This window comes from Erpetoichthys calabaricus, chromosome 11 (genome assembly GCF_900747795.2).
Source record: "Erpetoichthys calabaricus chromosome 11, fErpCal1.3, whole genome shotgun sequence".
NCBI classification, from domain to species: Eukaryota; Metazoa; Chordata; class Cladistia; order Polypteriformes; family Polypteridae; genus Erpetoichthys; species Erpetoichthys calabaricus.
Window position 1 is genome coordinate 39,530,364 of NC_041404.2, and position 138,511 is coordinate 39,668,874.

The 138,511-nt window shown below is 39.6% G+C and overlaps 1 protein-coding gene across 1 annotated transcript; it reads left to right on the top strand.

The window, feature by feature from the left end:
• The first annotated feature begins 1,900 nt into the window (after nucleotides 1-1,900).
• Nucleotides 1,901-119,672, top strand: mgat4b (alpha-1,3-mannosyl-glycoprotein 4-beta-N-acetylglucosaminyltransferase B). Its single transcript, XM_028812982.2, has 15 exons — nucleotides 1,901-2,169; nucleotides 73,891-74,070; nucleotides 74,200-74,340; nucleotides 74,472-74,605; nucleotides 89,863-89,909; nucleotides 92,896-93,009; nucleotides 99,436-99,511; nucleotides 99,737-99,851; nucleotides 101,013-101,143; nucleotides 104,900-105,007; nucleotides 111,620-111,813; nucleotides 112,020-112,098; nucleotides 115,338-115,425; nucleotides 115,643-115,755; nucleotides 117,467-119,672. Exons 1-15 carry the CDS (start codon nucleotides 2,076-2,078, stop codon nucleotides 117,488-117,490), a joined length of 1,638 nt encoding a protein of 545 aa, XP_028668815.1. The 5' UTR covers nucleotides 1,901-2,075; the 3' UTR covers nucleotides 117,491-119,672.
• Nucleotides 119,673-138,511: the final 18,839 nt, after the last annotated feature.

Below are 138,511 nucleotides of genomic sequence, written 5' to 3' on the forward strand. Positions count from 1 at the left end.
ACTTATCTGTATGACTGTATGCATTGCACTGCTGCTGACATGACTGGCTTATTAGATAACTGAATGGCTAAGCAGGTGTACAGGTGTTCCTAATCATTTATTCAGTGATTACACAATGCATGAAATCTGAACTGTAGTTTTTACTGTGACCTATAAAATTACTTTTAAATTGCATTTTTCATATCATGATTTTCATTCATGCTAACCATTATGTGAAAGTCAAAATGAGCTCTGGTATTTGACTGAAATGGGAAAGGAGATTTATGAATTTTCTCTGCCCTGAAAACATTAGTGCCATCAGTCTTCTTCCACAGATACAAAAAAATGTTTACATGTTTCTTCAGTCTCACAAGATTATATCTTGCCTGAAGAAGGGGCCTGAGTTGCCGCGAAAGCTTGCATATTGTAATCTTTTTAGTTAGCCAATAAAATGTGTCATTCTGCTTGACTTCTCATTATATCCATAATGGCTAACACGGTACAACACCCTCTTCAGTCTCAAAAAACACTGAAAAATGTATTTCCTGAACCTCCCCTCCTGGCATACAGACAACCACCAAACCTTCAACAATTAATTGTCCGAGGCTCCCTAAGTGAACCAACAGAAAATGGCACATCTCCATGCCTACAGAAAAGATGCAAAACATGTGCCCACGTCTATGATACAGACCGTATAGTTATACCACACTGCCGACTTGAACATCACATCAAGGGATCATTTTCCTGCAGATCATCTAATGTAGTCTACCTAATTTTCTGCATGAAATGTCCTGACACTGCACTCTATGTGGGAGAAACTGGACAAACACTCCGCCAGAGAATGAACTTACACAGGTTCCACATTAAACATGGCAACACAGATGTTCCTGTGGCGGCCCACTTCAACAGCCATGGACACTGTGAGAAGGACTTTAAGGTCACAGTGCTTATGGGCAACTTCAAAACACAGCAAAAGAGAAAAGAATGGGAAGTTAAACTCATGCTAAAATTTAATACTTTACAACATGGATTGAATAAAGACAAGAGTTTTATGGCCAGATATGAGGATTGTTTACATCTCTCAGAATGACAGACAACCTGTCTACAGACCCACATTGTTTTGAAAAAACTCATTACAAACTTCAAAAGACTTTGTTGGACAGTTATCTTATCCAGAGATCTTGACAATACATTGTTCTTTTCTCTCTTGCTAAATTAACCCTAGCCTGAATGAATCTATTAATTTTTTACATTCAAAATCTCTCATTTAAATATTTACCAATGTTGTTTCTTGTCCTAGAGTGTGTATATAAACATAGGAAACTTCAGTTTCTGTATTACATCTTGCCTGAAGAAGGGGCCTGAGTTGCCTCGAAAGCTTGCATATTGTAATCTTTCTAGTTCGCCAATAAAAGGTGTCATTTTGCTTGGCTTTTCTCTACATTCAGTCTCACAAGAGAGACAAAGAGTTCAGTTTGACATAGGAGTTCAGAATCAATGCATTTTGTTATGCAGGTCCCAACCCCGGGAGACATGGTGGTGCAGTGGTTAGTGCTTGAATTGTCTTGCTGGAGTTGTCACATTCTCCTCGTGCTGTCCACTTAGGTACTTCAGTTTTGTATTTTTTTCACACGTCCCCGATGATGTGATGGATCGACCTGCATGGTGCTCCGGCTCTGCAGTTGGATGTTATTGGCTGTGCAGGTGACTTTTGTCGTTGGCTCCTAAGTGGATGGGCGTTTTGGGCGTTTATATCATGTTTTAGGGTTACAGGGTTAATCAACGTTAGGCCAGTTAGGCCTTTTGTGGGTGTGAGTGAGTGAAAGGATGACAGGGGGCGCGCATCGTGCACGCTGGCAGCAACCTTCGCGGAAAGGGCGGGGATATTTGTAGCGATCTGCCTGCCTACTCCTGCAGAAAAGGCTCCGGCGTTGAGAGCCAACCGCAGCCGTCTGTGTGTTTTTCGTCTCCTCCCAGCTCCGCCCCGCTCTGCTGCCGAATGTAAACCACATACGCAAGATCCTAACAGCCTGTCCGCTGTGTGCAGAAACTCCACAAACCGCTTTCGGCGCGGACATGGTCCCGGTGATCTGGAGATGAGGCTCCGAAATGGCACCTTCTTGACTGTCTTCTTGTGCCTCTGCGCTTTCGTGTCGCTCTCCTGGTACACCACGTTCAGCAACCCCAAAGGTATGTCGGACGGGCTTTGTTGCCCGCTGTGTGTACATTGTTTTCTCTGCTCCCAGTCTGTCTTGGCGTCTGCCTTCACCGTGTACATCCTACGTTGCGGCAATGCAGCACCCAGCGCCCCGCTCCCCCGCCTTCGTTTCGTCTGCTCCGCACCGCTCCGTCTCTTTATTTCTTCAGTAAACGGACTAACGGTTGCCTCCCTGATCTTTTACGCAATGCAAGCTGTTATTGCTGGATGAGAAGACAGTAACGATTTCATTATATACCTCACTTGGCACTGCGTTAAATGATAGGGGAGCAATAAAAGACGTCTCCGGGGAAATAAGACTCAAAACGGGCATGAAAGGTGATAGTACAATGCGTCTGTGACATCTCGCTGTTTCATTTGTGTCCCATATTTTTAGGCCCCTTTCGATTTTCAATTTTAAGCCGCAACAACCAGAATAATTGCGGTCCAGGTGGAGGAGAGGCCGAGTCAGAATATCCTACAGCTTTCTGTTTAATTTGACAGGTTGGCGTGAAGAGGCACCGCTGCCAACTGGCGACCCTTCGGTCTTTTCTATGTCTTTTGAACATTTTACAGTCCAGCCAGCTGCCGAGCAATCAGTGGTGTGTGCTCGGTGAGGAGCCCCTGGACAGCCCGAGCGTAGACAGGAGTTCTCTGCTGCTGGAAACTCACTGCAAGTTACCAGAATTAAGTGAATTGCTCGGAATCGTCGTGTTAAGTGTGCGCGCGCACACACGCACGACCCCCCCCCCCCCAGCCAATTAATCAGCCCCCATCATTTGGAATTTTTCGAATAAAATGTTTTGCCTTCATTTATGCCATCTTAACGGCTAAGAGTTTTAGAACACATGCAAACGTGACTGTAGATTCGGAACCTTTTGAATGTTTCGCAGTTTTCAGTTAGCCCCGTGCGTGTAGAGGTGTGTAGATCAGCGGGAACTGATATGGATGGTACTCCAGTCCAGAGGTCATTCCTGGCTTACTCCCGATACTGCGCGAGAAGGCTCCTGAATCGCATTACAGAGTTTTATGATTTTGTTATAAATTATATGTCGTTTTATTGCATGCCGTCTGAAAATCTAGCTGTCATAAGTACAGAGCTGCATAGAGGGCTGTATATTTCGTGTATAGTCAACAAACTCCTCACATTTTTCATTTGTGACAGAATAACTTTGTATTTTTAGCATTTGTTAGAATTAAGAAATAAACAATAAAATGTTGGAGCAACATACAGCATATATTCTGCCCAGGAGATCAAATGATCCTGTTACCTGTTGCTTCTTTTAAGTGTAACAAGAGCTTGGAAGGCAGGTGCCATGCAGTCCTAAATGCTCTTCCCCATAATTTGGTGTCCTTGAGTTTGTGATTCACCTTTAAGTTGAAAGTCTACTGCTGGTTCTGCTTTATTAATGACTTTGAGAAATTTGAAGACCTGGCTTAGGTCCACATACAGCCTCCTCCGCTTGAGACTAAGCAGCTTTAATTCTCAGAATCTGTCAGAGTAGGATATGTCTTTAAGTCCTGGGAAATACCTGGTTTCTCTTCTATGCACAGCTTCAAGTGCTGCTATGTCTTTCTTGTACCGTGGTGACCGGAACTGCATATAATACTCCAGATGAGGTCTCGCAAGTGCATTATACAGTCTAAGCATAACGCCTTTGATTTATATTACTGTTTTTGCAGTAAAACCCCAAATTTTGTTTGCCTTTTTCCTAGGTCAGTGTCAGTACTGTGCATTACTTAGATTATGAAAATGTCAATGTTAACCCCTAAATCCCTTTCAAAGGTTGCTTCCTGTAGAACAGTGTCTCCCATCTCGTATTCGTAGTTGATGTTCCTTTTGCCCATGTGTAGCACATTAAACTGCATTTTCTGAGTTTTCACCCTTTGAATTGTTTTTTTGCTGCCTTCTCACTGTCTGCAGTTCCTGCAATTTTAGTATCTTCTCTAAAGTTCACAGCATTACTAACTCTACCAAAATCAATGTCATTAATATAAATCAGAAAAAATAACAGACCCAGGACAGGGCACTCTGTGGCTCCACTGGTGACTCCATTCTCCTCTTATCTTCGGTGTGAGTCAATGGCATTTTGGAAGTCTAAGTAAATCTTGTTGTATGCTTTGCTTTTGTCAACTCTTTTAGTTGCCTGTTCCAAAAAAAATGTAAAAGGTTGTTTTGGTAACATCATCCACTCATTAATCCTTGCTGGCTTTTATTTAGTATATTTCACATAGAAACTTTTCAAATGTATTTCTTCTTATAGTCTTGCTTTGTTCTCAGTTAAAACTTGTAAGAGCAGGATTCCAAAGAATCTTTTTAGCAGTCTGCCAAACAGCAGTAAGGGTCTTATGGTTTTATTTGCTCAGTTTTGTTAAATTAAACATTTGAAACCGATTTTATTTTATGTAGCATCTTTTCTAGCAAACATCACCCCATGCCTCTTTACAAATAAATGTTGTGGACAGGTGGAAGAAATACAGTTGGATTGTGGAGCTCCATCCTCTTAAGTGTGGGTCCGAATGAGACACCACCATTTTAGGGGGCATTGGGTGTTTACAGTCTTCTAACCAGAATGGTTGTAGTTAGTTACCCTCAAGGGGTGTCTCCTCACAATACAGTTAGCGAATGCATCCCCTCTGACCTCAGCAGGGAATTGAATACCCTAGATGAAACCAGAAGGTGTGTTCCTGTGATGCTCTTGCATGTGTGGGAAATTAGGGTCCTTGTCGACCCCTGAACCCACAGACAACACGTTCTGACACCAGGTAAAAGTCCAATATTAAATTTATTATAACAAAATGTGCACAAAGCACCTCCACAATACTCAATATTAAATCAGTAATCACAATGCAAATAACAATACTAATCCTCCACTCCCAGCAGCTCCATTCCACACCCTCCCAACTCCGCTCAGTCTGCTGGGGTTTCCCACAGTCCTTTTATATTCCTTGACCCGGAAGTGCTTCTGTCCCTCAGTCCATGTGATATCATAGCACTTCCGGGTCAGACGAAAACTTCTTTTCTTCAGCCCGGAAGTACTTCATTCCTTCCGTCCCCATGATTAGGGAGTACTTCCGGGCTATAATAAAAACTCTCATGCTTCCCTGCAACATCCCCTGGCGGCCCCCATGGTATCCAGCAGGGCTGTGACGTTGAACTCCATTGACCAGGATACCCTGCGGGAATTCGGACCACCTCCATGTGTCAGGGAGGACTCCATCTGGCGGCGTGGGGGTTTTGGCCGGGATAAACTGCCGGCCATATATCACACATGACAATGTTCATAGCACAACTAGCATGCAGGCAAGTTAAGTGTGTCTTGTCAAAGGTCACACAGTGGGACTGAGGTAAGAACCGAACCTACAACCTGAGTCTTGTTCCATAGTTAGTACACCGTTTATAGTTAAACCTCCACAAAGTGTTTGCTGTTTATAAATCATTTGTTTTGCTTAATGTGTTTTACTGGCAGTGCATTTGTCCACTAAATCGTGTCAGCCATGCACATTCCCCTTACCATATTTATTTAGGCAGTCGAGTGCCAAGATGTCGTTTGGATGGTCTTTGTATTTGGGTTTCTTTTACAGCGTGAAAAGGTGTACCATTAGATTGACTAATGAGTGTAAATAACCCCAGTGTGTAAACCACTGTCCCTGCAGAACGTGCTTTTCTTCTTACTCTTTAATGGCTGTTTCCTTGTATTATGTCTCAGGGAAGTAAATTTAGACAATAGATAAATAAAGACTAGGTGTGGGCAAAACAGTTCTCGAGAACTGCATTTTTCTGGTGCATCCAGTTTATAGAAATGGCAGCTAGGTTGAAACTCCTTGCCTATATTCACTAATTACTTCTTTGTCACTGCATTTACAATTTGTCTGGCTGAATTTTCTGTGTTCTCCATAATGTCTGGATTAATTTGTAAATTTATTTATTTTCCTCTGCTTGGATTTGGTGGTGTTTTTTATTTGCTAAAAGACATGTCACTTTGTAGAGGTAAATTATTTGTTACTGTACATCACTGTACATGTGAGGAATCTGCTGTTTTAAAGGAACTGTACAGTTTAAATAAATGTTCAAAATTCCAGATGGACAAAAATGTAAACCTACTGCCTCCCCAACTTTTCGCCCCAGCTTTATCTACTTTGTTACACAGCAAATATATTGTCACTAACATGTTAAGTATTTTATAAATTATAACTTATCATAAGAGACCATTTAGCACTATAGTGGTATTTAAATACACAAGTACCTATATAAGTACAAGTCCAAGGAGGTTCTGCTGAAGCTTTATAACGCACTGGTTAGACCTCATCTGGAGTATTGTGTGTGCGGTTTCGATCTCCAGGCTTGAAAAAGGACATAACAGTGCTGGGAAAAAGTCCAGAGAAGAGTGACTAGGCTGACTCCAGGGCTATGGGGGTGAGTTATGAGGAAAGATTTAAAAGAGCTGTGCCTTTTCAGTTTAAGTAAAAAGATTAAGAGGAGACATGACTGAAATGATTAAAATTATGAAGGGAATTAGTGCAGTGGATCATAACTGTGACTTTAAAATGAGTTAATCAAGAACACGGGAACACAGCTGGAAACTTAAGGTTAAATATCACATAAACATTAGAAAGGTTATCTTTTCACAGAGATCCACAGACACATGGAATAAACTAACAAATAGTGTGGTAGACAGTAGGACTTTAAAGACCTTAAGAACTTGACTTGATGTTATTTTAGAAGAATTACTGTAAGTGGATAGGACTGGTGAGCTTTGTTGGGTTGAATGGCCTGTTCTTGTCTAGATGTTCTAATGTTCTACATACAGTGGACCCTTCACTTACAAACTCAATTCGTTCGCGAGGGCTGGTTGTAACTCAAGTTGGTTGTAAGTCAAGACTATTTTTCCCATAAGAAATAATGGAAATACCCATAATGCATTCCGAACCTACCACAGCAACACTTACTTAACCTTTTCATAATAAAGAAGGGTCATATAATGTGCATAATTTACCAAAACACCAATAATTTTTCTAATGTACTTACCAAAAAGTTATAAAAAGTGCCTAGCCTACCAGAAACAACAATTTCATACTGTACTCGCCATTTAATTTGACATCTTTGGGTTGCAGGAAGGGAGGAGGCGGAGAATGAAATGGAAGGTGGTTATTGTTTGGAAGGAGCCTCCTTATACAAATCTTTTCTTTGTAAAATTGTTGAGATGGTGGATTTTGACATGCTGTACATATTAGCGAAATCGGTCACACGAACGCCACTCTCATATTTCCACACAATTTCCTTCTTCGTTTCGATTGTGATCGCTTTCTTTACCTTCATTACCTTCTTTTGTTTCCTTACTAATTGTCGAAATAAATTCTATAAATCACTGCACCGACCAAAATTACGTCCACAAACACGTGTCTGGGCTCCGACTGACGCTTACGAACGCTCTCGACTCTTTGTTTACAATTGCACAAGCGGATACACGTGACCGCAATCGGGTTGTAACGCAAGACTTTGGTCGTAATTCAAAACAAAAATTTTGGTCATAAACCAAGTTGTTCGCATGTCAGGCCGGTTGTATATCAAGGGTCGACTGTACTTGTAAAGTTTAAATAGTAATTATGTAGAAGTATTACTCCCTCTTTCTTGCTTTTTTAAATCTTGTTCTCTGTTGCTTTTGATGCACATACCTTTTAATCATTCTTATTTATATTATAAAGTGCTTTGCAAGTCACCCTGGATAAAGATATATGCTAAATAAATAAAAATAATAGTTATGTACACAGATAACCTTCTCCTGTCTCTGTTTCTCTGAACATAAAAACTGATGAAAGATTTCATGTTAAAGCAGCTGAATGTCAAAGGTTTTTGTATAGCTCCAAGCATCACATGAGCATTTCATGTTACGGACAATAATAAAGCTATTACATTCAAGACTCTGTAAACACTTCATTTAATGTTAAGCTAGCTTTATTTATTGTTACTTCATACCTTTAACTGTGTAACGTGTTTAAAATGCCAGCATAGCTGCAACTCTTTTAATCATGATTTTTGGAAGTCCATTTTTATTGATTGGTTAAGGCCCTGTCGTTTTTTATCCCACTTGATCCAGACCAGGGTCATGGAGTGCTGAAGTCTAACCTTGTGAGAGAATAATAATTTAGGAGTAACATAGTTATTATGCTTAAAGTGTTTTGATTTACAGTGCACATCAAAAAATATATAATAAGCATTTGTTTTTGCAAAAGGAAGAAGATACTAATACAAAAGTTGGGTAAACAGATAAAATGCCGTAGGGGGTTTAGGAAGTGAGTGAGTGTCATGTGCACAGTAAGAATTGCCAGTTGTCATGTATACAGAAAACTTCATAAAAAAAGATTAAAAGCTGAATTGAAGAAATCCTTGAGTAGAAAAAGAATATGAATAGAAATTAAACTTTTATTTGGATATGTTAATTTGGTTATGTAAAGCCAACAAACCAATCCGAGTAAGCCAGGTGACTTGTAAGATTTAATTCAGCACTGTTATGCAAATTCAGTTGTCCTGAAGTTTCTGCCATTATTCTGGGACCACCTGCTGATAACCTCCACTGAGGGCATTGTCTCTCATGTAAATTGCTGTACAGGGTGCTCCCTCATCTTGAAGAGAGATTAAAGACACACTGAACAAGTTTCATCCAGCCTGGTTTTTGACTCCAAGAGGTCTTAGTTTAGGACAAGATTTCTTTTATTTTAGTATATTTCCAAATTAATTTTTTCCACAACTCAGCTAGCATAGGGCGCAAGGCAGGAACAAACCCTGGGTCCATCATATTGCTGACACTGTCTTTAAAATTCAGATTCCAACCAAAAAACAGATTTGACATGTAATGGCTGAGTACTCCTAACAATAAAGAATACATCTGTACAGATCCTCAGAAATGTGTGCAGATTCTGGAGCTTTCCATGAGACTTCAGTTCTTTAAAAATGAAACTTTTTATATGCACAATAAACTTGGGTGAAAAATATAAATATTATAAATTGGAAATATAATATTTGGAAAAACATCTGTACCCCTGGGTCTGATTAATATAAGGTGTAGGTATAGTTGGTAGAAATTGTAGCCAGGAGACTGTTGCATTCCGTCTGTCTTACCTATGCATTCTTTTCTTTTTAATCTAAAAAGGATTGTCGGTTTCTTTGACTTGTGTGGAGAAAAAGTGATGTTTATGTAGCACCAGTAAATCTCTGATTTTATTTTGGCAAGGTTTCCCTGTAGTGTAGCGGGTCCACAGCTCAAGTTAACAGGGCCACTTTTTAAATAATCACCGCCTTCGTGGCTTAGAGAGGGTGCGTGGTAGTGTGGCCAGAAGCGGTTCCTGGGGGAATTCGTGATTCGGGCAGTCCTCGCTTAAGTACACCGGTGAGAAGTCATCCGCATCTGTAATTGGTGCTGGGAGCTGCTAATTGCCACATTTGATCCACGTCCCTGTAATAAACAGAAGGGCGAGGCGGCTATGAGGAGGAAGAAAAGAAAAGACAAACGGAGGTTGCTGGAGAAGAAGGCTGGAAGCAGGTAGAGGAAAGCCGGTGCAGGAGAGCGAGAGCGAGCAAGTGCAGGCTCGCACTGATTGCGGGCAGCTGAGCAGTGAGCCTGGGTGTTTGGCCGGCACCCTGGGAGCAGTTGATTGTGGTTGCTCCCGCTGAGCATTTAGTGAGGAGCGGGAGTGACCGGAAGGAGGATGGCTCGCCGTGTAAGGCCAATAAGGCAGTGGGAGTCGGGACTTGGGACATGAAAGCCCCAGCGTGAGCGCCCTGGTCGCTGGGGAGCCCAAGTCACGGTTTGGTGAAGCCTACCAGAGCCAGGGATAGGTGAGGCAAACAGATCAGCTGCAGGTAGGGTGGTTCCCCTGGTGCATAGCCTGGACGGGAGATTCAGGGGAAGTCACCAGTAGAAGAAAGGCACCGTGATTTGTTTAAAAGGATAGCTTCCAGCCATTGTTTTAACCTCGTTGTTTTTAAAAGATTTTTTGCTATTGGATTTTAACCTCCACCTTTCAACTATTTTATGGATTATTTATTTAGTGCAGTGCTTAAAATATACTTCATTATTTATTTGAGCACTGTTTTGTTGGTTTTAAATAAAAGCACTTTGCACTTTTTGCACCATTCCCTTGCTTTGTTGTGTCTCACTGTCTAGGTCATCGGTGACATTACCAACGGTGTCGGGTTCAAGGGCTCCCAAGAAGCAAGATGGGAGCATGGAGCTGAACCCGCATTGTCACACTCCCACTAGACCACTCTACACGATGTGGTTTTTTTTGAAAGATGCACCATTTATATCGGTCGAAAATTGGTATCGGCTTGTAAAGCAAGAAAATGCTACAATCGGCTATTGGCTGATTATTAAAAATAAACTGATATTTACTGCCCATTATACCCATTGCAAAAATGGCACCAAAACTTTGTGGGTTGAAAAATGTCCACCATGTGAGCTCACTTTAGTGTTTGTGCAAGTAACACTAGACATGCAGTTTGCAAACTGTGCTCTGCAAAAATTTCAGGTGGAGGAAATAGTAGTAAAAACTACAATGCAACAAATCTAATTACTCACCTCAGGGCAAGTTATACGAAGGAACATGATGAGTTCCTGAAATGCAAATCTGCTTCAGTCAGGAGCACTCAAGTTCCAATGCTGGCCAAGGCTAACTAACTAACTAACTCCGTCAGTAGCACAAGCATTTGATAGCCAAAGAAAATTTAATTCAAAGCTCAAAATATTACTCGGAAAGCAATAGAATATATCACACTTGATGATCAGGAATGTCGGAATTTGTGTTATTAATTTTAAATTTAGAGTTATTGGAAATGTGTAACTGACAGCAGTAAAACTGTAAAAAAAAAAAAAAAAAAAAAAATATAGATATATATATATAATATAAACTTGGAGACAATGATGAATTTGCCTGATCTTGGTGATACTCCAAACTGTAGTTGATTTTTGTGCAGCAGATGGTGCAGAGGTCAAACCAGTTATTAAGACTTTCCCATACCTCATTTGTACCATTCAACAGCTTTGACTTAGTCTTTTGATTGTCAAGGCAGAACGCTTCTTTAACCCCTAGCAAAGTGAAATAAGAGTTAAGGTCAAGAAATTGTAAAGTGGGCTTAATTGGTGTCATTTAATGAATGCAGTCAATGAAATGAATGATTGGCTACACCTTCGAGTATTTAGAACTGCTATTATGACTGCATAGATTTACATTTACATGTATTTGCTTAGGAGACACTTTTTTTTTTTTATCCAAAGTGACTTACAAAAGAGATCAACAGTTGTAGGGTGTTGTACCATGTTAGCCCTTATGGATGCAAGGAGAAATCAAGCAAAATAACACCTTTTATTGGCTAACTAAAAAAATTACAATTGGCAAGTTTTCTAGTCATCTCAAGCCCCGTTTTCAGGCAATATGTAATCAATTACAATTGCATCCTGTAGAATTAACTTCAGTTGTGTCATTTCTTTTATAGCTGGGCAGACCAGAAGCATTATCGGTAGTCTTCAGAGGTCTCCTCCTTCATTTTAGGGCTGTAAGAAAAAGATAGATGCAAGACATAGCTACTAAGCTATTTGTCACCCAGTTTTACCTCATGAGCTAGGCCTGTGTGTGAGTGACACAATAGATATATATTAAAAAGAGCTCTGGCCCCAGCACTGATACCTGAGAGACCACTATTAACATCTGTTAATTCATTACCATGACCTTTTGGTTTCTGTGTTTGAGCCACATTTTGTACCCACTTCTCTGTGCCCTGAATTCTTGTTTTAGTTTAGTTTCCATTACACAAATAACCGCCTGATCAATTTGTGGACTTACAATAGGCACCTACTTACCTTCCTACCTCCCTCCCTACCTACCTCCCCCTAAAGCTGATTGTGGACTGCCCCTTGGATAACATTTAGACAGCACCTGGTTCACTCCTCTTGTGTTCGGATTCTGTTCTTGTTCTTATTTGCAGGTTTGGCTGCTTGCTCTGTGTAGGACTTGTGGTCTGGTGCAGTGATTTGCAAACTCATTCTTTGAGGAATTCCATTTATTCAATTTTTTTTTTCCATCTTAACTTCTTTTGTTCAGAATCCTGTCATGACTGAACATGCTATTGTATCACAGTTTCTCTTTTTATTCTGTCAATCCAAAAATTCCCAACAGGATTTGTTCACTTCTTATAGACCTTAAACAAGCATGTGTGTATTTTCCACAAAGGGAAGAACAAATTCTCATGATCTCGCTTATTCAAATTTTGCATTCTCTTCTTATGAAAATTGTGCCTTTTTTATTTATTTTTAAATTGGTTGCTTGCTTCTTCTTCTTCTTTCGGATGCTCCCGTTAGGGGTTGCCACAGCGGATCATCTTCTTCCATATATTTCTGTCCTCTGCATCTTGTTCTGTTACACCCATCACCTGCATGTCCTCTCTCACCACATCCATAAACCTTCGCTTAGGCCTTCCTCTTTTCCTCTTCCCTGGCAGCTCTATCCTTAGTATCCTTCTCTCAATATACCCAGCATCTCTCCTCTGCACATGTCCAAACCAACGCAATCTCGCCTCTCTGACTTTGTCTCCCAACCGTCCAACTTGAGCTGACCCTCTAATGTACTCATTTCTAATCCTGTCCATCTTCGTCACACCCAATGCAAATCTTCGCATCTGTAACTCTGCCACCTCCAGCTCTGTCTCCTGCTTTCTGATCAGTGCCACCATCTCCAACCCATATAACATAGCTGGTCTCACTACTGTCCTATAGATATTCCCTTTCACTCTTGCTGATACCCGTCTGTCACAAATTACTCTTGACACTCTTCTCCACCCATTCCACCCTGCCTGCACTCTCTTTTTCAGCTCTCTTCCACAATCCCCATTACTCTGTACTGTTGATCCCAAGTTATTTAAACTCATCCACCCTCACCAACTCTACTCCCTGCATCCTCACCATTCAACTGACCTCCCTCTTATTTACACACATGTATTCTGTCTTGTTCCTACTGACCTTCAATCCTCTCCTCTCGAGAGCATATCTCCACCTCTCCAGGGTCTCCTCAACCTGCTCCCCACTATCGCTACAGATCACAATGTCATCAGCAAACATCATAGTCCATGGGGACTCCAGACTAATCTCATCTGTCAACCTGTCCATCACCATTGCAAATAAGAAAGGGCTCGGAGCTGACTTCTGATGTAATCCTACCTCCACGTTGAATGCATTACTCCTACCGCAGACCTCACTTCTGTCACACTTCCCTCATACATATCCTGTACAACTCTTACATACTTCTCAACCACTCCCGACTTCCTCATACAATATCACAGCTCCTCTTGAGGCACCCTGTCATATGCTTTCTCCAGGTCCACAAAGACGCAGTGCAACTCCTTCTGGCCTTCTCTAAACTTCTCTATCAACATCCTCAGAGCAAACATTGCATCTGTGGTGCTCTTTCTTAGCATGAAACCATACTGCTGCTCACTAATCATCACCTCGCTTCTTAACCTAGTTTCCACTACTCTTTTCCATAACTTCATGCTGTGGCTCATCAATTTTATTCCCCTGTAGTTACTGCAGTCCTGCACATCCACCTTATTATTAAATATCGGCTCCAGTACACTTCTTCTCCACTCCTCAGGCATCCTCTCAATTTCCAAGATTCCATTAAACAATCTGGTTAAAAACTCCACTGCCATCTCTCCTAAACACCTCCATGCTTCCATAGGTATGTCATCTGGACCAACAGCCTTTCAATTTTTCATCCTCTTTATAGCAGTCCTTACATCATCCTTGTTAATCTGTTGCACTTCCTGATTCAACTATTCCTGTTTAGCACTTTTCTCTACTCCAAAGCAACAATGTCTAGAAAAGAAGTCAATTGAAAATTGAAGGCTGTGTGTTAAAACTTTGAAAAGGTATGGACCTTTCACAATGTCTGACAAATGACTTTGATGTTTTTCTGCAGACCATCAGTAACATTTCTTCAGAGCCACTGGTCTGCAAGTAAAGCTGCTGTTAGTTCATATCCTTGTGCTTGCTTTCTGAGTCATCTGGAGCAGTAAAACTGAGTCATGTGATCTGATTGTGTTTGAGTGATTTGGTACCAGTGGGCCACATCACGTCTGGACTTGAATTTTACAATTGGCAGTGCATGCTTGCAACCCGGAGGTTTATCCTGAAGAAAAAACAATGACAGCAAGAAAGGCAGTCCTGCCTGAGTGGTTAAGAGAAGGCTGCTGAAATGCCACAGCAGCAGTTTCTTGGTGCAGCGGTGCATAGCACAAGTAGGAGTGCCTGTCTAATCTAATTTAATTTGTGCACCCAATTGTCTAATTTTTTTGCACTTAGCCTGCTGCTCGTTGTTTGATTTGATGCTGACTTAGAGCACCGTGTGCAGATAAAATTCTAAAATGCTTTCTTGTGGTGTACTTCTCGGTGAGCAGCACTATAGAGTAAATATTCTGTTTCAAAAATCAATAATACTTTTATATGCGGTTTTTTTTCTGTCCTTAAATGCTATCAACATATGGGTAGCTCAACATGATGAGAAGAAGTCAATTTTACAGCTGCCAACTGCTTTACAGCTCTGGATGTGCAGTGAGTATCCTTTGTCCTCCTAAATGTGGATTAACATTCAGCTTTGTGTCAGGTTTCAGTGGAAATCTGAGATTTTTTTACTACTTTTTTTAATTTAATCCTGGATTAGTTTTGAATCCTTTTTTTTTTTTTTTTTGCTGCAGTTTGTAAAAGTGACAATGTGGAGAAATTAATAGTTTGTATTGGCATCTTTCCTATCCTGCTGAAAATAACCTTTGATTTAGCCCATTAAAATAGAATTTTACAGTCCTTCTTTCTCGGTAGGGTTATGTTTTAGGGACTGTGGTAGCCTTCAAATATTAAGTCTCTTTCCTGATATTCTAACAGACTATTTGGCAACATGTATTGCCACTTTTAAAAGTTTACGAAGATTACATCAGAATAGATCATTAGCCCCTTAGAGTCCATCTAGCTTGCTTGCTTTATTAGTTTGAAAATCTTTGCACTGCGAACTTCCCAGTGTTATTTCCTGTCACCTCCCTCTTCTTCCTGTTTTCATTTGACCTTCAGTTCTCCTGGAATTCTGAGCAGCACTTCAAAGATGAGAGGAAAAATGGTCCCAGTCAACTGGCTTATGAGTCTGTATACCTCAAAACGGCAAAAGTTGTTTGTGAATCCATGTGAACATGGTTGTAGGTTTGTACTCCCCATCCAACCCAAAGAGGAATGTGAAATTGGTGGCTTAAACATTACACACATTGTTTGCTTTCATCATCATTATTTCCTAATTTTATTTTGGTAGGGAAAAAGCCACTCAGTTTCTTGTCTTCAACTTGGTAGAATTTGCTTTCGTGTAAAAGTTAACTCTGCTTTGACTGGTAAACCCTTGTTCATCAATGTAGTGGGGCCAGTGAGTTATTACTGGGCCACTTCTACAACTTTATTGTTTTAACACATACTTGCTTATCTGTCACATTAGGTTTGCTGGTTCACTATCTGATATTTCACATTATTTCCTTGCTGTCCAGTGTCTTGGAGACCTGCTTATCAGCTTAAAGGAATGCTCCACACAAAAATATTTTTTAAAGGTGTGGCACAACTCCACATAGTTTGCATTAATGGCCAATAAATCAATCTCCTGCTTTCATATGGAATGGAGATAAGGTTTATAATACTGTATAATACAAGCCAAAGGTGACCAATGTTGGTGCAACAAAAACAATGTGAAAAATGGCCATGGAAAAACGAAAATAATCTGATGTTACTCGTGTTGCATAATCCACAGTTGTATCCTCAAAAGATATAAAACACATGAACCTCTACCTCACTTGTTGGCCAAGAGACTTCTCTTCAATTCCAAAACACAATCCCATGTGACTTGCACCTCTTGTTTTTGATGTGCACTGATTTTTTTTTTCAGAATTATCTATTTAACAGTATTTTTGCCAAAAATGCATGTGTTTTGCACTTTTTGAGCATACATCTGGATAACTAACGTGTGAATTATCTGGCACAAGTAATGTGAGGTATGCTGAAAAAAATGCATCTATTACTCATTTTTTCTTATGTAACAAGACCTTAACAAAGGCTTCTTTTGGTCTTCTTTATGCTTATACAATATCATCAGAGAGTTTATTTAGCTTTGTGCAGTTTGGCATAATAAGACCTCTTGATATGCTGGTAAAATTACTTATTAATATGAAGTATTTGCATATTTTATAATTAATTATGCAATGTAAAGAGAAATATTTGTCACTTAAGGCACCCCTGACTGCTCCAAAGTGAAGTTATCGTAGGTCACATTGCAGAGACGAATAACCACTTTACTGATGGTTTATAAGTGTTATTAACACCAGAAGAAACCATTGTTGAGGTCTTGTTCCATAACAGTTAAGACTAATAGATGCATTTCTGCATTACCTAAACTAAAGGGTTACCGTTGTTGTTTTTCCATGGACTTTTTTTTTCTCAAATCATTTGCCATTTTATGGCATTGGTCACCTTTGACTTGTATTATATCGAACTGTTTATCATTGTTCTGCATGATCCATATTACTAACCGAGAATGCTAAACCGGATGATGGACGCAGGCACATCCGGCCATGGGCCGTAGCTGCAAAAAGACGTACTGCGCAGGCGCAAAAAGAGTCCGCGAGAGTCGGCTGAGGAGCCGAGAAAGGCGGACAAAAGAGGGCGAGAGAGGCGGATGAGGGGCCGCGAGAGGCGCAGGCGCAAAAAGAGTCCGCGAGAGTCGGAGAAAGGCGGAGAAAAGAGGGCGACAAAGGCGGATAAGGGGCCGCGAGTGGCGGACAAGACCACAGAAAAAAGGAGTGAGCACATACAAAAAGGAGAAATGAGGCGCAAAGTGAAACGCAGGAAAAGCACGAAACACATTGCACACAAAACTAGACCCGAAAAAAAAAAAAAAAAAAAGAGGCTCACGCACAACAGCAAGGCACACCCCCCCACCCCCCCCCACAGGCACCGGACGGGACACACACCAAGAGGGGGATTCAACAAGCCCATGGAACACAAAAAAAAGAACACAAAACCACCCCACAGACCCTACAAGCGAGGGACGGGACACACACAAAGAGGGGGATTCAACAAGACACAGGAACACAAAAAGAAAGAAGACGCTCGCGCAACAACAATCCTCAACAATCCCCCCCCCACCCACATCCATAAGAAGTCGCACCCAAAGCCACATATTCTAAAGTGAACGTCAGCACCTTCACACTAGACAGCATAGGTGTCAGCATTGGTGGATCTCCTTACAATAAAGCACTATTAACCGTTCAACTGCAGAAAAGGAAACATATTAACAGTGCCTGCGACCCTCCTTATTACTTATCCATATTTCGGATGCTGAGAAAGAAACAAGTCATGAATACACGGTCACGGGTACATAACGAAAAGGAAAGGATAACAGGAACAAACACACGAACACGAAAGAAACAACAAAATAGACGGCTATGCAGCATAGGTGGATCTCATTACAATAAGGCACTATTAACCGTTCAACCGCAGAAAAGTCTCCATATTAACAGTGAGTGCAATACTCCTTATTACTTATCCATATTTCTAAAAGAAAAAATGTCTCGACTCCAAAAACGCAAAGCTCAACTAAAGCTTCTAACTAACGATGTACCTAAAAGTAAAAACTTTATGAACTGCGTTAGATCCTACAATAGTTCATTTGCTTTTAGTAAATATCAGGCCACCAAAAGGCAATGGCCCATACTGCTTTCCCATATGTGCACAAATACTGCATCGCATTGGAACAGTGCACCCTGAAACAAATCAACAACGCAAATATGCACAAATCTACATCCTAGATCCACATGACGCAAACTATCAATCAAAGTGCTGCATCGCAACAGGCATGGATTCAAAACGAAACACCTCCCGTCTCAGACATACGTTAACGGCAAGGAAGGCTACAACGGGCGTCTCACACAGCACAGGCAAATCGATTACAGCTCCAAAACAACACGTCCCAAATACTACATATGCAACAACGCGCCTCTCAAACGGCACAAGCAAAACATACACCGGGAAAATTCATTCGGATTAATGAATGTCATTTGCAATCATTGTCATTCAGTTCACTTCCCTGAAGAAACAACTGGCAATACAAGTAATACATTTAGACGTTGTTGTCAAAAGGGTCAAATTAGACTGCCTTCTTTACATTCATATACTGAATATCTACAGAAGATTCTAACTGACGATGTACCTGAAAGTGAAATCTTTATCAACTGCATTAGATCCTACAAATCGGTATCCACTATGAACATTAACGGTGGCACTGCACGTAACATCCGTCTTCAAAAAATGTTGTTTATTGATGAATGTACAATGGCATGAAGTCACTTACTCAACACCATTCATAAACTTCTACAAACGTTTATGAATAATAATATTCGATTTGGAGGAAAGGTACTTTTATTAGGAGGAGATTTTAAACAGTGATTAGCTATTCTTCCAGATGCCATGCACTCAGCTATTGTTCAGTGCACCTTAAAATACGCAGACAATTGGCATTGCTTTCAAAAGATACAGTTAGTAAAAAAGATACGATGTCCAGAACCAGATCATAACAATTGCTTATTACAACTGAGAGATGGTACACTCACCAATACAGATGGACTTCAGCCACATATTATTACAATTCCTCAAGCCTTTATCTGCGACGACTTAGTTACAGAGAGATTTGGAACAGCAATCTCATTAGACCAAATGCCCCTTTTAACACAACGCACTATATTAGGTCCAAAAAATATTAATGTGGAAAACATAAATACCCAAGTCATTCCATTACTTCCTGGAGAGACACAACTCTTTCTAAGCTCTGACAAAGTTGACTCTGATCACGATAATGACCATCTTCATTGACCTTACAAGTTCTGACCTGGAATTACCTTTTACACTTAAACGGCGTGTACAAAGAAATTTTCCAATAAACCTTTACACTGTGCCACACACTTTATTGTTTGCTTTCTATTTGCATCATCTACACCGTCACACTATTCTATATCTCATTCATACATCACGCTCTTTGTCATTCCCAACACCAGGGGTTGGCGAGCGAAGCGAGCAGGGGGCGGAGCCCCCTAGTAACATGAGATTTGAAATGATTCTCAACCATCAGTACAAACTATATGGGGTAAGTAACATGTAAAAGAAATCTCATTTTTGGGTGGAATATTCCTTTGGTTAGTGTAACCAAATATCAGCACCTTGTAGGAATCCTTATAGGACTTCCCATACTTGAGACTCCAAAACCAGGCCTAACAGTAATTTCATTACATCTTACTTTAAAGTACTTTACAATGACAGTATGTTAAGTTGATAGGTGTTCTAGTAAGGGAAGAGCAGTGGACTAGCAATGAACAAGTGGCATGAGTCTAGATATTTAGTGATTCTCTTGGAAAGAATAGACTGTCACAGATGCTTTATGAATGTTTTTTAGGGTGCTCATTCATTAATTAGTTTTTAATAGGCAAATTTAACTTTGAATCAGTCAAATTCTTTGGAAAATTTGGGGTATAAGTGGTGTTTTATGCACTACAGGAAAATAGTTTCTAGTAGTAAAATGTGATGGGAACAACCTCAGAGTTGTAAATATTTCCATATATTGGCGTCTGTCAATATGCAGTAATCCCTCCTTGATCGCGGGGGTTGCGTTCCAGAACCCCCCGCGAAAGGTGAAAATCTGCGAAGTAGAAACCATATGTTTATATGGTTATATTTATATTGTCATGCTTGGGTCATAGATTTGCACAGAAACACAGGAGGTTGTAGAGAGACAGGAACTTTATTCAAACACTGCAAACAAACATTTGTCTCTTTTTCAAAAGTCTAAACTGTGCTCCATAACAAGACAGAGATGACAGTTCCGTCTCACAATTAAAAGAATGCAAACATACTGTATCTTCCTCTTCAAAGGAGTGCGCGTCAGGAGCAGAGAATATCAGAGAGAGAGAGAGATAAAAAGCAAACAATCAGAAATCAATAGGGCTGTTTGGGCTTTTAAGTATGCGAAGCGCAACCGGACAATGCAGCTGCTAGGAAGGGAGCAACGTGAAGATAATCTTTCAGCATTTTTAGATGAGTGTCCGTATCGTCTAGGGGTGCGAACAACCCCCCTGCTCACACCCTCTCTGTCAGGAGCAGAGAATGTCAGAGCAAAAGAGAGAGAGAAAGGCAAACAATCAAAAATCAATACGTGCTGTTTGATCTTTTAAGTATGCGAAGCACCGTGCAGGAAGCATATCGCTTGACAAAGCAGTCACGTTTAAGCCCAGCAAGGAAGAGAGCAATGTAAAGGTAATCTTTCAGTGTTTTTTGAGGAGCGGCCGTATCTTCTAGGGGTGCGAACAGCCCCCCTACTCACAATATATTTGAGGAGTTTTATTTAATAGGTAATATGTGCTCTGGTTGGGTAGCTTCTCAGCCATCTGCCAATAGCGTCCCTTGTATGAAATCAACTGGGCAAACCAACTGAGGAAGCATGTACCAGAAATTAAAAGACCCATTGTCCGCAGAAATCCGCGAACTAGCAAAAAATCCGCGATATATATTTAAATATGCTTACATATAAAATCCGCAATAGAGTGAAGCCGCGAAAGTCAAAGCGCGATATAGCGAGGGATTACTGTATGACTAATTTCATTAAAGCTGTAAAGAGAAAGATAGAACGTTAACTTTTGTGAGTGAAGCAACAGACAAGCGCCGATGTTTATGTGCTATGCATTTCAGCATCTAACAGCTTGCTCTGAGAGTTTCCCGTGGTCTACCACTTTGGCTAAACTGTTTTTGCATCTCGACACTTCCACTTCACAATAATGGAAGAGCAGAAAGTTCATGTAGAGACATAAGGCAAAGTTGTCCTCCTTTGACAGCGCCACATTTAAAGCTGCAGACTCTTCAGTACGACCCATTCTGCCAATAGTCTTTCTCAATGCAGATCACATAACTAATGTATGTGCTTACGCTTAAGCACCTGCTAACAATAAAACACATGAACTCAATAATGTGCAGGGGTGTCTAAATACTTTTAGAGCATATAATGTATCCAGCTACATTTGAGATTTATTTGTATGATTTAGAAACACAACATAACGGAGAAATGAAATGGAGAAATTCTTTCAGAAAGTTATTCTTTTATTTTGGAAATCAGTTAAAGTCGTGTCATTTTCATGTCATCCAGACCAGGGTCATGGGGGGTGCTGAAGGCTGTTCCATTACCAATTAGTCAGCCATTATCCAACCCGCTATATCCTAACACAGGGTCATGGGGGTCTGCTGGAGCCAGTCCCAACCAACACAGAGCACAAGGCAGGAACAAACCCCGGGCAGGGCGCCAGCCCACTGCAGAGCACACACAAACACTCAAACACCAAGCACACACCAGGGACAATTTAGGATTGCCAATGCACCTAACCTGCATGTCTTTGGCCTGTGGAGGAAACCGGAGCACCCGGAGGAAACCCACGCAGACGCGGGGAGAACATGCAAACTCCACGCAGGGAGGACCCGGGAAGCAAACCCAGGTTTCCTTAATGCGAGGCAGCAGCGCTACCACTGTGCCACCAATTTAAGTACAATATTAAATTGTGGCTCTCCATAGATAACAAAGCTCAATGAATATTCATTGCAAAGGCTGCAGATGTAAGGCACATGAAGATTTCTGGTTTTCCGCCTTAGTACAATGAGACAGGTTTTTTTTTTTTTTTGCATACAGAACAAAATCGAAAACACAGCATTCTCTATCTTGCAAACCTGTCTGGAGCTGCTCCTTAAAGAGTGTGGTACATGGCAGGATTAAGCCCTGGACCGCGTACCAGACCCATTCAGGAGCACATCCATGCTCACACAGGGCCAATGAGTCCCCAGTTCTCATAACCTGCATGTCTTGTGAAGATATGGCAGGAAAACTCCCACAGATGTGGGGAGAACAGACAACAACTGGGTGCATTATTGAAATATGTCATGCTGTACCTGAGGGATGGCAGCACTAACCACTTTTCTATCTCTGCCATCCTCCATGTGTTGCATTCTTCCAAAAATAAATAATGAAAAGGAGCTTAAATCTTTTGCATATCATGTCAAGTCTATTAATGATGGTTTTTCTACTATGTACAATGGGATTAAGTGCCATAGTGTGCTTTCTATCCTTGAGTATATAGAGTTTAACGGGTCTCTCTAGTTTTGCTTTTTTGCTTGATATAATTATTCATCCATATTGCAGAGGTTGGAATCTATCAAGGTGGCATGTGCTACAAAGTGGGATTTAACTCTGGGTGAGCTACAATACTATCCCAAGTACACTTTTTGCACATAGTCACATCAGTTCTTTACTGGGCAGTTTGTCATTGCTGTTGAGCAAACCTGCACATCTTTTGGGGCCTGAGAGGAAAACTGGACCATCCTGAGGAAAAAAAAAAAATTGAAAAAAAGAAACATTGTGCAGACACCTGAAAGACAGTGGCCAGGCCAGAATTTAAAACCTTGACTGTAACTGTGTGGCAGATGACCTGTGCCATTTGAGATAAGCTGCAGTAAACAACTCACAATGTTCTGGTGCTGTGGTTATTAAACAGGTAAGCCATGACCAACATTCAAAACTGCAAATGTATCACACTTTTTTGCAGCCACCACTGCCTCATTAGAGCCTCACATGGTTGAGTGCCAACCTTGGTTGTCCTTAAAGCAGCATGGCAATCAGTGTGCTCTTAGGAAGGAAAAAATAAAAAAAGAATGTATATTAGAGGTTGGCATTGGGCCTAGATGGTATTTCACTGACTTTATCTGTCTTTGAGGTATGTTGGCCTAAAATGCCTAGCAGTCCTCTGCAGTCACTGCCAAAAAAGTAAATGAGATCGTCATTTAAATGAGTCGGAGCAAATTCCTCTAGGTCATGTATGATAACCCATAAAGACTGCAGAAGACGAAGCAAGGGTAAGAAAATGACAGCACATGAAAAACTAGTAGTCTCTGAGGCTCACTAAAGGTGAATGTTTGTGCCCCAGATCTGAAGCAGGCCATTGCCTAAAGAGCTACCTTTTATATACGGTGCACAATGGGCTGGTGGAAACGCTGGATTTCAGGTTCTGCTGGCTAAGGGTAAGTTGCTAATTCATGAAGCCAGGGCCACCCTTTTAATTTGGAATCCCTGTTCATGTTTGCCCTTGACAAAAGGCTTTGTGTAGTTGATCCAGATAACTGGAAGACTGAAGCTGCTGTGGTTTAATTAGATGTAAAGATGGTGTGGTTGCTGCTGATCTTACAGAGCAACTCCCCTGCAAGTTATGTGACCCTCCCTGAAGGCAAGAGGAAATGAAAACTGCAAAGGGAGTTGCTGATCACAAGGTCATTACACTAACATGTCTTGAAGCTGCTTGTTGTATTTATAGACATGACTGTAATGGCCATTGTCAAGTGCTGAGGGTGGGCACTGACCTCTAACTCTCCTGCTTATTAAATAATAAGATGGTCAGAAATGAATGAGTCCCAGACTTTAGGTAACAAGACTGTTGTCTGCTGGAAGAAACTGCTGTTTGAAAGGTTCAGAATGAAAAGCTCCTCCATTATCATACACCCTTATACTTCTGTGGTCTGATGGTGATCTTTTTTTATGATTGTGCCATCCACTTACATTTGTGCAGATTTCACCACCGTAAACACATTTATGTTTTGAGCACAAAAACCGCTACAATAACACAAATAATAAGCGGGTTAGGATTATTTGCAGCTTGTGTATTTTTAGAGTAATATACGAATTGTAAACTTCAGTTTTTAACTTGAGCTTATACTCAGAAAGGCAATTGTATGGCTAAAACCTTTTGATTTGTCATTCATCTTTTTCATGAAAAGGTGGCAGTGGAAGGGCCAAAGGTGTTTAAGTATTGAATATGTAGCATGGATGGGTTGTTCTCAGATAAGCTGTTCACACCTGAGCTCAGGTTACAAACCCCATGCCTTAGTACAAGACTTCAACACAAAGGAATGTAAAAGACTGAGGAATAGAGGCCCATTTTACAAGCGTTGGAGCATTTTTTTAACAATACACATGGACTATATAAAAAGACAATACACTTTTCACACATGCACCCCCTTGGAACCCACATGTGGGCAACCTCACTTTTTTGTGTCATTCTGCCAAATTTCTGTGGCTGTAAACAATATTTAAACAAATATTGAGAGGTAGTAAGATACAAAAAAAAAAGACTACCTAACTATAATGCATACTATCCATGGTAACAACAAAACCACATTCACACATGAGAACTTCACTGGCATTAGCATTCCATACTTAAAACAGTATTATGAAATGAGAGGTTACCTAAAGCTTAAGTCCAGTTACATGACTTTTCCTGCTGTATTAAGTCATAGGCTTCATTTAGAGGCAGTTAACAGTTTGCTCCCGTGCAGCAGGTTGTGTAATTTGACATACCCAGTGACTCACACCAACCAGCCTATGACTCTGTCTGACAGAATCAAACAGGTTTGCATTTTGTTGCAGGGATGGCCAGTGCATACATTAAAACTGACCACCAGTGAATACTCATCCAGAAGTATAATACAGCAGAATGTAGCAAAGAGGAAGAAGGAACATGCATTTTTTGAGCCTTGCAAGCAGAAGAAAGGCTGGTCTTTCTGATGTTTCAGTACATAAAACACAAGACAAAATGGTATAACGGGCAGAGTCTGCGGCTGATCTCCTCTTAATGTGTTAATCCTTCATACAGCGTTGGCTCTAACAAGCATCATGTTACTGCTTAGCATAACGGGGGGCAAACATGACTGTGCTTGGAAGGTCAGTACTTGGTCACGTAAATTGACATGGTTTGGTGACTAGATCAGTGACTGCAGTCAGCAAATCTAACATAACCCACAACTAGAAGTTATGTAATGTGCTTTTGACTATAGAAAACTTGCAAAGTAGAAAAACTTCCTTCCTAACGGAACTGACGCTCTTGCTTTGGAGGGCTTATGTTAGCCAACTGGCAAGCTTGTAAGATTCATGTGTGATGCGCACATATACTCTGAGGGCACTTTCAAGCTAGTTTCATGTTTTCAAATCTCATTTCATTTTCCCCTACTGATCTGCTTTCCCACTGTTTTGGTGGTCCGCACCCCAGTATGTGTGCTTAATACTTTGATCATTTAATGTGTGGCTGCTTTACCTACAATAACCCATCGTCATTATAGCCCTCTTGTCAGGTATCCTCATAAGACCTTGTCTAAACTTTATACATTTTCCATAATGGTTTGTTGAAACTACATGTACAGTACATGCAAAAGCACCCCAGACTTGAACAGCAATTCACATTAAGGCAAGTGAGCCCTGCTTTAGTGAGAGCTTGCATTACGCAGATGTCAAGTTACATGGCTTATACCTGAAGGAGATTTCAAGCTTCACAAATACAATTGCTGATTTTGATTTCAGAGTGTGTGTGTCAGTTTAAACGACTTATTATTGCTGGGCATGTCAAATTACCTGACTATATGATGACATTCCAACACACTATCAGATTTCTAAAGTATCACGAGCTTGTCCCTTTTTCTGACAGCCAGTGACCCATTACCTGACAAAGCCAGTGTCCGTATGAAGGGTTAGCAGATACAGCGAGTTCACCAAGGATCTTTGCCGTTTTCTTTTTTCCATTCTGTTGAGTTATGTACAGTAAAACATGTGACATCAGACGGACAACCCTCTTCTCTGTTTGTAAGGTTCAAAACACTGATGTTCCTTATTGCTCTTCTCTGCATTATATGCATTGTACTTTTTGGTGGGTGCTAATTGACTGTTTAACCCTTGTGCAGTCAAAGACCTTCCTATGAAATTAAGACCACGTCAGACTTGTTTGATTGTTTTGGGGTGAACTGCATTGGCTGACACACCTGGATTCATGGGAACACTCCACAAATACCTCAGACTCCCTAAAATTATGTACAAGAAGTCTACAACTGAAGAAAAGTCATGTAATGTAACATGGCCAACTTGCACACTTGGAAAAGGAAAAAAAAATGTACACACAGAATCTGCACTTCACAGCTTACTATTTATTGACTAATGTGATCATAACAATATTAACCATTGTTACTATATTTATCCTCTCCTAGATCATCTCATTGACCAAAGCTAAACAACAACTCATCGGTGTCAGTCCTGGGGACCCAGTGGTTTATTATTTGTCAACATCACCATGATACATACGTTTTATATGAGCACAAAGCTCCTCCTGTGCATCCATCTGGCCTTTTGTTTTGAACGTGGTAGCAAGAGGTGTTAACTTGCAATTCCATGACATTCAAAACCCTGGGAAGGAGGAGTTGAGAGATCTGAGCACACATTATACAGTAAACATTGTGTGATCAAATACTAATGCTGCTGCAGTATGTTCTCTAGTTGCTGTACCATGGATTCTCTTAAGAAACCTAAACAGGAACAAAAAATTATTTTCAGGTGTTTTTTCACTGCCCCATTTTCCTTATGTGTGGTGGCTTTGTCAGTCCTTTTCAGTCTCTGTGTCCAGTTAATAAATGGCTTCCATTTAACACTGGACTTTAGAACTCTGGTAAAGTCCTCCGCACGTGAAGACTGTTCATTCGTTCATTTTGATATTTCCAGGATCGGAATAATTTAGAGCAATTCTGCTCTGATTGCCTAGGAAATAAATGACGTAACTTTTTTTTTTTTTTTGAAGCCGGTGTTTAATGGTTATAATAAGTTAGTGCGCTACTTTTACAAGGTAGTAGATGTGAAAAAACCTACAGATTTAGAACATGCTGCTTATTTTGGTTACTTTTTTTGGTGACAACACCTTCTTCTCTGCCTCCACTAATTTTTGTAATCCATGTCTTTCTTCGTGGTTGTTTATAGGTCTTTATGTGGGATGCTTTGCTTTAAGACGTGACTAAACATTTACAGATGCAGAATAATATATGCCAGGTTGTGGGTGGCTTTTACTGGACTGATGAGTCCCTTATACTGTGCTTTGTCTTTCACAGTGTTTGAATTCTAGCATATTTGACTATAAGTTACCATATGTGTTTCTCTGCCTTTGTGGGATTACAGTGTTGATGCTCTTTGCACAAGCACATCTTTAAGTTGCTTCAGGCTACTGAGTCTTGTACATTTTGATCAAATCAAATCCATTTTATTTATAGAGCACATTTAAAAACAACCGAAGTCGTCCAAAGTGCTGTATAGCTTCCATAAATACACCATGAATACACCAAATACATACAGTATATATATACATTGAAAGAGGTAATGATGCCATCCTGATTACAGGTGTTTATCGTAAGGAATGCCAGGCAGAATATCACACTTTGCGAGCAGTCGCCCGTCATTGCATAAATGGACCTGTGTTAAGACTCTGTTTAGAAGAGTTCATGCCCATTGTAATACCAAGGAGACTAAAAAGAATGAGAGGCGCTATCTTTACCAACTATTCACATCAAACGGGTACCCAAAGACATTCGTCAAACAGTGCTTACATAGGAAACCCCAGCAAACAATCGACTCCAACTTGACCTCCCATCCCACAGCACATATCCTGTCCAGAGCAGGCATCAAAATAGCGCACAAGCCTATGAACATGTTGCGCACAGTCCTTTATAATGCTTAAAGCAATAAATCGGCAGCAGAGACACAAATCGCAGTTTATGTGAATTTCCCCTTTGGGATTAATAAAGTATCTATCTATCTATTATACCATGTAATGCGTGTGCAGCCATATACTTGAGACAAACATCAAAAACACTTGCCACACTTATACAGGAACATTGCAATGCAGTCAGAAGAAAGGACCCATAATCTCTGATTTACACGCATACAAGTTTGACCGGACACACAATTAAATAGGAATCAGCAAAATTCAAGGATATTACTACTGTAAAAGTACCAGAGAACTGGCTGAAATGTGGCTATCCAATGAAAACACCATTAACAGACATTTGGACATGAACCCAGTCTGTGCAGGCTTGAAAAGAAGAACATGCAAATAATAAATACAACTTTGTGACCAACACCCTCCAAACCACACCTCATAAATCCCAAAAATAAATGCTCACATACAAGTTTAAGCTAAGGCAAAAATATAAGCTTTCAGGCGTGATTTAAATGTGACCAAATATAAAAAGGTATACTATTCCAAAGCTTAGGGGCAGCTACTGCAAAAGTCTCCTCTAAGCTTAAGTCTAGAATTCAGCACAACCAATGTCTTCTGGTCAGAGAACCTCAGTGATCGTGAAGGAGAGTAAGGGTGTAACAGGTCAGTAAAATATAAAAGGGAACTAAACCAAAGAGTAAAATTTTAAACTCAATCCTGTAGCAAACAGGAAGCAAATGAAGGGAATACAAAACAGGTATGGTGTGATTCTATTTTCATGTGCCTTTTAGAAACCTGGCAGCAGCACTCTGGACGAGCTGAAAACAAGCAAGGGATGACTGATTAACTCCAATGTATGAGTTGCTATAGTCAATCCAAAAAGAGACAAACACATGAATTAGTTTTTTTCAAAATCATGTACAGAAAATAAGGGCTTGACCTTAGCCAATACGCTGAGCAGATAGAAACAGGAAGAAGTTAGCTTTAGTTTAATGAAACTCCAGTGGGATAGTGGAGACTACATTATACATTACAAAGCTTCATTGCTCGGCCCACATGAGCTTTATGTATATTGTGAAGGGTTTTTAGTGATTCTTCTAAGCACATATTGAAAGCAGTGTGAGCTGGTGGCAAAGACCACGTTGAATGCCTTGGATAAGGTATGTGACCTTAAAGCAGGCCTCATATCGGACGATTTCTAGCTGATGGGGATGTAAAACTTGACAACTGCAGTTGCTGACCTGGTCACCTGAGAATTTTGGATTTTTCGAGTAGAAATCACAGGTCATGACAAGTCTGACAACTCCGTGACAACCTTCCAGCACAGGTTCACAATTCTAAAGTATTACAAGCACACCCCTGTTTTCTGATGGACAGTAACATGCTCTCTGACTGGGACTGGTCCTGTACAAATGCTTTCCAAGTATGGAGAGTTCAGCTGCAATCTCAGGCCTTTCTTTTTCTTTTTAGGTACATTCACATATAATGTGGGAAGCACCTACTGTGAAAGCCTTTGTCTGTTGGTATGTTTATTTGCATTCCTGCCCTCTGTGAACCAGTTTTGTTGAGATGTGGCACATTTAGTCTTCAAAGAAATTTCTTCAGAAAGCTCAGTTTTCGTTCAGATATCTCAGACAGATTGCGTTTTAAGAATATTAAAATTTAAATTTTCTTTTTGAAAAGCATTGGCAGATTTGTGTACCATACTTCTTAAAATAGAGAAACATCCTATGTGATTCCAACTAGGAATTAGTTGACTGTTTCAGTTTTACCTTGATGATGGTTGCTTAACTTGTTTATTTTGTATATTTCCCTCTTTTACTCATCTGCCCAGTTAAAGTCAGCCAAACACCGGGAAGAGCGCACATACAGGCCACTCAACAGTGCCTTCTCATGCCACTTTAGGTTAATTAACTAATAGACTACAAAATATCACTTCTTTGAAAACATATTGAAGGGAAAAGCGCATATAAGAGTAGGGATGGGCATCGAAAACCGGTTCTTGTTGAGAACCAGTTCCCACTGTTTCAATTCCTTGGAATTGTTTGCCATTTTTGCAAACGATTCCCCTATCGATTCCAATCGCCTCAAATGACGTCACCACGTTGCGTAGCGTCATTTACCCAGCCGGAAACATGGCGCCTAAGCGGCACATATGCTCAAAAGTTTGGTTATACTTTACGAGAAAGGATGACAACAGGGCAACTTGCAATACTTGCAAAGTAGATATTTAATCAAAGGGAGGAAACACTACGAATATGCAAAAGCATTTGCACACAAAACACGCGATAACCTTAAATGAATGTTGTGTTTTTGATCCGCTCCGGACTAGTGAATCTCAACCCAGCAGCAGCGGTAACGTTTGCAGGTCCTCTCCCGTTAATACGGCAGGTAACTAATCAACTAACATTGCATATTATGTTAGCGCGATTTGCCTTATTGCAAAACCTGCTATTACTGTGCATTGCATTTAGATGACCATGACGAGAGAGACAGACAGAGTCTGGCTGTCTCAGATGCTGGCAGTTCTCGCTGCAGTCTACCGGTAGCTTCTCCTTTCACAGAGGCGGGGAAAAGTAAAATGACACAGGCCAGGATAGACGAATGTCACCGAGCAGTGACTAAGTTTGTGGTAAAAGTCTTGCACCCATTTGCCACAGTACATGCCCCCGATTTTCGGTAAGTGAATGTGTTTAATTGTATGCTAAGTCAGGGAATGTCAAATTTGCGTGTTCTCCTCTTACCAGATGTTTCATCCGTTTCCATTTCTGAGCTGAAACATGTGTTGAAGGCAGCCGTCACTGCAGATGGATGGGCAAGTTTTAGTCAAGATCATTACCTCACAGTAACGCTGCATTATGTCAGGAATGGCCAGGCTCAAGAAAAAGTCCTCAAAACCAAACCAGTGTACCAGGCACAGACAGGGACAGCTGTAGCAGAGGAGACTGATGAGATCTTGGAGGAGTATGGTATCAAAGACAAGGTTGTGGCAGCCACTGTTGATAATGCGGCCAACATGGATGTAGCTGTCAAAATAGATGATGGTTGCAGAATTGCACAGTGCACAGTTCCATTGGACTTGAGTTGATTGTATTTGTTGCTGGCTGATGTAGTTTTATTTTTGAGTGCTCAGCTCATATATACTTTTAAAAAGGAGAGTGTAAATGTTACTGGACATTCTTGTGTAATTGCCACAGAATAATTTGTTATACTTTGTTATTGCTACAGAAGAATATTTATTTTATTATTATTTTACATTTACACATTTTTTTCTGGGGACCCCATGGCACCCCATCGAGGAGCCGTAGGCTGTGGATCTCTTAAGATCTCACTGTTGGGTTTGTAAGGTCATGCTACTCCTAGATTTCTATCTTGTTCAAAGATAAGATATAAAACAAAGTTCTAAGTTAATCGACCTGTGTGTTCTCCTTTTTTAAAAATAAGAATCGATAGGAGAATCGATAAAGAATCGAATTGTTAAACAGAATCGAAAATGGAATCGGAATCGTGAAAATCTTATCAATTCCCATCCCTATATAAGAGTGAGTTGATTGAACTAATATTATCTGCAGAATAACGTAAAGAACTGACATTATCAACATGCAGTCAAATGAGGTTTGAAGTAAATAATAACACAGCTGTGCTAAGTGATATAAAAGTGGACAGTGGCATTGGGAGGTTAGGGGCTACAGGGGCTTAAGCCCCTGATCTTTTAGTCTCAGATACACGCTAACATCTGCAGCAAGTCCCTGATCTTCTTGCCCATTGTGTGCCATTCACATTTCCATTATGTAATAAATCAGCTCATTTCCATGTGTTTACTTATTTAAAGCACAATTATACATTAAAGTTGTATAAATATTATTATTAACTAAATGAGCAACTTTTTTCAGTTCCTTTTCTCCTTTCCATAGTGTGATATTGACACTGAGTTTATGCAAGTATTGGTCAGTTTGTATTAATAGATATCTTCTAATTGTTAATTATTGGGTACTCCTCTACTGGGTATACTTTCAAAAAACTGTTTAAGAAAACTGAACAAAAGTTAGTCACAGACCCTCCATCACTAACCCACATCAGTAGGTTACATTTTCTCATCACTTGATTTGAGATCTGCTGTGTCAGTCTATTGAGCCACCACAAGTCTATTTGTGCTCCATTTTTAACTACATTGTCAAGCGCTTTTAAAGAGCATGTATATAATCTAACCCTAACACGTTATTGCATCCTATTATTGCTATTACTCTTCATTGTTAAACAATTATTTAATAAACAAAAATGTAATAACAGACTCTTGGATGAAATAAATTAAAAATTTTAAGTGCTCCACTTTCATGTCAGTTAACGTATTTGCCGAATTCACCTGAATGTTACACCATGCATACTTTTTTCCATTCTGTTTTGGTACATAACCCGGAAGATATCAAACAGAAAAGCCTCTCTGCTGCTAAGGAGGTCCCAAACACCTACGTTATTCCTTGAAGCTGCACTATACACATTGTATTTTTAGGTGAGCACTCATTGGTTGTCAGCTCTTAAGGCACAGAAGCCCATCTCCTACATTTTAAGACAGAATCAAGCCTTTTTGATTGAATAGGGATGAGTTGCAGGCTGTTTTTTCTGTGTTTCTGGGGATGTCATACATCAAGATTTATGGTCAAAAGAGTGTACCACAACTGCTCCCAAATTGTTAACGTTATGTAAATTAAGTTTGTGACATGAAAATCACTAAAACAAAATTGTGCAATATGACAGAGCCTTAAGCAAGTCTTTACTGCACTTGTAAGGCACCTCAACAGTTGTGCTATAGCTGTGCACTTGTACAGCACAATGGGGTGACCACTGTAGAAAGCTGCTAATTAAAAGAAAAGTTGATGACGTTTGAAAGGAACAAAAAGAGAACCAACCCTAATCTTGTGAATCTGCTCACAAAAAAGGAACTCTCCCTCCATACTTGCATCTGTAATGTAGCAAATCCCGCAATTAACAAGCTTCAGTGACTCAAATAGAAGATCGACATGTCAGTGCAAAAATGTAGCCAATTTGTTTGAATCAAAGCGAGCATGTAGAGACTCTGTCTGATCTCCCCGAGGGCAGTCGCCAGCACGCCCATGTCAGAAGCTTTAGCATAGATAAGCCTGAGAAACATCCTGCCTCTTGATGTTTAACTTGACACAGCAGTGCTGGGACGTCTCAACTGATATCTCTTCACTTGTCTTGTCAGTGGAATAATCATGATTCTATGAAGAAGGAATATTAAACTATTTTCTTCACTTGGAGAGGATCATTTACCATTTTAGACCTAATGCCTAGGACATATTAGTTTCTTGATGATTTCCCTATGGACGTTTTTATGTAGAGAATACTTTCACTGGTTTAGGAAAAGTGTTCCATTCATTCCGTTCACTATATGACCTGCAGTTTTAGTTTTAAGAAATATGCCCTGTATTACGGAGCCATGAGGAACATAATTAAAGTATTGTGCACAATTGTAATAAAGAAAGGATGTGGCTATCCTAGAACAGTCTTAATAGCAGTTGGTGTCGCTCATCTGCCTTAACCCTGACCTAAACGTTTTTCTGTGCCAGACCATCTCCTGCCTTTATGGACACTTTTCTTAAAGTGGAGAACCTGAAACCTATCAGGGCAAGGTTCTTGGGGTAACTGGTTGATGCTGCTTAGAACAGTTATGTTGTTCTGCATTAATAAGTCTCCTCAGTTATATAATAAAATTTCAGAATAGAGAACGGACATAATGCCATTAGAATAACCAAACCGGGTGCTTTTGTTCTCTCATGATGTCTTCTTTGTCAGTAAAAGCCAAAGAGAGACTGCATAACCATCTGTGTTCATCTAATGTGCCTCTCATTAACAAACATTTTCCATTAAAGATGCACTCTGATTTGTTTTTAAGTGCTATTAAGGCCGTGTCACATTACTTGGAATTTTCCAGCAATTTTCAGTCTTAGCCTTCATTTATATAAGGGTGTCCTAAAATTCACGGAAGAAGTAATTTTGATAGAGAACACAGGTTTTTAATTAAAAATTGTAAATTTTTAATTGATTCATAAAATATACAGTATAGGGTTATGTATGGAATAGCATATTGGGTAAATGGCCTTCATGGCTTTGCTGGCACATACGCACTCTTTTGTCGAAATTTTCCATGACCGTTTTGCATAAATGTAGCTGAATTTCGTTGATACATCGCTCAATTTCCTCCTTCAAGGCGTGGGTGGTTGTGGGCTTGATGGCATAAACCTTAGACTTCAAAAAACCCAAAAGAAAAAAGTCTCAACAAGCACTCGTGGATTTTCTGAACCCCAAATGGAACTATTGTTATGATTAACGAAGCCATCAAGATGAAAATGAGCCTCATCGATGATGATGATTTTGTTTGGAAAAATCGACATTCACTTGTTGTTGTTCCAAAATCCATTCAATGAACTCTCTTCGCTGTGTGTGGTCAGTAGGCTTCAGTTCTTGACTCAATTGAACTTTGTAAGCATGAAGATGCAAATCTTTCGTGAGAATATGCTGTAGAGAGCTTCTGGAAATGTTCAATTCTTGACCACGGTGCCAGATTGATGTTCCTGGACTCTCAGCAACACTCTCACGAACTGCTTCGATGTTTTGTGTTGAACGACTTGTTAAAGGACGGCCAGAGTGTCTAAGATCACTAATTGATCCAGTCTCTCTGAATTTTTTAATTAATTTCTTCACAGTTGATGAAGTTAAATCACTATTCCGACCATATTTTGTACAAAAATTGCGAACTGTAGCTGCCAAACCTTCAGTATTTTTAAAATATTGCTCAACAATGAAAATGCATTGTTCTTTCGTGTAGCGCTCCATTTTTAATAACCCTGAACTGTGAGCTGTCACTCTGTCTTTTTTTTCCGTTGGCAACACTTTACCGCACAAATGGCGCCAAATTCAAATCTTGCGTGAATTTTGGGACACCCTCTATAAACTCAGTGAGTCGACGACACTCCACAACATGCTCATGTGTAATTAGACATGTCCAGAGACTTACTACAACTCTTCCACGATTCGCCCCTGGCAAAATCAACCAGGTTTGATTTTGTCTGTATTCCTAGTGGCAGGAATACAGGCAGGAATTGTGCATGAGAGCGGACAACCAATGAATGCTTATCTGGAAGTACGATGCATATGGTGCAGCAATGATGAAACACAGGTGATTTGAACATTGCAGACAAAAGAGAGGTTCATCTGTCTGATGTCTCTTGTGTACCATGACAAGAGTGCAGAGAAAAAAAAAAAAATAAAAGGCAGAAGTTGCGTCCAAAGTTGCTTAACCTGTTAACCCATTGTACAGCATTGGCTCTGTTGAACAGCATGCTGTTGGCTGTCAAAAGAGGGGTGAGCAAGACTGTGCTGGAAAATTGTGGCACAGTTGCTAAATTTTCCATGCCCAGTGATTTTTAGTTGTCTAAAGTGACGTGGTCCAGCAACAAGATGACCACTGCAGTCAGCAAGTCTGACATAACCCATGACTAGAAGTTGCATAATATGGGTGTCTCCTTGTTTGTATAAAAAAAAAATTGTAAAAGTGATTTTTCAGAGTAGAGTGGAGACAGAATGTCATTAGATACAGTAAAGTCACGGGCCTCCAGACCTCAAATAAAGGAGGTTCATATACAGCAAGCTGAACATTTCAATTTCAGTATGAAAAAATGCTGCCCCACAGTGGGCACATAACCAATCAGATTTCATTAATGTAAGCATGTAAAAGCAATGATTGCATGTGGGCAGAAGTTGTGAGTATTCAGTGTTTTCCTAGATTTGTCAGTATACAGTACAATAATTTATTTCTTGAATAGCTCAAAATCACACAAGTAATGCCTCAATGGGCTTTAACAGGCCCTGTTTTTTGAAAGCCCTCCAGCCCTTAGAAAACAAAACTCCCAAAAAATACTTCTAGGGGAAGAAATTAAAGAAATCTTGGAAAAGACAATAAACACACAAACACACACACACACACAGGTAGGTAGGTTGGGTGTGCAGTGGGTATCAAAAACTTGTTAATACAATACACAAAGCAATACAAGCAATCTTCTTCAGAGAGCTAGATGGACAATCTGAATATCATTGCTACCTCAGAAATACAATATAACAGTACAAACTACATAGCAAAATGCAAGAATAGATCATTCACTCACTAAATACAGAACTATCACATATGAGGATACAGACTTGTTCAAATGTATCTAAAACAAATTAGAAACTAATTAACATAAATGAAAAACAACAATATCTGCCCATCCACTAATTGTAGAAAAAGGAGTCAGACAAGCTAGACACCAAATCCTGGAGACCTCGACCAACAAGCCGCCTCCCCCCTATTGGCTATTCTACAGCTGAGTCAGTGTTGGCCCAGCCAATCTGATGAAAGGGCCCTTCTACCTCATGACTCCAGTACTGCTTTATCTGAGATGACTTTTCCATAGGCAGGCAAACAATTTGGCAGTAGAGCAGTGGTACCAAGTGCCACATGTGTACATTTCTTTGTCATTCTTGCATTTTGTATTGTGGAGCATGTGTAGCATGTCGATGAGCAACTGGCTAATTCTATAGCTCAATGGCTCTATATTCAGGTTTTCCCTCTTGTTGTTCTTCCTGTGTTTGGCTTGATGCTTAGATATCACCTGCAGTGTGTAGAAGCATATTTAGTGTCATGCTTACATTCTGTTTCCTGAACTTGACACTCGGCAGATAGTGAAGCTGTTCTTTTTCTTCCTCTGAATAGCCTAAGCAATGTGCTTCATACTCAATGAATGTCTGTGCTTTTCTTCGTCTTTTTGCCATGTCACCATCTTGAGAAGTTTGCTGTAAATAGGCTCTGACCCTGATAACTTTACGGAAGTAGCCACTGCCCACAATGTTTTCCTTTATCAGTGCGTATATTATAAGCTTTCTACTAAGACCAAGATCAAGGTTCAGTGGATCGTGAGTAATCACATGACAGACAAATGCAACCCTTAGCATTTTTTTTATTTACATGTGCAGCACTAGTGGGCTTCGCTTGCCAACCCATTCCCTCATTCACCAGTGCTTCAGGCTGTTGTGAAGAGGGGGGCTGAACGCACCCCATAGAGACGTGGCCTCCACCCAAAACCCCTCTTAAACAGTGATACAATGGGAAACAAATACAGTGTTGTTTAAATCTCCTGTTTGCTGGATCAGCTGGTGGCTTGCTGCCTCTGCTGTGCCGTGTGATCTAGACTTCACGCTGGAAGATCCAGGGGAGAGAACATATCCATTACCTCACCTGGAGAGCTAGACGGCAGCCCCTGTGGTGTGCAGCAGTGCCACAGGTTTGGAGCATGGATGCTCAACCCAGGGGGTGCATGGAAAACTGTGGAGCCTTTGTTTGTAGCATTTGTTCCACACCCAGAAGTGCTGCTGGAAGTAGGTCAACGAACACCCAGTGCCTTATAAAAGGAGCCATTGGCCACTACTACGAGAGTGAGAAAAAGACTGTGAACCATGAACTTTGGTGCTCTGTGCTGTACTCTGGGGAGCAAAGAAAAGCAGTTCCCCAGTCTTCAATAGTGTCTCTGCCAGTCTGTGTCGGGTTAGGGCTGATGTACGCACCTTGGTGGTCAACAATATACTTCTCTTTCTTTGTTTTGGTTCCCCGAGAAGGGGGTGCAGTGAGTGTGTACGCCTGATGAGCCCAGAATTAGGGCGGAACACGTGTCGCGTACTCTTTGCATTATTTGACAGTAAAACTATTTTCAACCATATATATATCCATCCATCCATCCATTGTCCAACCCGCTGAATCCGAACACAGGGTCACGGGGGTCTGCTGGAGCCAATCCCAGCCAACACAGGGCACAAGGCAGGGAACCAATCCCGGGCAGGGTGCCAACCCACCACAGGACACACACAAACACACCCACACACCAAGCACACACTAGGGCCAATTTAGAATCGCCAATCCACCTAGCCTGCATGTCTGTGGACTGTGGGAGGAAACCGGAGCGCCCGGAGGAAACCCACGCAGACACGGGGAGAACATGCAAACTCCACGCAGGGTGGACCCGGGAAGCGAACCTGGGTCTCCTAACTGCGAGGCAGCAGCGCTACCACTGCGCCACCGTGCCGCCACCATATATATATATATATATATATATATATATATATATATATATATATATATATATATATATATATATATATATATATATATATATTATATATATATATATATATATATATATATATATATATAAATAATAATATAATAACATTTTTCTCTTGTCAGTGCTATTCAGTATAATTTCTTAGGTGAGTTGCCCAAGAATGCTGTAAGAACCAGTGATGGAGATTTGACCCCTGCAGCTTAGTAGACTGGATACCTCATCAATGCCCGATTATAAGTTTCCCCTTTGAATCTGAACCCAGTATACTTTGCTCAGTTCAGCTGTGGCCATCCTTTTCATTGAAGTTTTTGCAGTCTTGCTGAGTTTGCTATTTTGAAAGGAGGAAAAAAAAAAATCACGCGTTTGTGTGGATTTTCAGTTTTGCAGCATCAGTGTATTTCCAAGGTTGAGTTTAATCCCCCTGTGCACATCCATTTTGATTGTTTTGAGAGCTACAGAGAAAAAATAGAGAGATGGTCCTTTACGTACATGTCTGTCTGTCATCTGACCCTCTTTTGGAACATCTTGTAGTCACGAATTCAGACAGACCAGGATGAGTAAATAGACAGACAAGACTTTGATTTCAAAAGTGTAACAAACGTTTATTAAAATGAAAATGAAAATAATTTGCAGTAGTGCTTCAATAAATAAGTCTTCCAATTGTGCCCATAAAAACTATGTTCAGGCATGTGCCATAAATAAATATCAGAACTACTTAAAACCCAAGGCAATCCATCATGAGGTATTTATTTTTCCCCTTGTCTTAATATCATAATGAATCCTTGTTGCAAAGCCCGCTGCATCCCACTCTGCCACGTCAGTCAGTGCTCCATAGACCTGAACTGCCACCTCGATCTGTCACTGCAATTCCTGAACTGCCACCTTGATTGATGCCCAATAGCTCGTCCAGCCTTTTCCCTTCATATGGATTCCACTACACTGTGGACCCTTCCGTCTGCTTATTGTTCCTGTGGCCTCTTTCCACTCTCATCTGATTGCTTACCATCATCTTTATCAGCAGTTATTTGAAATCAAGTATAACGTTCCTCCTCCTGAGTCCTGGTTTTTATGAGTCTTCAGGAGGGGTAAATAGGCCAGTCCTAGACCCACTTGTTTTTGTGCAGTGTGGACAAGGGAAAATTGTATTTATTGGCTGTGCTTTTTTGACAGCAACTCTCCTTTCTGAGCCTTTCTTGATTTCCGCTGCCCTGTGGAGATTTTGATTGTAACATGCAGCATTCTCACAAACAAGTTTCCTTCAGGTTGCCCTGTCTGTTGCTGACCCTTCCAACTGTTAAGGTCTACCTTATTAAGTTTGTCTTAATGTTGTCCCTGTATCCCTCTCTTTTTCTGACCCTTTGTGCATGGCGTCCTGTGGGAAGTTGTGAGTGAAGGAAATTTTTTGTGCATATGTGAGTCTGGCATGTGGATAACGTGGCCTGTCTATCCAAGCTGGTGTTGAGCAATATTGGCAGTGACAGTGGGGATTTTGGCCTCTTCCAGAACACTGGAGTTTCAACATTTGTCCTCCCAGCTAATGCCGAGGAAGTTTCTGAGGCATCTTTGCCTGCTGTAGGTTTTCCGAGATGTGAGCTATAAAGTAGGGTGGGAAGTACTACTGCTTTATGTAGCAGAATTTTTGTCCTGGCCTGGAGGTCTATGCTTTCAAAAATCCTTTTTCTTAGTCATGAAAATGCAGCTCATGGCACATCCAAGCCAATGATATATTCGATCATCAGTATTTATTTTGGAGGACAGTAGGCTTTCAAAGTATTGAAAATGGTCCACATTTTGCAGTCCAGTATTGTCAGCAAAGATGGGTGGAAGCCTAAGAGGAGTACTGTTACCAGGAGGTGGCTGGTGTGCGATTTTGGTCTTTTTATATTGAGTTTCAAACCAAGCTATTGATGTAGTAGCCCCTCATAGTGCTTTTTCTATCTGTTTTTTTTATTGGGTCCTTGTCCTTGAGTAGTGCTACAAATCAGCAGACTCGAATATAGCTAAACCATGGAACGTCTGCACTAGGCATTGGTCCTGCTCCCTTTTTGTTAACTCAACAGAGCTGGTCCTGCACATCCTATTCTCCCAACAATGAATGCCATTCATCAAAACAGATCTTCAAATGAGCGATCGGTCTTTCTTTTTCTGTTTTCGTTCTTATTGTTTCAGCCTCCTTTCCAGCACTAACCTCCTTTCTTTTATCCCCTGTTACTTCCAGCTGGTGGCCATTACTTACCCCACTGCTTACCCGGTAATCAACACAATTCAGTTATTGTATGTGTTCATGTGCGTGCCATAATGAAGCACAGGTTAAATCATTGGGCAGTGCTTAAAACCCATTAAAATCATTTTGTGAGTTAGCCCATTAAAACAAACGCGGATTTGACTTATAACACTTTCTGCTTTGCATACCTTCAGCTGGTAGCCAATTCATATGTCACACAGACAAAATGACGTTATTTCGGCATGCTTGCCTATAGAGCTATCTGTGTGCCTCCTTTTTTCCCCCATCTGTGTGGACTGTGCATGTTCATGTGTGTCATTTGCATTACATTTATTTGAGGAGCGCAGAAATACATAAGAAATTGACAAATGAGAGGAGACCATTTCGCCCATTAAGCCCATTTGTTTAGCTAATAGTGAAGCTGTCACAATATCTCATCCAGATTCTTGTTAAAGGTTGTCAAGGTTTCTGCCTCATGCACATGTGCTGCAACTGCTTTAGTGTGAAAAGACAACTACCAGTTTTACAGATACGTAGGTGGGTACACATTCCACTGGAGTATGTGGGAGGCCCCTAAATGAGTGGCATTTTCTGCTTTTTTGAGTTGTTGGGTCCTCACATGCCCATCTGGTTTAGTGTTCTGAAAATAAGCTTCTAAGAAGTGATGGTTCAGCAGAAAGTGGAAACAGTTCATCTTTCAGGCCTGGTGAAATACTCTAGGGTGTGTTCTCAGGGAGTAAAAAAAACATGTAAAAACATGTAGCCTGCTAATAAAAAAGCATCAGGGGATCGCTGTTCATAGAACAAAGGAGTGTGTTAAAGACTGTTGACTTGCTTTTAGAAGTGAGTCTACAGGGAGCTGTTCTGAATCGCTTAGAAGGCTGGCTGTTATCTGTGTTTTCAAATATTTAATTTGCTAACTCTTGGCCAGCGGCGTCTCCCTGAGCTCTTTTCCTGTCCTCCTTGTCTGTCCCCAAGCAGGCCACAAACAAGTCTTTAAGTTGAGTCCAGACTGCTATGTACTGAAGGCCCCCTTGTTTCACACGAGGACTTAAAACATGAAGTGTGGGCTTGTTTTCTGTGGTTTTCAGGAAATCAGTGCTTGACCTTTGGGAGTTTGTCAGTGGCAAGTCACATGGCCCTCCATATCTGAAAGGTCTGTAGTCACATGCTGAATTCATATTGCTTTTAGTAGGGACAAAGTACCACTTGTTTGGTAGCTATTTTCACACCCTGACTGAGAGGTTGTGCTACATAGTCTTGGGAGGAAATCCTCATGGGCACACTCAGTAGCCTTCAGGGTTAAGATTAAGGAACATTTACAATGTTTAGATTATTTGTTTGTTGTCATTATTAAAATGTGTTCTGAGAGAAGCCAACAGTCGTGTCGTGTAGGAATCGGTGTCCTGAAGTCTGAATAGCCTGAGATGGTCGATTGTTGTCAGCTGTCCACAGTTTAGTCCTCTCTCCGTTTATGTTTGGGAAAACAATAAGGACAGAGATGCACTTAGCAGTACTATAGTATTAACTCCAGCCATGTTGACCAGCTGTATCTGTTAGTTTGCTTATCCAGTTCAGTCATAGACATTTTGTAACTCCCAATAGTACTTGGTGCAAGGCAGGAACCAACCCTGGAATGGGGCCTTTTCAGTTGTAGTAAAAGATATCTGTTCTCTGTTTCACATATGTATATTTAGTTGAGTGGTGTAATTTAGATTTGCATCCGATTATATTTGAAGATCTAAACCCCATCAAATTGTTAGAATCATCATGGACTATCGAGAAAAATGAGGAGGAGACACACAACTACTGTGGATATGGCTACTTCTGTAGTCTAGTGTGACTGTGTCTTATAGCACATGTAGACAAGTCACAGTACAGAGTCTAGAGCATTTTCGAGCCAGACTCAAGGTCCGTGGGCCAGATCTGGCCCTTGGGCCTTTTTAATGTGGCTCGCTTCATCAGTACTCAAAACATGTTACATATGGCCTGAGATGGAGTCTGGAGGTCAGCCTTATTTGTTAAAACAATGAATATGTCCAAGTAAAAAGAGAGCTGAACTGTGACTTCTATGCACTCTGCCTTATTTTCCATCCTTATGCTTGATGGTGATTTGCAGAGCCCTAAGCAAAGTGTAACAAACACAAAACAAGAAAAAAAACGGAAGGTATGATAAATAAGGGTGATTGGATACAATTGCTCTTGCTAAGATATAGACTGCTAAGCGAGGAGGAATTTATGTCAACAGACATGTTTATCTTTTAAAATGACGTATTCAAATCTAATTTTATTTGTCACAGTTAACATTACAATATGTATTGAAGTGCTTAGTTGCTGAACTCTTAAGACTGCATTGGAGGAATATGGAAAGACAATGAAAAACTCAGATCTGTAAATATTGTACAAATACAGCATTATATTATAAAATATATAATAAATTAATAAATAACTTAATATAGGAGAATTAACAGAGGAACAGTGTCCTAGTGTAGGATGCAGATGGACTGTGGAAAGAAGCTCTTACTCAGTCTGTCTGAACTGGTCCTCAGGCAGCGGTAGTGTTTCCCTGACTGCAGCACAGAGAAGTGGCCATTGTTGGTGTAGCTGTGTTTGCACGGTCTCCAAAAATAGTACTAAAAATTCAAAGCAAAGCAGTTTACACAAAATGAAAGAGAAAAACAATAATACAAAAATTAGAAAATTAGAAATTTCAGAAAACTATATGCCGTCTTTATTTTACCATTGACAACAAGGTCAAATCAGTTCTAGTTTAAAATTCTATTACTGGAGTTCAGATAAAGCTGAGCAATAGGAAAGCTCCATTACAAGTTAGCTTTAGGGGTTAAACAGAACCCTCCATTATCTGTGTATTCTGTCCTGCTCCAGGTCATCTAACAATGTTCTATGCATTTGCCCTCTCTGTCCTCCTCCTTTTTAACACTTCCATCACAGTCAATTCTCTGGATGGATGTGTCTTATGCACTGGAGGTGGCAACTTTTAATTTCTGATTCTAATGCAGGTTTCTGGAGCACGTCAGCCAATTCTTAGTTTGTCCCAATTTTACCAGCTTCATATACTCCCAGGTGGGCAAAGGTTTCTTATCCTTATTTGTGAGGCTATAAATTTTAGTTCCATTTGACCACAATTCTTGGGTCCTTTTTAGATCATTATGCTTGTGTACTTAAAAATTACGTAAGATTTCAAGATAGGCAAATATGTATCATTGCATCTGTCATCTGCAGACTAAATGTCCATTAATTTCCAGGGGATTGTTGTTTTCAGTGACAACGCTCTGAGGTACCTAAATTGGCTCACTTTCTCGAAGTTGTATTCCCTGCTCTTAGGTCTCAGTATTTCATTGAATCCATACTTCCATCACTAGTTTGTCTTTTTTATTTTTTTAGCTTACTATTCACCTTGTTTGACTCGTTATTTAATTATTCAAATGTTTCTGTAATACCCTTCACTGATCGGCTTATAAGGTCAGCATTACCCACCTATGCCAGGCATTGCTGGGTATGGTTCTATATAGTATCTTCTGGATTATTTTGAGTGCTGCAGATTATTACTCACCTTTTCATCTTTGTCTTCCATTTTCTCACCCACTTTCCCAGCTGCTACTTCAGCATCTTGTGGTATAATGCAGCGCTGATGGGAATAATGACCAGTCACAGGTGAGACTGCAGAACAAGTATCAGATAACGGATTGCTTATAATAGGGTTGTCACGATACCAAAATTTCAAACTTCAATACAGTTCTTTGAATTCAATGCCATTTTTGACAACATAAACAGTATATAGTGATCCCTCGCTATATCGCGCTTCGCCTTTCGCGGCTTCACTCCATCGCGGATTTTATATGTAAGCATATTTAAATATATATCGCGGATTTTTTGGTGGTTCGCGGATTTCTGCGGACAATGGGTCTTTTAATTTCTGGTACATGCTTCCTCAGTTGGTTTGCCCAGTTGATTTCATACAAGGGACGCTATTGGCAGATGGCTGAGAAGCTAGATTGCTTACTCTTCTCTCTCTCTCTTGCGCTGACTTTCTCTGATCCTGACGTATGGGGATTGAGCAGGGGGGCTATTCGCACACCTAGACGATACGGACGCTCGTCTAAAAATGCTGAAAGATTATCTTCACGTTGCTATCTTTTGTGCAGCTGCTTCCTGAAGCGACATACTGCACGGTGCTTCGCATACTTAAAAGCTCGAAGGGCACGTATTGATTTTTGACTGAAAAACAAACTCTGTCTCTCTCTCTCTCTCTCTCTCTCTCTCTCTCTCTCTCTCTCTCACTGCTCCTGACGGAGGGGGTGTGAGCTGCCGCCTTCAACAGCTTTGTGCCGCGGTGCTTCGCATACTTAAAAGCCAAACAGCCCTATTGATTTGTTTGCTAGAGATTGTTTTCTCTATCTATGTGACATTCTGTGCTCCTGACACGCACTCCTTTGAAGAGGAAGATATGTTTGCATTCTTTTAATTGTCAGACAGAACTGTCATCTCTGTCTTGTCATGGAGCACAGTTTAAACTTTTGAAAAAGAGACAAATGTTTGTTTGCAGTGTTTGAATAACGTTCCTGTCTCTCTACAACCTCCTGTGTTTCTGCACAAATCTGTGACCCAAGCATGACAATATAAAAATAACCACATAAACATATGGTTTCTACTTCGCGGATTTTCTTATTTCGCGGGTGGCTCTGGAATGCAACCCCCGCGATGGAGGAGGGAGTACTGTATAATGTAAGTGAATAAAAAAAGTATTTAAATAAATCGTAATCTTGTATGCATTAAAATCTTAACATTGCAAACAAATATTTGGAATTGTAGTCATTAAATGCAGTCTTTTGTAAAAGGTAAGATTAAAGTTCTGTAAACAATAAAGTTTAAGTCTGGTCAACAGTTTTTTTTTACATTGATGAAAACAAATACTGTTACTGACATAGTACAATGAAATGGTACAAATGTCATTAAATGGTAATTGAATACATTTGGCAATCTTTTGTAAACCATATACAAAACTATTAAACACTAAAATATAACAGTAAGAAATAATATTAATGTGGTCTTTTGTAAACAATTGTTCAGAAAAGTACCACAGAGACCTCTAAAAAGAAATAAAAACACAAACAGCACACATAGAATTTTTGTGTAAATAATCTATGATGTTTTCATAGTTTTCATATTTCTTACAAGAAAGACTAGCATGTCAATGTGCTCTTCTGTGATGCGTGCTTTTGTAGGACTTCTAATAAGCCCTGACGTGCTAAATACACGGCTGTAAGCATACAAGCATATAGAGGGGTCATGCCACTGTTTATGCAATTGAGCACTAAACACTTATAGCACCTTTACATTATATAGTAAGTGGGATGAAATATAATTTTGAAATCACGCACAAAAATTGAAAGAAAGTAACACACTGAGACAGCAGACTTTGTGAAGGGAGTTTAAAAATTGTAGGAGCAACAAGACCTGCTGTTGCCCAACTTGCCTCTGAAAGAACAGCACAGAATAAAACTAGTCCACAGGTGAAAAATAACTGTAGACCCTTATCTTGATGCAATGAAAACTTTTTAACGTGTAAGAAAAAAAATAAATGTTACATCTTTACTTCAGACAGCAATTTAAAGTTTTATACTTTTTAATGTTTCCACAATTTAGAAATAAGACATCTCTTGAAATTTTTTGCGTCAACTTGCTTGCATATGGGCTTGCATGAATTTTGCAGTTTTCTATCCACATTTGCTAGTGCCGACACTGCTGAAGTTGCCATCTTAATAACACATAGTAGATGGAAACAGGGCTGCAACTCGAGCTATGGCTATATGGAAGTACATTTATAATGTAGGATGTAGAATATAAACCATGAAAAATGACTATTAAAGTAATTTTAAAATGTTAAAATAGATACTTGGTGATACTTTGATACTTTTGACAACCCTAGCCTATAATGTTCAGTAAAAATACATTAAAAAAACATTGTATTATAAAAATCGTCTTACTTTTGTATAAAAATTTAGTTTTAATGCAGTTTATGATGTCATTTCAGAGTTCGAGATACGCAAAGCATATTGAGAAAGTGGAGCTGTCAGTTTGCAAAGGGCAACCAAATATTCTAATATAGTCCCGTAAATGGGATGGGGGAAGTTGGACATTTGCAGCAATTTTTCACTGGTCTTAGGGGCTGTACTGTCCTAGTTGCAACAAATTTGACAAAGTTGTACGTTTCAATATAACACACAGTAAGCACCTCCAGACCTCCTCTTGTAGCACTCTGTCATAAGCCATAAATGATCTAATTGTTAGATTACTGTTTTTGTGTTGATGAAGTATAGAGAAGGCCAGAAGTAGTTGCATTGTGTCTTTGTGGACCTGGAGAAGGCATATGACAGGGTGCCTCGAGAGGAGCTGTGGTATTGTATGAGGAAGTCGGGAGTGGCAGAGAAGTATGTAAGAGTTGTACAGGATATGTACGAGGGAAGTGTGACTGCGGTAGGAGTGACTGATGCATTCAAGGTGGAGGTGGGATTACATCAGGGATCAGCTCTGAGCCCTTTCTTATTTGCAATGGTGATGGACAGGTTGACAGATGAGATTAGACAGGAGTCCCCGTGGACTAGGATGTTTGCTGATGACATTGTGATCTGTAGCGATAGTAGGGAGCAGGTTGAGGAGACCCTGGAGAGGTGGAGATATGCTCTAGAGAGGAGAGGAATGAAGGTCGGTAGGAACAAGACAGAATACGTGTGTGAATGAGAGGGAGGTCAGTGGAATGGTGAGGATGCAGGGAGTAGAGTTGGAGAAGGTGGATGAGTTTAAATACTTGGGATCAACAGTACAGAGTAATGGGGATTGTGGAAGAGAGGTGAAAAAGAGAGTGCAGGCAGGATGGAATGGGTAGAGAATAGTGTCGGGAGTGATTTTGTGACAGACGGATATCAGCAAGAGTGAAAGGGAAGGTTTACAGGACGATAGTGAGCCCAGCTATGTTATATGGGTTGGAGACGGTGGCACTGACCAGAAAGCAGGAGACAGAGCTGGAGGTGGCAGAGTTAAAGATGCTAAGATTTGCATTGGGTATGACAAGGATGGATAGGATTAGAAATGAGTACATTAGTGGGTCAGCTCAAGTTGGACAGTTGGGAGACAAAGTCAGAGAGGCGAGATTGCATTGATTTGGACATGTGCTGAGAGATGCTGAGTATATTGGGAGAAGGATGCCAAGGATAGAGCTGCCAGGCAAGAGAAAAAGAGGAAGGCCTAAGAGAAGGTTTATGGATGTGGTGAGAGAGGACATGCAGGTGATGGGTGTAACAGAACAAGATGCAGAGGACAGAAAGATATGGAAGAAGGTGATCCGCTGTGGCAACTCCTAACGGGAGCAGCCAAAAGAAGAAGAAGATTTTGTATTCAGAAATACTGTATATGCTAGTGCAGCTTTTCCCATCCTGTGGGCTGTAGCAGTATCGCAGGTGGGCTGCAAGCTATCCTAGATGAAACCTTGATCCCCCACCAAATTGCTTAAGCATCATGCTCGATTCACAGCAGCAGGAGCATCACAGGTAGATTGCAGCTGACCCTGGAGGACATCCCCAAGCCCCATTCTGCTAATCGTGCTTGATTAACCAATAAATTCATCTAATGCTCTGATGTTCACGTGGAACCCCAACCCATACTTACAATCACACTCAATTCTCTGAGGTGGGTGACCCAACTCCCTGCACAGATGATAGTACTGTATTTCTGGAGGGGGTCCTTTGGGGGACTAGCATGTGAAAAACAGGGTTGAAACACCACAGATGTTGGGAAACACTGTGCTGATATATTTTCATGGAAACAAAATTCAGAAATTTGCATTTTTTACATTTTCTTGTGGAGTTTATTCCCTTAATTGTATCCAAATACTTATAATTAGTGATTAACAGTACAGACATGGGTGCAAGTGACACTGAATACTTAAGGGAAACAGCTACTTTAATATAAAATTAATTTGTGAGCTAATGAATAAATAAGGCTTAAGTGACCAGAACATAAAAAGGAACAAAATCTTAAATGCAAGAAAAAGTATACTAATTAATGTTTCACACACACAAATGCTCTCTACATTTCCCTAAAAATTTAGCAGACCTATTTTGTCATTTCTGGGTTGTCACTAAAAAAAGACAGAAACTGGGAATTAACAACTTGTTTAACTAAAGAAGGAGCCTAGTTAAAGTCCAGATGTGATTGGGATAAACACCTTCGGTTAAAGTGATGTGCAGGACTGAACTTGAGGACCATCTGGTTAAGTCTTTTATTACTAATTGGCACACGAATGTAACATGGCAGTAGCAACTCTGCTTTAACATTCAGTGTTATTTTCACCTGTGTCTGCACCACTCATAACAATTGTTAGTATTTAGATGCAATTTTAAGGAAAAATCTCAATAGAAATAAGGTGAATTGATAAAAGTAGTAAAAGAAAATTAAATGTTTAAACCTATATCAAAGAAAATTCTAAATGCAAATTTCAAACTAATTTACTTTTGTGAATGGAGAATAAGAAAAGAAGAAAGGCCAGCTGAATAGTTAGATTGATGAGAAATGAGAGTAACTGATTAACTTGTGAAACTAGTTGGAATGAAAGTCTGCAGTCACAGTGGTCTACAAGGACTGGATTTGGGAAGCCCTGCCGTACACTGATTTCTGCTTGTATTGTTGCTGCCTCAGCGCTACTAGATGCTAGATGACAGCAGTTTGTTATGCTTATCTAGTTGTTGAGCAAGTGCGCTTCAGTCTGCATTCACCTTTTGACACAGCTGTGCCCAGGGTTGCTTTCTGTGTTTTGCTTTTTTGTTTACTTAAGTTTGGCAGATATTATGTATTAATCACATGACTTAGCTCCTTTCTTAATCATTTACAGTTATCTATCATTGTGAGTGAGATTTGGATAAGTTGAAAGAGTTCACTGGCTGTGAAAGCTTAAATTGGATTTTATTAGCTTAGGCATTTTGGGCCTGGAGGAGGGAAGTGGAGGCTGTGTTTTATACTGCATATTTAGTTCTTAATCTGACGTTTGAGGCTAGGGCAAAATACCGTTACCACAGAAACTGTCTTTTTTTTTTTTCTTTCTCAACAAATACTCCTAAATGACTGAAAAATCAGGACCTTGAGAAAAAGGTCATTTCTTTGCTAATCCACACAAGAAAACAACACTTGAAAAGAAGCTTCATTTACTTTCAACTATGCAGGTTTTGAACAAGTGTGTAAATATGAAGTTAAGGTAGTTGCTGGCTCACTGCTAGGCACGAGACGAAATTTCTTTGTATCAGATTTTGCAATACAGAATATCGCCAATACAAATTTTAACTTTGTATTGTGTATTGCATGACATTACCACATGACTGAAATGAAACATAATCCATCCATCCATTTTCCAACCCGCTGTATCCGAACACAGGGTCACGGGGGTCTGCTGGAGCCAATCCCAGCCAACACAGGGCACAAGGCAGGAACCAATCCCGGGCAGGGTGCCAACCCACCGCAGGACACACACAAACACACCCACACACCAAGCACACACTAGGGCCAATTTAGAATCGCCAATCCACCTAACCTGTATGTCTTTGGACTGTGGGAGGAAACCGGAGCGCCCGGAGGAAACCCACGCAGACACGGGGAGAACATGCAAACTCCACGCAGGGAGGACCCGGGAAGCGAACCCAGGTTCCCAGGTCTCCCAACTGCGAGGCAGCAACGCTACCCACTGCGCCACCGTGCCGCCCGAAATGAAACATAATGACAAAGTAAAACGTCTTTCATCAAAAGCAGGGAAATTAAAAATCTGATGGAAAAACTAGAACTAATGTATACATTCACAAACTAACACTACTTGGATTAGTAGCGTTTCCATCTGCATACTGATCTGAAGGTGAAAGTTGGCTGTGCATGCTTGGTCAGCAGGTTAAGTGTTTTTGCATACACATACAGTGAGCTGAATCCTCAGAGGAGTATGCAGAATCAAAACATTGTTTCATTAACACACCAGTGCATTTACAGGCATGTTTTCAAATTGGAACTCTGTTTTGCCCAGCAAAGCACAACGATCTCATCGTATTGAAGCAGTCCTCATGATGTACTGTCATCCAACTGGGAGTAGAAAGCTGAAGTACCTGCACTTCTGATGAGCTATGGATATGAGAACAAGTGTTTGAGATGTTGTTACAGCTTTCATTGGTGCTGACTGAGGAATAGAGGAAGATTCCAGCAAGGAGGAGTTGTATAGCAGTGGATCTTGGAACTACTGCAATACCTCTATCAGCCAGAGAGAAAGCAGCCACATTCCCCAATGTTTGCTTGTCTGGTCAAATCCTACATCTGTCCCCAGTGAGAGCAAGGGATCTTGACACAGTGGAGAGATCTCAGCTTCATGCAGAGTTTTCACATTCCCAATTTTCTTAAAAAGAAATAAAGCATTTTAGGTGCTTCATCAGTGCAGTCAGGACCCACAGCTATTGCAGTTAGCTGGTCTCCTAACACAGAGGAACTACGGTACAGTATATACGAAAAGGCAGAACAGGCACATTGAGGGTAGTGACATCCTTCATATCTTCTACAGTACAACTCTGATGGTGATACCACTTCAAGAAAGGTCCACAGAATCAGCAAGCTAATTAAAAGGGCAAACTCGTTTAAAGGATGCACTCTGGGGCCCCCCTAGTGGTAGCAGCAAAGGAGAGAATTTAAACAAAACTGAGTGCCATTATGGACAATGCTGGACATCCACTTTCTAACACACTAACACTGAGGACTTTCAGCCAATGAATTATTCAGCAGAAACTTGTCATGAAATGTGACTGGGGCTCCTTTACACCAACAGCAATACACCTTCATAATGCCTCATTTAAACTCACAAGTCAGAAGTTTTCTTTCTTTTTAATATTCTTTCTTTTAGTCATTCTAGTGTGTGTGTATATGTATGTATGTGTGTATGTATGTATGTATGTATGTATGTGTAATATATGTATGTACATCTTGGGATCTGCAGGTCTGACATTGTGGTCAGCAGCACAGGAGCGCCGCAGGGGACTGTACTTTCTCCGGTCCTGTTCAGCCTATATACATAGGCAATACAGGGGGTCCACGGGTTACGACACAGTTCTGTTCCTACAACAGCGATGTAACCTGAATTTTGGTGTAAGTCAAAACACTCCCTAGCCTAAGTCACTTACCTGTCCTAACACATTTGCAAAATCATAATCTAGAACATAAAAACACAGCTAAGCCACAGAAAAAGGGAAATGACATACATATACTCTACTGTACACTGCACTGTAGTAACAGAAAAAAATGACAAAAAATGAGTATAAAAAAAAATTATTCCTTCTGATCTCTTTACAATGTCTAATTTCACTTCTGTTGTGATGGCTTTCCTCTTCTTCGAAGCAGTACCATCTGAAGACTGACTTTCATTTAGGAGCCATGATAAGGGCCAAAAAGTCACCAAACAAAGCAATACAAACAGAACACTTTCTCTGCGCGCAACCAAACTAGTTCGCCCACATAATCTGCAAGTTCGACGCTAACAAACACTCATGTCAAAGTTTTTATGGGAGTGAGCATTGTAAACTTGAAACATCGTATGTCAAGATGTTGTAACCCAAGGACCCCTTGTATATCTTATGGTACTGCAGTGCAAATATTTCATGTGCCACATTAAAACTTCTGTAATTGTACACAGATTTAATTATAGTGTTTTAATTTTTTATTGTTTGATAAGCAACACTAAGCATCCAGTGCATTTCTTTCAGGAAAATTTAATATTGTGGGAATAATTGTATCGTGAATCCTGAATTATAATATGACTTGTATCATAGGTACTGTTAAATCGCATACCAGTACTGAAAAAGTACAGAAAAATGTAATTTCTAGAAAGGTATAGCACCAGCATTTCAGTGTTTTCGGTACCAGAAGTAAACATTAGTTTTATACACCCCTCTGCCCTCCCTTCAAGGCACAATGCCCTCAGACTTGACGATTGCACAAAATCCCCCAGTACTGCATGCTCCAAGAGGGAAGTGATACAGAATGGTGCAGCAGTGAGGCTGGAGTAAAATGGGGAGATTTTGAAGCGAGTGGTTTTTGCTTTGGAACGGTTTTGGTCCTGGTATGGAGATCCAAAAGGCTGGTATTGATACTGAAGTCAATATTTTAGTACCAGTCCTACAGTAATCATGGGTGAAATGTGTTTTCTCATGTCTATTTACCACTGTATAACATGTAACAGACCCTGACTATTGAAGTAAACCCAAACAGGTGTGCTTTGGTATACTGGTATACTTTTCTTGAGCAAATGCTAACGATTTGTTCAGAAACTCAGATGTGGAAACTTCTCTGACCCTTTCAGAGCAACCTTCACTTTAATTTGTCCTTTTAATTAACAGAAAGCCACCTGACACGGGACAATTAGAAAATAGGTTGGCATTGCATGACAGGTCACACCACCCTGTTGATTTTAAGGATTTTGAGCTCTTCAACCATCTCAATACTAGACTGGTGATGTCAGTGTCCCGCTTTCTTCTGGCAGTTTATACAAAATGGCTTCATTGTTTCATTCTGTTTATTTATTTTTTTTACTTATTTATTTATTCAAAGCTTCTAATGAAACAGTACTTTTTGCTATCAAAAGACAGAAGTTTAAAAGGAGAACAGTCATTTTTTCTCACATACCTAAACTGAATTTCAACATTTTAAAATCATAATACAGTATATAATATATAATTTCCATATAGTTTTAATAATCAACTTAAATTGAAATATATTAACATTATCTTTAGATTGGCTGGTAACACTAATACTTAAAATCTCAGTAATTCTTCAGTTAGTTAGCTAAAACACTGCCCTTCCAAATGCTTGGTAAAATCCTACACCCCACGCACATTTCATTTTCTGCTGAGTTATAACTGACTGAGAAATACTCATATTTCCAAGAACTCAAATTTCCTAACTTGCTTAAGAAAAAAATAGGTTAAAGTTTACTCCCTGAAAAAATATGTAGAAAAGGTTAGAGATGCAGTGTTTTAGCTATGTAGCCTTCATCTGGTATCATCTGATGAAACCTATCCAGTATCTCTAACCTTCTTGTCTATTTTTTTCCAGTGAAAATTTTTGTTATCTTCTGGGCTGTCATTAATGTTGAACAGTGGAGCCTCTTTTAGGTAGCCTTCTTGTTGACCAAGCATCTGGCAATTTCCACAAACCTCTTAGTTTTTGAAGTTGGTATTCTTCTGAATGAATTGTGACAGCTTTTATCAGTTTGTTCTTTAATGCGAATTGCTCTGAACAACTTAACCACACTAGTTCTATTATCACTGATACTCTGATAGGATTTTAAGATAGCACTAGAGATCCTTATTCTAATGCTGGTCAGTGGTGGAGGGGGTGATGTTCTTGTGGAGAAAACCAGTGAGGGGCTACAGGAGTGCATTGTGGTTACTGGTGAGGTGAAAAAGATGAGTGCAGGACTACTTCCAGCTGGTGAATCCGCCAAGCCGGTCTTACAAGGTTAACACCATGCTACCTGATAGCCTAATGAAATTAGGTGAGTGTTTAATGTGCTGAGCTTGCAATAATCTTGCAATCCCCTTAGGCATTTAAGGAACATTTAATTAACTTTTGGAATACCAGTATGTGTCATAAGCAGCAGTGAAACAGTTTATGGGATATACAGAATACACCAGTCAGATTTCTTTAAATGTTCTGAAACCACTCTGTTAAAGGTTCTCCATGTACAGCGTATGTGTGTGTTTGTGTTTGTGCATGTATGTGTGTGTATATCTATATATGTTTACATGTGTTCATTTTAATTCAACAGAATTATTGGGGTGTGTCAATAAACTCTTTGTTTGTTTGGAGCCACCCTGACTAGACACATTCTTAGGCTTATATAGTCATAGCACTTCAATGTATGCTCCAAACATCCCAAACCAAATACCTGCACTATTTAAGGTCACTTTGTATTCATTTTACTATTTTTGCACAATATTTTAGGGTTAATTGCTGTTTATTTATTTATCTATCGATTGCAGGTTAGGTGCATTGGCGATCCTAAATTGTCCCTATTGTGTGCTTGGTGTGTGGGTGTGTGTCTGCGCGCCCTGCCTAGGTTTTGTTTCCTGCCTTGTGCCCTGTGTTGGCTGGGATTGGATCCAGCAGACCCCCCGTGACCCTGTAGTTAGGATATAGCGGGCTGGATAATGGATGGATGGATGGATTGATTATGTTACTTGTCCTGTGGGTCTGCATGTTTGTTTTTGACGTTTCTGCTACTGTATGCATCTAAATTTAGCTTTGGGATTAATAAAGTTTATCTAATCTAATAAGAAGAAACCGCTAAAAAGCAGCTAATCATCCTATCAACTGTGTAAAAGTAAGACGGTGGACAACTTTTCGCTTGGCTAAATTTTTGACACATTTTAGGTGAGGTTGGCAGTGGTCCTTTGTTCTCGAATACCTGTGTGTGTGTATATGTGCATATATATATATATATATATATATATATATATATATATATATATATATATATATATATAAATAAAATACATGCAAAACAATCATTTTCTTCGCAACACTACAGTATTGTAATGCTGCCATTTCATTCTCTTCTGCTTTGCTTTTGATCACATAGGTATTTATTTTATCAGATCTCTGTAAAAATAAATATCCTGCAATTCATTATTGTGGCAGAGTGGAAATAATAAATAAATGAGCTGCAAAGAATTAAAGCATCCCCACTACCAATGGGCAATCCTTCAGTTCATTTGATGCCTATAATGCTCCTTCCGATCTTTTAGTACAGTCCAGCATGATCTGACTCCAGGTGACATGAATATGGCTGCCACTGTCCCTTATCTGTGTGGCCTACCAGCCCATAAATTACAAAATATTTTGCATAAATGCTAATTTTGCTCTTTAGATTCTGCAGATTGGTCCAAAAAATATTCACTATACACAAGACAAATTCCTACCACCTGTGAAAGGATTTCCAATCAGCCTCTTAAAACAAGTAAACAATTCGTAAGGCAGTAGTGATCAGATTTTTGCCATTTTTATAAAACTAATCGTAACATTTTGTTCTATAGTTTACTTTTCTATGCTTTCCCTGAAGTTTCCAGTTTAGTTACACAACAGGGTGCATGTTATATAACATTAAGGTGTATGAACACACATAATGTACAAGTAAATTGCTTTGTTTCCATTGTGAAGGGTGTTACAGCAACTTTCTCATATTATGAAGCTCCTGCATGTGAACAGCATGGTAAATTGTATCACATACTGTATGACCTCATACACAAAATGTCCCTAGTAAAAATGCTACCGGCATCATGTTCACTTGCTGGCAGGCAGCCACGTTCATTTATATGTGAGACAGGCAGGTCAGGCCATTACTCCTCATTTGTTTGGTTTCCCCCCTGAGTTACAAAATACTGTCTGTTTTCAGTGAAACTCTTTCCCATCATGTGCCTACAGAATCATCCACTGGCTTCCTATACATTGATTTGTGGCAACTGAAAGTCTTGCACAGACTTCTCACATTCGGCTTTCAACAGACACTCAATCCCTTGAGCGGATTACTTATGCAGTTGGAAAAATGGAAATTCCCAGCAGGCCCGTGACAGGCTCCATCACAGTAGTTAACGCCTCTCCTCTGTCACGCAAAGAAAGAGGTGAAGAGAAGACAAGTGCAGGGAAGTGCAACAAGCCATAGTAACCAGGGGTAAAATGCAGCTTCCCTTCCAGAAAAAAATAACTAAGCACAGCACATAAAAGCACTTCCGTATATAGATTTTACCATTTACGTTGGTAAAAAAAATATTCCACAGAAGCAGTGTACTATCATGGCCAACGTGCCGACACTGCTGTTCTTGGAAATCTTCAATGTGAATGAAATCTTCTTGGAAGTCATGTTGTCTGTTATGTACGCCCTTCCTGAGTGTTTCTGGGCCTGTACTTGGTGAAGACAACTGTGAAGAGGATTGCTTGTGTTATGACACTCACTGCTTTCCCAGCCTACCTGGAAGTGGATATCTCTCTCTCTCTTTCTTTCTTTCTTTCTCTCTCTCTGTCTCTTTCTCTGAACTACACTTCCATTTTTGTCCCCTTCAAGTTTTTTTTTTTTGTGAGTTATTCCTTGTCTTTGTAGATAGTCAAGGCTGTCAAAAACAGTTCCTGTTAAAGCCCACTGAGGCATTCTTTGTGTGATTTTTGGGCTATGCAAGAAATAAATTGTTGTTTTCCACTAGTACTATAACTTCATTTGTGGTGCAGTCCCTGCACTGCTGTGAATTTTGCAGCATTAGCACAAATCTTTGCTACTTGAAATGACCAATATGACACAGAAGAAGCTTAGTGGCATTTTTCAGTTTTCACATGTGAAGAAATGGATAACCTCCCAAAATTAACGAATTACTCAGGAGGTTCTGAGTGATTTGGAAATTCTAGATAGGGCAGTACTGCTTAGATGAAATAGGCTGAAATCTAACAAATCACCAGGACCAGATAACTTCTTTCTTCAAGTGCTGAGGGAGATAAGTGAGTATATACCATATATAACCCTTGACACATATTTTTAGAATGTTATTGCATACTTGGGAAATTCCCAAACGCTGGAGGCCAACTAATATTATCCCATTATTTAAAAAAGGTGATCAACTATAGGTCAGTAAGCTTAACGTACATCACAGGTAAATTAATGGAAGTAATTGTTAAGGAAAAGATTGTGTAGCACATGGCTAGAACAGGAGTTTTAGGGAACAGTAGGCATGAGTACAGACGAGGAAATTTGTGTTTTACTAACATGCTGGAATTCTATGAGAAAGCAGAAAAAGCATACAATCAGAGACCTGCATATCATTATTTATCTTTAATTTCTGAAAGCATTTGATAAAGTGCCACATGAGAAATTGGATGTCAAGCAAAAAAGTTGGGAGTTCACAGTGGTGTGTAAGGGGGTGTAAAACTGGCTGAAACCGAAGAAGCAGAGGGTCATGGTGTGTGGAACCTTATTAGAATTTGCTGGGACCACTGCTAAATTTAATAAATATATATTCACCGTATGTAAATTATCTAGATAGAAATATAAATAAAAATCTGATTAAATTTGAAGATGATACCTAAATATGTTTAATGGCAATAATCTAGAATTAGTTCAGTCATTACAGACAGACTTAGACAAAATTCAAGCTTGGACAAATTTAGAGAGATAGCAACTTATTTGTCCCTTGGGACTTTCTACAAAAGATCGATAAATAAATAAATAAATATTTTATTCTGACAAACATCACATCCCCAGCTCAAATAGACTCCAAAATGACTTAAGGAAATAAAATATTTGTTTTGTCTAAAGATAAGAACAGAAGTCCCAGTCCCAGTGAGTCATTAACAAACATATTGCTGTTGGTATAAAGGAGCCCCAGTCACATTTCTTGACACACGTGTGCTGAATAATTTGTTTGCTGAAAGTCCTCAGTGTTATTGTGTTAGAGAAAGAATGTGTAGCATTGTTCATAATGGTTTGTTTTATTTAGCTTTCCACTTCTCTCTCCAATTGGTCAAGAGTGTGTCCTATATTTAGATAAATATTGTAGATAAAACTTTTTGTCCCCAAGTGGAAAATCTGTTTTTTTACAGAAGCTCTTTAAATAAATAAATAAACACAGTCTCTGGTCTGAATGAAGAAGAAAATTAAAAAGAAAACTCCTGACTTGGCAGTCCCAGTTCCAGTGAAGCATTGTGCAGATGTATTGCTGCTTGCATAATGGAACCCCAGGATCATCTTGTGGCACATTTCTGCATAAAAATTTTTTATGGCTGAAAGTTCTCCATGTTAGTGTGTCAGAGAGAATGTGCAGCATTGTTCATAGTGGCACTCTGCTACTAACAGCAGGGGCTCAAGAGTACATCCTATAACATAGCCTGCACTTTTAATTAGCTTGTTGATTCGGTTGGTATCTCTTGAAGTGATGTTACCAGCACACCGCAGCATAGAAAATTGCACTGACCATCACAGAGTTGTAGAAGATGCAAAAGATCTCACTACCCTGCTCTGCCCTTTCTTTTATAGTTCCCTTGTGTTCTGACACCAATCCAACCTGTCATTAATGTGGACCCCCAAGTATTGTAGGAGTGCACCACCTCAACATCTACTTCCTGAATAATGCCTGTGCAGTGAAAGACAATAATCATTTCCTTGGTTTTGTGGATGTTAAGATGCAGACAGTTCTCTTTGCACCAAGAAACAAAGTTCACCCCCTCACTTCTATACTCCGTCTCATCGCTTTTATCAATACACCCCATACGTGTAGAATCATCTGAGAATTTCTGCAAGCGACATGACCTGGTTTTATATTTATAGTCGGAGGTACAGTATACAGAGTGAAGAGTAAAGGATACAGGACTGTTCCTTGTGGTGCTTCAGTTTTGCTCACATCTGTATCATAAACAAATTCTTGAGTCTTACAAACTATGGTTGACCTAAAAGATCGCTCATTATCCAGGACGCCACAGGCTAATCCACCTGCATATCTCTGACTTCACCTCTTAACAGGGATTGGCTGGATGGTATTGTAGGCACTGGATAAATCAAAAAACGCAATCCTCGTAGGACTGTCAGCTTTGTCCAGGTAGAATAAGCCTTGTGGAGCAGATAGATAATTGAATCTATCAATCCAGTCTCCTTTTTATTACCTTGTTGATTTAATGGATCTTTCTTGAAATGATTGTAGCAGATAAGATTTATGTAAGTAAGTGTAAGCTATTACACATTAGATGTGAATACAAAATGGAAGGTCTGAAACTGGAACGCAAGAAGTACTTAGGGGTCGATAGTGATAGGTCTGCTACAACATCCAGACCTTTATAAGCAGACCACCATTAGAAGATCTAAGGTTATGACCTAAAGTGTAGGGGGACAGGTATTCTAAAGTATAGGAAAGAGCAAAATTTAAGACTTTCTAAACCATTAGTAGTAGTAGTATTTTAAAGTCAATTCTGAATGATATAGGAAGCCAGTGTAACAACGCTAAAACTGGTGAGATGTGCTCAGATTTTCTTTTTGTAGTTAAGATTCTGGCTACTGCATTCTGCACTAATTGCAACCAACTGATATATTTCTTAGGTAGTCCTGTAGGAGAGCATTACAGTAATCTAGCAAACTAAAAAAAAAAAGCATGAACTAAATTTTCAGTGTCTTATAAAGTTATGAGGTCTAACTTTTGCTATATTCCTTAAGTGAAAAAATACAGTCCTAGTAATCTAGTTAATGTGCGATTTAAAGTTTAGGTCTGAGTCAATGACAATGCCTACATTCTTTACCTCTGCCTTGACTTTAAAATCTAAGGGATCAAGCTTATTTCTATTTTTTCCTTATTTAGTTGGAGAAAGTTTCTACGCTTCAAATCAGAAATACTGCTAAGACATTGGGCAAAGAGACAAGAGCATCAGGGTCATCGGGCGCTATCGATAAATTCAGCTGTGTGTTGTCTGTATTAGGCTTGGGCGGTAATATGGTATCCCACGGGATCTAAAAATAGCAACGGTATCAGTTTCAATACCGTTATACCATCATAAAAACAATGCACTTATATGGGAGACAAGGATTAAATATTAAATATAATTTATTTAATGCCTAAAAATGCGTATGCATGGTTGTCATCACGTGACAGCGTGGAGGAGAAAGAGAGAGGTGGGGAAAGATGGCGAGTCGTGCACCAAGTGACCTGGTCTCGAAAAAGAACACAACTTCTGCAGTTTGGCAGTATTTCGGGTTTCGACCGAACGAGAAGGGAGAGGCGGTAAATACGGACGAGGCAATTTGCAAATTGTGCAACAAAAAGGTGATCGCGAGAGATGGAAATACCTCGAACCTAAGGTCGCATATACGAAACCACCATCCACTCACTGCTGCGAGGATGGACCCGAGTTCACTCAGTGCAACAGTTTCAACGCCTCCCGATGCAGGACCAACAACATCTAGGTCCACCGCCAGTACGCAGCCAACGATAATGGGGGCCTTCGGGAAAGCAACAAAGTACAAAAGGGACAGTGTCCGTTGGAAAACCTGTACTGATGCAGTGACAAAATACTTGGCGAAGGAAATGGTCTCTTTCCACACAGTGGAAAAAAAGTCCTTTACGGACATGGTAAAGGTCCTAGATGCCCAGTACGAGCTGCCTGGACGGAAATATTTCTCACAAACAGCCGTCCCACATTTATATAGTAAAGTTAGAGACAATGTTCAAGTGCTGCTGTCAGCGGCAGACAGTTATTCCTTAACAACTGACATGTGGTCGTCAGTTAACATGACACCATATATGTCTCTGACTGTCCATACTATTACACCTGACTGGAAACTTGAATCCAAATGCCTCCAAACTACGTATTTTCCTGAGAGTCATACAGCGGACAATCTTGCTGCTGCGCTCAGAGCTGCATTTCAGGAATGGCAACTTGAAGAGAAAAAACTTTCAGCCATAACCACTGACAACGCTGCCAACATTCATGCCGCAATCAGGTCCCTGCATTGGCCATGGCTATACTGCTTCGGTCACAATCTAAACTTGGCTGTCACAAATGGATTGCATGACCAGAGGCAAAAAACCGAGCGCGCCCTCGGACTATGCCGTAATATTGTCGGGGCCTTTTCACACAGCTGGCAACGTAAGCATGAACTCCACAAGAAGCAAGTGGACTTGGGACTCCCAAAACATAGTCTCATAACGGTAAGCATAAAACATGCAGAGAGTTCCTCAAGGGCAGGGGCTCAAATATAAAAAAAGGGGCATATATATATATATATATATATATATATATATATATATATATATATATATATATATATATATATATATATATATATAATGCTTTGCATCACATAAATAAATTATATTGAAAAGTAGGCTATATTAAAATAGAAAACCATTTTTTAAATTGTAATTTTTTTCCTGTATTTTTTATCAAATAAATGCAGGCTTGATGCGCATAAGGGACTTATTTAGCCTAAAATAAATGTGCATGCAAATTTGACCAAATGGAATAATATACATTAATGGACTTATTTATTTATTCATTCATTTGTTTATTTAGGCCTATTTATTCATTCATTCGTTTATTTATGCCTATTTATTCATTCATTTGTTTATTTAGGCCTATTCATTCATTTAATCGTTTATTCATCATTCATTAATTAATTCATCCATCCATCTGTCGGCAGGACTGCGCAACTCGCTGGGGCTCCAAACTGGCAATGGTGGAGCGCATCCTCGAGCAGGCCCAAGCGATCAGACACGTCCTGTCTGATGACAGAAGGAGCAGCCTGTCCCTGACCTGGCAGGACATGGACGTCTTGAAAGCTGTTCACGAAGCACTGAAACTAGTCGGTGACTTCACTGATATTTTGTCAGGAGAAAATTATGTGACCAGTTCCTGTATCCTCCCCATACTACAGCTCTGCAGGGACAATGTGTTGGCTGCGTCAGAAAATGACCTCCAGCTAACAAAGTCAATCAAAACTGGAATTCTAACAAAGCTGGAGGCCAAGTATGAATCCAATTCAGTGCGCAAAATATTGCGAAAATGCACTTTCCTCGACCCTCATTACCGTGGAGGATATGAGACGGATGACAATGCATTGGCTGAGACCAAGGCTGAATTACAGGCTGAGATCGTGAGCTTAGAGGCAGCAGGTCCAGTGGCCATCAGAGTGGAAGAGGGAGAGGCGCAACCTGCACCCTCAAGAAAAAAGATGACTCTGGGAAGTATGCTGCAAAAAAAATCTGATGCAATGGCTGGTCCCGTCGGCATCGGCACCGTAGAGGACCGAGTCGGAGCTGAAATAACAGCCTACTGTTTGGAGCCAGTTACTCAAGGAGACGAGGACCCACTTCTCTGGTGGAAAAATGCTGCCGGGCGTTTTCCCCAGATGTCGCGAGTGGCACGAAAGTACCTGTGCGTCTGTGCCACAAGCACACCATCGGAGCGGGTTTTCAGCACCGCAGGTAAAGTTGTCGGTCCACAACGTGCCCTGTTAAAGCCGGACAAAGTAAACATGCTGGTTTTTCTAGTGAAAAATCTTGACTAGATTGATGCCACTTGCCATTCGTTCCTATTCGCACTATGTTTATTTTTATTTATTTAATTGATTCAGGTATTTTTATTTGGTTTACGTTAAAAACAATATTGGAAAGAAGACTGGAAAGAAGTTTTTGTTTAGGACTATTGCTTTGCAATACGTTTTATAATATGGATGATGTTTATGTTAATTCAACTCTGGTTGACTGTTGTGGGTCTATTTGCACTTTTTTATAAGCTGCTCTTCTTTGTTATTAAAAGTTGTTTAGGCGGTGTGATTTAATTTAATTGATTTGTGTGCGTGTCTCCGCGCGAAAACTGTTCTGGATGTTTATGTTAATTTAATTCTGTTTGACTGTTGTATTAGCACTTTTTTATAAACTGCTATTTGTTGCTAATAAAAGTTGTTAATATTGTTCTGCATGTTATTTTGTTATTGTTTCAGTATTAATGTTTGATATTCAGTTTCTGAACGGTTTAGGCACAAGCCAACAGTTTGGTGACGCTGTCTGAGCCTTACTTCACATTTTTTTTATTATTCACGGTAATACCGTATACCGAGGTAAAATAGGGAGGAGGTTTGACGGTATCAAAATTTGGATACCACCCAACCTTAGTCTGTATAGCTGTGTTCGTTCACCTTGTGCTTTGAAATAATCTGACCTAATGGAAGCATATAGACTGAAAAAAGCAGCTGACCCAGAATAGATCTTTGTGCTACACTATATACAATATCATGCAATCACCACAGCTAACAAAGAATTTTCTACCTGTTTAGTAAGACTGAAAACAATTTAAGATGCTGCCGGAGAGGCCCACCCATTGTTTACGGCATTTTATAAGAATGCTGGTCTTTGGTGTCAAATGCTGCTCAGTCTAAGAGAATAAGAAAAGATATACAGCCTCTGTCTGCATTAACCCGCAAATCATTTACTACTTTAAGCAGTGCATTTTCTGTATATGATTTGTTCTAAAACCTGTTTATTCAAGTAATCATTTAGCTGCTTAAATACTACCTCTTTTAGAATTTTACTTAGAAAAGCAGGTTAGAAATTGGTCTAAAGTTATTAAAGACAGCTGCGGTGGGCTGGCGCCCTGCCCAGGGTTTGTTTCCTGCCTTGCACCCTGTGTTGGCTGGGATTGGCTCCAGCAGACCCCTGTGACCCTGTAGTTAGGATATAGCGGGTTGGATAATGGATGGATTATCAAAGACAGAGGGGTTGAGGTTATTTTTTTTGAGCAAGGGTTTAATAACTGCGATTTTTAGACAGTCAAGGAAGAGCCCTGTATCAAATGATGAGTTCACTATGTCAAGAATACCATCAATTAGGACCTCGGAAACTTCTTTGAAAAAGCCTGTTAGTACTGGGTCAAGGGTGCAGGTGTGGGGTTTCAGCTGAGAAATTATTCTACGTAGTTCGGATTAATCTATTACAGTGAAAAAATTTAACTTGTTTTAAAGGACATGCTGGGTTTCAACGGAAGTAACTTTGGGCACATGTACTATATTATTTCTAATATAATTTATTTTGTGTTTTTAAAAAAATACAGCAAAAGCCTAACAAGTCCCACTAGTAGTTTTTAGGAGGCATTCCATTGAGTGAGCGGGGTTTAGAAGACGATCAATAGTTGAGAATTTTACTCTTGTATTACTAGCATTATCATTTATAATTTCAGAGAAATAGGACTGCCTCTCAAGGTGGACTACGTTGTTATATTCAGTTATTTTTTGCCTTCAGTATTTCATACTGGACTATCAGGTTAGTTTTTCTGTTTTATGAACCTTTTCAGTCTAAGCAAATGTAGGGGGAAAAAGGTGCTATAATTGTAGTTTTTAAAATTGTGAAAATCTAGTACAGTGGATCGAGGCTGTTACTTGGAAACTGTTAGTTGGAAACTTGTTGAATGTAAGTTTCACCCATATATTAAGTTTTTTTTTTTTCTCACACAGAGAACCATCCATATTACTAAACGCAGGGACATGGGCCGTGGACGCAAAAGACGAAGTGCGCAGGCGCCACACAAAGCCCCCCTCCAAGCACCGGAAAATGAGAAATGATGCGCCACGCCCATAGCAACAGACCCATGCAACAAAGCGCCACACGAAGGCCATACCACACGAAACAGGACACACACAAAAAAGAGGATTCAGACCCACGACACACAAAGCACCCCTCCACTAACAGAAATAAGAAATGAGGCAACGCGCCCCTAGCACACCAAAAACAAAGGAGTCAGACGCAAGCGCCACATAGCACACGAAACGGTACGCACACAAAAATGAGGATTCACACCCACGACACACAAAGCCCCCCTCCACTAACAGAAATAAAAAATGAGGCAACGCGCCCCTCAAAGAAAATGCACGCCAACAAACGACGTCATACATAGACAACAACAGACTACAATACATATACAGGCGCGACATGTGCTTAGCTATTGCTCCACATGCCATGCGCTCAGCTATTGTTCAGTCCACCTTAAAATACGCCGGCGCCTACAACGCGCTTCTGAAACCGTGGAAGGAAAAAATGTCTCGGCTCCAAAAACACATGTCACTCCTTATTCAAAATACCAGTCCCAATCACAGAAACATTGGTATCCACTATGAAAATGAACAGTACCAATGCACATGACATCCGTCTTGCAGAACTATTAATTATAGATGAATGTACAATGGCATCCAGTCACTTACTCAACACCATTGATAAACTTCTACAAACGTTGATGAATAATAATATTCCCTTTGGAGGAAAGGTACTTTTATTAGGAGGAGATTTTAGACAGTGCTTAGCTATTGCTCCACATGCCATGCGCTCAGCTATTGTTCAGTCCACCTTAAAATACGCAGACGACGTCATAGACCAGACTCCAATACATATACAGGCGCGATACCTGATTGGTAATAATACGAAGAAACGAACAGTCCGCATATTAACAGTGAGTGCGATCCTCCTTATTACTTATCCATATTACTAACGATAAAGAACAAACAAATCATGAATTCACGATCACGGGTACAGAACGAGACGGCTCGAGTCACGGGACCACAAACACGAACCCGCATCAAAAAAAACAATACACGTCGGCGCCTACAACGCGCTTCTAAAACCGCAGAAGAAAAAATGTTACGCGGACAATTGGCATTGCTTTCAAAAGATACAGTTGGTACAAAACATGCGATGTCCAGATCCAAAATATAACAATTGGTTATTACAACTGGGAGATGGTACACTCACCAATACAGATGGACTTCACCCAGATATTATTACAATTCCTCAAGCCTTTATCTGCGACGACTTAGTTACGGAGATATTTGGAACAGCAATCTCATTAGACCAAATACCCCTTTTAACACTATATTATGTCCAAAAAATATTAATGTTGATCACATAAATAACCAAGTCATTGCATTACTTCCTGTAGAGGCACGGCTCTTTCTAAGCTCTGACAAAGTTGACTCTGATGACAACAATGACCATCTTAATTTCCCCTTATAATATTTGAACACTATTAACCCAGCCGGATTACCACAACACAATCTTAACCTTACAATCGGAACAATAATCAGGCTATTAAGAAACCTTAACACTAAACAAGGTTTATGCAATGGTACACGTTTAGTCGTCAACACCATGACACACAATGTTATTGAAGCAAAACTTCTTACAGGATCACATGCTAACAATACTGTTCGGATTCCTACACTTGACCTTACAAGTTCTGACCTAGAATTACCTTTTACACTTAAACGGCGACATTTCCCCATTAAACCTGCATTTGCCATGACCATCAACAAATCACAAGGCCAAACCATGAACAAGGTTCGCATCTACCTCTCTGACCCCGTTTTTGGACATGGACAACTTTCGACGTTCATCTGACATTAAAGTTAAGGTTATAAATGATCCACGCCAAGAGAAACTCATTCAAGAGCAAGACACCATCTTTACTACTAATGTTGTGTACAAAGAAATTTTCCCATAAATCTTTACACTGTGCCTTGCAATTTATTCTTGGCTTCCTATATGCGTCATCTACACCTTCACACTAAGCTCATACATACATCACGCTATTTATAATTACCCAACACCAGGGGTTGGCGAGCGAAGCGAGCAGGGGGCGGAGCCCCCTAGTTGACACAGAAAAAGTTTCCAAGTATTGTGGTAGACAGTACAACTTTAGGTATCTTCAAAACACAACTTTTTTGGAATAATAAAGTGGATAAGATTGACAAGCTTTGTTTGGCTGAATGGCCTCTTGTCAAAATTTTTCTAAAATTACCACCTGAATGTAATGAATGCAAAACACACAAGTGATGGTTTCTAAAAAACATCTGTAACTTGTCTTATTCATTGTTTATAGAAAGAAGTTTGGTAAAGTCTTAAATTGAAAAGCAAAGGTAAACTAATGTTATGATGTAGCCACGGTTGTATGAATGGAGTCGCACAAAATGTGAAACCTCCTGTAATTTACATTTCATTTTACAAACTAAGAATTTGCATAGCCCTTCTTAATTGTGGTGCCGCTTAAACTGACCAGTAACAAGGGTATTTATGCAAGTGAACATCTGTCGCTGTGAATGTGTTGTGGCCTAGTGGCTGTGGTGATACAATGGATGTCTGTTTCTTCTGTGTCGGCTGCCTCCAGTCATCTTTAAGAAATGGTAAGTAGCTTGAGTGAGGTGAAGGCATCCATCTTCCATCATTTCTATGATTTGGACTCTGCAAGGTGCACCTTCTGCCCTACATTACTCACTACTCTTTGTGTTGCTTCTGGTTAGTAAGGACACAGTTACCCTGCTACAACCCAGATATGTCTACAGCAAAAGTTACCTTAAAAACACACTTTCACTGCAATCTGACAGACTTTTCAGAAGTTCCTTGCTTTTCTGTACTTAAACTTCTTTGCTGTATATCAGGATTTTATTGTTTTTATAAGATGTTAACAGTTTATCTTTTTTTTTTCCACTGTCCTGTCTTGTCAAGAGTATTCTTGCTGTTCTCCAACGCCTTGAATTTATGGATGTTAAATTGCATTTCAACACATTTAAAACATTTGGGTCAACCTGCTGCAAGGAAAAAAAACTTTCACCAATAGACAAAGGAACTTCTCAGAGTTTGTTAATATTTAATGAAAGAAACAAAATGTGTTTCCTATAATTCCTGAGTGTGTGGCTCTTTGTCTGTCACCCTTGGGAATTTAGTTTTTATTTTGTACAGTGCCTTTGATGCTTTTAGCCACTTGCAGACTAAAAATAACAGTCACAGACAGAAACATCGATAGAATATTTTTATCTAAAGGGTAGATAAAGTCACAGCAGAAAATAATTTAGACCTGCACATTTAGAACCATTGAGAACGACTTTGGTGCAATTAGTATAGTGCCTTAAAAGCCAATCTCTTTACTGCTGTTAGGCAATGTGATGGCCTTTCCAGCTTTGAAAGAGGAATCGGATGAATGTGGATTAGACAGATTTCTGTTTTAATTTTCTCGCTCATTTATAATCTGTTTTATTTTTCAATCCTCCATTTAAATAATCAGACAATTGCATCATCTGCTGATTCTTTAAATGGTTTAGAGAGAATGCTGATGGCACTGCCGGATGCTCCTGCTATCTCCGGTATACAGTAGTTCAGGACTTATCATTAGTTCATATATTTTTGTTCCATAGTGTTCTTTGCTATCTCCAAGTGATTTGCAAAGCTGCTTACTGAAGCTGCATTCTGCTATCCTGTAACAATCTCTTATGCCTAGAGCAGTGAAAGAAAGAATGAAAAATGACAGGCCACTGTGATACCACTCCATTCTCTTAGGAGTCTGTTAACGCTGCTGCTGCTGCTACAACAGTGCATCGTCTGCCTGCACTTCACTCCCAATTACTTTAGCACTGGCAGAATGGCTACATGTCATGCTGTGACTAGCGACAGCAGGAGACGGTGAATCAACATTAATGTTGTATGTTTGTTCTGATTAAGAAAACCTGCTGAAAGACAGATAGACCTATGGATGGGTACATAGGTAGATAGTAATTTTATGTGTCTCAAGGGAGCAAATTTAGGTTTTGCAGAAGCTCAGGAAATATTATAACTAACAATAACAACCTCTCTTAAACTTGCACAAGAATTACAGAAAAATAAAAACTTCAGAGCTGGCTAAAGATACGAGAACTGTTACAGTGAGGCATTATAAAAGCATAATAGCAATCATGGTTGTGAAAATTTCGCAAGAATAAAAGTGTTAATGAAATGATGATGAGGGAGAGAAGAACATCAGATGTTACAGTAAGAGAGCAGATTATTTTAATAGTGATTTGTGAGAGGACTCAATATTACAATAGTTGCATGATTAGTATGGGATGTTATTATAGTCCCTCACAACTGCATGAATATTTAAAATACAAAGTGTAACATGAACAGGTCAACAGAACATATCGGAATAAGAATGGAAAACCAGGGCGCATGTAAGTCAGTATGTGTGAAGTGTGGCCATGAGGTAATGTAGTATACCGACGTCTATAGTAATTGTCGGAAAACACAATTTGTTGCATAAATATTATTGTCAGAAAAATATTCCCCAGTGTGTAACCCGCAAGTACCTGTACGTTTAACCCGGTTTTCGATGTAACTCTGGAAAATGTAGTGTACAACTGGCCATGGGTAAAAACAGGGCCTGGCAAATAAACTCCGACGTTATTAAACGTTTGTTCTTGTGACTTGGTGATAGTCATACAATATGCTGAACGAACAGGGAATTGCCTATGCCGTAACAGAAAGGGAATACCTTGTTTTAAGTTATCAGTGTTATGGAATCCCTGTAGTTTTTCCGGTGTAATGTTTCTTGCTGTCTGGCAGTTTGCTGCTGCTCTTCAGAAAGGTTATGTGTGTAATTTATTTTTTGTTCACTGTCTAGATGCAAGATTTGCTGCTGCTGATCTTCGGATAATGTCGCTCTGTGGTTTGTTATACATTGTCTTTGTTGTTCTAAAACATCTTGCCTATGCTGGTTGGTCTAGGCGTGATGTAGATGTTTCTACTTCTGTATGTTGGTGTGCGTATGTAGGATTGCAAGACTGTTTCTGTTGGTCGCATGTAGGCTGTATGTGCCTTTTCATTTTATCGAGTGAAGGAAAAAGGAGGTGTAAAATGGTAGTGTCATAATGCAGTTCAGTGAGTAGCAAAGGAGGGGAGGCTTACCTTGAAGTCAAGGAATGAGGAGGTGTAAAATGGTAGTGTCATAATGCAGTTTCAGTCAGTAACAAAGTATGCATCGAATAAAGAGTCAAATACCACAGTCGGTAATTGGTCATATTGAAGAACTGATGACTTGAAGAAAGGCCTAAGACCAAAACTCTGCCAGGAACACGGATTCCTCACTATTGTTTTGGAGGGATATAGTAGTTGTGGCAACCATTGTTTATATCGAGCATGGACAAACACAAGCGAAATAATAAAAAGATTGTTATAGGTATGAAAGAGCCTCAGTAGCGTTTGACACATTTCTGCTGAATAATTTATTGGCTCTTGATGCTCGTGTGTCTGAAAGCAGATGTGCAGCATTGTTCATAATGGCCATCACTTTTGTCATTCTTCTCTCCTCCAATACTACCTCCAGTGAGTACAGCCTTCTTAATTAGCTTGTTATTCGGTGGGCGTCTCTTGGAGTGATGTTACCAGTCCAGCACACCACAGTGTGTACCCATCACAGAGCTTTAGGATATGTAAATGATGTCATTCTCCACATTAATAGAATAAAGGAAAAAAAAGTCTTCTCTGCCTACTTATATAGTTAGTTCCTCTATATTATGAGATCAATCCAAACTGTCACTGATCTGGACCCCCAAGTAGTTGTAGCAATGCCACCACCATATGACCATATGTTTGATTACACCATGGGCCTTAGTAGTAGGATATTCATCCTTCTGGTGGTTCTTATAAAAATCTTTAATCCATACCTACCCAAAAGCCACATAGAGACAGCAAGTAACCCTTTTGACTGAGATGTTAGATTGTAAAGCATAAAGCCACTGGTTCAAAATCAGCTTTTAAAGCCTAGTTTATACGAGAGACATTTAAAAAGTTTCTGCACTTTTTTAAAACTCTATTAAGAATTTCAAAAACAAATTACATCACTTTTCTGCATAGTCACCTTTGCGATGCAGTTTTCCCAGCATCATACCAACTTTCTAATGCCCAATTACTACTCCTCCCGCCTTCACCAATTGCAGCAAAAATATAAAAGTGCGGAAACAGAAAATGAGAAAATTACCCAGAAAACAATGGGCACAAGGCAGGAAACCAACTACAGGTCCTTAGACTGGGGTGGTGAAGAGCAAGCTAATTTATCTTAGCACTATGTTGACTTAGCCATGAACTGAATGCCCCAATCTGAATGCTTTGCAATTACTGGATACTATCAATATAACCCAGCACTGCAGGTGGTTGCAGAACTGTAGCAAAAATGGGCCTGTGTGCCCGTTATTGGTTACTGCTGCTCATTGGATGTTCAAGATGATACAGATATGGTCTGAAATGAAAACAGAAACTCCATATAGTCTACACTCCTGTGGAAATCTGTCAAGCTTCACTTGACTGAAGAACATCCATTAAATAGGGCGGAGTGGTGGCTCTGAGGCTAAGGATCTGTGCTGGTATCCAGAAGGTTGCCGGTTCGAATCCCTGTCACTGCCAAAAGAGATCCTACTCTGTTGGGCCCTTGAGCAAGTCCCCGTCACTGCTAAAAGAGATCCTACTCTGCTGGGCCCTTGAGCTAGACCCTTAACCTGTAATTGCTCCAGGGGCGCTGTACAATGGCAGACCCTGTGCTCTGACCCCAAGGGGTATGTGAAAACGAACAAATTCCTAATACAAGAAATTGTATAAGGCGAAATAAAGAACAAAATAAAAAAAATACAACAGCATTAATGAAAAAACACAGGGCAGAATATGTGACAAGAAAATATCCAAGTCTCTGAATATCCCTTGGATTCCAGTTAAATCAATAATTATGAATCAGAAAGAGTATGGCACAGCTGTAAATCTGCCTAGAACAGGTTGTCCACAAAAACTGAGTGATCATACAAGAAGACGACAAGTGAGGGAGGCCACCAAGGGAGTCACAGACCACAATTGCTAAGATTGGAGAAACTGAGAAGGCAACTATTTCCTGGGTGCTTTACCACTCATAGCTTTATGGGGAAGTGGCAAGGACAAAAATCGCATGTGACATCTCAGCTACATTTTACCAGAAGAGGCATGGGAGAAGGTTCTATGGTCTGATGAGACCAATATTGAGCTAAGCACTATTTTATACTGCCCATTATCAAAAGGGTGCCACCCCAACTGTGATGGATGGTGATGGCAGCATCATGCTGTTTAGATGCTCCTCTGCAGTAGGTGTATAGACTGGAGGCTGTTGTGGCAGCTGAAGGTGCAGTTGCTCTGTACTAACTTGTGCAATCAATTATTTTTTGTTTTGTTTGTAAGTAATTTATACCACTTTGGAGAGATATGTTTTCACTTTGGCATTTAAAGAGTCTTTTTCTGTTGGCCAGTATCTGAAAAGCCAACTTAAATCAACTGTTATTCAATGTTGTATAACCATACAATGTGAAGCTTTCCAGGGGGAGTGAATGCTTCTTATATGCACTGTATATATCTTTACAAAGCACCTTTCAGTGTGACTTGCATGTTTGCAGGTACAGTAACAGAGGAATCAGTAGGAGATGTGAAATTCTAAGGTCTAATCAAAAGACCAGGACTACTTGTACAGCATTTAGTGGACCAGAGAACTGCGAATGACCTGTTGTTGGCATGAAAGATAATAATGTAGAGATTGAAAATTTGATGGATTGATGCATTGTGCCCTAAAGCTCCACACATAAGGCGGTTATAGCCTCGGCTGTTAAATTGCTTGAAAGAAATCCATTTAAGGGTAAACATCCTAGGAGTTAAGACCAAGGATTAGGAGAAAGTGATTTTTATTTTAATTTACGAACTGAAATCACAATTGGTTTGTCAGCGTGATGAGATTGTGAAATGGGGGCATTTCATTTCTGGTCACTTGAGCCCTTTTAACTCGCAACGTGATGAACTCCTCACCAATTGTCAGATTCATTGTTTAGGTCACTGAATACCTGTCTGAGTTGAGCTTCTAACCTGACCCAGTATTTATATAGCATCTCTGCAGTAATTAAAACTAACAGATTAGTCTCTGTTTAACCCTCTGAGTAGCTGAAAGTGGATACAGTGGAATTTGGAACTTTTTGCCAGCCTTGTTAGTCTATATACTGTTTTATAGGCACTAATTATTCACATCTGCCATCAGTATTGTGTGTTGACCCAGTTAGTCTGTTGCTGCTTTTGACTAATTGTTTGTTAAGACTTGTGGAGGCCCAGAGTTTTCAGGTGACTGTTGGCATTCTCAGCTGACTCTGAAATAACCCCCCAAGAAGGTTGTTTTACAGCATTAGCCCCCTATCTTATTATCTTTGCATTCACATGGCGGTTTCAGTGTTTTAAAATGAATGGTGTCCTTAATTGCTTTTGCTGGATACTGGAGCGTTTGTGGTTTAGTACAGTGTGATGCTGAAGTGAGGAGGAAGTGGGTTATGATAATGGGGGATTTGGTACAGTTTTAGTTTCTTCTTGTGCCATTTGATGGCTTTCTGTTCATTTGATTTGAACATTGAAGTCTGATAATAAGTAAGGAATGGATTTTGTTTTTTGGACCTTATTTGTGTCTTTTGCATTTCACGCTGTGGTCAGTTTAATAGAAGACATAAGTGAGCTTGTGAAAGTTGTTTCTGAGAGTTAATTTTTTTAGCTCCAGCACTCCACTTAAACCTACCCTTTCACTGTTATTTTCTTTTGACTCAATAACGGCACTGTCTTTGCAAGAAGCTCTTTCATCTTGTGACTTGAGATTGTGCTTCCTGATTGCATATGCTACAGAACGGAAGAGTGTAGTAATCGCATGCAACACATTGATATGCTGCAGAGAATAAGTCCATGAGAGAGCAGGTTCTTTCTTCTAAAGAGCTTACTTCTTCAGTGACTCTTTATTAATCTGCCATCTTCTTTAAGCCATCTGTGCAATTGGTGTTTGGGTGGGGGGTGTCAGGGGCTAGGTCATTAGGTCAGTAGGTCAGTGTAATAGAGTGAGCAGCCTACTCCTTGTCCTTTTAAATTAAAGAAACTGGAGAAGCCACGTGTGTGTGGTTGCTCGTGCATGATATACATGCGCCAAGGCTGCCTCAAGAATATGGGTGTATTCATTTGCTTGGACATGTACTATATCCGAGGATGGTGCCAACTTACTTGAATTCACACAGTCACATAAGGAGCAGAATGAAACAAGATAAATTAAACAAAGTGAACAACAATGCAATGTGATGTCAAAAATGTAATAAAATAGTCCTTGCTCCCCACCTTGCTACTGAATGCAGTAGAAAAAGACCTAGTATATGCGGTTTGTTTAAGCCAGTAACCCCCACTGTTCTACACTATACTGCAGTGCCTCCTTCCTTTTGTCATTCTAGGCGATGTGGTGGACGTTTACCAGCGGGAGTTCCTTGCCTTGAGAGAGCGACTTCATTTAGCAGAGCAGGAAAACCTGAAGCGCTCTAAGGAGCTTAATCTCGTGCTGGATGAAATTAAGAGGGCTATTGCAGAAAAGCAGGTGTTGCGTGACATTAACCGCACCTGGAGCAACCTCTCAGGTAACATAAAGTGGTCTGGGCTTTAATGAGCACAGTTGGGGTTCTGAGTTACTGTACTTTATCTGAAATGTACAACTGCTGGAAGCACCTTAACTAATATCTAATGCAGAGGTCTTGTTTCTTTTACAGATGAAACAAAACTTAAGTTGTGGAATGTCACCAACAAAAATGTTCTGCAGTTGCCCAGCATCTTTCAGCACCTGCCACACCTGCTGGCTAAGGAGAATAGCCTGCAACCAGCTGTTCATGTGGGCCAAGGCAGGACTGGTGGTAAGGGTCACCCATATTGTTCTTCTCTTGCATGCTAAGAACTGGATATTGTTATTTTGTTATATTTGTCCTTTGCCATGTTTGGAGTTACTTTTTCCTCCTTACTTATGTAAAGCTTTCTGTATCAACAGTGTCCATTGTGATGGGGATCCCCAGCGTTAAGAGGGAGGTGCACTCCTACTTAACAGACACTCTTAATTCTTTGATGGGGGAGTTGTCTGCCACTGAGAGGGAAGACTGTGTTATTGTGGTGCTGATTGCAGAGGTGAGGAGCCTCACCCTTTCTATTTGAAGAGAGGATACATAAATATAGAAATGCTGGTCTGTGCTATCAGAAGCTGATTGATTGGCTGAGAGCCCAGTTGCAAATTCATGTTTTAATCTTACTTGAGTTATTATATTTCTCTTTTCTTTATTTTCATAACATTTTACCTTAATATATAGCAGCCTTTAAAATCCGATTACGGCACTTTGATCAAATGAATTACAGAAATGTTATGCCATAGATAATCTACTGTTAAATGGGCCAGCAGTGCAAGGTTAATTGCAGTCTTGGGCCTCTTTTATTGTGTGTGTGTTTTTTTTTTTAATTGTTTACCTCTGATTGCAGTTTAGCTTGTTGGTACTGATTAGTGTCTTGAAAACAATTCCAAATATATTGAATATATCAGTTGTATTGTGACCACCTATATTACTTTATTTATATATGTGTATGGATTCCTCTTGTTTTTATTATAAAGTTCTTCTTTTGGCTTCATTGCAACTAAACTGTGCTAAAATGTATATAGAAACAGTACCTCAAGTATGAAGATGACAATATTTGAAATTATGTTTGACGACATTGTGTACCTGCTTGTGTTGCCACTATTTCTGTTTATTAGCCTGTGTGTATATGTGTGATTGCTCGCTTTGAATGTGGGTTGGATTTTGCAATTCACCTGATGCTGCTGGAATAGGTAATGACCCCTCACACACTGTGTTGGACTGAGAGGGTTTGGAAAATGGATAGGTGATACAGTAAGCTGGTTATTTAAAAATATTTTTGTCAAGCCATATTTCATTATTAGTAAGCATTGTTGAAATGTTGAAATGGAAAGAGCAGATTACACATATAGGAATGCAAGGGAAGACAGATAGGGCAGATGAAAGGAGATAAGGAGAGAGTGGGTGAGAAAAAAAACTGTCATTACAGATGAAGGGAGAGATTAAAAAGTCAGTTATTAAGACCTGGAGAAATATGTGATCCCAGTGTGAGAATGAGCTTCTCTACTTCTGCTACTCTTTCAAAAGAGTCTTTGAAGCCCTGTGAAAGAATACAAATGGGGAGATTAGTGTAGCTATGATGAAGGTATTTGATTTTAACAGCTCCTTGTAACGGCCTGATAGTTGTCTCTCTGTTTCAACTAGTATGTAGATGGCTAGACATTTCTTACAAGAAATGCTGTAAGTATGAATTTTAGACTGGAAAGAGGCTTTGTGTTTAATATTTAATTCACCAGAGGGACAAGGTACAAGGTTATTGATGATGACATATTTGTACGTCACACAACAGCTCCTGTTACATCTCAGAGTGTCTGATGAAGTGACCTGTAGACAAGAAATTTGCTTAGATTAAGTGGTCAAGGAAGGGGTTCAAGGGATGGATTCTAGTAAGCAGTTGGGTGATGGATTCTGCCTTTACATTAACATAAGGTGGCGCAATAATATATTTGTAAAAGAGGGCTTGTGCACACCAAATATTGAACTCACTGTCAGACTTTGCCCATACTATCTACCACGAGGGTTTTCGCAAATATTTGCAACAGTAGTTTACATATTGCCACAGCTGTAACGATTCTGGAAACTCTTCAGAAACTACAGTGCAACCGGAAAGTATTCACAGTGCATCACTTTTTCCACATTTTGTTATGTTACAGCCTTATTCCAAAATGGATTAAATTCATTTTTTTCCTCAGAATTCTACACACAACACCCCATAATGACAACGTGAAAAAAGTTTACTTGAGGTTTTTACAAATGTATTAAAAATAAAAAAATAGAGAAAGCACATGTACATAAGTATTCACAGCCTTTGCCGTGAAGCTCGAAATTGAGCTCAGGTGTATCCTGTTTCCCCTGATCATCCTTGAGATGTTTCTGCAGCTTAATTGGAGTCCACCTGTGGTAAATTCAGTTGACTGGACATGATTTGGAAAGGCACACACCTGTCTATATAAGGTCCCACAGTTGACAGTTCATGTCAGAGCACAAACCAAGCATGAAGTCAAAGGAATTGTCTGTAGACCTCCGAGACAGGATTGTCTCGAGGCACATATCTGGGGAAGGTTACAGAAAAATTTCTGCTGCCTTGAAGGTCCCAATGAGCACAGTGGCCTCCATCATCCATAAGTGGAAGAAGTTCAAAACCACCAGGACTCTTCCTAGAGCTGGCCGGCCATCTAAACTGAGCGATCGGGGGAGAAGGGCCTTAGTCAGGGAGGTGACCATGAACCCGATGGTCACTCTGTCAGAGCTCCAGAGGTCCTCTGTGGAGAGTGGAGAATCTTCCAGAAGGACAACCATCTCTGCAGCAATCCACCAATCAGGCCTGTATGGTAGAGTGGCCAGACGGAAGCCACTCCTTAGTAAAATGCACATGGCAGCCCACCTGGAGTTTGCCAAAAGTCACCTGAGGGACTCTCAGACCATGAGAAAGAAAATTCTCTGGTCTGATGAGACAAAGATTGAACTCTTTGGTGTGAATGCCAGGCGTCATGTTTGGAGGAAACCTGGCACCATCCCTACAGTGAAGCATGGTGGTGGCAGCATCATGCTGTGGGGATGTTTTTCAGCGGCAGGAACTGGGAGACTAGTCAGGATAAAGGGAAAGATGACTACAGCAATGTACAGACACATCCTGGATGAAAACCTGCTCCAGAGCGCTCTTGACCTCAGACTGGGGCGATGGTTCATCTTTCAGTAGGACAACAACCCTAAGCACACAGCCAAGATATCAAAGGAGTGGCTTCAGGACAACTCTGTGAATGTCCTTGAGTGGCCCAGCCAGAGCCCAGACTTGAATCCGATTGAACATCTCTGGAGAGATCTTAAAATGGCTGTGCACCGACGCTTCCCATCCAACCTGATGGAGCTTGAGAGGTGCTGCAAAGAGGAATGGGCGAAACTGGCCAAGGATAGGTGTGCCAAGCTTGTGGCATCATATTCAACAAGACTTGAGGCTGTAATTGCTGCCAAAGGTGCATTGACAAAGTATTGAGCAAAGGCTGTGAATACTTATGTACGTGTGATTTCTCAGTTTTTTTATTTTTAATAAATTTGCAAAAATCTCAAGTAAACATTTTTCACGTTGTCATTATGGGGTGTTGTGCGTAGAATTCTGAGGAAAAAAATGAATTTAATCCATTTTGGAATAAGGCTGTAACATAACAAAATGTGGAAAAAGTGATGCGCTGTGAATACTTTCTGGATGCACTGTAGAAACCAAATCACCTGGCTATTTCAAACATGTGATGGTTGCTTTTAATTTATGCAATCTGGAATCGGTATTACCACTTTACCATCACCACGTTAATATTAATACTAGAGGGGACAAACACTACACAAGTGTTATGGAAATGTCCGTGGCATCTACATATCTCATAATAAAGCAGCCCTGAGTGCATCTGACCACGTCATTATTCTTGAACTTCATAAGTACAAACAGAAACTGAAACAAGAAAAACCAGCCATAAGATAAACACAAAACTGGTGCAAGGACATTGTAGAGGAATTGTAGGAATGCTTCTCCTGTACTGACGAGGATGTGCCGACATCCTCACCATCACTGAATGAGGCCACTTACACTGTAATTGAATATATGAAATTCTGTGAGTCTGTGATCATTAAGGGAAAAATGTGTCAAGGTGTGCCCCAACTGTAAGCCATGGATCACTAAAGAGGTTAAAGTATTACTACTGGAAAAACAACAACAACAACATTTATTTATATAGCACATTTTCATACAAAAAGTAGCTCAAAGTGCTTTACATAATGAAGAAAAGAAGAATAAAAGACAAATAAGAAATTAAAATAAGACAACCTTAGTTAACATAAAAAGGAGTAAGGTCCGATGGCCAGGGTGGACAGAAAAAACAAAAAAAAACTCCAGAAGGCTGGAGAAAAAAAATAAAATCTGTAGGGGTTCCAGGCCACGAGACCGCCCCAGTCCCCTTTGGGCATTCTACCTAACATAAATGAAATAGTCCTCTTTGTAGTTATTGTTCGCACGGAGTCACTTGATGCTGATGGTTATACAGACTTCTGGCTTTTAATCCATCCATCATTGTTGGAACATCATGGTGCTTTGGGTAGATGGTGGTGGCACAAGCCACCACCAATAGGACACCGGAAAAGGAAACAGAAGAGAGAGTAGGGGTTAGTACAAATTTTGAATGAATAGTTATTATAATGAATTGGATATACAGAGTGTCAGGATTAAATTACAGTGAAGTTATGAGAAGGCCATGTTAAAGTAATGTGTTTTCAGTAGTTTTTTAAAGTGCTCCACTGTATTAGCCTGGCGAAATTCCTACTGGCAGGCTATTCCAGATTTTAGGTCCATAACAGCAGAAGGCCGCCTCACCACCTTCTTTTAAGTTTTGCTCTTGGAATTCTAAGGAGACACTCAGTTGAGGATCTGAGGTTGCGATTTGGAATATAAGGTGTCAGACATTCCGATATATAAGACGGGGCGAGATTATTTAAAGCTTTATAAACCATAAGCAGAATTTTAAAGTCAATTCTGAATGACACAGGTAACCAGTGTAGTGACATCAAAACTGGAGAAATGTGTTCGGATTTTCTTTTCCTGGTAAGGATTCTAGCAGCTGCATTCTGCACTAACTGCAAACGATTGATGTCTTTTTTGGGTAGTCCTGAGAGGAGTGCATTACAGTAATCTAGCCGACTAAAGACAAACGCATGAACTAATTTCTCTGCATCTTTCGATGATATAAGAGGTCTAACTTTTGCTATGTTCCTTAGGTGAAAAAATGCTGTCCTAGTGATTTTATTAATATGCGATTTAAAATTCAGATTACAATCAACGGTTACCCCTAAGCTTTTTTACCTCCGATTTGACTTTTAATCCTAATGCATCCAGTTTATTTCTAATAGCCTCATTGTATCCATTATTGCCAATCACTAAGATTTCGGTTTTTTCTTTATTTAATTTGAGAAAGTTACTATTCATCCATTCTGAGATACAGGTTAGACATTGTGTTAGCGAATCAAGAGATTTGGGGTCATCAGGTGCTATTGATAAATACAGCTGTGTGTCATCAGCATAGCTGTGGTAGCTCACGTTATGTCCCGAGATAATCTGACCTAATGGAAGCATGTAGATTGAGAAGAGCAGCGGACCCAGGATAGAGCCTTGTGGAACACCATATAGAATATCATGTGTCTTTGAGTTATAATTACCACAACTAACAAAGAATTTTCTCCCTGCTCGTCAAGAAAATGAGATAATTTTACAGCAAATGATTAACAGGTTAATTAAACAAAATAAAAAGATGTATAAGGAAAAATCAAGAGGTGATTTAATGATAACGATCCAAATCAGGTTTGGAAAGGCCTAAAAACAATCACAGGACTAGGTTCTAACAAGAGTGTAAACTCTCCAGTAGGCAAAGACCAGAAAATTTTAGCAGATGAACTTAACTTTTTTACCAAATTTGGGGGAAAAAAGTGATTTCAGCACCCAGAATGCAGATGTAAAGGAGATGCTTTATAAAAACACCAGGAATTCTGCTGTGATGGGGTTCAGTTTAACTGAAGTGGAAAAAGGCTTGCAGCATGTTAAAACAAACAGGGCAGTGGGATCAGATGGCGTATCAGGTTGGCTCTTAAAGTCCTGCTTTAAGCAGTTCTCTCCAGTTTTTCATTTACTGTTTAACTGGTCTCTGACCTGCGGTATTGTACCTAAGCTGTGGGAACAATTAATTATTACCCGAGTTTCTAAGGTTTCCACCCCAAACTGTTTGTTTGAATGACTGCAGACTGGTGGCACTCACCTCTATTCCAATAAAATGTCTTGAACATTTGGTGAAAAACATTTTTAATGACAAAGTATTTTCAAGATAACCACCAATTTCCTTAATGTGCAAACAGAAGTGTGGAAGATGCTCTGCATGTTATTCTTGATCAGCCTGGTTCATATGCCAGAGCACTATTTTTGGATTTTTCTTCAGAATTCAATACAATTCAGCTTTACATACTGATTGGGAAACTGAACAGTATGAATGTTAACCCATTTATCACATTGTGGATTCAGGACTTTCTTTGGAATCATTCACAAACAGTCAAAGTACAGGACACTTTTTCAAAAGTCATTCATTCAAACACAGGAAGCCCGCATGGGTGTGTCTTTACTATGTACACAGGTGACCTGAGACAGAGCAATGACCACTGTTTCATTATCAAGTATGCCAATGTCATCATGCTCATAGGACACATATCAGAAAAGAATGAAAGGCACTGTCTGAATCAAGTGGACTGTGTGGTAAGCTGGTGCAATAAGAACTATCTGGCTCTGAATGTAAAAAAGACCAAAGAAATTGTATTTGATTTTAAAAGATAGAAATCTGTATGTTCACCCTGTGTTGTTCAAGGGGAGGAGGTAGAAGCAGTGACTGAATATAAATACTTAGTAACTAACCTAGATAACATTCTTTACTGGAATACAAATACAATAAAAATATTCTTTAAATACAATCAGTGCTTATTTCTCCTCTGTAAACTCAAACTGTTTAAAGTAGACAAGGACTTCTTGTTGTCCTTTTTATCTGAGCCTGATCCAGTCTTTTATCACTTTCAGTTTCATTGCCTGGTTTAGTAGTCTGACAAACCAAAATTTTAAAAAGCTCCAGCAGATTACTAAGCATGAAGGTAAAGATATTGGGGCTGATGTAGATGATTTGGCTAGTGTGTGTCAAAGGGCAATGCTAAAGAAACTGGAAATCATCTAAACTGATGACAGACTTCCATTATGTGTAGAACTCAAGTTCAGTAAATGAGGAAAGATAGTAGCTTTGAAAACCCACACAAATTGCTCCAGAAAGTCCTTTCTTCCTAGTGCCATATGAATTTTTAATAAGGAATATTGGAGGAAATCCTGCAGTGGGTTGGCACCCTGCCCGGGATTGGTTCCTGCCTTGTGCACTGTGTTGGCTGGGATTGGCTCCAGCAGACCCCCGTGACCCTGTGTTCAGATTCAGCGGGTTGGAAAATGGATGGATGAATATTGGAGGAAAATTATTAAAGTTTGATATGTATCCTATAACCATTTTTGTGTAAATATGCATTGTCAAACTGCCTTATTTTAACCTGTCTTGTTTTTCTTTGTTGGTTTTATTTCTTCCTGTTATTAGAAGCATCTGAGAAGGCAAATTTCATGGTTTCTTGTGTAAACATGACTAAATTAAAGGAACCGTGACCACCATTTCACCTTTCGCCAGCCCTGGCTTTGTTCCCTCCAATCTGTGTTACTTGCTCTTTCCTTTTCAGTTGCACACATGATGATAGCTATATAGCCGAAACATTGTGCCTTTAACCTTTTTTCCTTTTCAGTGGGGAAATAACCTTTAACATTTTTTCTTTTGCAGATGCACCCTGTTCCAGCCCTTCACTAACTTCATAGTTGCACACTAATTGTAAACAGGATATAAGAACTTAAAAGAGGAAACTGTTTGGTCTATCAAGTCTATCTGCTTGATTAGCTTATGGATAAATTATTCAGATTTCTTTTCCAGGTCCTTTTTAAAGATCTAAACATTTTTGGTTAAACTATATGACTTGATAGTTTATTCTGGACTCCCACAGCAGTTTATGTAAAAGAATTCTTTCTGTCTTCATCCTCAAATGCACTTCCTTTAATTTCCACTGGTGTCCTTAAGTATTTCATTCACTTTAGTGATTTAGGGTTATAATTGGCATTTGTACAGAGTACAGCGAAACTCTTGCTTGCATGTGCTAATCATCATGCAACCTGTCGCTGTACTCCGGCACTACATTTAATGAGTATAGCTATAGTACCATACTTTAAATCTTTTCTTTTTCCTTTACCTAAAAAATCTTAGAACATACAGTATTTGTAAATGCATACACCATACACTAATGTTACCAATATAAGTCATCCATTTTTTTAAATTGAAATGTGATTGCAATTTGTATTTAAATGTAGGGAAAAATAAACAAAGGGTGATAAAGAATTGAGAGATATGACACAGGAAAGACCCTCTATAGGTGTATCCCACACTGAGATGAGATGTCAGACTGCATTGAATCAAAAATGTTTACTAGCCAGGGAGAAACTGATAATCTACAACTATATTTTAAAAACATCCCCTGGGTCACCTGTAACAATAAATTAATACCCATTATGTCAGTTGTAAAGGTTTGTGATTACTGAAACTGTTACTTTTTTTTTTTTTTAATAAATATAAGCTTGGAGCCAGCACTGAATGATGCACCTATACAATACTCATCCTCAACAACACGTGGAGATTTAGAGTCTCTAAATTACCCTAAAATGCTCATCTTTGGGATATGCAAGGAGAGACCCCACAGGCCATGGGTAAACCTGCAAAACCAACACAATGCCCAATATTTGAACCCAGGACTCTGTGGGTTTTATCAAAGCTAACTCCCTTACCCTCTAAGAATAGAACATCTCCTTCAAGGCATTGTTTGCTTTTCAGTGCTCAGCTTATAGTGCTGCTATGTCACTTTTGGTAGCATGGTAGCCAGAACAGCACACAATACTCTTCTCACTGGTTCATTATACAGTTTGACTATAATGTCTCTTGATTTATATATAAACTTTTTCTACAGTTTATAGTATAACTGTACATTTTATATATGTTTTGAATTGCTGTTGGACATTTCCAAGAATAAGAAAATTAAGTTGGTATAATCTCCTAATTCTTTTGCAGTGGTTGCCTCCTGTATGATGACATTGGTTAGCTTGTCTCTGTCATTAATGTCTTTTGTCAGCATGTAGCACTTTGCATTATTGTTTGTTAAAATGAATTTCCCACCATTTTTGGAGTTTTGAAAATTGTCTAGGTCTCTTAATAGTTCAGACAAATTCCTTTATTTTTTTATTCATCATTGTAACCTCTCTTTTTAACATATAGCACCACACATTCCCATTTCTACCTCGTCTGTCTTTGTAGCTATACATCATATTTCTCCAGGTCACTGTTCATTTACCCATGATTCAGTAAAAACTAATTCTCAATATTAGAATCTTAAGTCAGTACTGTTGTCTTAAGTCCATATGTTTTGTTTATACATCTCCTCACGTAAATATGTAATCATTTCAAAAGAGGAATTTTATGGTTTGTTACTTGTTTACATTTTTTAGTTGAGCAGCCATGTATGCCTTTATTTCAATCTGTCTATTCTGCAAATTAAATTTTTTAGTGAAAAGTCTTTTCAGTGGTGGAGAAAACTAAAACCATCTTGTTCACATTATACCTTGAACTGTTCATAATGTTCTTATATTAGGATTTTATCATGCAGCCATTTTCCTAATTCTGAAAAAATGTATTAGAAATAATTCATTCACTTAAAAGCTTATTTAAAATTCAGTAGAGAAAGTAACATGAAGACAATAGTAGATGAAGCTTTCAATTTATTTTGATTTTTGTTTAAATGTTCTTGGGATGGGAAAGGTTCATTTTCAAGGCACTAAAATCAAGTTCATTAAATATTAACAGCAAAAGCCAAATCCTTATTGAAAAATGTTTTAAGATCTAATCTCATCACCATGGAGAAGAGATCACGAACTACAGGGAAATAGATACAGACAATAAAGATGAAGATGATTGTATTAAATAGCATGAGATGTACATAGTGCAAAACAAAGTTATAAGGGCATATAAATTATACAGCTTAAAAATAATTAAGTGTACATGGCAAAAGCAGGGAAGTGGAGATAGCAGAAGTAACAGGAGAATTAGGCATGATGCAGCAAATGAATATAGTATGGGGCAACTAAGTTCAGATTTAATGGGAATTCAGTGACCTTATGGTCATTGAGAGAATAGTATTTCCCGAAAGTAAGTGTAGTATGTGGTAAGACTCTGGTCATATTTACCAGAGAGCAGGAATGAAAGCCGGATGAGCTGAACAGCTAACATCAGTAATGATGCATTCAGCTATCCTCCGACAATGGGTTAAGTAGATGGTATGGAGCTGTCGAAGATCAGCCCTATGACTTTTGAAGCACAGACAGTTCTTTACAGGAGCTTGCAAATCTGGCAAGCGAGGTTTCCAAACCTTACCATGATGCATCCACTAAGGCTGCTTCCAGTGGTGCTGCAGCAGAAGTTCACCGGTATTTTAGTACCCACTCCAAAGCTTTTTAGCCTCCATCAGGTAGAACAGTCCTTGCCTTTTTTAAGGATGTATGTGGTGTTGGCAAATTACAAAAGGCAGCTGGTAACCCAGAAACCTGAAGCTGTTAACTGTCTGGGTGGGGGAGCCATTGATATAGAATGGAGCATGATTGCCTTTGTTTTTCTTGAAGTTGACAAGACAAGGGAGGTTTTTGTCAGTTCAGGGAGAGGTTGTTGTCATAGCACCACTCTGTCCTGTCTTTTACCTCCCACCTATAGGCAGCCTCGCCATCATCACTGATTGATAGACCAATCACTGTGGTGCTGTCCACAGACTTGGATGATGCTGGCCTAATGTTACTCGATTATGTTTACCTTTTTTGTAATTTACTTTGGATAAAAACAAATAGATGTAAATGTAATATAAATATTGCCCTCATGCTTTTCTACATAGTAATAGGTATACAGACTTATAGCAGTGGGTTATGGCAACATTCTTCAGATCTCTAATGTTTGTGAACAGTGTGGAGAAGTTCTTGTTCCCAGTCCTCGCTGACTGGTGTCTGTGTGTCAGAGAATCAAACACCCAGCCACAGACAGAGCTGCTCAGATCAAGCTTCAACACCAGACTGGGGCACACAGTTGTGTCAAAGGCAGAGTTCTAGTCAATGAGTAGCATCCCAACATACAGTAGGTGTTGTTCTTCTCCATATGTCCCAGAACATTGTGCAGGATGAGGGAGACGGCATCAGGCATCATCCACAGATGTGTTACACTGCCATGCAAATTGTAGTTGATCTACAGTGGCAGGGATGTTGTGGTTAATGTGGGTCATGATCAGTTTCTTCAGACAATTAACCATGGAGATTAAAGAAATGGGCCAGTACTTGTTCAGGCAGGAAACTGAGAATTTCTTTGGCACAGCACCATGCACAAAGACTGGGACAAGTTTAAGATGTCAGCATTCACTCTTGACAGCAGGATACAGGGTGGGATGCTGTCTGGTCGGACAGCTTTGCAAAGCTTAACCTGTTAAGCGCCTCTTCTCACATCAACCTCTGAAACTCGCCATGTCTGACTCGTCAGCTCAGAAATCAGTCGGCTCATCTAGGAGTGAGACCCTGTCCATAGGCACAGTTACCAAGGGTTTGTATCTTTGATGGCATACAAATGTTTCCATTGGCAATGTGGATCACCACTGCCCAAATCCTTCTCCAACCTGTTAGCATAATGTATCTATGCGTGGTCAGACTTACCAAAGTGTAGACATGGGATGAAGTTGTAAGTACCTTTAACTGTGGTGTTGCAGTGGTCAAGAGTTCCATCACCTTTGGTGGTGGCAGCTGACATGCTGATAGAACTTGGGGAGGACGTTTTTGAGGTTGCAGTGGTTGAAGGCCCCAGCACTAATGGAGATCTCTTACAAGTATTGGCTGTCTTGTTTACAGCTCATCCAATGCAACAACTGTTTTGTAGAATGTAAGTAACTGTGAGCAGTACTGAAGAAAACTCTGTCAGCAAGTATAAAGGCTTGCACTCAATTGTCAGGTATTCCAAGACTAGCATAATGGACTGGAAGACCATTTCCATATCATTGCCCTAAGAGTTCTTGATTTAAAAAAAAAAAAAAACACACACACACCCTCCTTTTGTATTGCCAGTAGTCCTAGAATTGCTGTCCGAGAGGTACAAAGAAAAGTCCTGAAGCAGAATGGCTATGTCCGGGAGGTTTTGTCTTGGCCAAGTCTCGGTGAAGCAGAACATGCTGAATTCACTTAAGCCCTTTTGTTGGCTGATCTGCCAGTGGAATTCATTCAGCTTGTTTTCCATGGATTGGAAGTTAGCAAGCAGGATGGTGGAGATCGGAGGCCAGTTCGGGTGCCACAGCAGCCTAGCTAAGATGCTGCCACATCCTTCCCCTCTATTGTCTGCAAGTGGCCTCTATTGTTTGGTCTGTTTTCAGAGTTCCAAACAATATCTTTGAGTAAGTCCCAGATATTGAGGTTTACTGAATTACTATTTTTAATGTTCAGCTGTATTGTGTAGTTGTACACAATAGTGTAGCTTGCTCAACACAGATAAACAATGGAAAAAAGAAATGAAAACAAAGTAGGGAGAGAACAATTAGTAGTGTGTCACCATCACTAGATGCCATACTGTACTACTTCTTGAAAGATGAACTTAAGGTAAAAAAAAAAATAATGCAGCATACTAATGCTTGCCCAAAGTAGCCCCTCTGTGGTTACAAATTTACTAGTGGTGGATTTCTTCTATAAATAGACCTAACACCAAATTAATAATTTAAAAATGTTACAGTTAATTGATAATATTTAAGAACTTAAAACATGTTCACCGAAGCACTAAGTCTCATTATTGTTTGCTTCTTATAGATGTGTAAATTAAGCTGAGTTTACAGATAGCTCCACCACACCCTGTCAATCTATGCCTCCCTGAGATTACATTTGTTAGGGTCTCCAATATTGTGACTGTGCCTCACCACCATGGAAATGTTACCCAGGTAACTGGTTAAGGTATGCACTGCCTAAGTAACATGTTTTTTATAGTTATTGTTCCTTTTTACAATGATCTATCCATATGCATGTGAAAGAAGCCTTTGAAAGTTGGTGCCATGTGCTGTCTATGTGAAAATGTGCTTTTGAGGATTTCTGATTGCAGCACCCTGCATTCTTCAGATGCTGTGAGTGAGTGAGTTTAAAACTGCAATATAATAATAATTCGTTTGTTAGATATTTACTCATTTGGAAATTGAGAAGAGCAGTCACATAAGTACACCAAGCACAGCATCTCCAGTCTGATTATTAAGAAGATGCTCACTTGCACCCAACATATTGTTTAGAAATGAGTATCAGATGGCCTTGGTGTCACAATCACTCCCAACCCATTAACAGCTGTGTTTGGTATACTCCCAGATGGCCTAACACTATAAAAGGACAAACAAACTGTGATTTTGCCTTTACTACACTACTAGCACTCTTAAGTCAGTGATGTTCTATACTACTTGAAATTGGAAAAAAATCTAATTCTCACTTAGAGGATCTGTTCAAATCTATTTTAAAATATGGCAGGATCTAATCAGTTACATTTTAGAATACGCTTCCATTTTAGAGAAAAGGATACTCCTGTTTAATTTCTCCTTGTATAGAGTAGTTTCGGTGGCTGGCTTCTCTCTCTTTCTCTTGGGTGGGGGTCGAATTTTGTTTTGATTTGTTAAATTAAACTTGACTGTATGGAATGTTATCAGTTTCTAATTAAAATCAATATAAAAAAAGGAACTACCACATGAGAACTCACCTCATACTTTGAAGTGTGTGCTGTTAGCCCACTTCTTGACTTGCTGTGGGTATGGAAAGCCTGTAGCACTAAGATATTTTTGTTTAAATAAATAGAGATCTTTACAAAGTGTTGGGACTGATGAGTGCTTTGATAAGTAGAAAAAAGCTAAACTATTTTTTTTCAACGTATATGTGGCCTTAGTAGACCTGGGGCGAGACTATGGTATGTTCATATTGACATTTCAGTTGTCGTAAAGCAAAGTCTCTGCTGAAAAGATTTGTCAGAAATGGTACTGTAGATGCCAGTGATTACTGAATCACTATATAGGCATGATTATGAAGGATGCCGTTTTAAACTTGGCTGTGTTGCTATAATCACTCTCACAATAAAAGAACTCATGGCAGATAACCAGAACAATATCTTGTATCACCTGCCCACCCCACTTACAGGGATCACACCAATCTAGCAGTCAGAGAATAAAATTATATTGCACCATATTTAACTCTTTCCATTGCTTTTTACTGTACCAGTAGTACCTGAGTATACCACTGTTTCATAAGATATTGGTTGTCACAAAAGTTTTTTTTCTTGTGGAAGGTTTCTAAGGTAACCCTATTCTCCCATTTATACTCTTTATTATGTAGACCTAGACTTGAACAAAATGTCCCAAATATGTTACACTACATTTTATATCTATGACTGCCGGCAACATGATAGAACACTTAAACGGGTAAGAGAGAGAAAGTTATGTTTTTTTATGTATAAATTAACTGGAAAATGAATGGAGTACAACAACTGTTGGTAAAATGATACAATACAATCTAAAAAGCAATTCATCAGTGTTCATATGCTTACTACCAGGTGGCTCTTTGTCTTAGTATATTGATTGGTCTCTGGTCTGACTTGGTCTTTGCTCATGCTTGGCCTTTGAATGGAAGGAGACAGAGACCGAGAGATGGATGCTGTGGCCTCCTTCATGGATGGAACAGTAGAGGGGTAGTGCAAGCTGCCTCCCTTGCTTCAGTCCAGTCCTGTTTATGCATAACTGAGATCAGGCAGATCCATCCCCCATTCCAGTCTATGCTTTCCTCCTGGAGAGGGAAGGGGTGTCATAAATTCTACCTATCCCTTCTCTTCCAGACTATGCCAGCCTGTTAATGGCCTTTCAATTCAGCACCACCTGTAGTTACCCAGTCTGACTAGTTAGTTCCTGGGATTTTCTCTATACTAGTTCTAATCTGTAGTAAGTACAACAATTGGTTTCTAAGTATTTTTTTTTCTAATTATGTGTTTTTATCATATTATTACACCATCTTCATGACAGAATTCAAGCAATTTTTTCGAAAAGCAGTGGCGTGTGTATTACACATAAATGGGAAACTCATCGAATACCTTGATTCATGCTTCATTAAAATGCCAAATTACACTTGGGAAACATGTGAAGTGTTCCTTGATTGTACATGGACAAATGTAGAAGCTGAAATTCCACATTACTGACATTTTGCCATCGGGTAAAAGCCAAACTGCTAGAAAGTAGAAAAGAGCTATCAAAGCAGAAGGGGATACTGAAATAGTTCTGACCCAACAGCTTGTTATTCCTCTGTGAGGTTGCAGCCGTGTTAAAGTTGGTTAAGTCTGATTTGGTTGAATGAAACTGCTTTGTTTCAGACGCCCCTTAGGAAAACTTTCATATGGTGCTATGCATTCACAGTGCCCATCCTGCATTAGAGTATATGTGGACAATTGAGTGAATGAAGATGCGTATAGATCATCCTATTGTGTTTTTGTGTTTTTTTTTTTTTTTGTTTTTGTTGAGCCTCTCAATTTTTTTTTTTTTTTTTTGTAGACTGATCAACAATATGCAAATGGTGTTGCTGATAATCTGAAGCAACTGTAAGTATTAGCCTTGGTGATTATCAAACCAGTTGTATTTGCCCACCTTTGTCTTTGGGTGTGTGTATTGCATTATTGCTTGCCTGATAGTGGAATTCTGCCTCACATATGGAAGGGTTCTTTCTTTTAAGTGACCGGGATAGAGATTGGTTGTCACGGAGCTTGAAGTAGTTACTTTCTTAACAGCAGAAGATAGCACATGGCTCTGAAAATTTCACCATTATGTAGTCTAGGTAATGTATAGCAAAAAAAACAAAATGTCTCCTTTACTAGTAACATTCAGTTATGACTTATAGGTAGGCCCAAGGAGATAATACAGGTTTAAAGTAGAGACTAATGGACATGTTGCATAGTTGCTATACTTCTTTGAGATTCACAGCTTGCAGGGAGATTATTAACATGCCTGCACAATAAATAATTTATTAGACTTTCATAAAATTCTTCAAGTCATAACAGTAATAATAAGCAAGTACCAGGTTTGGTTCTCCATCAATTAAAATCTTAATGGTAATTAACCATCTGGGGGCCACAATATGATGCTGTGAATCTCCTTTTTCTGTTGAATGCAGAGTTTTGTAGATGCTTTGGACTGATTTACACTTCACATGAATTTGAACTGTAGATAGTTATTCCATGGCATCCAAAATTGGTTTAGTGGCTGTGTAAAAAGGATTATACCAGTCACAAACTATTTTATTACCCTGTTCTGTTCAAAAGTCAGAGCTTCAGTGTGCGCATCATTTAGAAAGAGGCCTGTAATGTGAAGTCCTCACTTCTGAACTTTTTTTGATTACTTCGGTTTATGGATGTGATTAATCGATAATTATCTTCCAGAATAAAGTATAAGCTGGCCTGCAAGCTTCATCCACCTTGTGCTCTCGGTATCTTAAATTGCAGAAACCAATGCTGGTGGTCTTGTTCAGTTTAAAGGAAGTGTGGAGTTTTTTGCATAAAAGCTTGCATTCCGCTTCCAGTCCATTTCATTAATTATAACAGAGCTATCAAACCATAAACTCAGATATAGTGCCCATAAAACATATTCACCTCCTTTGAAGTTTTCAAATTTTATTGTTATACAACATGAAATCATTGTTGACTTAATTTCTCTTTTATGATGTTGATCGACAGAAAAAGACTTTTTAACATCAAATTGAGAACAGACAGTTTCAATTGCTGCAATGTCTTCCTTGTAGCGTGGTTACTAGAATTACACACTGTATTCCTAATTTGGTTTTACTGGTACATTATACTGTATATTCTGTGCATAGAGTCTCTTTATTAATATTCAACTCTAAAGAAGCGGCAGTGGCTGAGGTTAAAGAGACCTCAGCTACTGTGCATATGACAGCTTTATGGCTAGAGTTTGAACCAAAATTGAGCTTTTTTTGCCCATTAGATTAAATGTCATGTTTGAACATTGCACATTATCAAAAACACACAATCATCACCTTGAAGCGTTATGGTGGCAGAATCATGCAATGGGGATGCTTCTTCGCAGCAGACCCTGGAAGGTTTCCAAGGGTAAAGTGAAAGCAGTAAAATACAGGGAAATCCTGGAGGAAACCCTAATGTAGTCTATAGGTACCCTGGGTCTTAGGAGAAGATGTGTTTTCCAACAAGACAACAACCCTAAACATCAAGTCAAAGCTACATAGGGATGGCTTAAAAACAACAATGTTAATATCCTGGAGTGTCCAAGTCATGGTACAGAACACAGTCTAATTTGTGAATGGACTTGAAAAAACACTTCTCTTACAAAACCCAATGCAGCCAGACAGAGTTTGAGCAGCTTTGTAGAGAAGAATGTGGAAAAAATGCCATTGTCCAAATGTCAAATGTGCACAGCTGAGAGAGAGAGAGAGAGAGAGCTGTGTACACAGACTTGACACTTCCAAAAGTACCTCTGCTAAATACTGACTTCAAGGGTGGGGGTAGAATTATACCATCAATTTTTTTTTGTGTTTTATATTTGTAATTAATTTAGACCACTTTGCACAGATCTGTTTTCACTTTGATATTAAAGAATCCTTTTCTGCGTGTCAAAGAGCCAATTTAAAACCATTGTGAGCAAATGTTGTATAACAATAAAATGTGAAAACTTACAAGGGGATGACTACTTTTTATAGACCCTGTAAGCCGGAAGCGATGTATGAAGGATGGTGATCTGAAAAGTGATACATCAATGTTTGTTTATTGTGACATTGATTGTTGAATATTCAAACTTTTAATGCAGATAATAATTGAAATTCACACATTAATGTGACGGTCAAACTGCATAGCACCTTTTTATGTTTGGCACTAGCTCCAGTTAGCCATAACTGGGGCCCTTGCCCAGGGATATTAGTGAACCAGCAGCATGATTAGAAGTGGTCTTATTAGCCACTTCACACCAAAGTGATAATAGGTCTGAGTGGCTGAGTACATAATCATGCATCACCTTGTATATAGTAGGATGTCTGAAGAAAATTTCGGAGGCCTGATAGAAACCACACATTAGAGACTAGATCTGTCAGTCTGTAAAAATGTACAGCAATATTTGGTGTAAGGAGATACTGGAGTCTGGTAATTTGAGTTGCATTTTTCTGGCCTCGGTTTACTACAGTAGGCTGAAGATGTTTAAGAGCTAAACAACAATTGCAGAATGTTCTGTTCCTGCACTTCTACTGGGCAGTTCTTTTCATTAGCATAAACATGGAGGACAGATGTGAGGCGATTTTGAAGAATATGTGCAAGAATTGATTTACAAAAATGAATTGGTTTGCATATATCATACATTGAATTTTCCTTGTTGGATGCTTTGTTATTAATGCTATTCAAACTGCCATTCACAGCACATGGTTTTGCATCAGCATGAGTCTCCTGTAGAAGCAAAAATGAAGAGTTCACTTAGGATCTGCTATGATTTTTGTGAGATTCCCATTTCTCAAGCAGTTTAGTTGGACATTTGTCAATGTACCTTACTCCAGGCTTTACTTTTTTCCTTTAGATTTCCCAATGAGATTCAGTCGGGGCTCCTGGAGATCATCTCACCTTCCATCCACTTCTACCCAGATTTCTCTCGTTTAAAAGAGTCATTTGGTGACCCCAAGGAGAGAGTCCGGTAAGGTACAACTGGGTGTCTATCAGCAGTGGACTGAGTTACTGAAAACTGGAGTTTTGTCTTGATGTGTTTTTCAAATCACTATGAGTTTGATACTGGATGTTTTGTGTGTAAATTTGAGCAAATTCTGGCTTATATTTATGCATTCATGTTGCGATTTCCAGCTTTGACTAGCCAATTACAGATCTAGTAAAAGCAGCATTTGCAGCTTATGGCATGCTTGTTAGCTTATAGAATAAACTAATAGTATGGTGATGAAAGTACCATAAAGATGCATATTTAGTTTTCCTGTTGCTAAATTTAGCTGTGCAACGTGAGAGTGAGCGCAGTGATTTATTGCAATGTTTAATAAGATGGCAGGCAGGAGTAAATAACTCACAGACCTGTGCTGCAGACACATCATGTTTAATTCATGGAGGCTTCAAGAGAAAGAGAGCCCTTATAGGAAACATCAGGGAACACAATGGTTCCTGCAGATTTAATGCTGAGAAACTCTGCCTTCTTTAGCACTGATGCCATTCAGTGCACACTGGAAGATTATTATTAGGGAAAGTGATAGCAACTTTTACTGTTAGACTATAGTAAGAGTGTGTGTGTGTGTGTTTCTTAAAAGGCTACTATTCATACTGCCGTCTAACCAAGGCACAACCCTCGGCTACGTATGCTTTTCAGTGACAACCTTCTTTTTGAACTGAAATCTGGAAAACATGAGCTCTGTTTTTATTTAAATAGGAGGCTAATAGCAGAGCTGGTAATGATTTTCAAAATGCTTGTGAGATGCCCTTTTCTTGGAGGATGTTCCTTAAACACCATCCCCCCATTAACCCCAATGAAGGCCGTACCATTTGTGATCATTTCATAAGGATGGCAATTTGTCGCCATCTTTGGCTAGTCACATATAAAATCATTACAAATACAAAGTACTGGGCATTGACTGTCTATGTTTGCATAGTAAGTTTACATAAGAAAGCAAATATGTGTTTTTAAAATGCTGACCCTTTTGTAATTACTGGCTAAAATTCAAGTGTCCCATCTGTCATCTACACTACTACCTCTCTATCCCTGTTCTTCTAAGTTAAGAATTTGCTCTTTGTGTGCTGAATTGAACTCCAGTATTGTGGTATCCACTTGCTGGGTTGGAACCACAGCCACTACTTCTTTAAATTTCCCACATTAATGAAGTAGATGGCTTGCTGAATAATTTCATTGATCCCAAATGTAAGATGAAGTTTTTGCATTGCTTCCTCTATTGAACCCCATTTGAAACTCCATAAACTCCAAATGTTAAGTTGAGTTAGTTGTAATATACAGTACATGTAAAGTGTCATAAACACCCCCAGCTGTTTTGGAGTAATCTGTAGTTTTTGTGGTGTTGACCTTCCAATTATGACTCCCCAGTGAAATTCTTGAAAGTCCATGAAGCTTATATTTTAAATTTCATTAACAACCATCCATCCATCCATCCATTTTACTAATGGAGCCAATACCAGCATTCATTGAGCCCAAGACTGGAGGAACACCCGTACAGGGTGCCAGTTCATAGCCGGGCAAATGACCACACTTGCGTGCACACACACACACACACACACACACACTCACACTCTGTCTGTAACTGGGGCCAAGTAGCACCGCCAGTTCGCTTACCCTTCATGTCTTTGGACTGTGAGAGGAAACTGGAAAACCTAGCAGTAACCCACACAAACCCATGGATAAAATACAAACTCCATGCTGGGAGCACTTGCTCACCTTGTTTAAAGGTAGCAGCACTACCAATGTGCCATTCATGAACAATAATGTACATGCAACATTTTGTGGAATTAGGCACAACTGTTTTTGAGTGATGCTCAATTTTTGTGTTAGCCCCCCATCACACCCACCTTCACCCTCCACCCGACCTCCCCAACACCAACCACATCCGCTATCAATAATTTCAGTTGAGTCAATTACACAGGACGTATTCTTCAATGCAAGTATGATTCAACATTAAAACCTGCTGTGGCCTTCGTGGGGGGGAGTCACTGAGCCCCAAACCCCATACACAGCTACACAGACCACTGTCCTCGGATCAAATAAATTATTATGTTTTTTAAAAGAAATACCTTTACAAAGACTCTTCATAGTCCAAAACACTATTCCTTTGTTTTTCTTCTCCTCCACTCCTCCCTAGCAAGTGTTGTCTTTCTCCTATCCCAACTCCGACTCTTTTAACACCCAACCCAGAAGTATTTCCAGCACTCAATTTAGTGCCTCCTGGAAGCACTTCCAGGTCAGGCAGGACCATACCAGACTTTGTGCGGTCATTATCCGACAGCTCCCCACAGAACCTGACATGGCAGCCCCATGGGACCACATCTCCCATCTCCCTTGCAGGCATCCATACCAGGGATCGCCAGAAGGGCCACTGCCACCCAGTGTATGGTGGGGAGTGCCTTGCCCATAGCAGGCAGTCACTCAATGTCTCATGTTTCCAGCCTCCCAAACCCATCCACTATATCCCTTTGTGGCTGCTGGGACACCAACCCTGGTGTAGCAGCTGTAGCAATGTTCTTCCTTGTCCATGGACTGGAGTGGAAGGGGAAAATCATAGCTCCCTTCCTGATCTTCCTTTATGATAACTTACTGGCCAGGCAAGGGAGCCGTGTTCATCCCGGCTGGGACGCAGTTCCATGTGTTACATTGCCAGATTCATTTTGATCCACTGAACCGTTTCTGTTGTTGTGTTTTTGGGGTTGTACCATCCCTCCCCATTAAAACAGTTTTTCAATGGACTTTTTGAAAGGCCTTCAAGTCTAGACTTTAGTTTATCATCTGTAATATACATGCAAAATTTCTTGAAATGTTGGAGTAATGCATTTTTTACATCCAAATTTCAACCACCCAACCTGATGATTTTTTTTTTTTAAATCCCATGTAGTCTTGATTTTAAGTTGGTCCAGCTTATACATGCAAAATTTCATGTAGATCAACTCAGCTGTTTTACAATAATGTGTAGCTTTTGTGTTATGCTCCCCTTCTACTTTGATGCACCAGGTTGTCTGTGTTTTAAGTTGGGCCAATGGCAAACAACATGTAAAATTTAGTGAAACTTGGTTACGCCATTTTTGCATATTTGGTGAACAGATAAACAGGATGCGATCTGCGGGTTGAAATCAGGCCCTTAGTATGCAAATTGATAAATAGAATCAAATGAACCAAAAAAATTCAAAAGATAGATAAAGGGTATAATGCTTTTATTTATTTAGATGTAACCTGTAGCAGCTAAAATTACTCTACTCTGTATAGCCATCTCTGTAATGCATGAGTTCATGAATAGAAATAGAAAAATAGTCCTATAGCTAATTTTACAACAGCTGAGAATCTCACTACAGGCTGCTCAGAAACATTTGTTTTCTTTTTAAGTGTGCAGTGTGTCCATCCATTCTGAGGCTTATTCTAATTCAGTGGAAACATAGAAGTAGCCAATTTGAAAAAGAGAGACGTTTCTTACAGGCCATACACAAACACACGCAAGAACTGTTTAGAGTTGTCTGTTAACCCAAAAATGTGTTTGTGACCTATGAGTGAGTATTAGAAACCAATGTGAAAAAAGTAAGAGCATGTAGGCTCCACACAGAAGACATTAAGAAATTACAATAAAATTGAAAATTACAATAAGAAATTAAACTGGATGCATATGTTAGTTGACAACATAAACATGTCATACTGCACAGCTCTCAATAGTATATTCAACAGAATTGGTCAACAGCTGCAAGAATTGCAAATCCGACTATTTGTGATTGGACCATCGGCCCAAAATAAACAAATGTCATCACTCAATGGTTGACCTCAAAGTCCTGCAGATTTCTACATAAGCATATTAGTTTTACTATAAATGGAATCATTTAGGTGAGGATTTTACCATTCGGACATTCTAGGACCAATTGAAACTACAGACAGTACCATTTTAGAAAATATAAGGTTACAGGTTTTAGATGTGCAGTTAGTGGTGCAACTGGATAATGGTTTGCATGTTTTTCAGCTAGTTATGTGATTTTTCTTGATTAGAAAAATGTTGACAAGAACAGGTCATTCAGCCCAACAAAGCTCACCAGTCCTATCCACTTAATTCCTCTAAATAACATCAAGTCAAATTTTGAAAATCCCTAGGCTCCTCCTGTCTGCCACACTTTTCGTGACTTATTTCATTTGTCTGTAGTACTCTGGGCGAAGAAAAACTTAACCAATGTTTGCAAAATTCACCCTTAAGTTTTCAGCTGTCTGCATATTCTTGTTAAACTCATTTTAAAGCAACAGCCTGCATTCACTGTACTAATTTCCTTCATAATTTTAAACACTTCAATCATGTCATCTCTTAATATCCTTTCGCTTAAACTGAAAAGGTTAAACTCCTTTAATCTTTCCTCATAACTCATCCCCTGCAGCCCTGGAATCATTCTAGTTGCTCTTCTCTGAACGTTTTGTAGTGCTGTTTTTGCTTTTTTGTAGCCTTGAGAGCAAAACTGCACTCAGTATTCCAGATGAGGCCTCACCACCAGTGCATAGTACAGCTTGAGCATAACATTCTTGGACTTGTACTCTTCACATCATGCTATATAACCGAGCATTCTATTAGCCCTCTTAATAGCTTCTGAAAATTGTCTGAAAGTTGATAGTGAATGACTCCTAAATCCTTCTCATAAGGTGTACTTTGAATATCAAGACCTCCCAATGTGTATTCAAACCTAACATTTTTACTTCCTACGTGTAATACTTTACCTTTACTTACATTAACTTTCATCTGCCACAAATCTACACAAACCTGTCCAAAATGATTCAACAGGTTCTAGGTTATCCGCCCTTCCACCTAGTTTGGTATCATCTGCAAACTTAAGCAGCTTGTTGTTATTTTTCCTATCCAGATCATTTATATGTTAAAAATAGCAACAGACCCGTGAGGTACACCAATCTTAACATCACCCAATTCTGATAAGGTTCCTTGCACCATGATCCTCTGCTTTCTGTGTTTAAGCCAATTCTACATCCATCTACACACTACACCCTGAACACCCACAACTTTTATTTCAAAACCCATCCTCTCATGTGTGACCTTATCAGATGTTTTCTGAAAATCAAGATGAATGATATATGCACCACTCTGATCATACTGAATTATTTTCCATTTTTATAACCTTTCCAAAATATAGACAAGGTGACAGAGTTGATGTGCATTCCCATCAAAAGAGGTGATGGGTTTGATTTTACATTGCACAAATCACCTTTGGGTATGGAGGAAGAACTGCTTAGCCCCTCCAGTCAGGGATATGTTAACCTATAGAAGCAGGTAGTGGATGACTGCATGAGCAGTTGGTGTATATTACAAGTTGTGATTATATGGCTATGTCAAGTTCAGAGTCTCTGAAGAGAGTTGACATTAGTCAGGTTCAGCTGTCAAAAACACTACCCAGATAAATTCAACTGCAAATCACGTTTGAAATAAAAACCCAGACGAATCACCATTCTGAAAAGGAATAATAACAGGATGAATAAGATCTTGCCCACAGGCAACAGTCCCTCGCTTGATAGAGATACTCATGTGTGACAGGTAACACTGCTGTGAAATTACTGTCTACAATGAAGAAAACATCAAAATAGCAAAATATTTTGAAGAGCTCATAAAAACATCTGAGATCAATGACAGGTGGAAGACTGATTGTTCATGTTATACAACACTGCACATGATGAATGTGATAATAATTGTGAGTTGTCCGTGAGGGGTGGGACAGTAAAAAAGCAGGTTGAAAATAGTCTTCTCCAGAGATGACACACAGAGAATTGCATTCCTTTAAAATGTTAAGAAGGAGTGTACACAGTATATAAGGAACAGCAAGCTTATTCTTCCTGTTTTCATGTGGAGCACTACTAATCACTGATTTCTCCAATAGGTAAAATGCTTTAAATTGGCACTGGTTTCAGACTTTGTAACAAAAAGTAATATAAAGTCCAGGACGTAATAGTTTGCTTGCCAAAATCATTTGATGTTAAACTGAGAAAACAGTCTATGTAGAGTGACATAGGTGAGGGACAGAGGGCACAATTGCCAATGGTAACAGGTAAAGAATGTAGTGTCTCTATAGTGCCCCAATGTTTTAGTTAATTATGTCTCCCATGGTGCAGGAATATAAGAAAATGTAACCTCTCTCCTCTAATGAGAGAGTACAGAGAGAAAGGGAAAGGCAGTTTACTTTTTTAATTTGATGCAGTCTTTGTGTTAGTCGATGGTGGGATCACGGTGCAGAATTAAGCTGTATAGGAGAATGTCTTATTAGCAAATATTTACCAAGTTGAGACGAGTGTAACTTTTGGTATTCTTGTCAAATCTCACGGATAAGCATTTTCAGCTGTGTGCATGGATTGAAGCACTGTCATGTTTGTGTTCTGCTTCTACAGGTGGAGAACAAAGCAAAACCTGGACTATTGCTTTCTGATGATGTATGCCCAGTCCAAGGGAACTTACTATGTGCAGGTAAGAGTATAATGTTAAATGTAGCACTAGAAATGTATGTGGTCTGTACTGATTGCCTCAGCTCCAACTCTGTCTCTGCAGCTTTTTCCTCAGTGTGAATCCAGAGATTCATGATGAGCCCCACTCTCATGTCTGTGTTGTTATAAATCAGTTTGTCTCCACTTACTTCACTGTTCTTTTGTCTTCTTTGGCTCTTCCTAACTTTTACCTGTATTTCTCACACAGCTTGAAGATGACATTGTGGCTCGACCAAACTACTTTACGACAATGAAGAACTTTGCGTTGCAGCAGCCTTCTGAAGACTGGATGATTTTGGAGTTTTCACAGCTTGGCTTTATAGGTGGGCGGTGTCTGCTTAATCTTGGCGGCATACTGCACATATAAAAATCCCTTTGGCAGGGGCTTCAGGTCTGTGTGTACAACATGGCACTGTCAGCAATAAGCTTGGCTTCAAAACCTGCTTATGCTGGAGTTTACAGAAACCAATCAACATGCCTAGTGGCACAGCTAGTCTCAGTAGGCAAATGTAATGTGTCTTGTAGCATGGCTTATGTGCAGCTTTTCATCAGGCTACGTTTCTGCCCCTAGCTGTGTTGAAAGGTCATAGGTTATAATTGTTATATTCAAATCAAGGATGTGTTTTATTTGGCACTTTACCAGCAGGCTGAGGGAATCATTAAGTATCATCATCGTCATCGTCTTCTTCTTCTTCCTCTTCATTTTTTCTGACTTCTATGTGATGTTGACGAATCAACCTTTTCCATACATCTCAGTCCTGCATTTCCTCCTCAGTCAAACCCGTTTCCTTCAAATCTTCTTTTATTTTATCCATCCACCTCCACATTGGTCTGTCTCACTTTCTCTTCTTCTATTGCTCACATATTCATCGTCTCTCTTCATGTCACTTATGTCTGTCCTCAAGTCATTTCAACCCATTTTCCTGAACTTTCTTAGATATCTCTCTCACTTTTGTTGTACCTCTGATTGTCTCATTTCTTATTCTGTCCTTTTTCATAATATTCATCTTAATATTCTTATTTCTGTCACATCTAACTTCTTGTTCTATGCTCCTTTACTGCCCATATCTCAGCTCCATACATCATTGCTGGTCTTGGGGAAAAAAAACCTTATTTTTAACTTTAACCTTAATTCTTCAATTACACAATACTCCTGATACATTCTTCCAATTGCTCTATCCATACTGAATTCTACAGTTTATTTCTGCATCTAATTTTCCATGTTGGGCTACCACTGATGCTAGATATTTAAACTTATCCAGTCTTTTCAAATGCTCTGCCTGCATGCCAACTTCTGAATCCTGATTATCATTAAACCTCAATTAAGTATGCTTTGACTTAATCGCCTCTTTAATATTCATTACCACTTTGACTTCAATCCATGAGCCCTGAAGCCTTGGCTGACTCTGTGCCCGTAACTAAGGATTGCTGTTCTGTCTCACCATAAAAAAGGTACCTTGCTGAACAGATTTCTTCTCTTACAGGCAAGATGTTCAAATCTCTGGACCTCTCTTTGATCGTGGAGTTCATGCTTATGTTTTACAAGGACAAGCCCATTGATTGGCTCCTTGACCACATCCTCTGGGTGAAAGTGTGCAACCCAGAGAAAGATGCAGTGAGTATGACATGAAGAGAAAGTGCAGCATGTTGGTGCTACTATCTTGTTTAGAATACGGGTGGAGTGGGGAGGGAAGACAGAGTTCAACACTCTTTCCTAATAACAGTGTTGCATTAATGGCAGATGTAAGCTTTGGAATCTGTTTGGCACCTTGATGTGAAACTTGCTTTTTATTTGCATCTTAGTCTCTTTTCAGATACATTGTTATTACTATTGTTATCCAAGGTGACGTTCAACATGTGAGAGACATGATTGGTTACATTTCTTTTGTTTTTGTCCAATTGGAGTATAGGCCAGGTGAGGTGACTTGCTCATGGTCACAGAGGGTCAGTAACGGGATTGGAAGTCCAAATTCTAATGCCTTAACTGCCACGCCACACTGCCTGACTACTATATCACAGTGGGTTTCCACTAGTCCAATATCATCAAAAGCTGGATTGAGCTGCATTAGATGAAAGATTTAGTTTGAAAGAGGAATCAAAAATGGGCCTAATGAAGCAATATCTTTCTGCATACAGTCGTATGAAAAAGTGTGGGAACCCCTCTTAATTCTTTGATTTTTATTTATCATTGGCTGAGCTTTCAAAGTAGCAACTTCCTTTTAATATATGACATGCCTTATGGAAACAGTAGTATTTCTGCAGTGACATTAAGTTTATTGGATTAACAGAAAATATGCAATATGCATCATAACAAAATTAGACAGGTGCATAAATTTGGGCACCCCAACAGAAATATCACATCAATACTTAGTTGAGCCTCCCTTTGCAAATATAACAGCCTCTAGACACCTCCTATAGCCTTTAATGAGTGTCTGGATTCTGGATGGAGGTATTTTTGACCATTCTTCAATACAAAATGTCTCCAGTTCAGTTAAATTTGATGGCTGCTGAGCATGGACAGCCTGCTTCAAATCATCCCATAGATTTTCGATGATATTCAAGTCAGGGGACTGTGACAGCCAGGCCAGAACATTGTACTTCTCCCTCTGCATGAATGCCTTTGTAGATTTTGAACTGTGTTTTGGGTCATTGTCTTGTTGGAATATCCAACCCCTGCATAACTTCAACTTTGTGACTGATGTTTGAACATTATCTTGAAGAATTTGTTGATACTGGGTTGAATTCATCTGACTTTTGACTTTAACAAGGGCCCCAGTCCCTGAACTAGCCACACAGCCCCACAGCATGATGGAACCTCCACCAAATTTGACAGTAGGTAGCAGGTGTTTTTCTTGGAATGTGGTGTTGCTCTTCCGCCATGCAAAGCACTTTTTGTTATGACCAAATAACTCAATTTTTGTCTCATCAGTCCAAAGCACTTTGTTCCAAAATGAATCTGGCTTGTCTAAATGAGCATTTGCATACAACAAGCGACTCTGTTTGTGGCGTGAGTGCAGAAAGGGCTTCACCCTGCCATACAGATGTTCTTTGTGCAAATTGCGCTGAATTGTAGAACGATGTACAGATACACCATCTGCAGCAAGATGTTCCTGCAGGTCTTTGGAGGTGATCTGTGGGTTGTCTGTAACCATTCTCACAATCCTGCGCATATGCCGCTCCTGTGTTTTTCTTAATAATAATAATAATACATTTTATTTATATAGCGCCTTTTCCATGCTCAAGGCACTTCACAGAGTTTAAGATAGAACAGCAGGGTATACAATATATAGCATTGTACAAACCAGATAAATAAATAAAGAAGATTAAGACAGTAAATTAAGAGAAAAAAAAGCCTAACAGACAACATAATTGATGATCTAGCACATACACATAGGTTACATGAGCATCTTGACATAAAGGTAAACTGAGAGAAGGGTGATAAAGTCAAGTAGCACTAAAAGCCTTCCTGAACAGATGAGTTTTGAGTTGTTTTTTAAAAGAATTCTTGGAGTCAGCTGACCTGATTAATTTTGGTAGGTCATTCCAGAGTCTGGGTGCTATACAGCTGAAGGCCCTGTCACCCATGGAGTGTAGATTCGTGTGGGGCACAATAAGACTGCCAGAATCGGAGGACCTTAATAGGCAGACAGGCACATAGTGATGGAGAAGGTCACTGATGTAGTTTGACGCAAGGTCGTTCAAGGTTTTGTAGGTTATTAGTAGGATTTTATATTCGATTCTGTAAGACACAGGGAGCCAGTGAAGGCGGAGCAAGATGGGTGTGATGTGCTCGCTGTTGCTGGTCCATGTAAGGACTCTTGCAGCCAAGTTTTGAATAAGCTGGAGCTGTGATATAAGATTAGAAGGGGCATCTGCCAGCAGCGAGTTACAATAATCGATGTGGAATGTGATAAAAGCATGGACAAGTTTCTCAGCATTAGAAAAGGAGAGGAAGGACCGAACACGGGATATGTTATGGAGGTGAAAGTAAGAAAGTTTCTTAATGTGGTTTATGTGGGCAGAATAAGAAAGGGAGGAATCAAAAATGACACCAAGATTCTTTGCAGTAGAGGCAGGTCTGATGAGATCACCACCAAGATGGACTGGGAAGGAGCTCATTTTATTAAGTTGCACTTTAGTCCCAGCTTTGTTGCAATTTAATTTTAAAGAGTTCTGCTCTATCCAGGTATTAATTTCACGGAAGCAGGTTGTGAGCTGAGAAAGCTCTGATGAAATTCCACTTTTAACATTGAAATAAAGTTGAGTATCGTCTGCATAAAAATAACTCAGTCCATAGCTACGAATAGTATGGCCAAGGGGAAGCATATAAATACAGAAAAGAAGAGGGCCGAGGACAGAGCCCTTGGCTTGCCAGACCTGCTGGGTTTAACAGCAACTGTGCTTGTGGCCTTTCATTTCCTGATTACATTCCTTACAGTTGAAACTGACAGTTTAAACCTCTGAGAGAGCTTTTTGTAGCCTTCCCCTAAACCATGATACTGAACAATCTTTGTTTTCAGATCTTTTGAGAGTTGCTTTGAGGATCCCATGCTGTCCCTCTTCAGAGGAGAGTCAAAGGGAAGCACAACTTGCAATTGACCACCTTAAATACCTTTTCTCATGATTGGACACATCTGTCTATGAAGTTCAAGGCTTAACTAGCTAATTCAGCCAATTTGGTGTTGCAAGTAATCAGTGTTGAGCAGTTACATACATTCAAATCAGCAAAATTACAAGGGGACCCACATTTTTGCACAGCCAGTTTTTCACATTTGATTTAATTTCATACAACTAAATACTGCTTCACTAAAAATATCTGTTCGGAAAACACCCCAGTACTCAGATGTTCCTAGGAAATGAAAGACATACCACTGTTAATCTTTTTTGTTGAAAGTGGAGTAAATTATTATGCAGGCTGAGAGGGGTTCCCAAACTTTTATCATATGACTCTGTATTTTTCTATGTGCTAATGAAATGTATGCTTGTATCCTCTTGGTATGGTTTGTCATGTACTGATTTAATATGTGTGTGCTTAGGTACACATTTCAGTGTAAGTCTATATGCCTTGCTGTTTATTCTCATGGTTTCCATTATTTGTTTGTGGGTTTTCCTTGTAACTTTATCACTGTAGATTTTTTTTCTTCATTTTATAGTGTATTTGTTTAATGTAATAATATACTGCATAAACAGTCTGTTGTTAACCTGAATAATTTATTGTAGTCTTCCTGTAACACTCGTTCTTTTCCATTTCAGTGCATTATTAGTGCCTTTTGAACAGTTCACATTTGGTGGACTAGACCATTTCTTGGTCATCTTTGTCAGTATCCAGAAGGCACTGAATAATGTGTAATTTTTTTTTCCTACATATTAGAAACATTGTGACAGACAGAAGGCAAACTTGAGGATTCGCTTCAAGCCTTCACTCTTCCAACATGTAGGGACTCACTCATCTCTTGCTGGCAAGATTCAGAAGCTCAAGGTGAGCATTAAAGTCATCAACAACATCATTTATTTATATTGCACATTTTCATACAAATGATGTAGCTTAAATTGCTTTGCAGGATGAAGAAAGAGAAAAAAATGACAAAATATATAAGACATAAAATTAGGCAATACTAATTAACATAGAATAAAAGTAAGGTCCAATGGCCAGAGAGGACAGAAAAAAAAACTCCAGATGGCAAGAGACCACAAGACCGCCCAGCCCCCTCTAGGCATTCTACCTGACATAAATGACCTCAGTCAGTCCTCATGGTATTCAGGGTTCACATGGAAGAACTTGATGATGACAGTCATGTGGACTTCTGGCCTTTAATCCATCAATGTAGGGATATCACGGTGCTTTGATCAGGTGGTGGTGGCGCCGCAGATGGCCAGCACAATAAACCGGAAAAAGAACAGCAGAGAAAGTAGGAGTTAGTACGGATTTCAGAGCCACAATGAATGATAATGATAAATAATTGAATATACAGAGTATCAGGATTAAACTAAAATGAAGCCATGAGAAAGCCATGTTAAAGTAATGTGTTTTTAGCAGTTTTTTAAAAAGTGCTCCACTGTATTAGCCTGGAGAATTCCTATTGACAAGTTATTCCAGATTTTAGGTGCATAACAGCAAAAGGCTGCCTCGCCACTTCTTTTAAGCTTAGCTCTTGGAATTATAAGCAGACACTCGTTTGAAGATCTAAGGTTACGATTTGAAGTGTAAGGTGAAAGACATTCTGAAATATAGGATGGAGCAAGATTATTTAAGGCTGTGTAAACCATAAGCTGTATTTTAAAGTCAAGTCATTGTCACATTACACATTTTCTAGTCGTTGGGTATGTCAGACTTGCCAGCTGCAGTTGCTGTTCTTGCCATGTCAGTATACATGATTGAAAATCACTGAGAATGTCAAATTTAGCAACTATATGTCCACCTTCCAGCACAGTCATCCTCACACCTTTTTGTGGCGGCCAGTAATGTGCTGTCAGATGGAGCCGGTGCTGTGTGAAGAGTTAACATGTATACCAAATTCAACTGTAATCTTGGCACTTTTTTCAATTTTTTTTTTTACATTCTGTTGTGGTACGATAAACACAAGTCATTGGACTACCAAGTTTCTCATCTCTTTGTATAACACCCACATTCCTTACTCCTCATAGTTGCATTAGATGAATTGTTGTTCTGGATGAGCATTTATTGGTTGTCGGCTCTCATGCACACAAAGCCTGACGCCATGAAATGAAACCTGATTAGTTTTGTTGAGAAGAGTTGTGGAGCAGCTGGATTGAGTTGCAGGGCATTAGATTAAGCAAATATATTCAAGGAAGTGCACCTCAGACTGCCTCTGATTTACTAAGATGAAGTACAGTAAATGAATGCTATGGCTGAAAATCGTCGGAAAAGTCATCTACAATGAAATGGCTTTAAGCCTTAAGTCCTTATTACTTCACCTTTATTTTATTTTAACTTCTTTCTGTGTCTGGATTTTTTTTTCTTGCTTCTTGAGGAAGTTCAGCAGCCAGCCTGCCTAGGTTATATTGTTTTGTATTCTGGTTTATCAGTGAAGATAACAAACTTGAGATTTGTGGTGATTACACAGTTACAGTGGCTTCAAGGTCACCCGGTACTAGTCTCTCTGCTAGACCAAATGTCTCATAAAACATATAACAGTATATTTACAATGTGTTTCTCTTACTTGCTGGGGATTATAAATGGGTGCATCACCAAATAATGTGGCATGTGACTATGAATAAAGAAAAGTGTAATACACAACATAGTACATTAATAAATGTAATGATGAGCAACAACACAAAAGATGGCAGCGAACAAAAAGTTATGTTATCCAGCAGAATTTAAACTACCTCTGGTTTATTGTTTAATTGGGTGGGAAAAAGAAAACATTTCTTATCACCATTTTGTCTCCATAAATGACCAAAGCAATCACATTTAAATATTTAAGAAACTAACTTGCCCTTGTTCATGCCCTTTGGATTATTATCACTGCTGATGTGAAAAGTTAAACTAATGTTCATTCTGTTAAGGAGTGCTAGAGCCACTATTTCTGTGTCTTTTCACACTTCAAACATAAATGTTAATTGACATTTCTCTCTTAATCTACACAGTTGGTCTTTGTAAGATAATATTATAAGATGGTCCTTTTAAAATATTTTCTGTAAGTAACTAAGCAAAAACAAAATTTAAAATGATCAAGATCTTAACCTGATATACTTACTTTTTGATATTTGTTTTTAAAGGACTATTATTTCAATGTTTCAAGTTGGCTAGTTTATGATGGTTTAAATTTGCTTACTTTTCTTGGGGCATGGAAGCAGTGGGCATGCTTACAATACATCTGACCTTTATCAAATACAATTTTGAGAAAAAGCAAGTACACCCCCTGAAATTTTTTCTTTTTTATTTCATAATACAGTATGTGGACATATCAAGATTTGATCTTCATTTAAACAACATCTATAAATAAAGGTGATACAACAAACATCTTGGCACATTTACATTTTGTAGTCCGTTATATAATTTATATAAACAAATGCAAATTTAGCATGTAGAAAAAATAAGTCCAGCTCTATATTTATCATTACCTCAAATACCTCAATTTAGATTTGGTTGCACCAGATTAGATGCAAATGATTAGAGTATCATTAGAGAGGATCTTGAAGGAACGTGTCTTGTTTAAACCTGAATCAATTTACTTTGGATTGCTCTTTGTTGTTGGTGTGTTATTACTATGCCTAGATTGCAAGAGCTGTCGGAGGCCTTCAGAAAGAAAGTTTTAAGCGTCTGAGTCTGAGAAGGGATTTAAAAAAGGTCCTCAAACAACTGGAAATCAGCCATTCCACCTTCTGGAACATCTGCAAGCAACTGCCAACTTGTTCAGGCTAGGTCCCCCCAGCAAGTACAGCCTGACAGCAGACCACAAGATGCTGAAAGAGGCCTCTAAGAACCCCAAAGTGTCATCACATGCAGGTAGCTTTTGTCACTGTTGTTATAACAGTGCATGGGCCTACCATTTGAAAGAGGCTGCACAAGTTAGATCTGTGTGGGAGTTGTGCCAAGAGGAAACCTTTCCTGTCCAGGAAGAACATCAGGGCAAGACTTAAGTTTGCCCATGAGCACTTGAGCAAAGAATGGGGGTCTCGTTCATAAAACTGTGTGTGGATATGAGCGTGAAAATATGTATACGCCAAAAATTCTGTTTTCTAATATCTTGCATATGCACATTTTGTTTGCAGTTTTGTAAATGTGCGTATATGAATGCTCCTGAAATCCCACCTGGTTGCCACACTGAAACAACCATATATGGGCCGTGCTATTCAACCTCTTACATGTGTAAGAGATATGTAGACCTGTAAGGTGAAACAATGGAGACAAAAAAAGAAAAGCAAAAACTTTGAAGAGTGAGAGACAGAAGTACTCATCTATGAAATAGGGGCACACAATGAGGTAAAACACTACTACATTATATACATTTGTCAATGGGTGGGTAGAGACTAAGGTCATCTGGCTTCGTATAAACGGGGTAAGGGGTGGAAGATTATAATGCTGAGCCACGTTATGTAGCACAACGCGTTTGCTGACTGCTGGAGCAGCCTTCTTATAGGAATATACACTGCCATCTGCATTTGAGGAGTCTTGTGAGTGCACAAAGGAAATAATAACAGGCGTAGTACAATTTGAAGCAGTATGTCTTTCTAATGCCAGATGCAGTTCAGCACATAGTTCCAGGAGTATGGTCCTTGAAAGCCTAAATTGGCTTATAAACAAATCATGATCATGGGAAAAAAAACCTGCTACTTCCTAAAAGCTTGTTCCCTTCATTTGTCCATTTGCTTAGTTATCATGCAGTGCCATACAAGCCATGTTGTGTCAAACCATTAGGCAATGAATAGGCAGAACGGTATGATATTTGTAGCGTTCAGTACACAAGGAGTGAATTGCACCTGGGCTTTTACTTAGTTGAATTATTGACAAGAAGTGATTGCACTGGTTTCAGATCTGAGCAGTAACAACAGGTAGCTGATATAAGCTGACCAAAAAAAGTCCTTCAGTGCAAATACGCAACATTGGCCCTCTCAAAAGTAAATTAAAATAGACTATATATTCATCACTTTTGAGGTTTAATATATTTGTTACATCAACACACATCGTGGTAACAGCTCAATTAATATAAATTATTATACGTGTGAGAGTTCATTTACGTGGTTTGGGTATATTTGCCTACTCGATCAAGGGTGTTGTAATTTCCCACTTTCTCAAAAATGTTGATTATGCATGGGTTAGAGTTGCTGTAAATATACACCAGTTTTTCCATCGGGGTTTCTTTTATAAATCCCAACATTTACATGGAAACTTGTAAATCAGACACCGTTACCTCTGGAAAAATGTGTTCTGGACTGACAAAGCAAAGAGTGAGTTATTTGACCACAAAAATAGTAGACATGTTTGGCAGAAGCCAAAGACAGCATTTAAATTGAAGAACCTGATACCAGCTATAAAAGCATGGTCTGCCAGTGTTACAGTTTCAGGCTGCTTCAGGCAGCTCACCATCATAGAATCCACTTTGAGTTCTTCATTGTAGAAGATTATGCATGAGGATAATGTGAGACCATCTGTTAGAAACTGAAATGCAACCAAAGGTGTACTTTACAAAATGACAATACCTTTTAAATATATCAGTAAGTCCACCAAAGTTTAGCTAAATACATTGGAGGTTTTTGAAATTGCCAAGCAAGAGCCAGGATCTGAATCCTATCAAAATTCTATATTTGAAATGGGCTGTGCATGCAAGACAACTCTCAAACATCACATGACTGAAAGAATTCTGCATGAAGGAGTGGGGAATATTGTAGACAGTTATGGGAAATGCCAACAAGCTGTTATAGCCAAGGATGTACTTGTGTTTACCACAAACGAAAATGGTGCATCTGTTTGTCGTTGAATTATTGCAAAGCCAGGTTTTCATTGTCTTCTTTTCCCCATTTACGTCGCCTTTTTGTAAAGAAACTGTTTCAATAAAGATCAAATCTTAATATCTCCACATACTGTAGGTTATTAAAAGAAGAAAACATTTCAAAGGGTATACTTAATTGTCACATGCAGTAGGTTCACAGCATTTGATTGATCTCAGATGTCACTGTGTATTATATTGTGTTGTACCAACTTAATTAAGCTCCAGCATGACCTGCAAACTTCTATAGATTTTCTGTTTTACCAAAATATGTGAAAGAAGCTTCAAGTGTATTTGTATTTACAGTGTGTATGTGTGTGTATAAAACGCTGAACAACAAAGCAACACAAGGCAGCAATGAATATTTCATAAAGCAAAAAAATGTTTTATATATCTTCATGTAGCAATGACATTTCTCTGACACAATTTTTTGTGGTATGATCACAACATTTAATTAGGAATCATTGGGTGCACGTTTTTTTCTTACTGTGAGTCTGCATGTAAAGTGTGTCTTCTTCCTTTTTCAGAATGTTTTCAGTCAGTCTGCTTAGCAATATATTAGCTACAACACTCAAAATTCTATTGGGTACCAAAAGGAAAAAAGTTTACATATCTAAATGAAAATCCTGTGCACAAAAAAAAAATACTGTCAGCTTCATGGAAGTGCAGGGCCTATGGAAAACACAAACCATTATGTGTGTGCGCCTCAAGTGCTAGAAAGAAGTCAGATGTTTTTTTTAGAGTAATCAGGCTTTTGTCATTAAGCCCTTTGTGTTAAGAGCTAATACAAGTCCATTCAGATCAGATCATTTTTTGGGTCATGGTAATGTTTCTGACCTGATCAGTGTTCTGTTTTGCTCTGTTTTCTCCTGAAGTACAAATTATTTGTATATCTGCATCTTAAAACCACTTTATTTGCACTGGCGAATGTGGATCGGATTATAGTTTATGCGTGACCTTTTTTTGTTGTTTCTGGTTATGAGAGGGTAAGTTGTGTTTACGGTTGTGTGCTGGGATGAGTTTAAGTACACCTCACACTTCTTATATTGTTTTTATTATTTTAAAATATTGTGTTTCTGTTCCATTATCTTCAAAGATTTTGACATAGGAAGCAGCTGGGCAGTTTACTTCTATGTGAGAAAGACTCCTTTGCCATAAAAAACCCTGTTCCTTCTTAATAGACCATTGGAACAGTCTAGACAAGATCAAGCCATTCAGCCCAATAGAGCTTGCCAGTCCTATCCACTTGATTCTCCTAAAATAACATTAGCGACGTTCAAAACTCAAACTGAAGTCCTACTGTCTACCACACTACATGGTAACTAATTCCATGTTTCTATAGTTCCATGTGTAAAGAAAAACTCCCTAATGTTCATATGAAGTTTAGCCTTACATGGTTAGTTTTAAATTCAACCTGTATACAACTATTTACTCTCCAGTAAGCCAATCAGGTATTGATCCTTTTCAGTTTGTGATCTGCAATATTGCACAAAAATTAAGATGTGAAGGAAAATGGCATTTGTGATCCTTTCACAACTCTGCTTCTCATAGTAAACAGGCAAGCAAAGATGAAAAATGCCACAGGCACATGGTAGTCTTACTTAGTAGTAAACTTCATGTGTGTGTGTTTGTCTCTGCAGGATAAAGACTTTGGAAAGCAGACGTTGCACAAGGGCCATGCAAACCCACCAGCAGAGGTAACCACCAGCCTCAAGACGTACCAACACTTTACTCTGGAGAAAGCATACCTTGGCGAGGACTTCTTTTGGGCCTTCACTCCAGTGGCAGGAGACTTCATTCGAATCCGCTTGTTCCAGCCTGTCCGCATTGAGAGGTCTGTCTTTTTTTGTTGGGAGTGGGTTTGCCAGATTACTCTATGGTGTCCATGAATCACATTTGAATTATTTATTCATTTTTCCAAGTCCTCTGTTGTACTTTCTGTGTGCCTGCTATTGATTTTTCGGTTTAGAATGGAGGTATATATTGTTTCATATTTATTATTTTTGTCACATAAGCTGCCATTTATACTTTTTTGTGTAGGTACTTCTTTCGCAGTGGAAACATTGAGCATCCCGGTGACAAGCTGTTTAATACCACTATCGAAGTCTTGCCATTTGATGTGAGTACTCTTTCTGAAGGGCCTGTTCTGATTATTCCCTAATCAACTGATAATTAAGTGCTCATCCACCAAGTTTCTAAGGTCACACATTCTCTAGAACAGTACATCTTCTATTCCATTTGAGCAACTATTATTGTTCATATAACTGTTTTCCAACAGCTTACAAAGTTGAATTTCATGAGACATCAGGAAAAACAGTGACAGGAAAATGCATTTTTTGCACTGAAAAGGGTACAGATAAGAGACAACATAATTTACCAATGTTCATCAAGTGTGAATGAGAAAGAGAACATGAAATTGTATCATGAAGAAGCTACATGGCTGATATTGGGAATCAAATAATTTGTGCTGTGTCACAGTCATGTAAAATATGTTGTGCACATGGCAAGAAGAGGACACAGTACAGTACCTTCCAAATGTATTCAGAACCTTTCATTTTTCACATTTTTCTTTGTTGCAGCCTTATGCCAAACTTTTTAAAATTATTTTTTTTCTTCATTAAACAACATCCAAATATCCCATAATAACAAGGCTAAAACAGAATTTTAGAAAATTTTCTACATTTTTCTATGAAAAACTAGGGGGCTCCGCCCCCTGCTCGCTGCGTTCGCCAACCCCTGGGTTTGGTCCTGTGCAAATACAATTGACAGTGTTTTTTTTTTGGTTTTTTTTCATGGGAATTGTTACATACTGTATGCATTATGTTCACTTTTTATTTTAAAACCAGTAAAAACAATATTTGGAATGAACTTTTCTTCAAGATCGCATTGAATTTTGATTCCTTGTTTGGTCTTGCAGCATGATAATGCAAAACATATAACTGGCTGTTAGTGAATAGTGTTTCTTTGTCTCTTATAAATAAACCGACGTTTGCAAATGTTTGTCCTTGTGATTTGTTAATTGTCATTGCAAAAGCTATTGTAACGAGAAACTGTAAACGTTTTAATATGAATGGCATATCAAGATCTCCTTTTTAGCCGAACACCGTTTTGAGTTCATTCAATAAAAATAAGACTTTCTGATAAAACAATTTACTTACGGAAGTGGGAATATCCAGAGCCGATGTAGCCGGTGGCATTGTTCTCAAGAAGCTGCAGATTTTTGGCCATTGTGGATTGCACGTCATTGTAATAAATAAATCTGCCAGACCGATAGTTCTGGATATTGCCATCGCATCATGATATAACTGTTGCAATGCTCTTGGACTACCTTGATATGATGATGGTAATATTGCTGCTTTACCTATTTTGAATTTGTCGGAATTGGTTCGATTTAATAAAAAAGAGACAATTACCTGTGACTTTTACATATGCATTAATAATGTAATGTTGCGATAGACGTTGAGATGTTAGAAGTGATACATGGGAACGTATTGGTAATATTCGTTTTTCTGAATGCATTTGTTTCATATTGTACGACCATCCTGTTTCTCCATCTGGGAAAAGCAAAGGAAAGAGTAAAGGGTCGGCATGTGGCGATGTATTTGTCATAAATGACGAATCATGCTTTGCCTTTGGATAAACACGAATATCTACTCAAAGTTATTATCGCTGATATTTCGTCACATGTGGGTTTATTATAAATGCAACTGTGATCATTCGGATTCCAATAGAAATCCAAGAAAAATTCTTTGTCCGTGTTTTGCTGAAAAATTTCGTGTACAGTGCGATACTTTTGGATGTGTGGATTTGTATCCATTATTGGCTGTAGAATTTCTATTATGTCAGATCGTTTAACTATTTCGATTCTATGTTGCATCTCTTCTCTGTGAGCATAAATATACACCTGACCAAATTGTGTTTTTTTTCTAAATTAAACTTGTCGTAGCTGTAATTGTTGCGGGACCACAGATTCTCATAGCGTATGGTCCATTATTGTGTTAATCAACTTTTTGTGCATTGAATGATGCTAACGTGAAAAGATTATTGTAGACGCGTATATTGTGCCTGTAGTGTTTGTGGATTTCACTTTCACCAAACAACAAATTTTTAATTCTCGCAGATATGCCTCTTCACTACTTTTCCCTGATGGCAACACGAATTAGACGATCTACAAGTCTCCAACGTAAACTTTAAAGCTTTACAATATCTACATACTCTCTTTTTTTGACACTTTTGAATTTTAGTACTGTCATATGTCTGATCTTGCTCTGTGTGTGTATTGCGCCAAGATTTTTTTTTGAGCCTTTCGAATTCCACTGCTTTTCATAATCTGTAACCTGCTCTACATGTGTATGGCGCGAACGTTTTTGAACGTCTTATTTCTGACCCCGTTTGGACCTGCAAGGTTTTCAATTCCACTTGTTCCGGGCTGATAATAAGTTTCCTTGCCTATGTCACTGTCTCACGGGAACATGCTTCCAATGGATGTCAGTATAACGTGACTTGACCGTGTCGCAGGAAGTGAAAGTGTTTTTTTATAATAGAGAGATAAAAACTGACATCACATTGACACAATGATTAGGCCCTTTGTTGTGACAATTGAAATTTGACTCAGGGGGAACCTATTCTAACCTGTGATCTACCTGTGTTGAATTCAGTTGGCAACACAGGAGTTGCTTAGGGTCAACTCTTGGAATGTTCTTGAGTGGCCTGGCCAGAGTCCAGACTTAATCTTCATCAAATATCTCTGGAGGGATGTGAAAATATTTGTCCACCAATGGTCTCCATCCAACCTGACACAACTTGAGATGATCTGCAGAGAAGAATGACAGGAAATGCCCAAATCAGGTTTGTGACGTTGTAATCTCTGCCAAAGGGGCTTCAATGAAGTACTGAAGGAAAGGGTCTGAATATTTGTTTCAATGTGATATTTCAGCTTTTCATTTTTTAATAGATTTACAAAAATTCCTAAAATCTTGTTTTAGCTTTGTCTTTCTGAGGCATTGAGTGTTGCTTGATGAGGGGGGAAATGTAGTGAAATGATTTTAGCACAAGGCAGCAACATAACAAAATGTGTTAAAAGTAAAGAGGTCTGAATATTTTCTGAATCCACTGTATGTGCATGTAGTACTAGGATTGTATTTTGATCATCCAGTAAGGTGGTGTCCCCAAATTTCTGACATGCATCAGCCAGTAGTTTAGATCCACTTCATTTGGCAGCTGATATAATATGTCCTTCATGTTCTTGAAGCTATCCTTGAAAGCTTTCTTAGCCAAGGGCCTCTGTGCTTTTTCTGTATAGGAATTCTGGTCTTCTGCATCTATGTCATTTCATGACTTAAGTATTTTTTCTTGCAGAACATTCAGTCAGAGAAGGAAGCGTTAAAGGAGGGCAATGAGAAAACACCTAAGTACCAGCGCACAGAAGATGGCTTCATTCGAATTGGTGAGTGATATGAGCTGAAAGGAGCTGAATCAGCATGTAAAGATCATTCTTTGGGCACAAAACGTATTTACAAGTGAATCTATTAAGCTGCTTTGCCAACCAAGACATTTAGAAACATTGGCTTTTATGTTCCTCTTGGTTGGCTGCGTGATTTTTTAAATTTGAGGACAGAAAATGTGTCACCTGCCAAGTTCTATAGTGTTGTATCTGATTTCAGGCTCCTTTTCCAATGGAATTGCAGAGGGAGAAGTGGACCCATCTTTTGGACCACTGGAGGCTATACGCCTGTCAATCCTGACAGATTCACCGGTCTGGGTGATTCTTAGTGAGGTAAGAGATGCTTACTTTGCATGCTTCTGCAGAGGGTACCCAGCCTTGTGTGTGTGTGTCGCTTGTGCCCACAGGTGACATAACCAGCAATTGACAATTGATTACTTGTATCACTGTAGTTTCTTTGCCGATGACTCGAAACGTGATTAATACTCCATTTACACTAGGCACTTGGATCCTGATTGTATATAGATTGGCTGTAAAAGTATTGCATTTCACTACAAACTTTAAATACTTCTTTAGTAGAAAAATGCAGTCTGATTACATTTTCCCTCACAAAATGCAAGACGGCAAAATTACATCCTCCTCTGCTGTATATTTCAACATAGTGAGCGTGTTGCATCGTACCCTTTACATTTTAACTGATAATGAAGGCCTGAGGAAGAAGCCATTTGTGGTGAATTAAGCAAAGATGAGAGAGATACAGAATGTGCTACAAATGCTGCAATCCTGACAACTGTCGCCAAAGTCGTACCTTTTACTGTGGTCTGTCTGGGTGCATGAATCGAGATTGCTAGATAAAATTCTGTTTAGATTGTTTGATGACCATTAACAAATCTTTGTATGCATTGCCCACATTTTCTGTATTTGTGAAAGACTGCAGCCTCGCAGCTTGCCAAGAACAAAAGACCCAAGATTTTTGAAATGCATACTCGTCAAAAATAATATTGCATCAGGTGTTAAGGTATATTGCCACTGGTACAGGCTGCAACACCTTATTTAGTCTTTTTGAAATAAATAAACCATCAGTGAGATGGTGCATTTGAAAGTATGATCAGCTCTGCAGGTGACATAAATTACACTTCTTAAGGCAAGGGGCTCTGAGTGGTCGTGCAGGCTGTGATTCACATATCTCCATTACCACCCCAAAAAGAATTTGATATTGATAAAGTGGCATCCCTTTTCTTTGTAATAATTTGACTCCAGCCTATAGCCAACCATTTTCTGTTCAGGTGTGGTGTTTTAGAGGAGTTGAAGGTTGACATATGTGTCTTAGCAAGAAAAATGTTTTGCAAAGAATGTATAAAGCAAACCTAACGCATTCACATAAATAATATGAATTAGCTGTTGTTCCACTGTGTCCATCTCGCACTACCCTGCTTTTATTTACTAATGTTTGTAAATCCAGAAGTACCAGCAATTAAGGGCCGGTGAGACAAGTGTGTAGTGCTTGTGGTAGCAGCACAGTGTATGCACAAATGCAACTTCATCGTTTTGTGACTCTTTCCCCACAACTAAAACCTAACTGCTTAGTCCACAAATAATTTTGGTTAAATCATTTGGCTCACAATGATCATTTTCTTTGAATCTTAGGCATTGCCGAGCAGGCAAGGTTGATTTTTTTCTTAGCCACCCATTAGCCCATCTGTGCTTTTCTAATTTAAACAGTATTTCTGTACCTTGTCACAGTCTGTGGCACTTAACAATGATGACACCCAGTGGCCAAATTGAAAATTCCAAGAACTACAGGACAGCGATGTAGGTTTGCTCAATTAATGGATGATGTCCCTCTTTCAAACTCCCAATTTCCCGACAATAACTTCATCACCCAACAATGTTTAAGGGGATAATTGATGAAATAGAAGATCTTACACATTGGCCAACCCTAGTGTGTGTGTTTGTGTGTGCGCCCATATGTTTATAAAGTGTTCTTTATTTGTTGTTCTTGAGTTTGTGTGTGTGTGTGTATAATATTTACTTTGTGTTTCAGATATTTATAAAGAAGGCTGAGTGAGGTTGTCCAGGAAAAACTATCTGCACGGTGCTCTAAACGAAGAGGAGGCATTCCAGGAGGCCTTTGCAGGTACTCAACTGAGAGTGCTCAAGCAGCTTCATCTTTTACTGCCACTTGTGGCTGGATGCTGGAACAGCAGCAATGTCGTGCACAGCTGCAAAACCCCCGAAGAGGAGCTTTTTATAACCCGTGAAAAAGTTGGATGCAATTTCTCCAGCTTATGAACTTTACTTATGTGTATAAGAAGATATAAATTCTTTGATTGTGCACAAGTAATGCACATGTGTCTGTTCTCATTACAATGGCAGATACAGCGACATCTTTACAGGAGCAGACGTAGTACTGCTTCACACAAGCATAGAAATAGCACATCATGTGGGAGGGTGATTATTGCCCTGAAGGTTATTCTAAATCATCTGTTGTGCTAAACAAAATTTCTCTTCTCGCCCTTTGCCAAATTGTTTGCTTTTCTCCAAATGAAAACTATGCTGCCCTAAAGTGATTTTATTTATAGGTTGGTGAAGAAGCACCTGAGATGTTTTAACAGCGGACTTAATTATGAATGTGTTGTGGGGTTGGAGTGCTGCTGCTATTATGATGATGATAAAGGCACCGTGCAGGTGCCAGGGAGTGAGCACGTTGCTTATCATTCGTTGTGAATAACTGTTCATTACGACAAGAACACATTGGGATAACCTGTACAAAGAAAGAAGAACTTGCCTACACCCCCCAGGTCATGCTCATAAGTCCTAGGTACCAGGAAATGGAGACCACAAATGGAACTAGAAGACTAAAAGAATCAAATCAATTAAATTAACAGCTGAAAGATGAGTTGAGATTACCTCTCTAGTAATGGACAACCCCAACGCTGACCATCTCCTCGAGCAGCAACATGTAAAAAAGAAACATTGAAATGTATCAACATACTGTGGCAGAGATTCTGGGGTGTACTGCTAAGGGATCTGCTGTGGCACAAGATGAATGTGAAAAGCAAAAGTTGTCAGACAAAATTACTGTTCATTAGGTCGGGCGGGTTGGGGGGTGATGGCATGCGGTCAGATTCCTGCAACAGGCATGATTGTTTTAGAACATCAGCACCACGTGTAATGAATTCTCAATCAAAATCACATGAAAAGGAGGTTAGTGAGTACGTTCTTTCATTCCATTTAAGTCCAAGCTGCAAGTGAGAACGTGTAACAGAATGTTGTTGTCTGGAAGTGTTGTGTTTAAGATGGAAATGAGCAGAGACTACAGCAGCCATCTTTATTTGATATAGCGCCTAGCCTGGCACCTCAGACAATGTTAGTAGTGTTGTACTTTCTTCTTTCCCTCAACTGTCCTGTTGTTCTCGGTTTTAAGTTTTTGTTTTTTTTTTGGTCAATTTCTCCGTCCTGTAAAAAAAAAAAAAAAAAAAAATGTACTGTGGTCCTGTAGACCAGCCTTTTGATTACCCTTCCACTCTTATTATTTTTTTAAAGGATGAAAATGGGTAGCAAAATATAAGGTCCGAATTCTGTTCGACAAAGGCAAAGAGAAATGCAGGGCCAAAAGGAGAGAAAATGTGGTGCTGTCCTTTACTGTTGGTGTACAGAGGTACAAGTGTAAAAAGTAAGATGGTGGCTGGTCAAGAAAGCCAGAGGTCCTAACTAAAAGGTCGGTAAAAGTTGTCTCAATCAAGGAGGAATTGTGGTGCGGAGTAAATTGCAATTGTCCGTTTCATTATATGCAACCCTGTCTGCCATTTGGGTTTTAAGGAGACTTGACGATGAGCTTTCAGACCATCGGAGACAGCTTGCCAACAATTGGGGTGGAAACCAATGGTGCAGATCTGGCACCCCGTGCCTTGGGTGGTAGAACTTAAGGAAGACAAAGAGTTGAAAATAGAGCACTTGATACATCAAAAATGTCACCGTTGTCATCTGTGCTTATGTTTATGCCATATTTGTTATTGTCTTGTTTTGTTATTGAGGTGGATGGGATTGTTACACTAATTTCCTCAATACCCACAGATTAGGAGGGCCCTCTGTTAGGTGGCTGCACAGTTCTTGCTCAAGTCCATAACTCACATTCATGAGGCCTTAACTTCACAAGCAAATGTCAAGATGACCCTCGGGCATTCAAGGTCCTGCTGATGCTATTTATGGAACATTTGTTTGACCTTGGTAGGGGCGATTTGGGGGGGCGGGGGGAACGGAAAACTCAAGGCTAGAATCAGTGGCTGCTTCCGCCCTCAGTAGCTGACATGCAGGCCACTTTGTTAGAACTCACCCACCCCTCAATCAAATAATCTGTATCTGAGATGCACTGGAATGCACAGCTGTTATCATTCGAATGATGATTATGTTGTCTTGTATTTTGTATCCTTCTGATAAGCTATCTTTGTGTATTGTAATAAAATCAGAAATTACAGAATTGTGCCATCTTCATTTTCAGTTAGGGTCCGTCTCTAGTGTGGTTGGTGCTGCTTCACTCGTTTAAGAGAGCTCTTCATGGAAAACTTTATCACACAGCAGGTGGCTCGGTTTCATGGTGGATGAGGGGGGACTCGAGTTAGCTGTTACGTCACTGATATAATGGACAAACGGCCCAACAATTGCCGTTATCCTTAAACGATGTGCAGAATCAGTGTGTGCCATTGTCTGTGTCTCCAGTTTCTTTAAACAATTCAGTTAAGTCTGCTACCTGCAGGGTAAGGAGAGTATTGTGATGCCGGGTGTATCCAGAGGAGCTCCGGCAGCAGGGAGTTGTTTGTGTGGCCAGCTCTGCAGAAAGAGTAGGGGAGCAATTGATGTGCACACAGTGGTACTTTGTGTAGTGGGGATTGAAGGTCTGTGGCGATTCTCACACGCACATTTAGCCGCAAACAGCAGCGCGAGTCTAACCAATGGCAGCTCACATCTCTATGTCACTACGCTTGCTGTGGCTTTGGGTGACCGTTATCCACGAGTATCCGTTGTAAGCGAGTCATGTGCTGTAACCCAACTATAGCTCTTGTGACTGAGGGGTCCTGGAGGTCACCCCTCAGTGCTAATTACTAGTCAAGCACTGGATATGCTTTATTCCACAGCTCAGAGGTGAGGGTGCTACAGTCATGTGAAAAAGTAAGTATATTCCATGTCTTTGTTTTTTTTACTGTAATTAATCAATGTACAAATTATTAGGCACTCCTGTACACGTGCTTACTCATGCAGTTATCTAATCAGCTAATCATGTGGCATCATCACAATGCATAACATCCAGCAAATAATACATTTTATTTATATAGCACATTGCTATAGTTATAGTTGGAGTACTTGCACCTCAGGAGCTTCAATTAATGTTTACATCAAACGCCACAGTGGTGAAAAAAATGTGTTCTCAGTGATTTCAACCATGGCATGATTGTTGGTGTCAGACAGGCTGGTTTGAGTATTTCTGTAACTTAGTATGGACGGCTGTTTAATTAAGTAGAATAAGGATACTCTCTCTGAAAGTCTTTTAAGGGTTTTTCTAATGATAAGGGAAGGATGGACACCGGTAGAATAAATAAGATGTTATTTATTGAATCCATGTGCCTGTGCACTGCCTTGTATGGCTTTTATTCCCTAATCTAATCCTGATTTCCAGGGATTTTCACGCATGACAGTTTCTTTGAGTTTACCCAGAATGGTCTGAAAAACATCCAGTGGGTGGCAGATTGGCAGACAGAAGAAGTGCCTTGTTGAAGAAATAGGTCAGAGGGGAATGGACAGACTGGTTTGAGCTGGTAAGCTGTGCTAACTCGGAGCAGAAAAGCACTTTAGAATACACAACCTGTCAAACATGGTGGATGGGGGACCACATTGGGTGCCACTCCTGTCAGCTGAGAACAACAAGCTGAGCTGCAAGGTGCACAGGATCACCATCCATCCATTATCAAACCTGCTATATCCTAACTACAGGGTCACGGGGGGTCTGCTGGAGCCAATCCCAGCCAACACAGGGTGCAAGGCAGGAAACAAACCTCGGGCAGGGCTCACACCCATACACCAAGCACACACTAGGGACAATTTAGAATCACCAATGCACCTAACCTGCATGTCTTTGGACTGTGGGAGGAAACCGGAGGAAATCCACGCAGACACGGGGAGAAAATGCAAACTCCACACAGGGAGGACCTGGGAAGCGAACCTGGGTCGCACAGGATCACCAAGACTAGAAAAACATAGCTTGGTCTGGTGCTTCAAGTTCAGAATTTTGCATCAAAACCACAGATCCATGCACCCAAACTGCCTTGTGTCAGCTGCTTAGGCTGGTGAAGGTGAAGATGGTGGTGTAATGGTCTGGGGATTGTTTTCTTGGCACGCTTTGAGCCTGTTAATACCAATCCATCGTCGCCTGAATGTCACGGCCTATTTGAGTATTGTTACTGACCCCATGTGCACCCCTCCATGGCCATTGTTTTACCCATGTTCTAATGGTTATGTCCTGCATGATAATTCACCATGTCAAAAAGCAAATTCTTCCTGAACATGGCAGTGAGTTCAGTGACCTCCCCAGTCACCGGATCTGATCTAGTAGGATGGCAGTATGGGAGATTTGCAGCTGACAAATCTGCAGAAGTTATATGATGCAGTCAAGTCAACATGGACCAGAATCTCAAGAAAATATTTCTAACATTGTGCGGAATCCATGCCGTTAAGAGTTGAGGTTGTGTTGAGAGCCAAAGGAGGTCCTACCCTGTGTTAGTATCGTGGTCCTAATAACTTGCTTGTATCAGGATTTGATCTTCATTTAAACAGTGTCTTTAGATAAAGGTAATGTAACTGGGAAAATAACAAAATGAAAATTTGACGGGTTTATAATTTAAATGATTGGAAAAGAAAAGTGTCCCCCTTGGCTCTAATAGCTGGTATTTTCCCCGCAAGTTGGTTTTTTCCTACCAACTGTCTAGCTGTGGTAGGCTTAGACTTGGCCATTCCAGAACCTTCCATTTCTTTTCAGTCATTTCTTGGTGGATTTACTGGTAGGTTTAGGACCATTGCCATGTTACAAGGTCCACTTTCAGTGTGAGCTTCAGTGTCCTGACAGATGTGTCCTCCATTGTTATCCTCAAGCTCCCTCTGGTACAATGAAGAATTCATAGTGGATTCTATGAAGGTTGAGCTGTTCGGGCCCTAATGTAGCAAAGCAGCCCCGCACTGTAACATTTCCACTACCACACTACTTTACAGCTGCTATCAGATGCTTCATGGCAAATGCTGTCTTTAGTTTTTACCAAACATGTCTTCTAGTACTGTGGCCACATAACTTTTAACTTTGCCTTATTTGGCCAAAGCACATAGGCAAAGACCATGACTTCTGGAACAAAGTGTTCATGGGCAAACTTTAGGCCTGCTGTTCTCCTGCCTATGGAAAAGTCGTCTGAAAGACTGGGAACCATGGAATCATCAGTTGGAAAGATTGTGTTGTCAGATTGGACAGTCCAGCACAGACCCTACTATTGAATGCCCAGGAGGGTGGGCGGCTATTTGGCCACAGTCTCCAGAACTCTGACTTTGGGAGGTCCGAAGTCATTTATAAATAACTGAGGTTTATTTTCTCCACTGATGTTGTGGACTGGAGTTTTTGTTTTCCTCCCATAGTTCACAAATTAATTCATGGCTGGATAGTGTTGGGTTCCATTCATGTTAATCAGTTTCTGCATCAAATTCCTTTATATTCAGAAAGGTTTTCTGGTAGCACACCTCCCATGTAGATCTCCTTTGTGTAGCCTCTTTCTAATGGTAGACTCATTCACTTTGACATCAACAGTGTCAGGAGCTGCCTGCAAGTCCCATCATGAAATTTTGGGATACTTAGACACTTCTTTCAGCATCTTGCATTCTACCCTTGGATTGAACTTGCTGGGGTGGCCTGGCCTATATAAGTTGTCAGTTGTTTGAAATCTTCTCCACTTGTAGATGATCTTAAAGAAAGTGAAAGGTTTAATTTTGAATTGTTTGGTGATCTTTTTACAGCCCTCTCCAGACTAGGATATCTAAGAACTTATTTATGAAGACCGCCAAGAGCTCTTTTGATCTAGACATGGTGATAAAACACACACTTCAGCAACCAAGATCAAATCAAAGTAAATGGCTGAGATTCAAGGAAGGCCACGTCAGACAAGATCCTGTCTCACGATGTCCTAATCATCTATACCTGATCTGGTCCTTATGATTCAAGTACTGGTAAACATAGTGGTGGCTTTTTTTGCATGTGAAATTTGCATTTGTTTATTTAAATTATTATAGTGGACTACAAAATATAAATGTGGTGTGATGTCCATTATATTACTGTTATCAATAGGTACTGTTTAAATGAAGATCAAATCTAATGTCCACAAGTATTAAAGAGAAAAAAAAGCATGGGGTGTATTTACTTTTTCACAAGACTGTTTAATCCACACATGATACATTGAAATTTCACCAATTGCTTCCATGACCAAGCAAAAGAAAGCCAAATAAAACCATCATAAACTGACTAACTTAAAACTTTTCAAAAATGAGACCTTTATGTCCACATGTTAAAAATAATACAGTAATTGCATGTGTTCATGCTTTTTTCACGTGACTTTATAAAAGAAAGTACTCTCAAATTCAGGCCGTGTTTTCATTATTATGCCGCTTTCTTATAATAAAATGACTGAAATATTTGTCTATCCCCATTTAGACAATCCGTATATCATATATAATAACGTTAGCTTGTATGACTGACACATTCCTCATAGAAGTGCAGCTTCTCGGTATCCGCACTGGTGGGTGAACTGCTGCAGTATTCGGACGCAAAGGTTTGCGCCACCCTGTGGGTAGATGCTGTATGTGCAGCTCTGCCATGACTCACCTACTCTTTTTTTTTGTGTGGGGCAGAAACCATCCCGTCAACACGGACATTAGCTTCACCTTGCTAAAATAGTAAGCTGGCTTGTAAGTTGCATTTTTGTCATCTTACCCATCCACCGTTTTTTCAGAACCTGCTTAATCAAAGTCAGGGTCGTGGGAGGCCGGAGCTTGTCGGGGCGCATGGTAAGGATCAACTCTGGCAAAGGCGCTGCGCCATTGCTAGAGAAATCCAAACTATACTCGCACTGTGACGACTAAGAGATGCTGGTTAACGTGCACATTTTTGCAACGTTCCTGGAAAATCCGGAGTGTTGGGGAGACGGAGGTTAAAAAAACAAAACCGTGACCAGCCTAGGTTCTAATAAAAGTAACCACTGTGTCCGGTTCTAGAAGACAAAACGTTCACTTGTGGTTGTCGGGTCTCAGATGGAAATAAAGTAGAGCGATTTAAACACGAACCCCAAAATGACATTTCCTAGACCCTGAACAAATGTTGGTGGCCCAGAAGTGTTTTAACATCATTCATAAAGTTTCGGTAAACCGCTAAGACGAGCGATCCTACAGTACTTTCTTTCTTTTCGTCTCTGTTGAAAGAGACTGTTCTCGAAGAGCGTGCGACACTCGCGCATGTGCAGTAGAATCAGTGTGTGACGTCACCGGCACATGAGGCGGCGACGAGCTTTTGTGTGGTTGAATCTGTGACAAGGTGGGTGCAGAATTAACTTTAAAGTTAATGAAATGAAGATCAATCCACCCAGAGCAAAGTCCTTGCAAATGGATGAAAGAACAAAGGGAACAGCGGAGGACAAAATACAATCATTTATAACTGCTGGTTATAAACCGGTATCACGACGACTGCTTCGGGGAACCTTACAACAAACTTTTAATCAAATTATGTACTAGTGACAATACCACATACAAGTGATATCAATATTATATATATTATTTTATACATATATACATATGTATATATAGTATATATACTATCTTAATACATTTATATATTATATACACATGTACACTTACCGACTACTTTATAAGGTACGCCTGTTCAACTGCTTGTTAACGCAAATATCTAATCAACCAATCACAAGGCGCCAACTCAATGGATTTCGACATGTAGACCTGCTGAAGTTCAAACCGAGCATCAGAGTGGAGAAGGAAGGTGACTGAAATGACTTTGAACGTGGCATGGTTGTTGGTGCCCGATGGGCTGCTCTGAGTAGTTCAGAAACTGCTTATCTACTGGGATTTTCGCACACAATCATGTCCAGAGTTTACAGAGAATGGCCTGAAAAATGGAAAATATCCAGTGAGCGGCAGTTCTGTGGGCGAAAATACCTTGTTGAATGGCCAGACTGGTTGGAGCTGATAGAAAGGCAAAACGTCGGACCCTGAAGCATCTGGGCTACAACAGCAGGAGACCACAATGGGTGCCACTCCAATAGAGCACCTTTTGGGATGTGATGGAACGGGAGATTCACATCATGGATGTGCAGGTCATAAATGTGCAGGAGTTGCGTGATGCTGTCATGTCAATATGGATCAAAATCTCTGAGGAATGTTTCCAGTACCTTGCTGAATGTCATGAAGAATTATGGCAGTTCTGTAGGCAACAGGGGTTCCACTCCAGTACTAGCAAGGTCTACCAAATAAAGTGGCCAGTAGGTATATATGTGTGTGTGGAAAAATAAAACAAAATAAACTAAGTTTTATCGATGCACCTAGCACAATCTGACAAGTTCACTATCCAGTGTTAGAATATAACGCCGATGGCAGTAAAAATATCAAAAATTAACACAAAACAATCTAAAGCATCATCATCATCATTATTAAAGCAAAAATCCATCAACCGACAAACTAGAAGAAATGAACAAGCAATCAGTATGTCAGCTACATCAAGAAAACAAAACAGTTTTAAAATACCTTGCCCAGTGCCCAGACAACTAGCTCTGCGTCTTTTCCACTGCCTGCTGGTCTTTGGAATCCCAAATCTAAAATGAAAAAAAAAAAAAGTTGGGACAGTATGGAAAACAAAAGAGTCATGTTTTACCTAATAAACTGCATTGTTACAATACAGCTTATTTTGTATAGTGCTCTTCACTGTGTGCAGGCGCAGAGCGCTGCGAACAATTCTCCGTTAAAATACAAATACAGATTATATTAATACTAAATACAGAACTGGCACACGTATAGATACAGATTTGTTAAAACACACAATCAACAAGATAGAACTGATTAAACATAAATGTAAACCAGCGATATCTGTCATTAATTGAGGAACTGTGGCCAGTTGACGGCGAAAAAAGAGAAAGTTTAACATCAAGTGCCAGTACTAGAAATCTCGGCCGAATAGCCACCTACCCGCTCCTGGGCTTTCTATAGTGGAGTCTGTGCTGGCCGTACAATCTGATATACTATCCATCCATCCATTTTCCAACCCGCTGAATCCGAACACAGGGTCACGGGGGTCTGCCGGAGCCAATCCCAGCCAACACAGGGCAGAAGGCAGGGAACCAATCCTGGGCAGGGTGCCAACCCACCGCAGGACACACACAAACACACCCACACACCAAGCACACACTAGGGCCAATTTAGAATCGCCAATCCACCTAACCTGCATGTCTTTGGACTGTGGGAGGAAACCGGAGCGCCCGGAGGAAACCCACGCAGACACGGGGAGAACATGCAAACTCCACGCAGGGAGGACCCGGGAAGCGAACCAGGTCCCCAGGTCTCCCAACTGCGAGGCAGCAGCGCTACCCACTGCGCCACCGTGCCTGATATACTATCTTACTTAAAATAAATATAAGTATTTCTTCCCAATTTTAAGGCCACTTCTAATGATGATGATGATTCAACTTTATTGTCACTGTACAGGTACAACAAAGTGTAGTTTTAATGTTGTTTATTAATCAACCAAAACGCGTCACGGAGCAGCATAAGGGCTCATTTATACTTCACGCTCAGAACGCGTACGCGCCCTCATCATGGCCGCCACGAGTTCTGAGCATTCATTTGATGCGTCCTCTGAGCAGGTCCTCAGAAATTAACGCGACATGTGCACGAGTTGCAGTACCAGCAAAAAGTCGGGGGGAGCAGTGTGCTAAAAGTTGGAATGTGACGTCAGAGTCTCTGTTTACTATCTACACGTGACAGAAAGCCGCTTTGCGGATCCTACGAGATCGGTGTGCGCGCTTCGATATTTGATAAATGGTTTGGTGTGGTGAAGCAAAATGCCGACATACAGATGTATTCATGGTGCTTTTATATTCAAGCGTCACATATTCCCGATCGTAATGACACAATACATTTTAAAATTCTCACATACCGTCTTCTGTGCCATCTTTTTTTCTAGGGCTTCCTCTGCTCCTGACAGCAACGAATCGCCAGCAATAGATTGCCACACTGAGCACATTAAATGTATGATATTCCAACTCTGCACATTTAGAATCCTTAGATTTATACTTGATATCACTTTGATGATGAAAAGCATTAAATTATGTATATTACATTTTACAGATACATCGGTAATTTCGTTTAAATAATGAATACTGTTAATAATTACACACATGGGGTGACACAGTGGCGGAGCGTTAGCGCTCCCGTCTTGCAGGGAGTCACGTCGCTGATATTCCCTGCCTGGAGTTTACACGTTTTCCTGCTGGGTTTCCTCAGTGTGCTCCAGTTTCCTTCCAAAGATATGCAGATTTGGGGATTTGGTGCCGCTAAAATGACGCTAGTGTATGTGTGTGCTTGTATTCACCTTGTGATGAGCCGAGGCATCGGCCAGGGATTGTTTCTCACTCGTGCCCAATGCTTGCTGGAATGGACACATCCCTGGATTTAATCAATAAACATCCTTTTCAGAGATATTGCTGTAAGGTGTCATCGGACTTTAATTTGTGTAATAGGCAATTCACAACACTGAGAAGCCGAACATGTTCTCATCGTGATAATATCTCGCACTGCCACCTGGCGGATTCCTCCAGATTTACTTAAAGTACGCGCGCAAGTATAAACACTTCAACGCTTGCGTAGCAGGAGCGTCCGCTGCTGCATGCGTCGCGTCGCGTGAAGTATAACTCCGGCCTAAGACTCCGCGGTTTCGATGCTTGCTGAGGTGGACCATGTACTGCTCTGGATACGCGGGTTTACAACATGGATGAATGCATTTCCTTTCCTAAAATGTGCAAATCATCTGAGACAGGAGCGTTGTCTGGAAGTGGTCTGGAGCTACAGAAGATGCATTAGAGCTCTACATACGTCAGGTAAGTAGTGCCCTACAATCTTTTTCTGTTTTCGGTTGCTCCCGTTAAGAGTTGCCACAGCGGATCATCTTTTTCCATATAATCCTGTCCTCTACATCTTGCTCTGTCACACCCATCACTTGCATGTCCTCTCTTACCACATCCATAAACCTTCTCTTAGTCCTTTCTCTTTTCCTCTTACCTGGCAGCTCTATCCTTAGCCTCCTTCTCCCAATATACTCAGCATCTCTCCTCTGCACATGTCCAAACCAACACAATCTCGCCTCTCTGACTTTGCCTCCCAACCGTCCAACCTGAGCTGACCCTCTAATGTCCTCATTTCCAATCCTATCCATCCCCGTCACACCAAATGCAAATCTCAGCATCTTTAACTCTGCTACCTCCAGCTCTGTCTCCTGCTTTCGGGTCAGTGCCACCGTCTCCAATCCATATTCTCCGTGACAGTGCTTTTTTTTGTGCCGTTAAGATTTGCGTCTAGAAACAGGGCGTTTCGTGTTTGTGTTTCATTTACTATTATTTCCCTAAATTCACATTTCGAATACCCTCGTCATTATATATTTTGCCAATGTTTCTAATCGGACCACTATTTTAAACTGCTGACATCAAAACTTTTGATGGCCACGCCTCTTAAAGGAAAAGTGTGTTTTTTTTTGAGGCGTGGTTTCGATTTTTCTGCGAGAACTTCTCGCTTCCTATTGGTTTTCTCGCAAGCCTTTAGAAACGGAGGAAAAAGCGCGGCGAGTGACAAGTGAATGGAGCCTGAGTGAAACGCTCACCGCTCGCTGTTGATGTACTGTACCAGCTCCGTTTCTCAAACTGATAATAGATAAAAATGAATGGATGACGGATAAAGTTATGCAAATACATGCATTGTAAAGCATGACAATAAATAACAAAATGATATACGAGCATAAATAATTAAAAGTGTCAAAGCACCATTTCATTCTTGGAAGAGTTTTCTGCATATGAAGTTGGTTCTTTGTGCTTTAAAAATGACCATATGTATAAAAGAACTGAAATATTTAATGTATGCTAGGCCACTTAGCAGGGCACTAGAAAACCTGGACTTAGCCTGAGCTATTGTATGCAGTGAGGGTCCTTGTAAAATCAGGACCCATTGGTATTTCACAAAACTGTTCCCATCTATTCATGGGTATTTTCTGTATGGAGCCTGTCATTGATCTAAATAGATCAAGCTTCTTTCTGGAACTTTCATGTGGATGTGCCTTTTGAGAGCTAAAAATGGTTCCCCTATGGCATCACTCTGAAGAACCTCTGTGGCACCTCTATTTTAAAAAGTGTGCTGTACTTTAATTCAAGAAGCTGTGAATCCATCATGAGGAACCTACCAGCTGTAAATATGGCCCTTGATTAGGTACACACAACAGATGATTCACCCGTCAAAATACAGCAATTGCTAAAAGCCCACCCTCTCATTGTGGATGGGTGAAAATGACAGTTTTCATTTCAAGGGGCATTTCATGTTGCATGTTGTGGGTGTATCTGAAATAAATACATAAAAAATAAGCAACAACAAATATTTTATGACATATTTAAATATTTCTGCTCACACATTGTGTTATTATTTACAGGGGGGAGTCAAGCTAAAGTTAAAAAATGGGATTTCTCAGAAAATGGAACGAACCTTAACAAAACTGACAATGTCATTTCTCAATGTCATCTCCACCCTTCTCAATACACTTGCGCCACTTCTCTGGAAGTGCCCGGATTTCAGCAGAATAAAAGGTTTTGTCTCGTCCTCGCCACCATTCGTGCACCTCTCTCTTCACGTTGTCATCTGTCTTGAATCGACAACCACCCAGATGTTTTTTTAGCGGTTCAAAAAGGTGGAAATCACACGGTGCCAAGTCTGGCGAATAAGGAGGATGTGGCAACACCTCTCACTTCAGTTTCTCCAGACAAGCCTTGGTGTTCTTAGCAGTGTGTGGGCAGCAAAAGGACTCCTTGAGACAGCAGTCCCCACCGCTTGGATAGAATAGCAGGCTTCACATTGGTCTCCAGCAAGTCACAGTAACTTGCACTAGCAACTGTAGTACCCCTCGGCATGTAGTGTTTGACAATAACCCGGGTGCACGAGTGGTGGCGAGGATGAGACAAAACCTTTTATTCTGTTGGCACTTCCAGGCAGGTGGCGCAAATGCATTGAGAATGGTGGAGACCACATTGAGAAATGACATCATTAGTTTTGTTAAGGTTCATTCCATTTTTTAATAAATCCCATTTTCTAGCTTTAGCTTGACTCCCCCTATTATCTCATCTAACAATGCATTCATTTAGTTGTCTCTCTATTATAAAAGAAAACCTTGAGACGAGACGAGACTATTGCCAAGAGATTTTATCAAGTCCTGCCCTCTCAACCATTTCTGGTTAACGGCCCACGCCCACGGTCCTCTCATTTCTCATGCTTTGTCAGACACAGTTCCTGCTCTCTCAGCTCTTATACATTTTTACGTTTTCCTCACGTTAAGTTTCCAAATAAAAGAAGACTTATTATGTCCAAATCTTATTGAAGAATTTCATCCCGAAGGGTTATCAACAGAAGAAATAAGTACATGGGCAATCGTAGCACCTAGAAGTCAAATGAATTAACGCGAAAATTGTCGATCAGTTACATAACAAATTGTTTAAATGTGTATCAATAGACTATGCTGAAACAGTTGGTGGTGATGGTGCAGAAGATGAAAACATCAACTTACAATATCCTATAGAATATCTACAACCGTTAACACCGTCTGGTCTTCCACCGCCCAAATTACTGTTGAAAGAAGGATGTATCGTAATGTTATTGCATAATTTATGTCTGAGTGAATGGAATAGCTTTTGCAAAGACAATTAACCAATCACAGGGACAAACATTTGAAAAAGTCTGTTTATTTATTAGAGGGAAAGAAACGATATTTACTCATGGGTGGTTATATGTTGTGTTGTCATGATGCAAGTCCAAACACGGAATCAAAATTCAATGCAATATTTAAGAAAAGTTAATTCCAAATATTGTTTTTACTGAAGTTTTACAGTAAAAAAGTGTAAGTTTAAAAAGAGTATTTGCGTGTTAATTTCAAAGCCAAACAGAACAAAAGCGTATAACGCAACAAATAACTCTTAACACAACATCTAACATAATTTCCTTTCAAATTATTACATTTTACTATTTTTTACTATGGTTAATTTCTCGCTTTAATGTAAAATAGTTCATTCTATTATGCATATATAACAATTCCCATGAAAATAAAAATCTGTTTAAATTGTACATCTGCTTCCCCATACGCGAGCAGCAGAGCTGCGAAGTCCTGGGGTTGGTGAGTGAATTGAGCAGGGGGCTGAGCCTCCTAGTTTATTTAATTTTGAACCAAAATATTCCTAGTTGGGCGGCACGGTGGCGCAGTGGGTAGCGCTGCTGCCTCGCAGTTGGGAGACCTGGGGACCTGGGTTCGATTCCCGGGTCCTCCCTGCGTGGAGTTTGCATGTTCTCCCCATGTCTGCGTGGGTTTCCTCCGGGCGCTCCGGTTTCCTCCCACAATCCAAAGACATGCAGGTTAGGTGGATTGGCGATTCTAAATTGGCCCTAGTGTGTGCTTGGTGTGTGGGTGTGTTTGTGTGTGTCCTGCGGTGGGTTGGCACCCTGCCTGGGATTGGTTCCCTGCCTTGTGCCCTGTGTTGGCTGGGATTGGCTCCAGCAGACCCCCGTGACCCTGTTTGGATTCAGCGGGTTGGAAAATGGATGGATGGATGGATATTCCTAGTTATATCATGTGCTAAAATTCATAGATATACAGTGGATTCAGAGCCCTTCACCTTCTTATTGTGCTGGAGATTTCATTTTAAATTAATACATCTCCATTTTTGCCAATAAATTTACAAACAATAGCCGTAGTACTAGGGTGTTGTACCGTGTTAGCCATTATGAATGTAGAGAAAAGCCAAGCAAAATGACACCTTTTATTGGCTAACTAGAAAGATTACAATATGCAAGCTTTCGAGGCAACTCAGGCCCCTTCTTCAGGCAAGATCGCCTGAAGAAGGGGCCTGAGTTGCCTCGAAAGCTTGCATATTGTAATCTTTCTAGTTAGCCAATAAAAGGTGTCATTTTGCTTGGCTTTTCTCTACAAACAATAGCCTAAAGTGACAGCATGTTTTCAGAATAATTTGTAAATTTATTTAAAATCAGAAACTGAAATCTCTCATTCATACCTTCATGTGGCCCTCCAAATTGTGCTGAGGTGTATCTTGTTCGCATTATTCACCTTGAGATGTGTTGAGAATTTGATGGCAGTCCACCTGTGGTACATTGAATTGATTACACATCATTTAGGGAGGCACACGCCTGAGTATAGAGGGTCCCACAATTCACACTACACGTACGCTCTTAAAAATAAAGGTTCCACAGCGGTTCTTCAGAGCCATTTTTGGATCTGTAAAGATGAATGTTCCAGAAAAATCTTTTATTTATTTAGATCATGAATAGATAACAGCAGATTTATAAAATACCACTGGGTTCCTGCCTTATACATATAATTGATTTTTAATTTGAAATAAATGGCAAAGCAAAATTCAACCCCCACCCAAAAGAAAGAGAGCAAATCTTTAAAAGCAACAAGAAAGGAAGAGTATACTTTTCCATGATATAGAAGTTTATTCTAAAAAGTTATTGATTAGATCCTGCCATATTTAAAAAAAGTTTTGAACAGATACTCTAAGTGAGAATGTGATTTTTTTCAATTTCAGATAGTATAGAACATCAGTTACTGACTGACTTAAAAGAGGTGAGTTAGGATTCTTCTATTTGAGCAAGATAAGTCTACGTTCCAGTAGTGAGGTAAAGGCAATTCCAGTTTGTTTGTCCTTCTCCACTTTATGCCCATCTGGGAGCCCACTAAACACAGCTGTTAATGGGTTGGGAGGGATTGTGACTCCAAGGCTGTCTGATATGCAATCAAAGATTTTGGTCCAGAATGATGTTCATTTGATGCACGCCCAGAACATGTGGCCTAGTGAGGCTGGAGCTAAATTGCAATGTTCACCGGTTGAATCTTACCCTAGATACATTTCGGAAAATTATACACAAGATAAATGCACTCGATAAAAGATTTTAAGTTGAACGATTGATTAATTTGTGTATATGGAGGTACTGTATGGTGTATTCTATGCATTGCTGGAGTTCCTGACTTTAAAAGGACTCTTGCTACATACAATCGCAAAGGTGAAGTTCACGTTTTCTTGACCTGTTATACACCAAAGACTGCTTATTTTTTCACATATTTGGAACATTTACAAAGCACAAACAACCAAATTTAATATGCAAAGAACCTTAAACCTCCTGGCGGCATGGTGGCGCAGTGGGTAGCGCTGCTGCCTCGCAGTTTGTAGACCTGGGGACCTGGGTTCGCTTCCCGGGTCCTCCCTGCGTGGAGTTTGCATGTTCTCCCGTGTCTGTGTGGGTTTCCTCCCACGGTCCAAAGACATGCTGGTTAGGTGGATTGGCAATTCTACATTGGCCCTAATGTGTGCTTGGTGTGTTTGTGTGTGTCCTGCGGTGGGTTGGCACCCTGCCCAGGATTGGTTCCTGCCTTGTGCCCTGTGTTGGCTGGGATTGGCTCCAGCCTACCCCAGTGACCCTGTGTTCGGATTCAGCGGGTTGGAAAATGGATGGATGGATAAACCTCCTTGATCAAATTCTTTTTTTTTAATATTTTATTAATTTTATTGTAACCATTCCGTACAAATCGATCAATTTTTACAAAAAATAGGATTGAAAACAAATCAAACCACACCCCTGAGACGGAGAGCATGACCAAAGGAGTAATACTTAATGCTTGTAAACATACCTAAATTGTTGAGTTTAATAGGGCAATAAGGATAAATGGAGAAGGAAAGGAAATGTGGAAATAATTATTTCTTCTTATTCTAAAATAGTATTGATTAGATCCTGCCAGGTTTTGAAAAAGTTCTGTACAGATCCTCTAACTGAGAATTTGATTTTTTCCAATTTCAAATAATATAAAACATTGGTTTCCCACTGACTTATTAGAGGAGAGTTAGGATTCTTCCAATTTAACAAAATAAGTCTGCGTGCCACCCACTTCATGTCCATCTAGAAGAACACCAGACAGAGCTATTAATGGGTTAGGAGGGATTGTGACACCAAGACTGTCTGAAAGGCATTAAAAATTTTGGTCCAAAATGTTAATTTGGTGCAGGCCCAAAACATGTGACCCAGTGAGGCAGGAGCTTGGTTGCAGCGTTCGCAGCTTGGATCTTGCCCTGGAAACATTTTGGACAGTTTTAAGCGAGACAGATGAGCTCGATATATAATTTTGAGTTGATTAATTCTATGCTTTGCGCATATGGAGCTCGAGTGAATTCTCTGCTTTGCTACCTTCCACTCCTTTTCTGATATATTAATTAAGAGATTTTTTTCCCATTGTCATCTAGGATCTTTGAAAGGAAGGGACTCTAATAAGATTTTATATATTGCAGAAATGGTGTATAAGTCCTCGAAATTGAGCAGTATTTTTTCCAGCATGGTGGAGGGTACGAAATGAGGAAAATTGGGCAGGTTCTGTTTAACAAAGTTTCTAATTTGAAGATAGTGAAAGAAATGTGTAGCTGGGAGGTTAAATTTGGAATGTAATTGTTCAAAGGATGCAAATATATTGTCTATATAAAGATCTCTGAGTAATTTAATCCCAAATCTTTTCCAGATATTAAAAACTGGATATGTTTGCGAGGGTTGAAAGAGGTGGTTCTCCTGCAGAGGTGCCACAGATAGAAGATTTTCCATCTTAAAATGCTTTCTAAATTCGTTCCATGTTCTGAGTGAATGAAGCACAATTGGGTTATTAGTATATTTGCGATAACTTGCATTTATTGGAGTGCAGAGCAGGGAATATAAAGAAGTACTACAGGATTTTACTTCTATTGCAGACCAAGCCTGTGTATGTTCATCTAATTGTGTCCAGGTTTTTATAGCTTGTATGTTTGCTGCCCAGTAATAAAACTGAAAATTAGGTAAAGCCATGCCACCTTATGCCAGAAGTCTTTGCAGGGTCGCTCTTCGGATACGTGAATGTTTTGAGTTCCAAACGAATGAGGTTATGGTTGAATCTAATTGCTTAAAAAATGATTTATTGATGTATACTGGAATGTTTTGAAATAAAAAAAGAAGCTTAGGAAGGATATTCATCTTAACAATGTTAATTCTTCCAGCTAGAGTGAGATGAAGGGTTGACCATCTATGCAAGGCTTGCTTAATTTTTTCCATACAGATGGCGAAATTTTGTTGATAAAGAGCTTTATGTTTACTTATGATATTTACCCCTAGGTATTTAAACTGATCTGCTATGGTAAAAGGAAGGGTGTCTAATTTAATATTATATGCTTGTGAATTCACTGGAAAGAGTATACTTTTATTCAGATTAATTCTAAGACCAGATATCTTTTGAAATTCTGTAAGTGCTGTTAAAACGACAGGCACAGTGTTTTCTTGGTTTGATATATATAAACCCATATCATCTGCATATAGAGAAATTTTCTGTTCCAGTCCTTCTCTGATAATCCCCTTGATCAAATTCTGGTGAGGCATAGATGACTGACAGGAGTGTAAAACCATTTCTAAAGCTTTGAGTGTTTCTATGAGAATAGTGGACTTAATAATTGTGAAATGGAATGACATATGGAACCACCAGGACTCTTCCTAGAGTTGGCAGTCCATCCAGCCTGAGTGACAGGTAAGAAGGGCCTTTGCTAGGCTGGTGACCAGTTCATGGTTCAAAACTGGCCAAAATAAAATATACTTTACAAGAAACATGTCAGTTTATTTTTATTTATTTATTTATTTTTTGCAGATTGAAACATCTTCTGGATGCTGGTCTAAGAGGCAGATTTTCAAAGAAAGAAAACATGGGGATAAGAACACGGACATTGGAGAGAAGATGACTGGAAAAGCATATCATTGTCAGCATCTTGGAGTTGTCCTTTCTCTGTTGCAGACAACACAGGCTTTGACCTGTAAGACATTTGTTTCTCACACTACACACATATCCGAGCCTTCCCTTTCTTATTTTATCCTGGTTACTTCAGTCTGCCCTCTTCTTTGAAGACTGTAATAGACAACTTTTTATGAAATCTTCAGTTTCTTGGCAGTCTGTCACATGGAAGAACCTTCATTCTATAATGCTAAGTATTGTATACTTCATTTTATTTTTTTTGCAAACTACTTTTGAGGAGACATGCAAGTTTGAATTTTACTATAATGCCTACACATAACAATAAATCTGACTTGATAAGTTTTTAAAATACCCCACTTTTTCTCCACTGACCATAATATATTAGTATCTGAAGAACAAGTGACAAATAACAGGGTAAGAGGAGTCTGAAAACTAAACGTATTTCTGTTAACAGACCTTTCCTATAAGAGAGAAGAACAAAGAAAATTGGAAAACTGCCCCAAGAAAATTTTGTAAAGCAAAAACAGAGTGGTATAAAACAATATATAAACAAAATAAATCTTATTAAAGAGTAGAGAGTGATACATAACAAAGTAAAGAAGAGCTATAAAGTCCGTAACAAGATTTAAAAATGTTATACAAACAAGCTTCACTGTTCACCATTTCAGTCAAGTGATGAAACACTTTTAGAAAAATCTTTGGAAACTTGTGTTTATTTTCTGAAACATGACCATTTTAATAATATTTAAGGGAGATAATGCCACAATCTTAGACTGCAATATGCTATCAAGTTAAAATTTTTTTGACATCACTATTTGTGTTGACAGTCTATAGATTTGGACAGAATAAGAAATGAGACAATCAAAGGTACAACAAAAGTGGGAGAGATATCTAAGAAAGCACAGGAAAGTAGGTTGAAGTGGTATGGACATGGGATGAAGAGAGACAATGAATATGCGGGCAGAGATGGATGGGTGTGGAAGTACAGAGGAAGGGGAAGCAAGGGAGGCTGAATTCAGAGATGGCTGGATAAAGCAGAAGAAGATTTAAAGGAAAAAGTTCTGACTGGGGAGGAAGTGCAGGACAGAGCTGTATGGAGAAGGTTGGTCAAGCACTCCACATAGAAATGGGAAAAGATGAAAAGTAGAAGAAGATTACATAGATACTAGCTGTGTAAGCCTGTGCTGTAAAAAGCCCGGGGGTCCTAGAAACTATTGAAACCGTCAGAAAAAAAAAATGAAATGTAGAGATGTCAGGTAATTGGAATGAACATCTCTCTTCTAGGAGGTTTCATGTTGCCGACGTGTTCGCATCGTTTGTGCATTAGTGGCTAAGCGACTGTCTTTCTTCGGAGGTTTCGCTTTGCTGACGTGCTGACCCCGCTAGTGTTATTAGCGGCTAAGCGAGTTTCCTGTTTCCTCAGAGGTGGAGCCCTAACCCCAACTCCACATCTCACTTCTGGGCCAAACAGACACACACACACTTCCACGTGTAGATGTTTATACATAAGATGCTCATAGGGGCAAAGTGTCTCTAAATCAGTCTGCAATTAAATAGTATTTTACTGGAAAATGGTACGGTCACTTCCTAACAGATATATTTTGACAAGGTGGAAAAAGTATCACTTAAGATTATTTACAAATGTTGCCCATGCAGTGGTTTAATATCTAAATTTACCCCAGACAGATAAAATGTATGCCGCTTTTGTGGTGAAAATAATGAATAAACTGAGCATATTTTTGTAACTGTGTACATTCAGAATTATTTTGGCTAAATTTAATTAACATTTCAGAGAAAAAAATGAATAGAAAAATAACTATAGAGAATTGCTGATATCCTATTTGGTTTTACAAAAGTAACAAAGAATGTAACTATGTAATAAATCTTTTCATTTTGCCTGCAAAATTCTTTACACACAAAACGAAATTTAGTAACAGTTCAGAT

Bases quoted from the DNA above. Each gene is read 5' to 3' on its own strand.
- mgat4b (XM_028812982.2), top strand. From the start codon at position 2,076: ATGAGGCTCCGAAATGGCACCTTCTTGACTGTCTTCTTGTGCCTCTGC. The intron at 74,071-74,199 runs GTAACATAAAGT...TTTCTTTTACAG, and splicing joins CACCTGGAGCAACCTCTCAG to ATGAAACAAAACTTAAGTTG. The intron at 105,008-111,619 runs GTGAGCATTAAA...TTGTCTCTGCAG, and splicing joins GCAAGATTCAGAAGCTCAAG to GATAAAGACTTTGGAAAGCA.